General features: G+C 46.1%; 5 protein-coding genes and 1 non-coding gene across 8 annotated transcripts; 2 read left to right on the top strand and 4 right to left on the bottom strand.

The window, feature by feature from the left end:
* Nucleotides 1-5,800: 5,800 nt before the first annotated feature.
* On the bottom strand, nucleotides 5,801-16,120 carry LOC146181402 (transmembrane emp24 domain-containing protein 5-like). The gene is made up of 4 exons (XM_084576447.1): nucleotides 15,867-16,120; nucleotides 12,472-12,593; nucleotides 8,677-8,866; nucleotides 5,801-7,808 (listed from the first exon to the last, which is right to left on the bottom strand). The coding sequence occupies exons 1-4, from the start codon at nucleotides 16,080-16,082 to the stop codon at nucleotides 7,572-7,574; spliced, it is 765 nt and encodes a 254-aa protein (XP_084432573.1). The 5' UTR covers nucleotides 16,083-16,120; the 3' UTR covers nucleotides 5,801-7,571.
* A 285-nt stretch (nucleotides 16,121-16,405) lies between these two features.
* snRNP-U1-C (small ribonucleoprotein particle U1 subunit C) lies at nucleotides 16,406-28,870 on the top strand. Of its 2 annotated transcripts, none has more exons than XM_084576443.1 (6): nucleotides 16,406-16,634; nucleotides 17,080-17,125; nucleotides 18,534-18,642; nucleotides 22,448-22,540; nucleotides 27,948-28,085; nucleotides 28,615-28,870. In XM_084576443.1, the coding sequence occupies exons 1-6, from the start codon at nucleotides 16,627-16,629 to the stop codon at nucleotides 28,716-28,718; spliced, it is 498 nt and encodes a 165-aa protein (XP_084432569.1). In that variant the 5' UTR covers nucleotides 16,406-16,626; the 3' UTR covers nucleotides 28,719-28,870. The 2 variants fall into 2 exon arrangements, with proteins under 2 accessions (XP_084432569.1, XP_084432570.1); XM_084576444.1 differs by having other exon boundaries at nucleotides 16,408-16,634; nucleotides 17,083-17,125.
* Nucleotides 28,871-36,718: 7,848 nt separating this feature from the next.
* On the bottom strand, nucleotides 36,719-37,248 carry LOC146181400 (V-type proton ATPase subunit e-like). Its single transcript, XM_084576441.1, has 3 exons — nucleotides 37,109-37,248; nucleotides 36,933-36,980; nucleotides 36,719-36,870 (listed from the first exon to the last, which is right to left on the bottom strand). The coding sequence occupies exons 1-3, from the start codon at nucleotides 37,204-37,206 to the stop codon at nucleotides 36,777-36,779; spliced, it is 240 nt and encodes a 79-aa protein (XP_084432567.1). The 5' UTR covers nucleotides 37,207-37,248; the 3' UTR covers nucleotides 36,719-36,776.
* On the bottom strand, nucleotides 37,119-41,032 carry LOC146181399 (V-type proton ATPase subunit e 2-like). Of its 2 annotated transcripts, XR_014700205.1 has the most exons (4): nucleotides 40,824-41,032; nucleotides 40,304-40,351; nucleotides 40,031-40,226; nucleotides 37,119-37,253 (listed from the first exon to the last, which is right to left on the bottom strand). XR_014700205.1 is itself a non-coding variant. In XM_084576442.1 (3 exons), the coding sequence occupies exons 1-3, from the start codon at nucleotides 40,919-40,921 to the stop codon at nucleotides 40,133-40,135; spliced, it is 240 nt and encodes a 79-aa protein (XP_084432568.1). In that variant the 5' UTR covers nucleotides 40,922-41,032; the 3' UTR covers nucleotides 37,281-40,132. The 2 variants fall into 2 exon arrangements, 1 of the variants encoding a protein (XP_084432568.1); XM_084576442.1 differs by lacking the exon at nucleotides 37,119-37,253 and having other exon boundaries at nucleotides 37,281-40,226.
* Nucleotides 41,033-56,716: 15,684 nt separating this feature from the next.
* Nucleotides 56,717-56,798, top strand: TRNAS-CGA (transfer RNA serine (anticodon CGA)). The gene has a single exon. It is a non-coding gene; the product is annotated as a tRNA-Ser (tRNA).
* A 3,825-nt stretch (nucleotides 56,799-60,623) lies between these two features.
* Nucleotides 60,624-83,862, bottom strand: LOC146181397 (facilitated trehalose transporter Tret1-like). The gene is made up of 6 exons (XM_084575778.1): nucleotides 83,657-83,862; nucleotides 79,439-79,697; nucleotides 73,657-73,878; nucleotides 68,770-68,973; nucleotides 64,470-64,677; nucleotides 60,624-60,961 (listed from the first exon to the last, which is right to left on the bottom strand). Exons 1-6 carry the CDS (start codon nucleotides 83,860-83,862, stop codon nucleotides 60,624-60,626), a joined length of 1,437 nt encoding a protein of 478 aa, XP_084431904.1.
* Between the last annotated feature and the right edge of the window lie 30,196 nt (nucleotides 83,863-114,058).

The following is a 114,058-nucleotide window of genomic DNA, read 5'->3' as shown; positions in this document are numbered from 1 at the left end:
GTACAGGCCCTAACCACAGTGAAAACAATGCAAATTGTTGAGCTGTAACAGCTACTGCAGACAATGTAAGCACTGTTTTTGCATTCTAACCATACCTGGAAAAGGGAGGAATGCCTCATACACGAGGTTCACGTAACATTCCAGTCGACAGCCTTCTCTCCCAAGTGAACCAGGCACAAACAGCTGTTTTTTAAACACAGACAATGCACATGCACACTTCAACATGTAAAATGCTGAAAAAAAAAAAAAAAAATTTCACACACGAGTCAGTTTCACAGAGATGGTGTATCGGAGCACCACCTTGAACAGTGGCCATTTTTTAAACACCACTTTAAGCAACTCTCTCAGCACATTTCCAACCATACCTACAAGGCAACGTTCTTAGATAAGAGACAGTTGAAAAACTGCGCGCTGCAGAGTCGGCCCAAACAGTTGGCCATCTGGAGGCCTGCCAATCTCAAAATGACAGCAGCGCCCCTCCCCCACACTGCGGTGGATGATTAAAGCAGAAATTTTAAATGCTACTAACCCTCTTCTTTCAGCAACGCAATGGAAAATAAAACTGCATTTGCATTTTTTAAACACACTTTTGTACACATGAAAAGCCATCGCGTTTGCAAACGTATCTCAAGCAGGCAGGAAGCAGACATGCCTGAGCTGCGTCTGCAACCTCCTTGCTTCAGATGCGTCAGTAGACATGGTGGCTTTCATATGTGTACAAAAATGTGTTCAAAAACACAAATGCAGCTTTATTTTCCATAGTGCTGCTGAAAGAAGAGGGCTAGTAGCATTTAAAATTCCGTTTTAATCATCCACTGCAATGTGGGGGAGGGGCGCCAGATGGCAGACAGTTTGAGCCCACTCCGCAGCGCGGCGTGCTAACACAGTTTTGTTACTGGCTCTACCTAAGAACGTTGCTACAAGGAGAGCTGCAGCCAGAAATTCAAGCATGCAAACACGTCGCTGCTTCATGCAAAACGCCAAGATAAATCATTGGCCATAATGAACAAGCAACAGAAAAAAATAATGCCCAAGTACATAACAGAGTGTTTCAGCAATACAGGAAGAAATAACATGAAGGTAAATTACAAAAGAAACACTTGCACAGCAAGTGAAGCTGCTTGTAGCGCCAATCCACTGCTTGCAGATACTGAGCAGACTTAAGAGTATGTTGTAGATGCCAGGACGGCACTTGAAACGACGATCAGTTTCCTTAAATGGCTTCAATGTCCGCTACTGCATGACTAGCAAGGTCACTTTTACTTCAACGACAAAATGCCCTAGAAACCATCCCTGCCCGCTACCTTCTGAAATAAACTGCATATCACAACTTTGTTTCATAACCTGGGTTGATGCTGCTAATAGCATTAGCACAATTGTAAGCACTCCGTTTTTTAAAACCTTGTGTGTTTAAACTAAGGAAACGGGGAGTTTGAAAGAAAACTAGAATTGAAATGCTCAAATTCATTGACTTATATGTTTACGACAACAGCCAACTTAGACTCTGAAGGCTTTCCAAGTCTAGTCTGCTTAAGAACCACAGAAATGATGATCTTCTAATAGATTTTTTTTTTTTTTTTTTGTAAATGCCACCTAGCAACATGGATAACAATACATGCGTACATAAAGCTCTGCCATAAGGCAACACAACAGTTCTCCAAGGAAACTTGCCTAATGGAATCGCTAGGGAAGATGCTTCAATGCCGAGCATTCCATAAGCAGTAAACAAAATGCGCTTCGGTAGTTTTGAAAGCAAATAATAAAACATACACGATTACAGTGAGGGGCCTATTATAGTCCAGATATAGTAATTGGGTAGTGTCGTGGTATGCCCAGCAAATCCATGTTTTTGCACAAAAATAAAAAAAGTGGATGCATAAAACGTATTATAGTCCAGATATAGTAATTGGGTAGTGTCGTGGTATGCCCAGCAAATCCATGTTTTTGCACAAAAATAAAAAAAGTGGATGCATAAAACGCCACTCTCAGAACTGCAGGAGAGAAATGCTAGAAACTGGAGCCATAACCAGTCTAAAGTATTAAGCAACACATTAGTAGCGCGAAAATTTTACCGCTATCTTTGGAGAGAGCTTGGAATAGATATATTCAGCTAAATTCATGTGCATGCAAATTAGACTGCATACCGTTAACTTTTCAAGCAGTATGTCCTGAATACAGGGGCTTAAATTAATGCACTAATGTTGCATTCCAAAACTCATGAAAGTGGATATACATCAGTAATCGCCTATGGCACAATAAGTTGGATCTGCATCAATCAAAAGTTACTGTCAAAGTGATACGGTTTGCCAGATCAGAGATGAGAGAAGGAAGAAAATAGTAAGTGTAAGAATGGCAAGGTAATAGGGCAACGAGTGAACCTCTAGCTGCAAATGATTTGTATTTCTCAAGATCCCCGAGTCGTCAAACCTGTATAGAAAATGAGGAGGCAAGGAATGTATGAATACTCTGAATCTCGACCTGTGCGAAAGAAACATTCCAACAACAAAAAACAGTACCCCACAAGATAGCTAAGATGACGTAATCAGATTGCCAGGCTACAGCAGAGCTGACATAGACATATCTGTTAACCTCATCAAGCTTTCAGCTGCCGCTGCTCTTAGCCAAGGCAAATCAGAGAGTTCAAACGCGACAGCGTTAAAGGCCCCATTCTCCAAAAAATCCGGCACCGGTGCTGCGAGCAAAAAATTACGGGCACAGCCCTGGAAGGTGGTATAGTTAATAGGTGATGTGGCTCTGGCAAAAAACAACACACTAAATAGCGAATGAACGCTCCGAGTGTACAAAAGAGGCAAAGTGTTGCTGTCCCCAAAAGATGGCACTTCTTTCTGATCATAAAAAATGTTGGACTGCATTCAAGTTATCGTAGCTGAGTGCAGATATATCAAACCTGGATACTTCGAATGACTGGTTATATTAAAAACACAGATTATTCCCCCTGAGAATGTCATGTAAAAGCACAGGAATGCTTCACTGCACAATGAACCTCAATTTCACTGTCCACTTGACAAATTGAACGGAGCGCTGCACACCTGGAAGTGATGTTTCTCCTAATTACACTCTTCAATCGCTTTCCACGCGCGGAGAGAGGTCAGCTGCGCGGCCTTGGGTGCCTGAACCGCATAATGAAGAGAACGTCGGGTGTCACTGAGGGTGGCCTTCGGACTTGTGCCCTCTTTTTCCATGTCACATCGCTGTTACACAACAAAGCCAACTTAAACTAAGGTGTGACGATCCTCACAATGCTAGTTTTAGTGTACTGACAACAGCATTAATCAGACCTCCCTTTATAGTAGGTAGTGGCTAGTTACAAAGCAGTCTCCTGCGTCTGATGCGAGGCAGGTTAGGTCCCGAGAGAGGGGAGCTGCTGGCATGTCACAGCGAGAAGCATATAATTAGCATGGATGCAACGTATTCTTGTTACTAGGTTACAAATCAGAGTTATACATAATTATTTGAAATACATTGTAATTTTTTTTCCAGACAGCAACATTTCATGTAATTCAGTTACCTTTTTCTGTAATTTATTACTGATAATCAATTAATTACAAACAAAGGCTACAGGGTAATTGGACACAAAACGGTGCTCGTGGCTTTCTGGCCTGTTGCACTCTCCGCGGTCTTTGTTCTTGGTGTAGCTGGTGCCATCTATGGATGCCGCGTGTGATAAGTCATGCCTAGCTGATTTGTTAATAAAAAGGATAATTTTTATTTAATTTAAACATTTCTTGATGTCAGCAGTGTCAAAATTATGCCAGAAATTATGACTATTGAAAATGTAGTAACCTAATAGTAATCGATAAGTGTTCTGTAATTGACTGCTGTGATCAACTACATTTCAGGTAGGAGTATTTGTAATTGTAATCGGTTCCATATTTTCTATATTGTACAGGACTGTTACAAATAAGGTTATACATCGCCATTTTTTACACATAATTATAGATATACCAAGCTATTTTGCAATCAAACTATTTCACGATTGCCTTCGAGTTCATACATCCAGATTCGATTGCATATTAATAAAATGTGAAACAACTAAATTGGACAACAGTTCAGGAACCAAGAAAGAGAGATGAAATGCGATATATTGTTAGTTTAGTTTTTAAGAAAGTAAAGTGGCAAGAATTTTCAAATGAAGGTAAGGGTCAGGAGTAAAATAAAAGGTGGAAAATGCAATTACTGGTTAAACAAAAAAATGGCATGATTGAAACGATTGAGCAGCACCAACAGAGGGTACTGGAGAGAAGTCGGATGCTTTAACACTCACAGAATGTACGGGAGAAAAGTGCTAGTGTCGACCATTATTTTGTCCAGCCAGACCATTAGCACCGTTTCATTGTTTCTGTTATAATGAATCAACAAGTCTGACTTGGCTTTCTTCTTTAGCAGCGTGAATGTGAGAAGCGTGCATACAGCATTACATTCAAATACCTCAGACGAGTGTTATCTGCGCTCATCTAAATATTGCAGTCACTTCTGTACAATAATCACAGTGGGAAAGCGTGCTCACCGAGAAGAAATTAGAGCTGCTCAACCACTGTAGCTAAGCGCAGCGTAAGAAACAAATTTTAGACACGAATGTCATCACCCCTTCCCCTCGCTTAAGTACCGTTTGCCCAAACAAGAGAATAGGATCAGAAATACAGGCTAGCAATGCGAAATTAAGACAAACAAATCCTCTCCATCCATTTTTTAAAGGTGGGGGAGAGTCAATTTTACTTTTCAATATTTTGGTAAGAGGGCGGTCCATGCCTTTGACCAAAGAACAGATAAAGGAGTGAAATGCCAGGTACAACATAATGAAAGCTAGCCACCAGCAAAGCAATGCATATAGAGCTTACGTGATAGTGAATGGCGACCCGGGTGAATGCAAATGGTTCTCTAACAGCATTAAGGATCCTGCTGAATGGAAAACGAAGCATTTGTCAGCGATGAGACAGGAAAATCCTGATTAGTTGAAAGAGAACACAGCTAAGGGTGTGCCAACATTCGAAATTTCAAATACGAATCAAACATGTTCGTTCTTCTTATTTTGATTTGTATCCATATTTGAAAAACTGATACCGTAGAACCCCGCTATAGTAAACTCTGATATAGTGAAGTGAAACTGAAGTCCCAGATAGACAACTGTACATTTTTCCCCCTTTATAGTAAAGACATTTTTGATAAAACTCGGTTATAGTAAAGTGCGTCTGGCTGCGGCGACGACTTCCACGATATGACATCGCCGCCCGCGCACTACATAGAATCGCGAGGCAAAGATTTGAAAACAAAAATAACACCAAGTGTTCTTTTAAGCGGCTTTACCACTAGGCTTAGCAGCATTCAGGAGAGGCCTACTTTATGGAAGCCCTGGAGCTGTGCGGAAAGCACATAGCGCATAGGGAAAAAAAATAAAGCTCTCTACAAACGTGGAAAGGAGGCGGTGCGGTCCGTTCAGAAAGTAAAGAATAGTAAAAATACAGCAAGAAATAGGGAAGGGGAAGAATAGGCCGAACATTCACAGCACTGTGCAGCACGAAGCATGAGGCAGCGGAGGCAAGAAGTGGAGGTGCAGCGTGTGCGGTTTTGCAATACTTGACTGCCACGCGCATTCATCATTTATTGCCTCTTAAAAGACAAAAACTGCAAAAAGTGACATCATATTCTTGCAAGGCTTTAGTTTTCATATTAAATCATATTTTAGATATATTGTCCTCATGCTTAAGAGGTACTTCCACAAGATGTAAAAAATTTTTATAACTGGAAAAGATTGCACAAAGAGATAAGGAAGAGATGGAAGGTATTTTGGAGTGCTTTTTTGTTTCATTAAGCAACAAGACGTGTTCGGTGAGTGCCCATTTAACTATCAGACAGCATCTTCAGGACCATGTCATCACCAACAACTGATATAGTAAAGACCCTGATATAGTAGATTTTTGCTGGTCCCAGTGACTTTACTATAAAGGGGTTCTACTGTATTCGAAATTTCCGGATGTTCAAAATCTATCAAATACACTGCAGTTTCCCTGCACTACTTGCTTCACTGCAATGCGTGACCGCGTTGGCTATGCGGTGAAGCATCCTCAAAATGCGAAGGGGCTGTTTTGTGAGAAGGGCCTTCCGACAGTGTGCGCAAACAAAGCACTTGCAGAAACCGGAGAAAAACGTCTTGGTTACTTTGGTTTCATTTCGAACGCAGATATCCATTGTACAAGTGTTCATCACATAAAATTACTGTGATGCAAATGGTTCCTGGCAGTTTATTCAGGCCCCTTCGAAAATTTCGAGTTTTCAGTTAACATTTTTACTGGTCTCTTGGAGGCCTAAATAATGACAGTTTACTAGCAATATGACAGCGCCACCTGGCTTCATGCAGGTCCTTCCTACACAAACATTATGCCCGCAGTAGTGTATACGCACTCCTGTGCAATTATAGTTTAATATTATTTGCAAGTACCACGTGAATTCTGAAGCAAACGATACAAACAGTGTTTGCTATTTTTTAATTTTTTTTTTTTTTCACTGATCAAATATTCAATATTCGAAGGCATTTTTTTCCCCTATATTTGCATTAGAAAATTCTGCCGTGCTGTCGCAGTGATTAAGATGCCAGACCACTGTGCCACAGTACCTGGGTTCGAACCCGACTGCTGACAGCTGTGTTTTGAAGGAGGCGAAACGGAGAGGCGTTCCTGTGCTGTGCAATGTCAGTGCACGTTAAAGATCCACAGGCAGTTGAAATTACTCCGCAGACCTCCACTATGGCACATCTTTCTCCCGTTTTCACTTCCACCTTCCTTCCTTCCTTCCCTTACAGCATGGTTCAGGTATCCACAGAAAGAAGTGTGACAGATACTGTGCCTTTCCTTTCCTAAATTTATAAGTTATTAAAATTTCAATATTCGTGCACACCTAGTCGTAACGTTACATGTAGTGATGTCGCTTAAAAGAAAAGGTGGATGTATCTAGTGGTGGAATCAAGCCTCTCATCGCTGGGCCACAAGGCGGGCGCACCATCCCTGTGCCACCAACGCACATTCATTCAAATCAGTATCTTAAAAAGCAGCATGTGATGGCGTGAATCAACATCAATGTCTGTGATAGGGAGCGCCTGGAAACCCCCAGCAACCACAGGGATGCTTTAACCCCAGCAGTCATAACTCTTAAGGTGAACTTAAGTGTCCCCCTGTTTTTTTTTTCTCTCATTTTCCTTGCTTCGTTTCTTTTTCAATTCTCAATACTGGTAGGAAACGATTGGGGCGAGCATGGAAAGAGAAGGAAGGGGCTGTAACAATAGCCCTGATCAAAATTAAACATAAAAAAAAGAAAAGGAATCCTTCTTTTGAGCAACAAGTATGGATAAAGTGTTCAAAAAAAAAAATGCAGCGCAAAGACGGGCGCATTTAGCGAGAAAGGATAGAAAAAAAGAATAAAAAATCGAGACAAGTCTGATGCGTTTCTCGCAGACTCGGCAGCTGAGTCCTGAGAAGTGGGGGCGATGTTGAGTGGCGAGTACAACAAAGGAGGCGGTGAAAGAGAGAGGAGTAGGAGGCAGCGGAGGTGGCGGCCTGTCAAGAGAGGTACTGGAAGATTTTGCGCAGACGACTCCGCTCCTCAAACAGCGAGCGCACCATGAAGACCTGGATGGCGCCCACCGTGAGCATTACCACGATGAACAGCATGGAGAACTGGTTGACGCGCGTGAAGTTGTGCTCTTGAACGTTGCGGTCGCGGGCCTCGTGCGCCCGCTTGGTGTCCTGGTAGTGCGTCACCTGGTTCAAATTCTCGTGCACCTTTTTGATCACAGTCTGCGAATTTGTGCAAGAAGAAAGAAAGAATGAGAGGAATCGCAATTAATCTTGCAAGCCAAGCAAGAGCATTCTTCCATTTTCGGATTTATGCGATAACAATGGCAACATCTACAGTGCTGCACTAGTATCTATCTGTACTTGCGTAGGCATGCACTATACAGTCATGTATTTTAAGTGACGAGACCATGTGACAAGATCAAGCTCTACAGGAATATATTTGGATGTATGAAAATGAAAAAAAATTGATGCTCTCATGCTTTTCTATTGCAAAACAGTACTGAAATTCAGTTTTTACTTTGCATGAACATTGCTGAAGCAAACCTTGGCTCTGGAAATTACGTATTGTGGGGGGAAATTTCTTACAGTACATGTTATGACTTGCCAGTGGGAAATCAGGACTCTTTCGTTATAAAAGAGTAATTCCAGTGCTCCCACACTTGTAGCAAGGGTTTGGTTGCATAAAAAAATTTGCTGGCATGTATTGGAAATATTTTGCAAGTGATGATGAATGCATGATTCCTATTGCCAAACTATAGATTGAAACCATCTGTAACAAAACCATCCAACCATCCATAGCAAACAAGCCATTTTGAATCATACGAGGCGCAGTCTACAATATTATACAATGCACCAGGATGTAGCCTGACGAGTACAGATCCCCAAACATCCATGTACAACGGATTTGGCTGCCTGCTTTTAGAGATACCTATATAGCATAGTATTATGATAACCGCTCAACACACTGTTCATAACAAAAGAGGAAACCATAGCTGTAATAAGGTTAACCGACTCCAATTTGAACCATTGTGTAAACAAAGCAAGGCTTAACCGATAAGCCGAAGGATCTCCTTTTCTGTGTCCTCACCTTAATGTCTTTGTAAGTGTCGTTGTAGATGAGCTCGGGTGAGTACTGAATCTCGCTCGCGTCCCATTCATCTTCTTCCTGGCTGCCTGCCTTGTCCACGTAGACCTCGAAGTAGACTGTCTTGCTTGAGACTGTCGACATGCTGTTGTCGAAGCACATTGTGTGATCACCGGGCTCTTTCACTTCATGCCTGCAGGGATAATAAGTGATGCAGAAGCAGCGAGGAGCTTTCAGGTAAACAGCACACACAAAGACTGGAACAAGCAGTGTTCAAAGGGCATTCAGGAAATGCAACACAAGTCTCAGCACTGCCCCGACTAGTGTGACTCATCAAATGGGTCACAGTGCACGACCCATTTATGTGACACCAGTCGATCACAAGGCTCATGTGACCTTGCAATGCGACGACACCACTCTATGCATACAGTAATCATGACATCTCAGGGGCAGACAGCGGCGGTCTGGCTACAACAGCTGATGTAGAGAGACCAAACAGACAGTATTATAGTACCCCAATTGGCTGGTCTTCTTTGGCCCCCCCCCCCCCTCTCTGTGTGTGTGTGTGTGTGTGTGTGTGTGTGTGTGTGTGTGTGTGTGTGTGTGTGTGTGTGTGTGTGCGTGTGTGTGTGCGTGTGTGCGTGCGTGCGTGCGTGCGTGTGTGCGTGCGTGCGTGTGTGTGTGCACGTGCGTGGTGTGGTTTGTGGGGTTTAACGTCCCAAAGCGACTCAGGCTATGAGAGACGCCGTAGTGGTGGACTCTGGAAATTTCGACCACCTGGGGTTCTTTAAAGTGCACTGACATCACACAGCACACGGGCGCCTTGTTTATCACCTCCACCGAAAAGCGGCCGCCGAGGTCGGGATTCGATCCCGCGCCCTTGGGAACAATAGTCGAGCACCGTAACCACTGCGCCGCCCCGGCGCTGTTGTGTGTGTGTGTATGTGTGTGCGTGCGTGTGTGCATGCGTGCGCGCGCGCTTGCGTGGCTTGCTTTTTCAAATGTGCCATGTCGACAAGCCCAAGCTTTTGCAGCCGTTCAGTGGGAATCCTTCAGAGCTGGAAGCGGCAACTTTCTTTGCTACAACAGTCAGGGCCTATTTATCGAGGCACATGTAGTACCAACACACAATTTGGCACATGATTTTAAAATGCACCTCAACAAAACTTACAACTAGCCAGACAGAGCAATTTCCTTTCAATCATGGTTGCTGGCATGACCTGGAAGACGCAATTATTACGATCCACAGAAACACTGTCGGTCCATAAGTTGCACAATAATGAGGAGATTGAGGTCTGTTTAGAAAAAGGCTACACTGGGATTTCTTTAACATTATAAATTGACAATCGCATCAAATTTCTTGGAGCACCCTCTCTCCTGTACAAAAACCAGTTTTTCAAGTTAATGAGCAGTGACGCTTGAAACAAGCAAACACCATGAAATCGAAACTGGGTTGCGACCAAACAAGGACTTCAGGACAGACCAACCTATCAAGTTACTGATACTGTCACAAAACCTATTGTGTGTGCGTTGATTAGCTGAAAGGTCACTATTTGTTTGCAATGATGAAAAGCAACCTTCACATTCTGTCCTTCAGCAAAACAAGACTGGCCGTGCATCCAGTGACATCACACATGCAAGGTTTACCTGCAGAAATTTCCCCAATTGAGGCCACAAAATTGGAAATTGAAAATTTCATTCCCACTTTAATAAAACACCACCTATTTGGCATGAAGAACCAGAAAACTACAGAAAACATTCGACAAAACTTTCAGTAACATCTGAGGGGGCACCTAAAAGCCACAGTTGCCCTTTGACGTGCGTCGAAACATTAGTATGGGGATTTCTTTTTTTTTTATAATTATTTTGTTTGACTAAGGTGCAGCTGCAATGGGCAGAAATAATGTCACGACCTTAGCCAAGCAGAGCGGCTGAATGCCACAAAGCCGCTGTAGTGGGGGAAACTAAGCATTTGGCATTTCGCTTGTGGGCATGTACCCCAAGAAAAAAATTGTACCACCCATTTTAGTCTAGCTTCTTTTGAGGCTTAACACATGTTCGAGCAATGCCTAACATCTTGTTAGCCCTCACTTGAAAGCTGCAGCTGGCATCAGCAAATCAGTAGCTGAATTTTTCCATAATTTAAACCTGATTACAAATGATATTACAACTATAAAGTGATTAGCTAATCCATTTGCTGCTACACATTAGGCCACTGTCATAGCTGAAGTGACGGGTGAAAGCCAATCAAAATCCATTTATAGATGGCAAGGTGCTTTAGTAACTTGGCCAAATTTTCAGAAGCGAGCTGCTGGAGGTGAGACATAAAGCAACTGTACGTTGGGGACATGTGTTTAGTTCACCGCATTAAGGCACTGTCACCTCATATACCCTATTTATCAGCCTACTACAGCTTCTACAAGAAAGCCTCTACAAGTGATCTCCAATCAGTCCAGTCCTATGCTACCTGCGCACATCATATCCCTGCATACTTCCTGATCTCGAGTGGCCGGCTGACTCTCCGACGCCCCCTGCTACATCTGGCTTTCTGTGAATTCGGCTCCATTGGCCTCTTCCTCTGTATTACGTGGCCTGCCAGGTCCATTTCTTCGCCTTGATTTCCACTTGGGCATTATCAACTTGAGCTTTTTCCCTGAAACACTCTGGTCTTTTCTTGCCTCTTAATACAGCTGAACAACGCAAAAACGAAATCTCTGCTGACAATCAAATTTACCGTTTTGGCGAGAATTTCGTTCTCGCAAGAATGGTACTGTACAGATGCATAAGTATGAATCTGACCCTGCCAAAGTGAAGCTTTATTTTTTTTTTAAATTTCGGCCACTGTCACCTGGCTTTAATTTTACTGGTTACCAACAAACTGAAACCCAGCAAAAGTAGTATCGCATTTACTCACATAATGAAGCCACTCACACAATAAACGACCCCCAACTTTTGCCACTGAGAATTTACCTTTTCTTTAATATTAATAGTGCCTACTCAGTTTCTTGTCATTATTGCAGCCTTTTAGAGTGAAGAACACAAAGACGTTGCGTACCGGCAAGACCACAGCGCGTTTGTCTTTTGAGGAGCTCCTGGGGGGCGGGGTGACGCGGGCAACAGGCTTGACAAGCTTGGCAAAGCATCAAGGTGAGGAACCGGAACAGGAGCGCTGGCGTAAATGGCTGAAGCCTCTTAACGAACTAACGATGGCTTGCTGAGCTCAACTGGCCGCACCATAAATGTGTTTGTCAGCAGAGTGAAAGCATCTAACATGGTGAAGATACGAAACGTATGCAGTCTTCTTTTCTCATTATTTTACTGTGCTGGCTTACGCATGAAGAAAAAAACTTGTGAACTGCTACCTCAGAAGTCTTCGTTCTCATGGAAGGGAAGTCTGATAGCATTGTATTGTTGACAGAAATCAAAAGCAACAAACCGTATGAACATTGGCTGGTGCTCAGCAATGGGAAGTTTTGGGCCAGTTTGCCCGACATTGTTGTGGGGAAAAAGGAACCACAACTTTACACATGACGTAAGAGAAGTGGCACTTTCTGTCCACTTCCCTTGTTAGGTCCTATCTGAAGTCATGGTTCCTTTTCCCCCACAACAATGTTGTCTGGGGCGTTCAGTATATTTCGCTGCGTGGAGAAATTTGTTTTTGCCGCTTTCTTTATTGTGGGGTTCAACTTTCCAAGGCTCACTGCACTGCATTCAATTTTTCTCCAACACAGTATTATCCACACTCCATCCTGTTTTGTTCGAATGGAGTATAATCAAGGCATGCAACACCTTCCTCACCTGTGGATGGCCTCTGTCCGGGACTGGTCATTGACCAGCTCCTGCCCCGTTGGAGACTTGAGGATGAAGTTGATCTCCATCCTCTGTTGCACCTCCATATTGCCAAAATTGGCATCGAGGACCTGCAACAAGACGTAACACTTGTCACACCATTTGACATGTTCCAACAATTGCAACTAATGTGCCAGGTTCTTTCACGCTGCCCAAGCATAGCGAACAATGCGCAAGGTGGTATGGTGTGGTATATGGGGTTTAATGTCCCAGAGTGACATGTGGGCTATAAGGGACCCAATGGTCAAGGACTTCGGAAATTTCGGCATGAAGTGGACAAGGAAGGAGGCTACAACATTCAGTGACCATGTGTTTGCTATCAACTCTCCCGCCATCTCCTTTCATGTACTGTTTGCTAGATTTTCAATCTCCCTTTCATACCTCACAGTGCATACTATGTACCTGTCGCCTTTCTAGCCATAACTACTTTGTACGCAGTATGCTTTACTGAGTCATGTTTAATGATAGGCTAAGGCTTATGGTGTGTATGTTGGACAACGCACATACATCCTCCTTCTCATATGCTAGAATCTTGGCCAGCTGCAGTTGTGAGCAGTTTCAACATGTTTTCAAACGCAACAATGCAGCCACTGCACATTGTGGGGCTAATAGGATGTACAATGCGCCAACATCTTCGTCTTGAAAAAAAAAAAAAAAAGGAACAAAGTCCTTCTAGTAGCAACCACCTTCCAGTCTCTCCCTACCACCTGCCATAGTTGGCAGGTGGCAAACATATGACACCGCTGATGCCAGCTTTGCATTTCAAAGGGGCTCTATGCTTTTGCGAAATACACTTACTGTGGCATAGAGTGACACCCTCAGATTGAGTCCAAATGACCTTCTGTTTGCTAATACACAAGTTAGCTTCTAACACAGTTGCACTTCACACAAACCACGTGCATCCTCAAACAGCTAACACGGCATATTTTTTGCAAAATTTTGAGGCAGAACAAATCCTGTTTCCAGCAGAGTTTAGTTTGGCAGGCTACTGTCGACGAGCAAGTTATCAAATAACAAATGCTAGAACCAGGCAAAATGCAAATTAAAAGCTGGTTGATGCACATCCCTGTTCATAAGCTCATATGCGAGGACCGGTCTCCAATCGTTGATGCAAAAATTCTGCATTCTTTGTTCCTGCAACTTTGACGGTTTATGCTGTTAAATTTAAATGGATTTGAGAAACTACAAACCTCCATGCATGATGGCTTATTTATTTTTTTTATAGCCAATTTTTGACTAAAGTTTGAAGCATAGACATCATGTACTACAGCGTCATGAAGTCTATTTCACCACTGTTCACTTCAAGGTCCTTAAGACAATAGACAATGCAAAAAAATGGCATTCCGAAGCTTTAGCATTTGAAGATGTTAGGCACTTGTTTCACTGTACAAGCTTGGAAAAATGGAGTTCCCACAAGTGTTCTTGCTGCCATTTTTCTGAACTCTAAAGATAACTGCCAAGTGACCGCTGAAGATCAGACTCGCTTAGCTAAAACAGGTCATGACCAGTCGAGAGCTGCAACCAAATGCTAGTGGTTGCCTGCTAGACACCAACGATGCTAAAAAAATCCCAGCAAAAACATGGCAACAGAGGATAGGCGTGCTGGAACTGAAGCAAGTGCAATACAGACAGGAACATCGCACACGGAAGTATGCACACTAAAACGCAGACTTTCAATAAAATCTTGAACAGTGATGTGTATGTCCTTGTCTTTGTTGCGCCTGTTTCCAGATCAAGCAAAAAGCCACGACAACTGAACAGGCTTTCCATTCTAGACAGCATTCTGCTTATTTCTCTCCGATTGCCGTCATCAATCAGGAGACAAGCGGCACAAAATAAAACGTCGGGTCGACCCGCGTTCGGGAGTCGTTTTTCTCTGGAAGTGACACGTGAATCACATTCTGTGACACCCGAACGAGAGCTGCTTCAGACCGTCGCCGACGACGGCGCTTTCTTGGCAGCTGTTCTCTTCGACAGGAAGTACAATACATAAAAAGGAGAGAGAGTGCCGCGTAGTTTTATGGGCTATACAAACGACGACACGTAGCAAGTACGCGCCACAGTAAGCGCATATCGTGACGAATGTATCTAGGGGACGAATCACGAGCAGCCAGCACAACCAAAACGTTCAGCAAAACAGCGCGCTTGCTTGCTCGCATCTAAGTTGAAAATCATCCGGGAGCCGAACTCTACACCATGTAGCGCGAGCGACGGTAAAGAGGTGCACAATTAGTTTAGCTTTCTCGCATTGCTAGACCATACTGAGGGCAATGTACGTTAATCGCAGATTTGAGGTGAACGGCTGTGCCGATCGAGAGCCCATCTGCAAACTACCCATAAACGAAACCAACTCGTGCTGGGGTTGAGAGCTGTAACTGATAAGAGGCATGCATTACAGCTCGAATTCTGATAAGTAAATAAAAAAACTACGGGGGTTAAGCCAATACTAGTGACGGTGCATATCTGCGGTTCGTAGATACGAACGTGGCACGAACGACACATCTGTGTACGAGTACCGTACAATATTTTAGGAGCTGCCAGCGCGCTTACAGCCGCAACAGCCGGGGAATCAATCTGCAACGAATGCTCTATCGTAGTAATTCACTCCTCCTGTGCGAATGAACTTTTTTTCAGTTGTCCGAAAACGAAACGCGGTCGAGGTCAATGCACAGAGGTGGTTGTGTTTCGCTTTGGGAGTTGTGCGCACAAATGCGGTCTTCGATCGACAACCTACAAAAAAAAAAAAAAAAGAATATAGTAGAAGCAGATTTCGCTTCTCCGTTCCAATGATCGCGTGTTTCGTCGCGCACTTTCAGTAAGAAGAAGAAAGCTAAGCAAACCAAGACGCGAAACTGCACGAAAGTTCGTATAATGTGCGTATTGCTAGCTAAATGTAGAGTTTCTACAAAGCGGAAAATTTGCAATATTTTTCTCGCAGTTTGCACACGGTCTCAAGGTGGAAGGCCATCAGCTAACTATGGAAATGTTTTTCCTCAATCCTCGGAGATACATGACTGGAGTGCAAAGAGAAACGATTCTCCACATTGGATGTGTACTGCGGATTCAGTTGCTATAAACAATTCAAAATAATCTCATACCAGGAAAATAGTTAGCCTCCCGAGTAGTTTATGGCTACAATAATAACGGAAAACGAACAATTTCGCGAGGTCGTTAGGGAGCACAAGAATAATACCGAAACGTGCGTCGTCGGGAGGTGTATCATTAACAAGTGCGGGATGCTGTGCTCGGTCGGTTTCGGACACACTTGAACTGTTCAGCGACGTTGGTACTGAAAACAGTCACTCACAACTTTTGCTCCAGACTACGTTTATATCACGACTTACTTGGTATTCCACTTCAAGCACCTGCCCGAGCCTTGTAGGTTGGTGAAAGCACTCCACACCGCCCGCCCGGAGGGTGATCGTAAGCTCGGTCTCAGCGTCTTCGAACACATCCTTCGGCCTCACGCTGCCCAGTAGCGTCGCAAAGACGATAGCGAACAATTTAAAGTCCGAGGCTATGGTTTTACGCACTGATCGCGCGACACCGGCACACAACATCGCCGCAACTCTGCCCACCTTGAAATTTCTGATGCTTAAATAAATAAAAAAAAAAAAGGAAAGAAAAAATTGTTGCCAGACGACCAAAACTTATAGGCCAAACATGCAGCCAACTATAGAGTTTGCTTACTTTAAAAATTACATTATTAGCTTTTGATCATAACTTTATCTAGAATAAAAAGTTATAAAAAGTAATTTTTTAAGAGTTTTATGCTCTTTGCATTATAAATGCGTTATTGCAAAGCGTTCAAAAGTGCGGAAACTAGCGGGGACATGATGATGATGAAGAGACAGTCAGCGCCAACGTTACGTCAACGCGCCTGCGCGTTTTTGTGTTTTCGTTTCATTAGTGCAGTGGACTCCATGGCAGTGGAATTGTGACCACCCGAAAACAAATCGCTAAAAAGGCTTTTATTGTTATTTGTTGTGTGATGCTATTCGTCTGAATCTAATTTAGTGTGGTTCTCGTGATTCAATCCTTCGGGAGGGCGGTCGTATTTATACGTCGTCGTTGTAGTCGTCAGCCCGAATTTACCCAGTCACGATGCCGAAGTAAGCATTAACCAAGTTTTTGCCTTTAAAACAGTGCTAACTCTTGGCCATTTCTTTCTGTTTTCAGACCGTAAGAACACTGTTTGTTACGAAATGCTGTAATACCCCGTTACTACTGCAGAGGCGATGTTACTTGAGTTGTTTTTAATGCTGCCCGCTGCTAGCGGTGTGAGCGAGCGTAAGCCTAAGGACGTAGATGCCGGTATGTAATGGTCAAGTCGAAATATTGAACGGGAAGAATTCGTTTGGACAGCACGTTATGGGTGAACACAAAACAAAAATCTAAGGATCATGCTCGTTGTATTTTCTTTGTGTGGTATTTTGCATGCATGGGGCCCGATTCGTCCGCTCTCACACGATGTTTCGGGTACCGCATCTGCGACGTGTTCGTACTTGCGCCTGTATACGTTTGTTCTATGTTCTTGTTTCCCATTTTCACATGTTGTAGGTACTACTGCGACTACTGTGATACCTACCTGACACACGACTCCGTAAGTAAAAGTCTTTATCGCCGCGAAGTTGCCTCCCGTTGTATGTAGTTATGTGGGGTGCCGGTACCGTTCACTTTGGGAAGGCTGAAGTGAATGAACGGTTGAAAGAGGTCGATTATTTCCTTTGGAACTTGTGCCTATAATCGCCGCCACTCGAACCATAGCAGCAACCCTTCTGTTAGTCTTGAGCTAAACTTTATTTTTTTTTATGAGTCAAACGTAAATCTCTAACTCCACAGTTTTTCCTGCAGTCGAATACTGGAAGTTCCTACTTCATTTTTATGCCTCAAGGTATTTGATGTTGTTTTCAAGCTGCTCTCGCGTACAGTTATTTATTAATCATAGTTAACTGTCGTTTTATTCACTGCCCCAGAACCTGGATGGATGCTTATCTATTGTTCTCGGCTTCGTTTTAGGCAGTCCTGTAATTTAGCTTTGCTTCTCATTGTATAATAGCCCATAAGGTATTCACATATGACTAGACTGGGCAGTAAAATACAGTGTCATTATTACTGTGACAAACCCTGGAATGGATGATCTCGGGCAGCCGAATGGACTAATACCGCCATCTATTCTTGACAGCGACAGCAATGTGTGATGTACTTCTCTTTTCCTATCTCCCCTGTGGCGTTGACAAACGCCTGCCCTGAGTCAAAAGGGATCAGGACTTCTCACTTACTTACAAGGCATCAGTGCTGCGTAGCATGGTGACATCAGCCCAGGCTGTTTGTTTCCTCAAGTGCCGAGGCCATAAATTGTAACTGTTGATTTTGCTGTCCCCTTTTAATCTCTGGTTCTTGTTCACCTCTTGTTGGTGACATTGGCTGATGGTTATGGCTAATGACATAGCCTATGTCTGGTGACGCAACAGAAGACAGAAAACTAAACAACTATTACTATTACGGGATGCAGCCTCTCAGCTTACTGTGCTATACAGCACATACTATACTGCACTGTACTGCACTTCATGAAACAGGTGACAAGGTGCAAATAAATGTGAAATCTGAGCAAGGCAGCATCAAAGTCTAAATCAATATGGAGGTGCGGACTTTGGCTTAACCAAGTGCTTTCTTATTATTTCTGCGAGAAAGCGGGACAAGATGTTCCTTGCTTTCTCTCTTTTGTTTTGCTGTCGATACATTAAAGCAACTGACGATTCTGCCGGAAAAGGTGCATTGGTCTTGTCAAGGTGACACAGAGCCGATCCCCTTCTATGTATGCGAGTGTACTGTGAAGCAGATGCTTAAAGGTATTTTAATTTGTCTAGCTAACCTCACTTTGGCTTTATGGCGTACCAGCAGTGTCATGCTCCTAAACGAGTGTCTCGAGCTTGCAGTGGAGAGAGATGCCCACTTATAGAGAAAGTATGCGTGTGTTCTGACTGTGGATGCCTTTAATTGTTGCGCAGCCCTCGGTGCGCAAGACCCACTGCAATGGCCGCAAACACAAGGAGAACGTCAAGTTCTACTACCAGAAATGGATGGAAGAGCAGGCCCAGAACCTCATTGATGCCACAAGTGAGTACTACTGATATTGTGCTGTCCTCAAGGCGTCAGCGTTGGCCACAGGAGAGATGAGCAAGCAGAATGTAGCTAGGTCCTTGGGTGCGGTTGCGCCGAGTCTTCGGGAGATTTCCAGTTTTCAGACCAAGCTCATGGCAGTGTCTCCAGCTACCACTTAAAACATTGTTTTCTGTTGCTCACAGCCAAACAGCTTGTGGATGCCTCTTATGTAGCCTTCAGTGATGGTGGTCTTATTACTCTATTTTATTTTTTTTTTAGGTGAAAGCCTTTCTTGGCTCATAGGTGGGGTAGACAGGTGGTGTCCGCAGGAAATGATATTTAAAGAACTCATTATCCACTGGGGATCAAACCGCTGCTACCCCTCCGAACCCAGCCGAGCACGCTAACCACTACTCCGTAACAGGCTTTTGAGAGACGAATCGTAATTCCTTTTGTCTAGCAGAAGGACGATAGTAGCTATGACAATGACGATGCATTTAGTTCACAGTGATGATGGTAGAGATGATGATGATAGTAATGACAGTGAGGTTAGTAGAGACAGTCCTTCAAAGTGGATTTAGCCATTTCTGCTCTTAAGTAGAATTAAGCGCAGTCCTGCAATTTTTTTTTTTTCTCTCAGTCTAGAACAATGCTAGTGCCCCCAGTGCAGGGATGCACTTAACCTCCTCTTCATTTGCAGGCCTTGGTGCACTTAATTTTTGCTTTTTCCCTCTCTGTGCGGAGAAATGCAGCAAAGATAGAATATAATGAAATTGTACTCATTTGAACTTGCCCTGTGGTTGCATGTGCTATTGCGCTCAGTATGAGCTACACCGAGCAAGAGCGAGGAAGTGCTATTGCGGTGTAGATCATACTGAGTGCAGTAGTACATCAAGTGTATTGTGGTTGGCTACGACTTGACTGCAAGGCAGCGGATGCCATGCAAACGAGGCAATTCGGCCATAGGCATCAACCAATTTTCAGTTTCACTATACAATCAAGGCATTGCTAACCCTCATTCTTCCATTCTCTGCAATTTCATGCTAGCAGGTCTAAGGGGATTAAAGACAGTTTTGCGAAAATTAGTCTGCACATTTAACTGCAGGGCCTCCTTAAAGGAATGTTTGCCGTTTCGTACTTGAGTTGTATCTGACCATAGAAAGCCTCCACCTGTTTTGGTCCCCTTGAATTTCAAATTATTGGGACAGTGGTGAACAAGTAGCAGTTAGTGACAAAAACAGTAGCTCTGGTAGATCACAAAAACTTTAATAAACAACTTCCTCTATAACGGTGCATTGACACCTTTATTGAGGAGAGTAATTGAAGCAACATGGCTCCCAAGGAAAGCTGTGCAGCTTGTTCAGAACTTTCGCAGTTGAAGGAAAATTTGGCCTGGTCTAGGGACTGTGACAAAGTTAGTCCAGGGACCATAACAAATGTGAACATGCATGCGTAATTACTCCCTTTATTGAATCTGCTTCTGTTTGCGAGATTTTTTTCAAATACAGTGGGTAGAAATTTGATCCTGTTTGAGTACTAAAATTTTACTAACTATTGAGCTGTCTGTAACATGTGGGTGACCCGTCAGGTCCATCAACTAGTAACCTATTCCACTCCCCCACAGCAATGGGTATGATGTCTAGCCAACCCAGATTCGGAAATAAGTGGCTTGGTTAAATATACCTGTCAATTCGCTCCGGTGCACGCTGGTTGTACCCGTAAAGTGGTGCTGGTAGCGTGGGGATGATACAGCGCTAAGGGGACAGCCGAGGATGTGGGATCTGTTCAGGAGTTGCCAGGAAGTTTGGGGCTGCAGTAGGATGGTCCCCATTTAAAGGGACAGCACGCATGAATTGTGTGTCGCATGGTGCACTCCTGCAGTAGTTTCGGCCAGCAATAGGGGAGAAAACCTGGGCCAGGAGGCGCTGCGCCGCTCTGTGCGTCAGCGCCCTCCATGGAGATCCCGTCAAAACCTACGCGCAGTGCGGCCGCGTCGTCTGCTCCCCGCCGCATAGAAAAGCATGCTGTCGTCTGCTCCGCGCTGCTCTCCAGCACGTGTTTGCGCGCGCGCGCTCGGTTGTTTCTCTCCTCCTCCGGCCGCATTCTGGCCGCCGTCGCGCTCCAACAAAGGGGGCAAGAAAAAAAAACTGGAATAAAAAAGTGACGGCGCGCTTTTTCGCAAAACTCGTGAAAGTGTTTTTCTCTCTTCTCTCTTTCGTGTTGAAACGATGGTCGTCGGGTTTTTTTTTTTTTTTTTTTTTTTTAGGTATCTCGTACTGCTCGTATCTCGCACCTCTGTTTGTAACTGGCGGTGCCGCAGCAGCCATCGCAGAACTAAGTCGGCCTCAAGAAACAGATATATGTCATTAATGCCATCACTCGGCGCTTATAAAAGGAAAACACATACGTTAATCGTCCTATCCTCATACGCGATCCTGCTTCGGGAGCTCAAAACTGCGCGTTCGCTAGAGGAGATAACTGAACTAGGGATTGCACAGCGTAGCTGTGGAATTAAGAAGACAAAGGTTTACTTGGAGAGATGTCCCCGCCTGCATGAAAAGTCGTCAGGCATTTCCTCGCTCTTCGTCTCACGGAAAGAGGAAACAGCCGAAAGAATGGCATGCCTCGACTTCTCGTCAGTGATCCAGGTCGTTAAGAAACCTCTCATCGGTAAAGGTAGATAAGTCATTGATTTCGGATGGCAGCGCCACAGCAGCGAACTCCCCCTGACCGCTGTCAGCAGGAACCAAATGGTAAGGCGGCATGCTTTGTGCCTTTGTAGGGAACGCGTCCTAAACGCGCCGAAAGCAGGCACCACGGCTCCGGCAGCATCGCCTAAAACGTCTGTCCCCAAAGAGTTGAATAGGCCCCTTTCAAGTGAGCAGTCACAAATGGAAAGGAAGCTCCCCAACCAGCGCCAGGAGCACTCGTCGCTGTGTACACGCGTATCAATTCTCAACGAGAAGGCTGGACCCTTCATTCTCTGAACAACATGGAAGAGACATCAAGAGGTGCCGCCTCAAGTCCTTCAAAATACCTGTTGCTTGCCTCTGCCTTCGAGTACCGAATTCGCTTTTTCTTTTTTTTTTTTTTTTTTTTTTGTCTGAGCCTGCCAACAGGCTCTTTGAAAACAATGTCCGCGGCGAACAATTAATCATAATTTCTCACTTTCGAAACCACCGATAAAAAGCGTGCCTCCAGCCAGCCTCTATGTCAGCCGGGGCACAGAAAAAAGCAAAAATAAGAAACACCACTGGCAAAGACCGCCGGCTTTGCGCGCACAGACGCACGACCATCCCCCATCGTCCCACTCTCCTTCTCCCGTTCCGCTTGCACGTGCGGCTGCCTGTAGCACGCGCTTCCAAGCGAGCGGGCTGCGCAGACTCCGCAGACAGCAGCGCGGGCGCGGATGCGCGTAGGTTTTGTAGTTCCTCTCCGCTCCGCTGGAAACCGAGCGCTGGCGTCGCGGAGCAAACTCCAGCTTTGGTTCCCTATAGTTGGTGTGACTGCATATTTTTTGTTCTGAATCGCGGCCACTCTGTTGTTGGTCCAACTGCGTCAAAATGAGGTAAATGTGACGTCCTCTCTGGTACTTAAATATTGACATTACGCGAAAGTTTTATATGGACTAGGGTTTTAATGTTGCCGGTTGTGAATAACCCGTGATTTCTCATTCAGCTGCGTTATTCGGATGTGGTACGGGGCGCGAGGTCTCGTCTTGTATAATATAGAGGGGCCACCTCTCTGTCTTTCCTATTTTGCACATGTGCCTCGTCATCTTAGGCTGTGTGTGCCATTGTGCTCCTTTTCATTTTTTCAGCGGCGGCATTCAAGGCGGGGAAGATCCAGTCCTCCCAGTTCCAGGCCAAGCCACTGACCGGTGCCATGATTCCCCCTCCTGCAGCATTGCAACGTGAGTCGGCTGTCTGCCTCTGGTCTTCGTAGCGGCTTACTGTCGCCACCTATGTCGGCTGCTGCGCAGATGCGGCCGTTCGCTTGCATATTTCCAGGTGTAACCTCCCAAGGACGCTGACTTGAAGAGAGCGGAGTCAATTGTAAGCGTACGAGAGCTAAGGATATAAGTCAAAATTGAGAAGAAATGAGTGTGGACATGAAATGTAATTGGTTGGTTTCTGTGAAAACGAAAAGGCGCAGCATCTGTCATACCTTTTTTTTTTTAATCGCCTTTTAGCTCTTGCTACATCTGACTGCTGGTTTTGCGATTGAATCACCACTCGTTTATTGGTTTGAGCTGCGTTTGTGTGGTTTGCATGTTGTGAACGCAACAATAGTTCTGTGGAGCGTTGGCTGCGTGTTGGAGTTCTGGAGTAATTTGTTGTACAGTGCAGTCCACTTATAATGATACCAGATATTATAACAAAATTTTCGGGATTTATCAGTTTTCCCAATCGCCCAATGTAAAAATAAACCAGATATAACGATCAATTATTGGCGGTACCTTGCGCTGCCACAAGAAGGCAATGTAAACCATTTGTATGCTCACAAGAAGCAGTTTCCATTGTCTATCTGTGAAGACATGAACACATATCCAAAACTCCATAGCTGTCTCCGCGGACTTGTTACAGTATTTGTATCATGCTCTGCCTGCTGCCTTTGCTAGGGGGCCTTTGTTCATGTTTACAGCCTTCTTTTCTTGTTTGACCAGCTCCGCATCCGACGCACTGTGACTGTGGTGTTTCCCGCCACATTAAAAACTAAATAACCTAAAGGCTGCTAAACAGCTGTATTACTCACATAGCAGCAGAAAACCAATTGTATATCGCACTACACAAGAATACCAAAGGATAGAGGATACTTTTAACTCGTTTTCAGCTGTAGAATACATAAGTGACATACTTTCAAATGTGCTTGCAATTGTACAGATCAAAGGGGACGAGTTCCACTTTTCCGCCACGGATATCTGTGATGTGAACATTTTGCACGGTTGCAAGGATGGTATCAGTGTGCTGCAAATGTGCCAGTATATGTGCAAACCAAAGACAGTCAGAACAGGCTGCTACTCAAAGGTCCCCTGAAAGGGGTCACAAAGAAGGGTAAACAACGCCATAACACTGATAGTTATTGAACCACCCATCATTCTCCCGCAAAAATTTTCGATCTAGCTTCTGCAACACCAGAGATACCGGCGATTAAAAATGACCTTTCCAATTTTCCCTCTCAACTCGTACGCCGAAGGGAGCCATAAAAAAAATAAAGAATACAATCAAGTTCAAAGCTCCGCCCAGACATACGTCACTACGACAAACTTCCGGTTGCCGCGCGCTCGCTCGCTGGCGTACTCGCGCCAACCAGTCCTCGCTCGCACACGCCTGAGGAGTTCGCCAGTTCGCGCAGCGACGGTTAGTGTAACCACAAACCCGTGGTTATCCTATGTTACACGGCGGACCAAACCATGGTTGCACCACTAACAGCGGTTACCGCAAACCGAGCTTGACGACCTCGGTTTGCGTCGTTAACCGAGGTTATGACGGCGTCTGTTGACGGAAGCTACTCGTCAGCGTCCGAGTGCGCGAAACGTACGAGCGGGTCTGCTTCACAAAGTTATTCATTTGCCCACTGTATCACGCTTAAAGATCGGTGTATAGATTATGGTGCCGCCAGACGTCTTCGATTATGGCCGACAGCGCAGCGACTGCGTACTGAAGCCTTGTCTTGCCTACAGTATCGTTGTTACTGAGCAGAACGTCAAAAAATACGCGGCCTTAGCTATGAAAGTACACGAGTTTGCAACGCTTGCAGCACGGGATGCCGCGAGCAGGCTGAGGTACGTTACACAATTACCGCGGGGGTGGAACGTGCGAGCGCGGCGAACGACGGCGCCGTGCGTGACCGTCCCTAGTCGTCGCTAGGCCTAAATTGTTTCGCTTCGAAGCCGTGGCGGTCGACGCTTTGGAACATGATCAACGCTGTCGTAAATCGTCTACTTATGAAACTGCCTTATAGTGATTCCTATCCTGCCATAGTAAAATAATTATAGGACTAACTCTGCCGACACATTAATCGCAGAGCTAGTACGAGCAGATCGGATCAGCCGAAATGCACCAGCGGCAGCTGGCTTGAGCAGAAACTAGCTTGTATCACGGCTATCGCTCTTACCAGCAATTTGCTGCTCGTCAGCGATCCTCACGAGGGCTTCATACTTGATATTCGGCTCGGTATTCCAGACGCCAACAAATTTCAGCACACTTCATTTCGGACATCGGTGCTAACGATCCGCCGTGTCGTTCGCGAACGGTATGCGGGAGGAGGGGCCACAGCGGCGGTGTTTACGGCGGTCGAGGAGGTGCTGCCATCGTGCGGTGCTTGACCGTGCTATTGGCGCCTCGTCGGACGACACTCCAATACTCCTGAAACCATGTTATATAAATAAGATATTTGTAAATGCAGCTTCGTTCTGCCGATCCCTGCGTCGCTTCGGTTGTTGCACTTAATGGGCAATGGCCATCTAACTGATAAGGGCGGCGAGCTGGTAACAGCCCGCACAGAGTTCGAGCAGCGCACGAGCAGACGACTTTCGCAGCTACCGGAAGTGTGTCCGTGACGTCATGGTTGCAGTGACCGCAGCAACCACAGCGAATGGCAGCTTCTAGCAAGCCTTGCCAGTCAACTGACCCGTGACGTCACGGGACAAGGAAATAGTTCCATGCGACACCGCCAAGCGACATTCTCTCTGCCCGCGAATTTTAAAAAACGCTGTTTTTAAAAATTAATAATAAATCGCTGGCTTTGTTTCAAGGAGTTATACTTTGCGTTAATGCTCAAAGGGATGTGTTCTACACACTGAACACGTTTATCAGTGGCTTCTTGGGGGCCGTTTCCGTGAACCTTTAAGATTGTAAAAACATGAACAAGGTTGTTGGAAAAGCAAATCACTTAGGACTTTTAAGCGGTAACCGCATGAGGCGACAACTCCTGGCGATCCATGGCGCGACGGGGCTCAGCGACAGAAAAGCGCGTTTTCAGCGTTGTTCTGTTACCACCGCCTTGTCGTTAGGTCAAGGGGACTGCAATTACGCTATATCCCGTTTCTGACACTAAACCGCATGAAGTACGATAAAACACTGATGAAATTTCTTACAACGCATCGCATTTTGAAGTGTCACAGCACAGCGGTGTGCTACTACACTGCGATGCCGACTTGCATTGCAAGCAGCGACTTTCTCTTGCTCCTTTCGAAAATTAGCTAGCCACACTAGCCTCATGAGCCTCATTTTTTTTTTTTACTACCCTACCAAGCTTTTACTGAATTGTCTCGATGCACTTATATATACATGGATCAGACGAAGTGAGCGTCTACAGGCACCAGGTTCTTCGGCCAAATCGGACTACGAAAACAAACTTCACCTGCACAAAAAAAAAAAAAGCCAGAATGGAAGTTGAGCACCCCAAAGCGTTCTTTGATTGGCTGCCTCGCAAGCTGCTTCCGGGCGAGACAAATTTTCTAAAAACCCTGAAACTGAGCAACAGCGACAAGCAGCAATGCTTTAGTGGCTCTCAGCTCACTGCGTGATAACGTCTTATGACATGACGCCTCATGCGGTTAGCGCTTTACACTAAAAAAAAAAAAAAAAAAATATTGTGTTGACACTGCCTCCCTTCCCCACTCATGAGGGTCCTACAGTTCTGAAAGTCTTCAGGTTGGCAGATACGCGAGTAGGGAAGGCGGTCATTTGGTGCCCAGCTTTAGCTGCCCTCGGTAGGACGGAATCAAAGGTTGACTGAACTGCACACTTTATGCAGCAGAGGTGTGATACGAAGGAATTGAAAATTGCCCAAGGGAATACACACAGGTGTTCTACATAACTGTGTTGTAATACATAGCAAGAAATAATGTACAGAGGCGCCAGTGCGGAGAGAAATCTCACAATAGTATATTAATCCACAAGAAAGGCTAGTGTAAAACCACAATTTGTTGATTGGGCACTATAACGGTTTAAACGGCAACCAGAGGGTCATGATGAGCACATCCTTAAAGACTGGTGTGCACGCCTTCATTGGCCCTCGGGCAGGGGAATTGGTGTTGAAGCCCTGGATTTGTGTAGAAGCTCTTTGAAGACTTAATTACGCAACGGGCTGACTGCCATCATAAAATTCCGTGTCAAAGCAGGCGTGCACGCACGTTAAACATCGGCAGTACAGCCGCATTCTCACCCTCCTGCCGAGGCACGCGCTGCCATTGGTCAGTTGAGCAGATATGTTTCAGAAAGTTCTAGTCGGTCCTTCGCTGGCAGGGTGCCATTGCGTTTGGGCAAAGCAGAGTGAGGGCGCAGCTCAAGACGTGCAATGTTACGTGGCCTTTGTCGCTAGTGGATTTTTTCTTTGCTGCTTATGTGTGTTCTGTGGTGCTTCCAGCCGAGATTCCTGTCATGCTGCTCCGGCTTGTTAATTGTGCACCGCATTTTGTGACAGCCGTTATACAGCTTCTCCACACAGCGCTGCCAACACTAAACGGAAACAGGTAGAGCGGCAGCTAGGATGGCTTCTCTGCATTCCCCATGAGTTATTCGAACTAGGCTACGTCACGGCAGAAGCTGTCGCTTGTTCCACCGCTTTTGGGACGTAACTGCAATGCTAAAACTATTTATGCTGCTGACGAGCGCAAGAGGCTTCCAACCCCCTACGCCACAGTGTGTTTGTTAGTGTTATCGGCAAACACGAGATAAGCACACTTGTTAGACCACAACCAGTCACTTGGCCAGTGCGGCTAAGCTTGCTGCCTGCCATCCGAGTGGCCCTGTTTGGCACCAGCAACTTCAATTTTTCTAGTTCAGTGCTCAGAGCTGTGTTTGGTATATGAAGTAAGCATTGTAGGTCTTTGTTAAACATATTTAGGAAAACCTTGATATGATGAGCACTCGTGTCCTTGTTTGTTTATCAAGGTTTGAATGTATTTGAGGTTGATTCCGAGACATTTTATAATGGCATCGTGTGGTATTTACAACAGAAAAGAGAAACCATAAAGTCTGTAAATGCAACTGGTTATTCATTTTATATAGTGCACATTTGTCTCACTCCAACTTGCTTCTCGAAGAGGTGTGGTTGCAGGTGTTCTGAAGGCACCTTTAAATTCATGCAAGCAAATCCGTCAAACAAAATGGAATTTCAGACGTCTCCTTCCTCAGGCTGTTATTAGAGGAAAACCCCAAAAACAATGACAATTATAGCGCAACCAATTCGTATCTGTGGCGGTCATAGGGCATAATGCAAAACATGACACTTAGCAAGTCTTTTGTGTTGTATTGTGTGGGAGAGTGTGGCAGTGTGCGTCAAGCTGTTTCCCATTTGTCCCCCTCTCTCAGCTGGTCCTCCCGCACGGATGCCTCTGGTGGGGCCGCCACACATGGGCCCCATGCCAGGGCCTATGCCTGGACCCATGCCAGGACCCATGCCCATGATGGGGCCTCCGGGACCCATGCCACCCAACATGATGATGCCAGGTATGGAGTGCCTCTCTCTGTCACAAGGCCCTGAAAAGCATTTTACGAAGGTTACAAACTATGTGCTGCATGAAAGGCCAGCGATTTGGGTAGCCGCTGTTGGAAAACTTTCTTCGGGACAATTTACATTGTTTCAGTTGTCAGCATAAGTACTATTTACCTTACTGTGTCCGGGAAATTACCGTAGAACCTCGTTGACGTGGTCCTTAAAATTGCGGGGTCCCATAGAGTTACACTATTTTTCTCCTTGTTAGTACATTCTCAGATATAATTTTCCGGCTATTGCGTTCAATAAATGTTTCCCCGGATAATATGAGTCCTTTAAAATGTATCGACAAGGTTTTACTCTCTTGTTGAATTGAAGTAAAGCTTGTGTAGGACAATTTTTTTTATTCAGCGGCTTTTCTTGGTTTACGAATGTTTCTCTTCCACCTTGAGAGTGAAATGAAAAAACAGTGTGTTGACGCCTTTCCTTTGTGAACCGTGTGATTCGGTTACATTGCCTTTAAAAATATGATTTTATTTGCAGGCATGAGGCCACCGATGGGGCCGATGGGCCCTATGATGGGACCCATGGGGCCAGGACCAGGCCCCATGCGACCACCCATAGTAGCCGGGAATCCAAAGAAGTGATTTGCAGCCACCATGAATGCTTTGCTGTGCTTTACTCAGATCCATTTGTATATACCAGAGACTGTGTCATTTCATCAGCCGGGCTCCAGGGGCAGCACGGCAAGAACAGGAGTCATTGTTTTATAATAAAAATGTGGTTTTTTTTAAGGCCCTTTCTTGCCTGATGAGATGCTCAGGTGTCACCATAAGCTGTGGACGGGGTGTGTGGACAGCACTTGTCCACATTTTGCTGCCAATCGTTAAGAAAAATGGCGTCTACAACGAAACTTGAACCACCATCCTTCCGTGTCCCAGCTGAGCAGTCTAAGTTATTATTCTGCACCAACTTCATGTGAACGTGTCTTAATTCTCCTTATTTAATGTAAGGACGCTGGGGGGCGCTGGGGGAAAGGAAAAGAAAAGGTAACACTGATAATAAAGGTAAAGTGTCTAAGTAAAAAATAAAGTAAGCAAGAGTGAAAATTTAAAAAAAAAATGCAAAAACAAAAATGATGTAAACTAAAGACAACAATGAACAATGCAAACTTGCACGCAACAAAATGCAGAGCGAGGTCACAACAGAACTAGGCCTGGAACTCTATGCTTCTGCATTTCTGCATGTAAGGAGACGCAAGTACAACCCTGTAATTTCTTGCATGCGATTATAGTTTATAATTAGCTACTGTAGACTGTATGTGTTGAGCGCCTGTATCATCTCGCAACTTGCTGCAAATGGACTGCAAAAGTGCATTCTCACTTTCGAGTTGTGGAGGTTTGAGATACAACTATTGTAAGCGGTCTCATTGGTCGAGTATCTACGAGTACAGGACAGTTGCACGCTGCTTAATCAAGTGCTGCTTTTTGGCTGTGGAATGTTGCAAGATACTATTATGAAATTTCTAATGGCCACAGTGTCATGCGCTTATACAAAGCAAAACCTGATCAACAATGCAAACACGGGGGCCAGTTGGTTGATCATTCTGTGGAATACTGCGCTACTTGATAGAGACAAATGGAAGACGACACACGGATGAAGCGCAAACTTACAACTATTTATTTTTATCGACAAAACACGTACATATATACATATGGCATTCTTGTCAAATCACAAACACATCATTCATGCATGTGATCACGCACGTTATCATTTCGACCACAACTCCGCATCTGCACAGCTATCATATCTAGCTCCTCTTTTGTGAGAGCCACAGAAGATGTACTAACGCAGTAAATGAGCATGACAAGCGTAGCAAGAGGAAGGAATGTGAAATTGCTCATCAAAAAAGGTTCATACCTTGCCAGGATGAAATCATTTACAAGATCCCGATTTCGTGCGGAAAACAATACATCGGACAAACGGGAAGATGTGTTAATAAGAGGCTCCTGGAACATCATAATGACTGTGGGAAAATCAGCCACCCTGGAAATCTTGCGCAACATTGCTTGCAATGCGAAACTGGCTGCAAACCATTATTCCACAGGACTGAAATTGTAGGTAAGCAAAAGGAAAGAATTGAAAGAGAAATCGTAGAAGCCTTCTTAATCGAGTCAGCAGAAAAAGATACGTGCGTTAGTACATCTTCTGTGGCTCTCACAAAAGAGGAGCTAGATATGATAGCTGTGCAGATGCGGAGTTGTGGTCGAAATGATAACGTGTGTGATCACACGCATGAATGATGTGTTTGTGATTTGACAAGAATGCTATATGTTTATATGTACATGTTTTGTCGATAAAAATAAAAGTTTGCACTTCATTCGTGTGTCGTCTTCCATTTGTCTCTGTCTATCAAGTAGCGCAGTATTCTGCAAAACCTGATCTTCGCATGGATAGTTGCTTGGTTTGGTTTAGTTTGTGGGGTTTAACGTCCCAAAACTACTCAGGCTATGAGAGACTCCTTAGTGGAGGGCTCCGGAAATCTCGACTATCTGAGGTTCTTTAATGTGCAATGACATTGCACAGCAATAGGTGTGTGTCTTCGACAATAAGTCACAATTGCAACTATCCGTCACTTTTCGATGGAGGCGAAAACCAAGGTGCCCGTTTGCTGTGCGATGTCAGTACACATTAAAGAACACCAGGTGGTCGAAATTTCTGGAGCCCTCCACTATGGCAATAGGTGTGTGTCTTTGACAACAAATCACAGTCACAACTATCCGTCACTTTTTGATGGAGGCAAAAAGCAAGGTGCCATGTGCTGTGCGATGTCAGTACACGTCAACCTCAGGTGGGTGAAATTTCCGGAGCCCTCCACCATGTCTCTCTAGCCTAAGTCTCTTTGGGACGTTATACACCACAAAACCAAACCATTGGCTTTTACTGATAGTTGTGACTACCAAGAAAATCAGTGTGGTGTGTGTCTTTCAAAAAAAAAAAAGTTCAAATGTTCTGAGGGTATATTTGTGGCTGTGTTGCTTATAGTGGCATCTTGAAATGCACGAAAAAATTGCATAGAAGTTTCTGACGGCGCATTGCGCTACTCCTGAATTTCTTGGCGTGTTTTGCACCCTTGTCTTGGATGCAGGTACATAAGCAAGAATTCTTTTCAGGGAGGGCACTCTTTACAAGAGCCCTAAGTCGGAATTAAAGGCAGGGGGACATTAGGTTAGCTAGACTGCAAGGCAGGATGGGCCCCCTATTGGATACAATACATAACATGCTTGAAAACGATGCCCAGGTTGTTCTACATCTGGTTTCTCGCTGCAAACACCATTAACATCTCTCGCTCAGAAGGAGACTGGTCAAATTAGCAACTTACGGACCACATTGTCAAGTGTTCAGCTTCAGACGACATTCTCAGCGCAAAAAAACGCACACGAAAGAAAAGGAGGGACACGGGACAAGTGCTTCTAGCCCGCCTAAAAGCTCTGTCAAGTGTTAAAATTTGTGCTCTTAAGATGGCAAATCGCAGCTAGTCGCACTCATTCTGTAATTGGTAAATATGTATTAGAGCGTGAACATTTTGGCTGAGTCTGGAGAAAAACTAGAGGAAAGGTTGCATCACAGCGACTGGAATCTGATGGGTTCTGTCTGCTCACGAGTACGTAAAGCTAGCGCACTTTAATACTCGAGCAGTGAGTAGGAGGTGACGTTTATTTTTTTTTTTTTTTTTTGAAAACCCGGTGGTTGTTTTCAGTGTTTATTTTCCTTCGTTTCCTATCATTTGCCTCTTATCGGCGTGGCAGGTGGTGAAGGGTGGCTGATCCTGGCTCTACGCGGCTGGGACGGTAGGTCAAAGCCGCTTGCGGCAGGGGCTAGCCAGCCACCAATTTTTTTCTGTTGTAGGCCGTCATTGCACCCGCCACCGCTTAGGTGGTGGGCGGCTGTTCTGGCGCGCGTCTTCCTCTACCCTCTTTTTTTTTTTTAACGCGATAGCGTCAAGGGCCCCGTGTCGCAGAAAAGTCGGTGTCGTCGTCGGCGGCCGCCGTCCTACGTCGTCCGGCGTTGGCCGTGAGCGAAAAATCCCAGAAGCATTAATATAAACGAGTAGGAAAAATCGCCGACCTGAGGAATCGAACGTGGGCCTCCGGGGTGCGAGACGAGCACGCTAACCCCTCCGCCACGCCAGCTTTTTTTTTCATTGTTGTTGTTGTTGAAAACTTTTATTGTCCAACAGAGAAGGACCACACCGCCTGGGCCGGTCTGTCTCACCCCCCTGTAAGGGGGAGGGGACTTAGCGGCCCAGCCGCACGGGATGGTCGCATTAGATGCTGGCCGGTTTGGTTTCGCCGGCGGCCTCTGCTGCCAGTTGGACGGCGGTGAGTTAAAGCTCAGGGTCCGAGCTTCGCAATAAGGTTTCCCAGGCGTCCCTACTGCTAATGTTTTGCGCCCTGCCTGGGGAGTAAGCGCACTCCCAAATTATATGGTCGAGGGTTCCTCTCGCCCCACACGTTTTACATTTATCGTCCTCGCAGTCCGATCGGATATGTTTAGTACTGGGTTTGGGTATACTCCAGTCTGCAGGCGTCTCCACGCCATTGCCTGACCTCTATTTAACGCCGTGTTTGGTGGGGGGAAACGCCTACCAACTTTTTTAAGCTAGATGGTTTTAAATGGACAAAGGCGCGTCTATTGATTGCGGTGTTGTCTCAGAAATGTCCCGTAGAGAAGTGTATTGTGGCGTATAATAATTATGAGCATGTAAATTACAGAACACGCAGTTAAGCGAGTGGCAAATTACTTTTCCACTGTACTTCCTTTTCGCCTGGCATGCACGTAGCGACATCATATGCGTATGGCGCACGGAATAAGATAGTAATAGAAGAGACATCTGGGCGAGTTGGTACGGTGACAGCGCCCGTCCTGTTTGTTCGTGACCTCCGTCCACGTTTGTAGCGCTGCTTTTTCATCAGGAATAAGATAGACAGGGCATGGCCTCCGAGATCTTCATCGCGCCAGCTCGGGCGCCACGGAGGCTGTATGTGTGGTGAGTGAGAGAGATTATGAATGCGCGTCAAATCTAAAACAGGGGAGTAAGAAAATCTGCAGTACGCAGAACACAATACAAAATTGTATAATGTCAGAATCACGTTTCAGGACAATTAATTACCAAACAGTCATGCTTTGGATAAGTTAACGAGTGTTGCATCATGTGAACTACGTCTTTGTGTCACTCAAAAGCGCGACAAGCAAATGAGTAGACGGTGCACGAACGGGGCGCGATAACGCTATCTCGTTCCATTCTTAAAGGCGAAGCTTAAGCGTCCTCCGAATTTTTCTTTCTTCTCTACTTTCTTCTGTCCGCACGTGGCTCAGCTACAGAGCCAGTAGCAGGCCCGTGCATTTTCTTTTCCTTCTTCCTACAGCCACAACAACAACAGGAAAGGAAAGGCGCAGCATCTGTAACCCTTTCTCTGGCAAGTGTGTTTGAACGGTACACCATCGCTCCTGTAGCGTGGCGTTCCTTGGTGCGCAGTGGCGCGCGTCCTAGTGTACGTGCGATTGAAGATGGCAGGAACGCTAGACACGAACATACCTCGCGGAATATGAAAGATCTCGCGTACAACTCTCGCTCACGAGATTTCGTTCCATGAGCTAGAAAGGTTAAAATCCGGTCTCCATCGTGAATCGAATCTCCATCCCTAGCCAACTACGCCACATCCGGGATCGTGAAACGCACATTATATTTCTTGTCAACCATCAGGATAATAGTTAAATCCTGTCGCCACTGGGAATCCATCCCTTGGATCCCCAGCCGAGTGCTTTAACCAACTGCGTCAAGTTCGATTTATTATTATTATTGCACGGAAATACTTCAAGCCCGATTTAACCAGGTCGCAACATGTCATACGCAGTCTGAACGCCCGTGGTGGTCGTGAAACCAGGGACCAAATTTTTGCCCGGAACAGAACCTGATTTTTTTCCTTCATCTTGGAACTAAACTGGAACGAATCGCAGGAACCGTTCCGAAACGGTTCGCGTATTTAACCGGTTTGCGGTACGGTTCCGACAAGCAACGATCAAAGAAAAAATAATAAAGGCAAGTTAACTTACATTTATCTTATTTTTTATCGTTGTCTGTAAAGAGCTCTTCTCGCTTATTTCCAAAGTGCCACTGCACACAGCAAACATCATAACCACACTGAAGTCATCCTTGCGAAAAGATGACAAGAACAAGGGAACACATATTGCCACGTGCACTGCACCAATCTCTGGTGTCGGGCTGTCGTTTCATCCTAACACGCGTGGCCGCAGCACTGCGAAATGGCCCGCTCCCGAAAAAAGTCGCCCCATTCGAGTCTTTCTAGGCGGTTAAATAATAGCACATAATTCGTAAGTTGAGTTACATATTTAAATAAATAAATATGACTAGACTAGTCTGTTAAAAATATCATGTATATTGCACGTACGTGAATATAGCAACCGCATGCGACGCGGTGCACCAGCTACGCCAGCAGATACAATTTGGCTTTACGAGACTTCAAAGTGAGCCAACGCTGATGGTAGGAAGGCCGCCTTGGGCAGCAATTTAGCGGTCTGTTCTTAATTTGTATATTTGGAGTTAGCGCAAAGATGATTCGATAAATAACGGCTTGAGGGGCTATAGTTGGTGCTGGATCATATTCAGATATGTGGCGCAAAAAATACAAACACAATCCTGTGTTTGTGTTTTTTGCGCCACATATCTGAATATGATTCTATAAGTCGATTTCGCCTTTTTTGCTTCTCTTCCGTTTTTGCTCAAATAAGCCTGGGTGGAAGAATGAACTAAGTGGAATTGCTAGTAAACGTATTAATTCGCACGGTTTATATTCCATGTGATGTCGCTTCGGCCCGTACAACTACTGTGTCAAAAAAAAAAAATTATTTCATCGCTTTATTCACTATCACTGATGCGAATACCTAAGACAGTCCATAAATGTGGCACTGAAAGCTAGAAGTGCACTATTGGGAGAAAACGTAACTATACAATGAGTACCTGGTCCACGAGCTGCGCGGTGACGAGGTCAGGGCAAAACCTTGAAAAGCAGGGAGAGGTTGAGCGAACTCGACGAACCTACAAGTAGGCCGTAATGAAAAAATGCAGATGAGAGAATGGAGGAATTGTGCAATCGGTGAACTGCAGCGTAAGAAACTGAAAGAAAAGCCGGTGAGGCGACAGCAAGAGGCTAGCTTGAAGAATCAATAAAGTAAAAAAAAAAAAAAAAGCAAGAAAATGGTAAATTGAGTATTATCAAAAGCTATCACTTTTACGACACAAACTAAAGCAAGCTCCGCCTAATGTAAAGCTGTTAGCATAATCGTCAATCATAAGACCCAAGCTTGAATATGCCTCCACTGTTTGGGACCCGTACACAAAACGCAACATTCACGCACTCGAAATGATCCAACGCAAAGCCGTTCGTTTTATTTTTTCCAAGTATCGTGCAATGGATTCACCAACAGAACTAATGAAGCAACATAACATCCCAACACTCGAATTACGAAGAAAGATTGAAAGTTCTGTTTTTGCTGAAACACAATAAATTGTTAATGAACTCCTGGCCTTACCTGAAACCGTTAACACCCGTCTGACAAGAAATCGTCACGAACATCAATTAACTGCATACAATTCTAGAGTAAACGCTTTTAAATATTCCGTTTTCCCTCGTACTATAGAGACTGGAACCGACTACCACCTCACCTAACAAATAGCATTGACTCGATTGACCTAATTGAGTCTTGACTACCTTAACCTGTTGTTGTGTTGCTGCTTTAAATATTTGTGTGTGTTTTAAATAAAAAAAAAAGCTTTCCCTTGTACTGCCGATTTCACTGACGTTTTTCATTTGATTATTGTACCAAATGTTCGATTCTTCTACCCTTGGCTGCCATGATTATTGTGTTCTAGCTGTGTATAATTTTTTCTTTATAATTATTGTTGCCACTCCTGCTTGGGCCCAAGAAAGGGCCTGCAGTATATTGTGAATAAATAAAAAAATAAATAAATTATGAAGGGCATATGTTGGTGCGATCTGCTGTAACGCCCGCCGTACCTTCAACACAGAGCGAGTCAACTTTGTTTGTTGCGGTAGCCCGGTCTCGATTCAACAAGAATCGGCGGAGTACGAGACGTGCAGATGGTCCTGCTGGAGTAACGTAACACTGACAGACTTCTTTTGGACAAGTCACAGAAAATAATCAGTGAGGTCTGTTACGAAAATGCACTAACAGCGTAGCGCTAAATAATCATAATTGGTTCACAGGAAGGCAAAGGCGCAGTATGTCACACTTGTAGCTGTGGACACCTGAACCACGCCGTAAGGGAAGGGAGGAATGTGGAAAGAGAGAAAGGGGAGCTTCGACCACCTGGGCATCTTTAACGTGCGCCGACATCGCACAGTACACGGACGCCTCTTCGTTTCGCCTCCATCGAAACGCAGCTGCCGCGGTCGGGTTCGAGCCTGGGTACTCTGGCACAGTGGTCAGGCGTCTTACCACTGCACCACCCCGGCGGGGTTAATGCCTCGCGCACATTTTCCCAATGCCGTTTGAATCCAGCGCGCAGGCTGCAAGGTCACGTGCCGTAAAACCACAACTGGCGTGGAATACCGTTGCGCAGTACTGCGATTTATTTGCTAACGTTAATTTCGGCCGTAAATTCACTTCCATTCTTCGTACATGATGTGAGCCGTGACCGTTTCCAGCTGAGGCCCTATGAGGGGGTGGTACTGCATCAGAAAAGGTCCGAGCCAGCTGCAACGATCAAACGCACTGTGAAGCTTCCAATTTGAGCTTGAGAACTCGAATGCACTTACAACGTATAACAGCACACTGCCGTGAGCACCATGGACGCTTGAACTACCCTGTAACGTGCAAAGTTAACGAAGTTAATAATGAAAGGCTCGTCCGGTCGAGTTGCGGGATTTATAAAACGGCCAAGGTGAAAAGATTTCCCGCATTTGCAAGCACCTCTTGAAAACATCTCACTCACCCCCTGTTTTCTCCTTTGGGGACAAACCAGGGCAGCACAGCTCCGAAAACGAACCAGAAAACGGAGTTGACGACGAGTGGTATGTCGCTCGGACCCATCGTTTCGCCGTGCAGTGGGCGTTATCTGGACGAGGCCCGTATCTCGTCTGAACGAAGAGCGGATGGGAGAACCATTGTTGCTGCCACGTACTTTATTTGTTCACAAATGCCGTCATGACGAAAGCTGCGACTAGTATCAAGGCCGCCGTGCGAGCAGTCCAGTTAATAAATATTTGTAACATACTACACACGCACGCAAAAAACGAACACAAGTTGTAATGTGACATCACAGGAGCAAAAATGCGAAACAAACATTGGGAATGTAAACACAATTCGTTTATCAATGCCACGTCAGTCAATGCGGATTACCCCCACCGCGGGAGGCAGGTTTCAAGTTCGCTTCACTCGGGGACAACTTTCTGAGACCGCCAGCCTCTGACACAACGCCACTGGCCTTTCATTTCGGGAGGGCATCAGGCCGTCCAAACGCCTCTAGGCATCCTTCCTCCGCTCTTCGAGTACGCCAATTTCCGAGGAATTTCCTCGAAACGCAACAGGGCCGCTTGTAAGAATTCCTGCTACTGCGTCGCACTGCGAAATGGGCCGTAGTGGAACCCATAAGCGTTCGCAGAGCCCCCCCCCCCCCCCTTTTTTTTTTTTTCTAATCCTCTAAGGGGCGCCAAGTTCGCCCCCATACCGTCATTCTGTCGGCCCTGTGCGTCGGTTTTAAACGTGCAGGGTTATGGCCATAGAGGATTTTTTGTTTTTGTTTTTACTACGTACACTAGCAGCCCAGAACTCTGACTATTGCGTGCCAAGCCATCGTTTCCACCGGAAAACTGAGGACCCAATAAGGAACCGTTGTGAGAAGCGCGTCGTTCAGCAATTTTAAATTCTGCGTTCATGGCAAAGCTTGTTTTGCTTCTTCAGCGCAGAATATTTTGTAAGTGTTGCTATTCCATCACATCACAGTAAATGTTTCATAACCGTTCCTCATCTTCACGCTGTGTTTTGGCTGTAGGGGGAGGGGGGGAGGGGGCGCTGCGGCGGAACTTGCCTCCCCCTAATGCAGAACCCTGCGCACGCATATGGTGGAACCTGCGATTTTGGAGGAATTCTTCGACGCTTCCGACAGTGTGCAAAAAACAAAGCACCTGACTAAACCAGGCAAAACTCATGTCTGCCGCTTAGGTTTCATCTCAAATGTATAGACAACAATGTTACAGGTGTCAAACCCCAGGTGGTCGAAATTTCCGGAGTCCTCCACTACGGCATCTCTCATAGCCAGAGTCGTTTTGGGATATTAAACCCCACAAACCAAACCAAAGCAAATATGCAAACGGTTTCCAGCACATTTAGGGCCATTCTATAATTCGAGCCTTCAAGCAATTTGAACGTTTTCCTTACAGGCCGAGCTAACAAGATTTTACTGCATTCGCAATGTGGCCGCCACTTTCTTCTTTTACTTAATTTCATGATTTTTGAAAAGCTGCATTTTCCTTTTTATTCAATACTAGCACAGCACCTACTTATGTGCATATTTACATTTTCAAAGCATTCAATTTTTCATCATGGTGTGATGAAAAATTGAACGCCTTGCTGGCGGTGTAGTGCCGTACATTGGAGATCAGTCCAGAAAGAAAAGCTGCACAGCCTTCTATGCAGTTTTTTTTTTATATGTTTGGTGTGTTTTTGGTTTCCACGGATTCCCTTCCACTGGTCATCAAATGTCCAGCTCTTCTCAAAATTTTATGGGTCACCCTGCATCCTTGGTGACCAGTGATGGTAATTAAGACCACCCGAGGTTCTTAAATGTAGAATTAAATCTTGGTGCACAAGCATTTTATCTGTAACAAAAGTACAACCAGGTATAAATCTAACACAATATGCACACAGTGAGGACTACCAAATCCCAACATTTAACTACCAAAATGGTACAGCAGTGATTACGGCTAACCGTCTGAAGAAAACGAAGTTGAGAATACTGTCAGCGTTGACAATGAGCACAGCGTCCACAGCACAGCACAGCGTCAGGTTGAAAACAAATTATCAGGCCTGGTTTTTTCTCCGCATTTTACACTGTTCATAGAAATGTTTGCGACCAAAAGCATCCAGGCATAGAGAATATGAATCATCGAAAACTCTGCCGTCCTGGTGGTAACGGAATGATTGATATCACACCTTTTGATCACACAACTTCATCCTTATCGCATTAACTCAATAAATATATCAAAATGGCTCACATTTGAAGCTTCGAAACATGTCCCTTAAGAAACTGCATTTGATTGAGTAAAGTTGACATCTGGGTGAGTCGGTACGTAGCGGAATAGCACAACAAAGATAGGACACAGAACTTGTCTTGTCCACAACCCGCGGTTGTTCCTCTATGACAAATACATAGAGCTGCCACAAAGACTGAATAGTGCTGGTCATTAAAAAATGCTGCTGGTTAAACAAACATTACTCAACATTGAGCAGAAAATAAAACAACCCTGAGAATGATGATGTGCACAAATACCAATCATACAAGCCTGTCCAGGGGCCGAATTACACTCTGATCACGTAATAGAAAGTGCCACAAACCCATCAAGCAGCCCCCATTCCTACTGGTCGACAGTCAGAATTGATCCACAGGAGTTGCGCTAGCTGATCATTTTGTGACAGATCTATGATAGCTTTTGTGATGTGACCGGAATGCAATATGGCTGCTGCTAGTTGCAGTCACTTTTCTGCGGCTAGAAAGCGACACGGATGAACTGGTTAACATATCATGCTTGCACTAAAAGGATTAATTTCACAGTGTCGTTGGGGCCAAAAGAACTATCTCACTAGCCTGAAATAACAAACTGAAGGGCGAAAGGCAAATAGCTTGTGCAACACTCGCCATTCTGTACGATTTCGCAGCAGTAACCTGAATCAGACAGTGCCGGCCAACCACTAGAAATGGTAAGGGAGCAGGAGTTTCTGTCAACTGCTTGGCAGGTCTCTAGGACCATTCATGACGCAAGATGACCACAGTCTTGTTGTTCAGAAGGGGTCCAATCAGAGGATTCATCTGGGCCATATACGCGCACAGCCAGCTGAAAGCAAGACACTGCAATCAGTGTTGCTATACACAGAGACTCTGAACAGAAAAGGAAACTACAGCACAACTCACAATGCGTAACAGAGGGCGGAAGTGGTCGCTATCATAGTCTGGATCAGCCTGCAAAAAATAATAATAATAAATAAATAAATAAATAAATAAAAATGGGATAAGAACAGGTCGGGTGGAAAACAACGACGAGGTCATCTCATGTGACTGCAATCAAGCCCTCCGAAAGCAGGTTGCAAAGCGTACGCAATCATATTGCAGGTGACACACGTGACGTACGATGGCTACACACACACACAACACATTCAGTAGCAAAGCTGACCAAACAAAGGCCGTCTCGTAAGATGGCTACACACGCACACACTCAGTAGGAAAGCTGATCAAACAACGGCCGTCTATTTACGTGCAAAGAGCGGCAGCCACTCGCAAGTGGTTTCCAGTGAACGATGGTTCCCACAAATGTGCTCACGAGCCAACCACAGAGGCCTGTAAGCTATCGCGCTCGTAACTGCCACTCAATGCAAACAACGAAGCATAAAAAGAATGTTAAACTAGTCCGTTCTGGAATGTAAAGATGCTTTACCCTCGGTTGTTTCCTTTCGGCACGAACCACGGAGCCACGCCGCCAACAGCAAGCCAGAACAGTGTGAACAAGGTGACTGGTGCAGCAGAAGCACCCATTGTGCACCTCCGTTAATTCACCGAACTACGGTGCACTAGAATACTGTAATGTACTGTAACGTATTGTAACTGAACCACTGATCCGTCCCAGCCAAGGTATGTCCCAGCCTCCTAGCTGCAGCGGTCGGGCTGGAGGGATGGTTGGATGGATGGATGGATATCGGCAATGGAGGAAAATGGTAGCCTTACTCTTTGAATCGAGCGACAGCTTGCGCCGTCTAGCCTATAATCCCCCTTTTTTCCTTCCTTACATACCCCACCAATCTTCAAACAGCCCCTTCGTTATACTTGTTTCTCATCTATTTGTGCACCTTCTCCAGCAAATCCCAGCGATACCATCGCCCTCTTTCATAGAGGAAGGAAGTTATTTCCTTCCTCCGTGCCCTCTCCAGAGATGGCTGGCATGCCGGCTAGATGCCGGCTAGATGTGTCCCCGATGGCCGTCGCGTGAACTAATGGCGCTTAGCGCGTCGTCTGCTACACGCGGCGCGGAAGCATTGGAACGGCCGGCACACATGTAGCTTTTGCGTGCTGCCGTTGCACTGTACGTGGCTGCAGTATAATTATAACTATATTGCGACAGCTTTGGCTTCAAAACGACGCCTTACCTTGGAGAACGCGTTTGTGTTATGCGAAATTCACTTGTTAATGCTGTGTGCGCTCACATAAGTGTGAGCGCCGTCGGCTTGCTCGCCAGAACCAACGTCCTAGTAACGCTGTCTGCTATGCGGTTTCATTTCCTTATTACGCGATGTCGTGGCGCGCAAGTCATTTCGTATTAAATTATGACGTAGCCGTTAATTGCGCAGCGTTCAACGTGGTGCCATTCAATTTTTCGCTTCTTATCTAGCATCCACCTTTTCCAGTTTCAGTACAATTTGTGACAGGGATTCAAGCCGCCGACATATATGCTTTCAATTCTATGCTGTTCACTGTAAACGTGGGGTGAAGATGCTGCGTCTTCCCCCTAAAATTAAACCAAATAGACGTGCGCTTTGCCAACTACGTGCCAGCCTCTAGATGCTTGACGGAATGAATCGGCGCTATCACTATCGCGTCTTATCTTAAGACGAAGCTTGAGCGTTCTGCGATATATATATATATATATATATATATATATATATATATATTAACATCAGGCCTCTTCGTGCTGGCCTACATGATTTGCACCGGGGGCAACGAAGCCTATTGAAACGGTTACTTGGAAGTCCGTCATTTGTTCGTGTCATAGATGTCCTCTAGATTAAATGGTGCACGGACACAAGCTCTGCCAAAAAATAATTACTTACTTCGAAAAAAAAAATCAATTTCTCATCTGCATTTAGAAAAAAAAAACTATATTCAAGTACTCTCGTGATAGTTCGTGTAGCAAGACTTTATTTTCTTGCTGGCACATATTTTGAACGCAGAAGGCATAATATACTGAAGAGAAAGCAACCTAATAATCGCCTTGCCCCGTGTGTTTCGACAGCAATGCCGGAAGAGAACTTATAAGGTTCTAAGAGCCTATCAGTGTACATAGCGCAAATCGGACAGCTGAGTTGCACAAACGGATTGTGATTTGGATCATTTTGAGTTCGTCGCAGTACCAGCGATTTGAAGGAAATTTGAGTATTTTCGCGACGAGGAAATAGACGAGCCATGAGGGCGAGGAAATTCGCTTGTTGAGAAGATTTTTGTCATTGAGCGGTTAATGGTGACGGCAATTATGCAGCGCATAAAGTTCTCATATCATGTGAATTGAGCGTTGATTACGTAGAAGCTCTTCTTAAGCATATCAATGAAGCGAAATTGTGCACGGGGCTTCCAACTCAGAGGAAGAGAGGAGACATCATAAGAACTGCAGAGAAATTCGACAAGAAAGATGAGCCTGCGGCGTAGAAAACGCATGCTGAGAGTTGCGGCAGCTGACAAGAAAAAGAAAACAGATAATGAATGAATAAAGCCTTTATTTGATTGAAGGGATGACTCTCGGCCGCTGTTTGGGTAATTAGGGATGGGAGTGTAGCTTCACGTTTCTGCATGGTTCTAAAAAGCTCAGAAGAGGATCTAGATCAGCCTCTAGAAGCTAGGCCTTCCAGACTTGCAATGGCTGGTACGTCAAGCTCCTTGCCTGAACTGAGGTATGATATGTCGAACGGCTTCCTAACTGCACTTTAGTGAGCCGGGCAAGCACAAAAGCGTATAAGCTTCTGAATGAGCTCGCTATGCTACAAACCAAGCATATGAGCTCCTTAATTCACGCATTGAATTGCATTCGCTGCAAATATGGTAATCAGATGCAACAAAAGATGGCCAGGGGAAGTTAGGAATGCTAACGCTCATTTTCTATAAAACACAATAAATGATTATGCTGCCCACTCAAATATTTCCCAAAAGAAATATAACATCTCTGCATTGCTTGTAACCTCGCAATGCTTGTCTATGTCGATAAAGTCATGTTCTGGTTGTTTGCTACATTTCACTGTCATTCGACATGGTATGTATGTATGTATGTATGTATGTATGTATGTATGTATGTATGTATGTATGTATGTATGTATGTATGTATGTATGTATGTATGTATGTATGTATGTATGTATGTATGTATGTATGTATGTATGTATGTATGTATGTATGTATGTATGTATGTATGTATGTATAACTTTATTAAAGAGCCGGCAAACGACGGGTTAAAGCGCCGTGGCACTGGCCAAGCGTCGACTCGGGGTTATGGCCTACTCTGCACTACCTCATTTGGCCCGTTTGTGGTGGGTTGCGAGGCTTGTGCTTTTCGAGCGCACCCCGGGCCTGCTGGACGGCCCATAGCTGAATGTCCTTGTCTGTATTTTGCACAGCACTTTGAAGTCCCGGCGGGTATGTCCTGGATGCAGCTTCGGTCGGGAACCTGGCACAGTCCCACATGATGTGCCATTGGTCCGCCGGACCCACTTGACATATACTGCACATATCACTGGTGTAGATGTCCAGGTGGAAGACGTGTAGCACTGCCGAGGCGAGGAGTGACCCGGTTTGCATTTGCCTTAGGATGACCGCCTCCTCTCGACTAAGTACCGGGTGAAGCGGCGGCATTGTCCGTCGAGCTAGGCGGTAAAATTTAGTCACTTACTCGTAACTAGTCATTCGGTCCTTTGTTTCGAACCACCGCTCGGAACGGTCCCTCTCGGGGGCGCGGAAGGTAAGCGCTCGCGCCGCCGAATGGGCCGTCTGGTTGTGATTCGGCGAGGATGCACGATCTCCCGCGTGCGCCGGGAACTACTTGATGCGGATAGTGTTGCCGCGGTCTTGGAGCTGGAGCTTACTGATGATGGCGGCCGCCGGCGCGCACACTCACCCCTTGACAAAGTTGCGCACAGCGTTCCTCGAGTCGCTGAGCACGGTGCGACACTCGGCCTCCGAGATCGCCAAAGTGATGGCAACCTCCTCGACGCCTGTGGCACGGCCGCTGGATGGAAGCGCACTGGGTGCGGCCTGCTGCGTCGCGCCGCCGTCAATGGGCAAGCGCGTCCTTGGGGAGTTTACAGTTGCGCCCGCTATTTCTGCTGAGGGCGCCACTGTTCGGGGACACGTCGCCGCCGGGGTCGCCGGCTCTGAGCGCGCGGTTTACTTCCTTTCTGGACGCGTTCGCCTCGTATCTGCGTGGTAAACGCAAACTTTTTTGTGTGCGCGTGTGCAAGCACGTTAACGTTGAGACGGGATGCATTTGTTTTTTAAGGCGAAAGCCGTTCTAGGCTGATGGAGCGAAAATCTGTGCGCAGAAGCTGTGGCTGTAATCTGTGCGTCGCATCTATGCACTGATAAGGAAAGTTGAGCTAGTTGGTACATGATTGCAAATTACGAGCGCTACGACGGAGAACAACAACGAGAGAGTAATGACAAGGAGAGGCGCTACTATCAACTTGTCATTACTCTCTCGTTGTTGTTCTCCGTCGCAGCGCTCGTAATTTGCAATCTATGCACTGGTGTGTCTGTCGCAAAAGCGGACGTGCAAAGAGGGAGATTAAGAATGAAAATGATTGATGGTGATAGGTAATCAATAAAAGTTATAAATAGACATTGATAGAGGTATGACCAATGCTTATGACTAATAATGGGTAATAATGACTAAAAGATTTGTAATGACCAGTATATCAAACTATGACATGTAATGATCGCAATTGATTAGAAATGAGTACAAGTGCTTAGCGATGTGTGGTAATAAATATAATTGCTAGGCATGACTCATCATTACTGCTAATTACTACGAAATAACCAATATGTGAAAGGATGACATGTAATGACCACTGCTGATTCTAAATGAGTAACCTGCTTAGTGTTAAGGGCTACAATGACTACGCAGGCAGGCTCATCATGACTGGGAAACGACCAATATTTTAAACGACGACTTGAAATGACGAACTGTGGCTCGCTTCAGACAAATGCAGTAGCGAGGAGTGGGAATGCACTCGCTTCCTCTGATATGAAATCGGCGCTGAGGTTAAAACGTCCAGATGCTGAAGCATGATGCCCTACCAGGTGCCGTTGAATTTGCTGCAAGGGGCAGCAGATTGGTCTTGTTGGTGATTAATTATAGGTTAACAGTACAAACAACGTGACGGGAACACAGGAGAAGAGGACGGCACAACCGCGCTAGTTGTGTCGTCCTCTTTTCCTGTGTTTCCGTCACGTTGTTTAACGTATTTAGTTACCAGGAAGCTGGCCAGTGAACTAAGATTTTTAACGATGTGTTGTGAAGCAGATGAACACGATGAGGTAGCACCAGAAGCTTTTCTCGCAGGTTATGTTGCGAGTACATATCAGAAAACGGTACGAAGCGTTTTTTTTATATATATATATAAGCGTACAATTTGTTCTAAATTTTGCCGCGCTAGTCTGAGTGGCCTTGCAGGCAAAGTAGTCTGTGCATACAACATTTGTTTATACTCTTGACTGTTTGAGCCGATGCGATAAACTGAAAAGCCCCGTTCCACAGAAAATCCGGCGCCCGCTCTGTCGGCGGAAAGTCGGAAAAATACATCTCTGGTAAAGGGCACGTTCGTTGGTGATATGGCCAGACACCTTTGGCGCAATGAGAACACATGACATGTTCAATGTGGCAGGAGCTGCCAAATCAGAGAGAGTCAATAAGATGTAAGGGTGAAATGGGAATTATTGAAAGTGGGACCCTTAGATAACAAGACAGGTACACTATACTCTTATAGGGCACGTTCGTACGGCTTCAGTAAAAAGGGGCTTTATATAGCTATGTGTAGGGTGCTCTTTCATATAATGCGGCGGCTTAAGGCTGCATTCTAATGATATGCGAGAGAGGCCGCAATTACGGGATACGGTAAATAAGCAGGTAGCAAAGAGCGGGTACTCTAACGAGGCTCTGAGAGGAGATTTAAGAACCCCAAGTTTTGTTTATCACTACCAGGTTGTTGCTTAATTTATGCGATATTTGGTAATGGTTTTGAGACGACATGTCAGTCATGCAAAAGCCTGTTGCAAGAAATATGAGTCAACTGAACCAGTTACAGGCTGATGAAAACCTAGGACAATGGAGGCTTGATGTACCCCGCAAAGGAAGTAATCAAGCTTTGTCAGCTTACGAGCACCTTCATTAACAGGATGATGAAGTCTGAGGAGGTTCGGCGAAGTAGCAAACTGTGTAAACTTTTGATTTCATCATTGTTTTCTCACTGTACACAGTACCTGCAGCTTAGCTATGAAAACAATGATCGGGCCCATGCTGAGGCGCTATGCAGGATATCGTTAAGTTGCGGCATCCACTGATAACGAGCTGGGCTGGAAATGTCAACTCAACAGTGGAGCGACATTTATGGCTATGGCATAAACCTCTCTCATGAAAGGGTTTCCGTCTGCGATTGGTAATTTTCTTCCTTTATTGTGTGGCCATTTAATAAGCGTACTCGGCTGCTCGCTGAATCTCGGCTGCAGTTGCGCTCTGCAGCGTGAACATTCTTGTGATCGCAGCTAAGAGTTTCACAACAGGAACACTCGATGCGCGTTCTTCCATTGAAAATTACAAACCAGCAAAAATTGTACGGGTTTGCGAGCAGCCAATAAAAATGGTAATAAAATCTTTCGGCGCATATACGTAGCACCTTTAGGCAGCCCGGCTTTATGAAGCGCGCTTAGTTTGGTCATGCAAAACACGAGAAGCCATGACGGATAGCCTTCTGGCGTAAAAAGTTTAAGGTCTCCAACTGAGTCGAAGATCCCAGGTTATCATGTAGATTTGACCTAACAAACATCTTCATATTTTCAACGTAACATTTGTCAGAATGAGATAGAAAGGGTGGTTACATGTCGCATTTTCACAGAGATTGCTCACAGTAGGACAATATATTTTTATTGGATAGCGCTGTCAGCTTAGAACAGGTTTACATAAATTTGTGTATAAAAGCTGTATGCAGGAATGAGTAAATGGTATGAAAATGACCCACGGAATTCGCGACATAGTTAAGTGGTTATGCATTAGGCTACCGTGGCAGCTGAACAGCTTCGAATTGTACACAGCCGGGTGACAAACAACTTGATCCGAGTGCAACATCACGGTAATGCTAGGTCTCCAATCAAGTGGCCTTGATCCACCGTCACATCAAGTTTTTCGGGGTACACTCCAGTATGCATTGTTGCCGAGCAAGCGCTAGGTGCTGACATGGTCACACTAGACATGACATTATATACTATTTCGTGTTGCCTAATTGTGTGAAGCAGAGCTCTTATATCCTTAAAATAAAAGGCTTCTACCACGCCGACGCCTCCCTGAAAGCGCAGCCAGGCGCAGCTCTCCGCGCGCGGCTGTCCCCGAACGGTGGCGCCGCGGCGGCGGCGACGGGAAGTAGGCGCATCCCGCCGGTTTTGGGCGATGTAGCAGGCCGCACCTAGTGCGCTTCCATCGAGCGGCCGTGCCTGTGGCGTCCGTGCACAGCACGCTCGCTGCCGTTGTCTTGATGTCGGTAGCCGCCGCAACAACCACTGCCATAAATCCTTCTCGCTTGTATTCCGCTGCGTCCACGAACTGGGCGTGCGGGTCCTGGGCGCGTTGTTCGACGAGGACTTTGGCCCGCGCCTGCCGCCGTTCTTGGTTGTACTCGGGGTGCATGTTCTTTGGGATGGGGTCCACGTAGATATGGGCCCACGCCTCATCGCTGATCTTGCACGATTGCCGATTGGGAGCTCGGGGATTGTAACCCAGGGACGTCAGTATACTACGGCCTGTCTTGGTGGTAGAGAGACGCTCCATTTGCGCAGTGAGCTGTGCCTTGGCTATTTGGCTATTTCTTATAAGGTGATATGGACGCCGAGCTGCAGGAGCCGAGCCGTACTCGCGGTCCCCATTATTACCAGCGCCGTTTTGTAAACCCGTCTGATCAGCGTGTTTATCTTTGTCCTGCCAGTGACCTCCCAGTTGAGGTAGGCTGCAACGTAGGCGATGTGACTGATCACGAACGACTGGACGAGGCGCAGAAGGCTGTCTTCACGCATGCCTGCCCGTCATGTCGAGACTCGGCGTATGAGCCGGATAGCGTCCATGGCCTTGGTGGTAATCTTGTTGATGGTCTCATCGTTGCGGCCGTTCTTGTTTAGCAACAGGCCCAGGACCCTAATCTTGGGAACTTCGAGGATGCGCTGCCCCGATGGAGTCACGATCTTTATGTGATCGCACTCCCGAGGGGGAGCGCGTTTCCGTCCCGGTTGTAATAGTGTGAGGACGAACAGCTCGGATTTGGCGGGCGAGCACACTAGTCCTGTGCCGTCAAGGTGTTGCTCGATGGCAGTAACAGCCTCTTGAAGCTGCTGCTCAATGCTGGCATCGGTGCCGCCTGCCGCCCACAGGGTAATGTCGTCGGCATAGATCGTATGCCTGACGCCGGTCCCTTCTACCGTCCTCGCTACCCCGATCATGACAAGGTTGAAGAGCAATGGCGAGAACCTTGCGGGTTACCCGTGCTGCTGAGCTTGTGTTCGGGGAACTTAAGGTCTCCGGCGTGCAGTTCCACCGTGCGGTTGGTCAAGAAGTCTTGGATGTAATTGTAGCTCGCTACCCCCATGTTGAGTCTCGATACTTGTGCTAACATGGCTGAGTGTTTGACTTTGTCGAATGCGCATTGTAAATCAAGTCCCAGAATTACTTTGCTGTCTTGTGTCTTGTCGATTATTTCTTGTTTGAGTTGTAGCATGGCGTCTTGTGTGCTGAGTCTGCGCCTGAAGCCGATCATCGTATCCGGATATAGGTCTTCCTTTTCCAGGTACTCCTGACACCGGTTGGCAAGCACGTGCTCTAGCACCTTGCCCACGCAGGACGTGAGCGAGATGGGACGCAAGTTGCAGAGGTCCGATGGCTTGTCCGGTTTCGGGATTAGGATTGTTCTTGCCGTTTTCCACTGACGGGGGAGCTTGCCCGAACGCCAGCATTCGTTGTAGTAGCGGGTTAGGGCCTCGATCGATGCATAGTCGAGGTTGCGTAGCATCTTGTTGGTAATAAGATCGGGGCCGCCTGCTGAGCGGGTGTTGAGCTCGTGCAGCGCTACCCGTACCTCTGACATGGTAATGTCTCGGTCGAGCAGGCAGCCCCCCATATGGAGGGTGGGTTTCCGTTAGCGTGTGTGTCTTTTGGCGCACACTGGTTGTTCTATTTTATATTGAAGCGACTTGCAGAATGAAAGTTCACTTGACGTGCATGTGCGTAAATAAGCTTGGGAAAATCCACATAAGTTGAGCGCTAGAAATTACTGTAAGTACGAAAAGATGCGCCCGCCCCCTAACAAATATCAGCACTCCATGTCTGGCGGCAGAGCTAAATTTGATCTGGCACATGCTGATCCCGTAATCATTTGCTTCCGAATGCATCACGAATCTCGGTTATATCAGGAAGTCCCTGGAAGAGTGCGATGCTATCTTCGCGCCTTTTTCATCAGCAGAAGTGGAAACTACGAAGTTACGCGGACTCAGGAGGGCAGAGCTTTCCTTCATTGCTCCCCTCACATTTGAGCCTCATACATATAGTATAGGTACCAGGCCACAGTAATGTGACAATCAATGAGGTTGCTGATAGACTAGCTAAAAAGTCTCTCAACGGACCCGTGTTGCCTATCCTCCCGGATACAGCGTACATAAAAGCAGCGCGATTTCGTAGGCGCTCCTTATTAACTATGTAGACTGGATATACTTCAACATCGGATGACTATCTGCATCTCAAGTATTCCTGGACTAGGAAACCATGTCAATCATGGCAGATTGAAGTCTCTCTAACCAGGCTGCGCTGCCGTATTCCGCCTCTAAATTTCTATATGCACAGGTCTGCTTTGGCGCTTACTCCCGTCTGCGAATTCTGCGGGGACTTGGAAACAATAGAACATTTCTTGCTATTTTGCCGCCGTTTTACCATGATGAGAAAACGGTATTTGGAGAAGCCGTCGTAACAGCTGGGACTTAATTTGAGCAGCCAGATATTATTATCGTTTGGTGCCACCATGCTTGGGTACAGCCACAGGTCTGTCTTTAACGCCATTTAAAACTTTTTAATAGAATCAAAACGTCTACCTTGCTAATATGCTTTGTATTTTTAATCTGTAAATACAAACCTCAGTGTTCTCCTACTGCGTGCGTTATTAAATATCCTTTTTATTTTTGTTTTTCATATTTTATTTTCCACCTCTATTCCCTAGCAATCATTTATTTTTTTTTTGCCATGTAATTATCGATCTTAAAATCAAATATTTCTGCACCCAAATTCTTGACCGATACCCTTGTGTGGGTATTTGCCACCAAATTAGAGGAGAACAACAACAGCTGCACGCGCACTCGCGGCGTAACAGAGCTGCACCATCTAAGCCTATAGCCGGCGGTGACGGCAACATCTGTCTCGGTGATAGCACCCGCTACACTTTCCGCAGCCCTCTTTCGTCCCTGGCCCTGCGAGTCCACGCTTCGAGCACCTTCCAAGAGGACAGTTCTTCTAGTTCAGCTATCATAAGGAGGTAGCATGGATGCCGAGCTTCAGACACTGGTCAAGCTTCCCGTTGTCTTGGTAAGCCGCAAGGAACTGTACTCTATTGTCTCCGTACTCGGACTCACCGTCGTTGGTTGCGCGTGCGTGCTGGGGTACTCCTTCGCCAACTGCGGCGAGAGCGACCAGGGCGTTCAGAAGCTGCGCATCTACATCGACTCCGGGGTCAAGATGGCGGAGAAGCGCGCTGCCGATGTTGGAGGTGCAGTCGACGTTCGCTCGGCCATCGCCAAGGAGCCCGTAGTCTCGGCCGCCAGAATTAATCCAGGGTTGAACGAGCAAGCCGTGAACAATAGCAGTGTCCCAATGGCCTTGGGAGGCGACACTCCGACTTCGAAGCTGACATATGGACATCGCCCAGATGTTGTTCGAGGGGAACGAAGTATCGGTTCAACTGTCAATATAGAGGTAAAAAAAGTGAGCCTAGTAGTGCAATCTGCCGTGGCCGCCAACGTGAGTCGCATCGCTCCGGAATCCGGCTTCGCGAAGGCTCCATGATCCCTGGTCGAACGTTGGACACCGACCCCCGGCAGTGGCAGACTTTCTGACTGCAAAACCGGGCTTCTTATTGCGCCTTTGATCAAGGTGAAGCTAATACTGTTGCTATATGAAAAAAAAAAAATACAGAAGAAACTAGAGGTCATTCGCAACACGAAAATATAGTCAACTTATGGGTGACCTTAGATATTCCCTGCTTCTGGTTTGTTATTTAACCTTAGTAAAATTTCACCTCCTGTATTTCATCGTCAGCAGGAGCCGGACATACGCATTGCCGGGCGAAGGCCTCTCCCATACTCCTCTAATTAACCCAGTCTTGTGCTTGCTGCGTCCATCTGACCCCTGCAAACTTCTTAACCTCATCCGCCCACCTAATTTTCTGCCGCCCGTGCTACGCTTACAGTTCTTGGAATTAAATCGGTTACTCTTGGAGACCATCGGGTATCCTTTCTTCGAACTACATGCCCTGCCCATGCCCATTTATTCTTAATTTCGACTAGAATGTCAGTAGCAAATCATTTATGACCCAGTCTGCACGCTTCCTATCTCTTAGCGTTAAACCTACCATTTTCTGTTCCATAGCCCTCTGCGTTGTCCTCAACTTATTTAGAACATCTTCGTTAACCTCCATACTTCAGCCACATAGGTCAGTACCGGTAGGATGCAACTGTTATACATTTTCCTCTTGCATTTCGTTTACAAAATAATCGGCACGCCGGACTGATTGCTACTTCGATGACGAGTCTACTTCGTACACACCGACATGTTTTATTCATTGTATAGTATATGCTACGCAGCGCCTTGAGAAAGAACAAGCGATCAGAGTATATAACGGCAAAGCTGTTGGTACGCAAGTGTATCAGAGAATTGGATCGGATTTAAATATATTCAGGGGCTGACTAACCTAAATTTTTGTAGGACATGAGCAATCGGGCAAGTAAAATGTCCTCATAATGCTTAACTCCGATGATGGCCACCATAATCATTGTGACTAATAGTCACACACGGCAGCGTACTGCCGAGATATAAAGCCGGGCGTCATGTCGCGAACGATGCGACGCAGGGATGGAGATTGGCTCTTTCATGCTTTGTCGATGCTTTCATGCTCTCTTTCACAACGAGTGTGATTTGAAGATGACATGCATCAGTAAACGCAAGATTATGCATTCAGCTGCGAGAGTCAAACGCAGTGGTTGCCCAGTAGTCTGAGAATCCTTCTCGCAAGTCGGAGTTGAGGGATTTGATTCCTAGCGCCGCCAATGGGTACCCACCGATGAAACATGGGCACGAGCTTTTCTACTGACTTAGTGCTTGCGTTCGACTCCAGCCTGTGTAAAAAAAGATGCCTTCTTCCGTGGCACTATACCTTGCATAGTGATTTGCATAGAGATCGTGATTTAATACGGGCTAGCGTGATTATCATATGGTTTTGCTTGATTTGAACAACTTTACCTCGAGTGACATATCGTGCGTTATATGTTGTCCAGGTAAGCAGGAGCGACACAGATAGAAAGCCCTAGTTTGACCAAAATGTACGAGAGTGCTGAGAGTAGCGGGTCTGACTCTGCGTTAACATGATCACGGTGGTTCCCATTCACACCTTAAAAAGTAGCCCGAGAGCGGCTCCTGCATATTCGGCCATGACACGTGGTTCCGTGACATCATACAACGCGACGAGCTATCAGTGCCTAGCCGTACCACCTGTCAACTGCCACCTGTCAGAGGCATCTTAGGGAGGAGCACTGGATGGACAATTAAGCACAGCGGAGCGGAATGGAAGCTGTAGTACGATCTCATGCACTGAAGACAGATGAAAAAGTCTCCCAAAAATAGATGTTAGCCGTTCATTGTGTGAATGACGACTTTGACCTGCAATCTGTGGAGCGACATTTGAATGGAGCTTCAATGGGTAAAATGACGGCACCTAGCGAAATTTCTTTAAACGCTTAAGAGCCCCCGAAGGCGGCTGAAGGCTCAAGAGCGGACGTCTAAACTCTCTGTAAGGTGATCCGTAGTCTCTAAGTCACAATAAGCGTTATTGTCTGGAGCCGTGAAACAGGAGCAGAAACCAGAGTGAGAGAGAGAGAGAGAGGGAACTTGGAAGCATTCTTAGCCGGGGTGGAAGATGAGACATTCTTAACACTATTTGTGGAATTATCTATAGCTCCATTATAGCAACTGGTAGGTTAACTTGTTAATCCTTCTTGAAGTTCCTCCAGGTCTTTTTTTTTTCATAAAATTTTGATTAGTATTAAACTTTGAGCCTATCTTTTGCCTGTTACCGACTTTGTGTAGGACACACCTTGGCCAATCCCTCATGGTACGTGCCACATTTCAAGTGGCTAACAACAACAACAACAACAACAATATCGGACATGTTTCAAGTGTGCGCCTCAGTTTTGACCACTTTACCGACGCTTTTCTGCAACGGCATCGGCACAGCTTTACTGCGTGCGCTGATTATCCGGAACCTGGTCAGCAAGTCGCACCGGCTATAGTCGACGTACTTCGCCAAGGCTAGGGGTAACCTCACTGCTTTCCAAGTGCTGTAAGAAAGGGCTGTGACGGAACGCCTTCCTTTTCCAGGCAACGCATCTCCTATCAAGCGAGCTGCCGAATCGACAGTCTAGTCTGAAACCGCTTCCAACGAACTGCTCTTCTTCTCAGCCTGGACAGTCACCGCTTTACAAGGAGGTGGACGTCGCCCCCCAATGAACTTGCTTTTTTTTTTATTGCGAAAGCAATACTACTCTAGGTTTCGAGCCTTCAGCGTGGCGCGGCCGCACCCACGTGACGCTGTGACGTCACACCCCACGTGACACTAGAATGAGAGCTAGGCTACCAACTCAAGCGGTCGGTGCAGCGCGGCCGCACCCCCGTGACGCTGTGACGTCACACCCCACGTGACACTAGGACGAGAGCTCGGCTACCAACTCAAGCGATCGGCGTAGCGCAGCCGCACCCACGCGACGCTGTGACGTCACACCCCACGTGACACAAAAGCGAGATATGGGCTGGTAGGAGCTGGCAACTTGGGTCTCTCGTTTCACATGGGACGGTTATGTCAGAATCAGCCTGCTAGGACCTTGGCATTCATGTTACCTCTATAGGCCACTAAGGCACGTTCATACGGCTTTTTATATGCAGGCTGAGGCAGAAGAAAAAGAGAAGAACGCTCGGTCACGGGCAGCTAATGCTTTCTTCTTCTTGTGCCATATATCAAAGGAGAAGAAGAAGAAGAGGAATGCTTTCACTCAATATTTGGTTCAGTAGCGTTGAACTCTTGTAATTTTTTTAACTGTTTTACATGCAAGGAGATGGAAGCATTCTACATGGACACGGGGCATACTTATTTGGTCACGCTGCTAAGGGGTTTTGTCTGCTCTGGCTCGCATCTCACTTTTGGGAGCATCTTGCAGCACCTACTGCAAAAACTCGGAGCGGTGCATTGTTATTGGCGGTTCCGCTCAGGCCGCATGTGGGCTTCTTGCCCAAATCCATCTCCCACCTCTACGAATGATTTTGGTTCCAAATAATATCGCTGCTGCCTTTTCCGAAAAGGACGACCACAATATTACGTCCAAAGACTGCCCTGTTAAGCGCCGCCCCATAGAGAAACGTCCTATGCATCCTAAGGGTCATTGCCAGAAGCCAATACGGGAGCCATCAAATGGTGGCTGGCGAACATCGAACCGTTTTGCCCTGTTCTAGCTTAATGAAGATGAGACCATCGCAAAACCTGATGCAGATGTGGCTGCATTCTTGTCGAATAATTACGTCAGCATTTTGATTATCGATTCTGTTCTGAGCATTGTGTAGGTAATGTCTGTCTTGAGATTAGATTATACCTTTTTATTTAATATCCTGTCTTTTCGTGCTTACACGGTATTCCAGGCACCGATATATGGCTTCCCTTCATGAGAGCCGCAACAGACTGACGACTGTCATGACCAAGGTCGCGTATTGAAGCCCCGGTTGCTTTGTCGGGGCAGAAACGAAGACGTGGCGGCCGGAAAAGGATTTGAGGATAACAAAAGGACAAACTTTATATAAATAACTTACATGGTATCTTTCAGACAGGTGAAGACCGATTAGATGAGCAGCTTCACTTTACCAGTTTCTGTAACAGACGTATCGAAGAGTTTTATGGCGTTCACATTACCTGTATTCTCAATTTTGACTATAGAAAAATTTGGAACAGCGCTAAACACACAACCATCAAAAGACAGACGACCGACGAGACACAAGCGCTCGTCGGCCATCTATATTTTATGGTTGTGGGTGTTAGCGCTGTTTCAAATTTTTAATAGTCAAAATGAACAAACTCGTTCAAAACGAAGTGTTAATGAAGTATATTCTAGAGATGACGGGCGTGCCAGCACACAAGACAGTGTTTTGTTTACCTCACGTTAGCACATTTTCACGTTCTCGCATTCGTGGACATGATGCGGAGGGTGAGGAAATGGTCGTCGAGGTGGCATAGATGGCAGTATTACGTCCGTGAAGTCAGCCGGTGGTTGACGTGCGTGTGGTCCATATCCGTGCTCATCAGACTCGACGCTCGCGGTGAGCATTCGAAATTAACAGAGTGAGAAACCGTTCCTTTGCTCCCCCACAAGATTACTATGAAAGGGAAAATGCGCGCCGTTCCCCCGTTGGATTCGGTACCATATATATGTGGGGTATACATGAGCCATCACGTTTCTACTGCCTCCCATTAAATTACCATACCAGATTTTACTAAACGGACCAATTAAACACCTTAATCCGCCATAATTCATGCCGATAATCCATTGATACGAATTAGGGCGTATTCGGCGCTTTCCAATTTGGCGGCGCCCTCTGGTTGTCGTTTTCGAGGTCACGTGACCTTCACACCATCACATTCTAGGCAAATCAGAAAATCTCGTTGCGGAGAAACGAATACTTCTTGAATGACAACCTAAATGATTTAGCATTAAAGACATTAATGAGGGCTAGCAAGATAGCCTAGTGGCGTGGGCCACTAAGGCCCGCGGCATTACTCTCAGTCAATCACGCAGAAAACATTGGCTAGCTATTGTAGTGTAACATCAAAGGCAGAAAGATTACAGTACGAATTGGAAAATTAGCTAAAGAGGCGGGACTATCGAGGCATCCTAGGAATGAGGCGAATTCAGGGCGCCCTGGGATGAATCAAATAATTAGAACGCTAAGTTACATGGCGAAGAACAAACAAGCCGCAATTACTTGTAGGTATATTTATGCCAAGCTTTCCTCGAAACTAAGTAGCCAACTGGCAGTCGTGGCCGAGTGGTTAAGGCGATGGACTCGAAATCCATTGGGGTCTCCCCGCACAGGTTCGAATCCTGTCGGCTGCGCAAGTTTTTTTTCTGCCCCACTAGACATAGTAACTTTCTAGCCACTTCACTGATTTCGGGAGCATGAAATAAAAAACCGTCCCGCAGTAGTGCCCGAGGGAACATTACTCCACACACACACACGTGTAAAATCTGATAATGTATTAGGTAATAAAGAAAAAAAATAGTCGCCGAGTGGTTAAGACGATTGACTCGAAATTTATATAAGTCCATTACAAATCAGTCATTTGCAACATCACTTGGTTTTAACCCATGTTGTGTATTTGTCGCGTAATATTCTCTGTGTGTGTGTGCGTGTGTGTGTGTGTGGAGTAATGTTCTTTATGAGTAAAATCTGATAATAAATTAGGCAATAAAATAAAAAAAGAAATCTATATAGGTCTCCCTGCACAGGTTCGAACCCTTTCGGCTGCGCAATTTTTTCATGCGCAGCATTAACTTTCCAACTTTTTCGCTTATTCTCTACCTATATTGTCAGAACTTCATGTTGCCAGATTAATGGTCGAACAACTGACTGTACCCACTGCAGGGCGAAGGCCTCTCCCATATTTCTCCACTTAACCCGGTTCTGTGCTAGCTGCATCCACTTGACCGCTGCGAACTTCTTAACCTCATCCGCCCACCTAACTTTCTGCCGCCCCCTGCAACGCTTTCCTTCCCTTGGAATCCAGTTTGTTACCCGCAGCGACCATCGGTTATCCTCTCTTCGCACTACATGTCCTGCCCATGCCAATTTCTTCTTCTTGATATCCACTAGAATGTCAGTAACTTGAGTTATTTCTCTGACCCACTCTTACGTCTTACGTGACCCACTCTTACGCCTTACGTGTCGCTTTGCAAGTCAATCTTCTCGCTCTTGGGGATTTTCCATCGCTCGTTTAGTTCTTTCAACCTCATTTTTCCTACGTGTCGCTTCTTCACGGCGATCGATGTGGGTAGGATGAATAGATTCGGCTTGTAGGCGAGCATAGCGAACGTTTGCACTGAGTGTAGTTGCCACATCCATGGCATAGCACTACACGCTCACCGCAATTCTTAGCGTTATGTACGTCTTCGCAAGCGAGCAGCTGCTCTACGTCTGAAGAGCACCGCCAGAGAGGCGCAAAGCTAAGTGATGACTTCAAGTGTGGTGCTCCGCGGAGATCGGCGATATGTACCGGTACGAATGAAGTTTGTCAGGTACGTGAAGAAGAAGCAGGTGTGCGATGTAAAAGAAGCTCTGAAATTCGCCCTTTATTTCTTTTGGCGACTTGCGGCATTTGAAGTTATAAATGGAATCCGGGTGAGTGCCTTTCCCGCCAGTGTGAAGTCTGTCCGACAAATTTCAGGTGCATAATTGCTCTCCATCACTTTTAATTTCACAGATATAGCCGTTCCCCTTCAGCCATGTATTCATACTGCGATGAACCTGAGCCGTTGGATCATTCTTTTCAGTCCTGTTGCCGTTTCGCCTCCCTCCGAAAACGCTTCCTTGAAATTCCTTGTAAGACTATCTATATCCTTGACTGTTCCAAATTTACTTTTGTTTGGCGCTACTCAGCTGGGCTTCAGCAGCGGGACAGTTCGCGGCGCGGTACACAAAATTTGATCAGCAAAGACTCATCATCCGTTAGGCAGAGGCAGCTTACTGCAAGACCTACACCGTTGATTCCGGCACTGAGAGCCGGTTCAGTGTCCCCCCCCCCCCCCTCCTAATTGCTGCGCCCAGACCGTGAGGCCCCATGATGACAGGAATAAAGTTCATTCATTCATTCATTTATTCATTCATTAAATGCCTCTGGTAGGATTCCCTGCTAGGTGTGCGATTCAGCTGTTTGTTTCTCCCCTTCAGTTTCTTATTGAGTGGAAATTGGTCGTTTTTTTTCTGATCAGTAGGCCCTTTATTCTATCTTATCACATTCATATCAGTGTCTATATTTTCATCTCCTACCAAACAGCATAATACCCATTTCAGTTGAAGTCGTTTTAGGCTATGGATTCACGTTAGACAATGGCACATTCTCACAAGGGTATGTGCCATTATCTAAGTGCACAGAGAGAGCAAGAATGGAGCACTTCCCGTCCGTGCACCACACGTGCGCGGCAGTCTGGTGCAGGCTACGTGCTGCTAAGCACACGGCTGAAGGTCAGCTGAAGGCCAAACTGCGGCGTACGCGAAACACACCGCAGCTAGCAGAGTGAAGCTTTCGCTTCAATAGCATCCGACGTTTTATTAGGCACTGAAAAATTACACAGCTTCAGTTTTAGTAGAATTACGAAGGCCGTAAAACGAATTGACAGTACTGAGTCCAGTGACTGAAGAATTCGTTGCATTTGTGGCAACTGCATTTCCACTAAAGCAAAATGCAAAAGGTGCTAATGTGTTTGGATGATTGGGCCGAATAGAACATCGTACACGCAACGTAATGGGAACTAATATGGAGCGCACCACTGCGCTTCTTTCTTTTCTCTTGTTTTATTCACATCTTCACATTTTCCTCACGAGGTAATTGATGCGTACACGGACACGTGAAGGCAGTTACTATTCAGTTGTCAACTTCGATATACGAATTACTCTGCACCGCTTAGCGCTGATATAGGATGGGAAAATATCGAGGTTTGCTTCGAACATCCTGAGCAAGGATTTCAGAGAGAGAGAAACGGCAACGCATGCACAGAAAGTGAAACAAACTTATCCTTATGTCGTTAGGGTTATCTATGAACAACCATCTGAGGCTTGTGGTGAAATTGAGCCCATAGGTCACTGCTATTTTTCTGCCGGCGGTTTGCTTCACTTCGTAGAATTTACTTGATGGTGTTGGGTGAAACGTTTATTACCATATATGCAAATAGTGGGGGCGAAGCCTCCAACATGTCACTTGAGGGCTCCCTTACATCGCAGGAGAAACCCATACAACGGAAAAGAGATTTCTCGGATCGCAATTTTTCTCATGGCACTGGCGATTATCCTGCGCTGGTCATGGCGTGAAGTGCTGCTCATAAGAGACTCTAAGTAGGACACTCATGAATAGAGGGATTTATGATCTTCCTGCTCGCAGACCGTCGCAGAATCTGTGCACCGCAAGCCGAAGCAAGTATACTAGGTTATCTAGTACTTTGCTATGCAGAGAAGGGACATTCCTGCTATCTGAGTGAGTGAACCAATGATTCGCGTGCACTGCGTTGGAACCCTCATACGATTATGAGCATGATGTCTTGGAATGAATCAGCAGCTACGACTGTTAATGGAGGCACAGCCAGCGTGTGCGATTTGCTGGTAGGGATCGGGATAACGAAGGCAAGGTGAACTCACACGGAAGAAAATTCGGTGAATGAATTCCTACATAAAAGTAGAGGCCTCATGTGCTGCAGGGGTGAGCTTTATACCCTCTGCCGGCAGTCCACCCACTTTTGAGTGTCGCGTGTCACGTGAAGAGAAACACAGCATGGAAAAACAAACTACTCGTGTTTGGCTTTCTCTGGCTGCGTAATTATGAAAAGTACTTCTATCGTAAATATCCGACGATGGCAGCCGAGCCAGCGAAGATTAGGCCTAACGTCGTGGAAATACTGACAACAATAAACCGCGACAAAAGCGCAGCACAATGAGAACGTTTTTAACATGACAAAACTGGCAACTTCATTGTTGGGACAGTTCAAGAAGAATAAACTACCGCAGATCCAACCAGTGTTCTCTAAAGTAAAAGTAAACGTGCGAATAGAACACAATTTCAGCAAAATAACAAGTGCCAAAAACAATAAATAAGAGAACTACATTCAAACGAAATGAGAGATAAAAGTTCGGAGACGGCTAGTACTGTCTTGCTCGTCATGGAGGCGTGGCCTCTACTTCCTCGGTGTAAGGGACAGCCTGGACTGCCTGACCGTGAGCGATACGTCCTCGCGTTCGTTGAGAGGTCCGCTGAGAATGTTCTCGAGGGTGCGTCCCTGCGTCTCGGGCAGGAAGCGGTCCGCCACCAGTATACCCGCGAACGTGACCATACTGAAGGACCACGCCAGGCTGGAGAAGTAGTCGTTGCGCGCGAAGTGGAAGACAAACGTCACAGCCCCCGCGCATGCCCAGTTGAAAGCTGTGGCGACGCCCAGCAGACATCCGCGGTCTCGGCACGGCACCAACTCGGCACCCAGAATCCAAACCACGGGGCCGAGACCAATCGAGTGGCCTGCGATAGGGCGTCGACAGCGTGCGTTTCTCACAGCCTTTCTTCCCTTCTACGGAGAAGTATTAAGTGCACGAAAATCGACAGCTTTTTCTCTTACACCAGGTTTCGCCAAGGTCGTCGGGTGGAACAATTTGACCTTGAAGCCAAGAGCTTCCAGTTTGGTTTAAAGATAATTAGGCCCCCTAATATTGTATCTGCAAGCTTAACAACTAGCGTAATCGAGCCAAACAGACCTCTTACTATGTACCATGTTTGCAAGAGTTAAACATCTGTAATTTCTTCTGCTGGTAATTCAGGTTATTAAACAAAGAATAGTACCAAGGCTTCTTTAGCACTTGTCGCTGCTGACAAGCTTACAAGAGTTTCTTGGAGCCACCCAGTGTTCTTTTTTTTTTTTTTTTTTTCAATATAGTCGCCACGCTTTACGATGTCAAGGGTGCGAACAATGTAAGGGAGGAAATGAACGCTGAGCTGGCAAAGTGTAAAGATGAAATGAAACTCCAACTTATAACTTTCCTTGAGTCCTTTGATCGGGAAATAAGGAATGGACTATGTGAGAGTAGGAATGAACAGCTTTCCTTGCGCAACAACATTTAATTTGCTTATTGAGACATCAAGAACTTGATAAATAAGGTCGATAGAGGAACTGCTAAACCAAAGATGCGGGTGAACATGAACTACTTAGAAACATGACAGTCTGGAAGCCAGAATTCTAGATGTTGAAAAGGGGCTTGGTAGCTCAGCTATATTAAGGCCGTTCTTACCTCATTCGCCTCCCCCCCCCCCCCCCTCCGCCTTCGGCCGTCAAACAATTTTTCCTTTATATTTACTTTTTCTTGATGCATTTGTTTCTACGGGAAGCCTATAATTAAAAAATTATTTCGACAGTTCATTAACGTGACCAGTGTATTTCGATGGCTGAAGCCTGAAGGGAAACCGAAAATCAATAGCGCCAGTCAAAAGTCGTCACCATGACTCCGCCCTAGGTTATAAATAGATCCCAGCGGGTCACAGACCGCTAACATTATAAGCGGCTGATACTCTCAAAAATACTTACGCAAAGAAGATTATCAGTGAACACTAAATTTACTAGCACTTTCAGACAACTTCAGTCATTTTTAAAGAAGGCTCCGCGCAAGAACAAAGCGCCAATATTGGCTATCTGATTGATTAAAACCTTTATGAGAAACCAGCCAACGCTAGAGGCCGGAATAGAGCGAACACCAAAGCGATTGTGAAAGAGGAAATTGTGTCTTAGCCTGTCTCAACAAATATAAACGCTGAATGGACCCATTAACGGTGTTGCATCATAGCCTGAAGGCGGAGCCTTCAGTTCCTGCACTAAACATCAGTTCTAAGCATTTGGCACTCCCCAGTAAGTTATGGTGCCAAATGATACTATGTATGCGCCCTTCATGACATGTATATAATATAGCCAATTTCGCCTACTCGGTAGCAAAAATATTTATTCATGCTAGGTGTTTTTTCTAAATGTCTGCACATCCTCATTTTAAACCATGCGGTAGATACGACAGTGCGATTTGTGCAGGCGGCTTGCACAGCAAAGCGTATAAAAGGAGTGCATACACCAGGGCCCGTATTCCGAGCTCACGTCGTTGTCGAAGTGTCACTACCTCACGTGGTCTCGAGTCACCTGACTGATGGAAACGCCGGAACATGATGTTACCACCTCTTCTGGTACCGTAGCGGCAACACCCGGATCCGGCGTTTCGACCAATCAGATGACTCGAGGTCACGTCAGATGGCGACATTTCCACAACGACGCAAACTCGGAATACGAACCCAGGCCGCCTCTGACTGCCTTTAAATCCCGACTGTCCCCGGCTATCAATTTGGCACTCTGTCTCACCTCGCCTCCCATTCCCAAACCACATCTTCCTTGTCCTCGTTCCGCTTGCAGATGCCTGCGAGAATCTACGAGGAGAACATGATGTACGGACACAGCCCAGTGATCAGACTTAAGGATTTAAATTTCCCAATTAACTTTCTTACCTTTCGTTTGAGGGCCCAAATATATATTTAGAAACTGGAAGCCCTCAACATAAAAGCGCAGACAAGCTTTAAATTATTTTCTCGGTACTGTAGTTTAAAAATATTTAAACTAAAATTTCGCATTTTTTATCTCGTAAAGCTGGCTTCTCGCAAAGCACATAATATAATGGTTTGATTTGGTTTGTAGGGTTTAACGTTCCGGAGCTACTCAGGCTATGAGAGACGCCGTAGTGGAGGGCTCCGGAAATTTCGACTATCTGGGATTCTTTAACGTGCGCTGACATCGCACAGCACACGAGCGTTTTGCTTCATCTTAAATTTACGTCGTTCGCACTCCTAATATAAAACATATAGCAGCTGCTTGTCTCTTCCATGTCGTGTGAGCTGTTAACGTGATTTCTGCGGCAATCCTACACCGAGCGAAGTCATTTTGCGCATTGCGGGAAGTCAACTTTACGAGCTCAAATACGAATATTTGAGTTCAAATATTTCGAACTGCGGTACCGAGAAATACCTGTATTAAAAACTGTTCTTTGCTGACAGTCTTCAATTTCTTAACAAAATATGGGCCCTTAAAGTAGAAAGTAAGAATGCTTATTAGGGATTTTGTTAATTATTTAACGACTGAGCTCTATCACGCACACAATGTTTGCAATGCTGTAGAATGCACCGCACAGATAGTACCGATGTATCGCTAGCCGGATTTAAAATAACGAATTTTAAACAATTAAACAAACACCCATTCTGTGAATTACTTAGGTTACATTTAGCGATGCAGCGTTTCAACTCCAGCATTTTAGTCATATTGCTTACCAAACTGCCTTAGAGGTAGCAGAGGAAGTCTCGAGGCTGCTGTAGACAGATGGCCTCGTGGAATAATCCTCACTTTTCCACTACCTGTGGGAATGTCCTTCCCCCCAGGCAGTGCCCCCCATCCCCCATCCCCCATCCCACCTTTTCTTCCTGGGAGGCTGCTTTGCGGACAGCTCAACCCGCCGGTCAGAAATGGCTGGTAGATCGGGCTCTATGTGAAGCAAAAGCCCGTGGACTCCTGGACTAGTAGGGGACCACCCTGGAAGACTTTTTTTTTAATTAAATAAAGTTGTTTCCATCCATCCAATTGGTGCAGCTGTAGGTGTTCCTCATGTAGATTTATATTGTGTGCAGAATTTTTGTAGACGAAGTTCGCGTTTACCTAATATGGAGAACATGGAGAAGCGGGCTTTGCGCCTGACAGTGCTTGAAGTAGCCTAGTAACTAGAATCTTCCTGGTTAGGAGCCTGGACTCAGGCTAGAGTTGTACACAGTGTTGGGAATTTAATGTAGATGAAAACTTAGACATTAAAAAACGGATTACTCTGAAGCTATTTTACAGCTCCGAGTGCAAAAATTGACAGTAACGAAAATAGCGATTGTTGCCGCAGCCATTAGCTCACTGGAGAGCTAATGCTATGTCATCTCTGAAGCTGTCCCGTATCGTGGGTTAAGAGCGCACCTATTATGAACAACCCCAGGAAGACGATTGGGAGGCGCTCGGAGAAGGAGTCACCAGTGGGTGCCCAAACTTCCTCCCCTGCTTTTGCAACGTGGTACACGGTCCCCATGGCCAACATAGAGAAGACGCACAACACGGACGAGGCCGTCAGCATCCACCGTCTGCCGAAGACGTCCATAAGAGAGACAGCCATTAGGGTGGCCGCCACCTGTGCAAAAACGATGATGATGATGATGATGATGATGATGATAAACTCTTTATTTACTCCCAAAAGCGAGAAACGAAGCGAACCGACTACATTATATGTAGCTGTGTGGTTAAGCATTAAAAGAGGAACACCTTATGCGGCAGGCAAGTGCGGATCTTTTGTAAATAGGTCTCAGAGTGACATTTTAGTAATTCTCAGTAACTGCTCAGCGGTGCTATGTGAGGACCAACACTTTGAGGCAACGGTGATATTTCAGTATTCTCTAAAAAATATGAAAGTACAGTGACACAGAGCATTATTCTTACAACAACAACCACAACAAAAGAGCCGCAGAAGAAATACGTAATACTTTTCAAAACGCGGTAAAAGTGTGTGAGTGCCGAGAAAAATGTGAGGATAAGGCTGGCTCACGAATACACAAGATAACTCATTAATGCAAAATGTTCATCCCTCAGTTCTATGCTGAAAATAATGTTCAGGTGGACGATTTTAGACCCTCTCCCACCCATTTTATTCACTCATGTAGTGGTGATCTCAGGTGAACAATAAACAATAAACAAAACTACTCTTTGACGGTAAAACATACATCGGCCCCAAGCCCGAGAGCCAATGATTGCAGTTTTTGGACAATAATTCAACACTGGGAAACATATCTCTGCACGTTCGGAATGACAGATTTCTGCGCGTCGTCCCCAGTGTCAAATTTTTCTACTGAGCTATGTTCGAGGGAGCAATGGGACGTTGCCGATTCCTCTGGCGCTCTCAGAAGCATGAACACATGTCATACACTCCCCCCCCCCCCCCTCCTTGTCCTCTCGCAGAGAAATATGACTACAGAGATTTGTGACCGCTTACCTCTGAGTGATAATCTCTCAAAATCATGACAGTCTTAGACGTCAATCAATAAAAGATTAAATCAGCTAGGTTTTCAGATAGGGTCTTCCACCAGCGATCATATCCATACTAACAACCAGGTGATAGTAAAATATTAGGAATATAATCAGCCGCTATACATAGTATGCATTGAATACGAGTAAGCGTTTGACTCAGTCGAAACCTCAGCGGCGATGCGGGTATTGCGAAATCAATGTGTAGACCAGCCACATATGGGAAGTACTGGAAGAGGTCTATAGTGGCTTCATAGCAACCATATTTCTACATAAAGAAAGTAATAAAATTCCTATAAGGAAAGGTGTTAAGCAAGCAGACACAATCACCCCGCTATAATTCATCGCTTGCTTAGTGGAAGTATTCAGAGACTTGGAGCAGTTACGAATAAGCTTTGATGGAGTAATCTGCCATTTCTTGAACCCCTGTAGTGGACGGGTCCGGAAATTTCGACCACCTGGACGTAGAATTTCCGAAGTGGTTCCACGGTATGTCCTCGCACAGAATACGCACACGTATTTTCACTAAGTGTTATACTGACACGATGGATGTTATGTGCAGAAGACACCACAGGCGGTATAGTAGAGGATTAAAAGTGTAGGGGCATTTCGGTGCCCTCGTTAAGCCGCTGCAGTAGTTCTTCGGTGCAGTACTTCTGTGTAACAGCTGGAACATATTGGGGGAGCCCTCATGTGTATACGCCTCCCGAGCTGCGTGCACCTACAAGGTAAAACACGGATCTCACACCAATCTGTCAACGCCAAACCCCGGCCTCTGTCTTGAATCACCTGAATTCGGGCCTTTGCGACACTGATGAGGAGGATGCAGCCTCTAGCCAGTTTCCCACCAGAAATGGCAGCAGATAGCAGGTCCCCGGCGCCCATTCTCTACAACACGACGCAACACCACCGCCTTTCCACGGCGACGTGTTCGAAGATGCCGAAGGCTATAGCTAGACACCTTCGAGCGGATCGCCCGCTACAACGGCTCTAGTGACGCCCATAAGCTTCATAACGTCTACGTTTGACCCGAGGACTCCGCTAAGACTTGGTTTGAAAACCACGAGAACACTCTGTCAACCTGGGAAAAATTTCGCCGAAGTCTCTTAGGTACATTCCTGTCAGCCAACGGAGCTCGCCCTACTGAAAAAATTGTATGAGGCAATAACCTCACATTTTCTCACACAATCTCACAAAATTCACATAAGAAATCACATACATGTCGCATATAATTGCATAAGGTCTCATAGTTTCTTGTATATTGTCATAAATTATGTACGATATTTTATGGTAATGATGTGCACCGTATGAGAGTCTATGCGATTAGATGAGGTTTTATGAGGTTATTGTCCGGTAGAACTTTTGGTTTTTCAGTAAGCAAACAAGTGAGAATGTACACAGTAATGAGACCAGATATTTGGAACAATCGGGGTTCTCTAAGCTGCACATGCCACTGTTGGCGGAAAACAAACAACGGACAAAAGGCAGCAGGTTCACTCACTTCGCACACTGTAACAAAATTGCACACTCAAGGGTGCGCTTCCGTATCTCTAGCTCACACCCACGCAACTATCGAAATGAGTAGAAGCTACGGCGGTCACATGAGAACAGGAGAGAGAGAGATAGTTACAGTTGCGCTATATTTCTCGTCTACTATGCAGCTTCACAGTTTTATAGCGTTAGCTCTACTGCCCGCATTCAGCGAGTTTGGGGCGATGCCGCAGTCACCCCTTGAGATTGCCGCTACAATGTGTGTCTGCCTCAGCGCTGAGACGATTATGTGCCTACCATGGGACCTTGTGTAGGCTTCGCGATCATAAAATCATACAAATAATGAATTAATAAAAATAACTAAATAATCAAATTAAAAAATATTGCCGCGATGTTGCGCGAACAGATGGCGCCACCGATCAATTCGCATACGTCCGACAGATGAAGCGCTGGTGTTTCATGATGTTTCGTGAACTAACGCTCGATATCCATGTCCGACACCAACTAATGATGCATGATCTAGACACCAGAAGCAGAAAGGTAGGCCTGAAGATTAATATGCAGAAGACTAAGGTAAAATGAACAGCTGTTCAAAATAGGTAACTAATCATTGGAAGTTGTTGGCGAATATTCTATTTAGGGCATGTAGTAACCGCAGATCCTGACCATGAAAGGAAAATAGGTAAAAGATTAAGATTGAGATGGAGCGCATGTGGCAAGTATTCGCATATTATGACTGGCCGCTTACCGGTATCGCTCAAGAGGAAAATGCACTACAGTTGCATCTTACTTGCACTGGCCAATGGAGCTGAAACATAGAGGTTAACGAAAGGGTTTTACTTAAGTTGATATCAACGCAGAGGGCCATAGAACGGACAATGTTAGGTGCAACATTAAGAGATAGGAAGCGTGCAGAGTGGGTCAGAGAAACCGGTCAAGTTACTAATACTCTAGTCAAAATTAAGAAGAAGAATTGGGTATGGGCAGGACATGCAGTTCAAAGAGAGGGTAACCGATGGTCTCTGAAAGTAACCAATTGGATTCCAAGGGAAGGTAAACGAGGGCGGAAGAAAACTAGGTGGGAGGATGAGATTAAGAAGTTCGCAGCGGTCAAGTGGATGGAGCTAGCACAGGACCGGGTTAATTGGAAGAAAATGGGAGTGGCTATTGCCCTGCAGTGAGTATAGTCCGGCTGATGATGATGATGATGATGATGATGCAGTGCCTCCAACGAATTTTTAAGTCTACAAGTTTGCGTTTGAACTCAGCGACAATTTACATAAGCAAACTGAAGCCACCTCAGGTTACTATAGGATACTGGCACAATGAAGAGCAAAATCCGAATTGATGGTGCATCACAGTAATTTCTCACACCCTCCATTTCCGAAACAAGTCCCTTCCTTCTTTAAGAGGGCCCAAGTGGTGTCACGGCCTGTGGGCATTGCTGTATTTTTAATCCATTGATTTTCACAGCCCTTCATTTTATACAATATTATAAACAATGTTATTCCTATGTAGTTACAATGTAACCCAGCTATCGTGCGACCGAGATTATACGCTAGAGTTCATCATTGTCAGAGTATCAGGCGAACAGTACAGACTATAAGCCAGGCAGCAGATTGTTTGTCAGCCGCAGTTACCGATCGGCTTTTGGTGTTGCGTACCAGTGCAGAATGTGGGGTAAGCAGTCAATATAACATGTGCTGCTCCTTACCTGAAGACCGGCCACAATGGCACTCGTGGTTCCGGCGCTGACGGTGATACCAGAATTGGCGGACAGGATGTACGCGTAGAATATCACCATGTTGATGCCCGAGAACTGCTGCAGAAAGTGTACGTGCAAGGCTAGCAGAAAGTTCGACTTGGGCGTAGGCACAGGCACGAACCCCTTCTCGATGGCGATGCACTCGTTTTCCACCTGCCGAAGGGATACAGTTTAATTTAGTTTAGTTTATGGGCTTTAACTTCCGAAAGTGGCTCAGCCTATGTGTGGGTCCATATCAATGGGCTGCGAAATGTTCGACCACAGGGGTTCTTTAACGTGCACTCATATCGCACAGCAGACGGGTGCTTTGCTTTTGCCTCCAACGAAAAGCGGCCGCTGTGGTCGGGATTCGGTTCCAATCCTTGGGCACAGTAGTCGAGTGGCCTACATAACCGCTACGCTGCAGCGGTGGAGTAAAAGAGCACGAATTGCAACAATGGGTGATGGGCTGCGAGGTTGAAGAATCTGAAGACTAGGTTAGATTCAGTATAAATATCCCCGTAGCTGGAAGCTTAGATAACCACCTGGCGCAAATACTGTTTTTTCGTGATAAAAAGGACACCTTTTTACGAATTATGTTGTCAGGTGAGATTAAGCAGACCCTTGCTAAATAAGTTCGGCGACCATACAAGGGAGAATATTGGAAAACCTTAAAAAAGTGTGAATGGCATGTCGTGTCTTGCAAGCCCAATTTTAGATTGAATATTTATCTGCTGTACCAAGAAAGAAACTTTATAAGGACTCATGTTGTAAGGTATTTATTGTCTCAGGGCATCAGTATAGGTATGATATGATGAATGAAGAGATAATTAAATGAATGAAAAAAGGTTGGATGATTTTATGAAGTCCAGGACTGAGCGATGATGTGGTATCTGCGCTCAAGCAATATACGTGTCAGCATGACCCGCTGAAAGTCCAGCTATCGTCAGGTGCCGGATTCGTCTCGGTTTCAGTACTGAACAGTCCTGCAGCAACTGGTGAATGTCGGCTTCAACATTTTTGTTTTATTGCGAAAGCAATACTGCGCCAGGTTTCGAGCCGTCGCGTATCCCCGGCGGACACCGTGTTTGACCTTGAACAGCAACCGCTTCAACCGAGCTCCGCCAGATGGCGGCACCGTCGGCGCGCCGCGCGCTGCAGCGGCGCCGCTGCTGCTTCGGCATCTCCGTGTTTGCTTTGCTATGCAGGCTGCTAAAGAGAGGAGTCAGCGACAAGCTGCTGCAAGGAAGCGACGACGTGCACAAGAGACAGTGGAAGAACGTGAAGAACGTCGTGCTAAGCGTCGTGCACAAGAGGAAGCTCGGCAACTACGTTCTAGCTCTCCAAGTGCTTCCACCTCGTCGGCTACTGATGAACACATGGCTGCTCAGGAACACCGCAATGCCACCAAGCGAAGACAGCGCGCTGAAGAATCGCCGGAAGAACAGTAACCATTGTGTGTCATGTGCTACTCTATAGCAAAATTATCGAACCACACAAGATACGCCACAAGCGAACACACAAGCGTAGCCATGCGGCCATTGCTAACGCAATTTACCAAGCTTAACCAGAGCTAAGCCACTGCCATTTTTTTACATATCGGACACACTGGACGGGGATATAAGTGTTCGAAGTGTGCATAAAGAGTTGTGCGATGTCTTTCTCCCGAGCCCATTGAACAGATCGCTGTCCTGTGCAGGTCTACGGAATTAAGTCTTTAAAAGAGGAAGACAGCTGTACCAGGGTTTGTTTTCAAGCTCCTTAGCAATACACCAGAAGTAAAGACTTACTTGGATGTGAAAGGGTTTTTGGTACCTTGGGGAAAGCACTACTTCATACCTCGGAAGCTGGGAACTATCGAACAAGTTTTCGTAGCCTGTTTGGAAGCCTTTTTCTTCTTTATCATTCTACAACCAATGAGTGAAAAGGATCTACCCATTCGGAATTAGACTTTTCCAAATTGAAAATGATGATGGGCTACCGCTGGACATGAACATCGACGGCATTGGGTCTCCACAGTATTTGGCGATTCAGAATGGCTTTGAGTCATGCAGACATTGATGCCAGAAACAGGCAGTAATTTCTGGAACCCATTGGTAGTGTTATTGATGGTTTCAAGACAAAATCAGTGCCCGAGTGGCGTCCATGCGCCACACATGCGCGAGTATTAATGGATCACGCAGCCTGAGGTGGCCTGGTTTTTTAACCCATGTTCTGTGTTTGTCGCCCAATTTTTTGTGCGTAAAATCAGGTATTGAAGTTGCAATAAAGAAAAAATCTACAAGGCTGGACAGCTGCCGCCGCTACTCAGCTGGCATAGCAGCGTGCTAGGATTAAAAACCACCGTCTGCAATTCCTTGCTGCTACTTTTACTTTCTGGCATATGATTTTTCAGATATAAATTGAGTACACTACTAATTTTTCCTGGATCACGTTCATGGATATAGACATACAGAACTTTTATTATTTTTTGGCTTTCGGTGTCTATTTTTCTTTCTTTACATGCGTTCTGGGCACGTTCGAAAAATCGTTCTCGAATAGCGTTAGATACAATGAGTATAAATTGGAGTTATTTGCGAAGACACCTGGACACAAAAAGATTCCTCAGGCCGGAACATTTTTTTAATTGAATTTATATTTGGTGTTTGGTAATATTGGCAATTTTCTTCACTCTCACCTTAATTTCTTTAGCAGGTTGCCCGTCACGGTGGCGCAGAGATTAGTGCACTTGGCTGCTGTTCCCAAGGATGCGGGATCGAATCCCGGCCGCGGCGGCCGCTTTTCAATGGCGGCGAAAAGCTAGGCGTCCGTGTGCTGTGAGTGTGTCAGTGCACGTTAAAGGAACCTATGTGGTCTAGACCTCCTATATGGCGTCTCTCATCACCTAAATTGCTTTGGGACATTAAACTAGTTAAACCCCATAGACCACGTATTTTGAGTATGTGTTTACGCTTTACTGAGTACGAGTTGAATCGACCGTAAGAAAATATGAACCCAAAGATGCCGAATTTACCCAACAATTGCTGAGCAAAATTTCGGTCGCGCTTCCCCAGCATAATGGTAAGGGATTTGGGTTATCTTTCGTTGTTTTCCCGAACACATAAAAACAAATGTGCTCTCATAAGTGCATTAGCTGAAACATGGAAACAGGCTCCTTTGGCAACTATTTAAAAGGACGTGCAATATACTGCATACACGTACCAAGATATGAACGGTAAATCTAACATGCAATATAATATCTCTAATAAAGGCGTGTGTTGTGGCAGTTGGGTGCTACTTTCCGAAGAACACAAAACAGCTCTAACTAATCGTTTGATTTTTATTCTCGACAATGAGCTTGAGGCACTCAGTTAACAGAATGTTGCATGTGAACCTGATTAGCTGTACTGCAACCAAAAATAAATAGATATTCACCAGAATAGTTTATATAAAATTGCTGATCTGCACTTCACAACTTGCACACATCGATAATCATTGTGGAAGTGTATATATAGATTGAATAGTGCTATAAAGCAGGGAGGTGGTGGTTGCTCCTGTTCCTACAAGGCTGGGACTGGTAGGTCCCTGCCATATAAGACGGCGGCAGCCTGCCAACGGCGCTTGCACCTGTTGTAGGCCGTCACTGCATCCGCCACTGCTTCGTTGGCGGACGACGCCTGTTGCACCGGTTTCGAAGTTACTCTTATTGTAGTGTCTTGTGCCAAACTGATTCGTACTTTATAACATCTGAGTGTTTGTGCGTAATACCTAGGAGTGCATGAGTTCGTAGTATTCATGTGCGCAGCAGCATGTGCCTAAAATGTGTCTTGATACTGCAGGTAGTGCTACCTCGGTGTTAAACGCCTTTGAAAATTGCTTCGGCACACTGTCGATTATTGATGTTTTTGGCCAGAAAAAATCTTCGCCTACTGAATATGTCCAAAGATTTCAACATGACCTCAAAACAAAAACGGCTAGAAATAGTGTAGAGAATGTTCAATTCCTGCTCGATGGCCGCTTTGCGCTGAAATGTAACTCATTATTCCGACCATACCCGCCCTGCATGATCCCAACACGAATTCAAGATGGCATGTTGAGTCTGCTCAGCATAACAACAGCACGGCCTTTCGATTATTTTTGTAAGTGCATAAGCCAGACATTATTTAGCAGGTTAGGATGCAGCACGCTGTCGCTTGCTTCCCCTGTTTTCTTCGGATGACACCAATATTGCTCACACTGCCCCAAAAGATGAAAAACAGATACCGGGATATGTGCGTTATCAAACAAAAAAACGTGGCTAAAGTGAGTCGACAAAAAAAATAGAGAATTCCACTTTTCTTAGCTTAACAGCTTATTCGCGAAAGCCTTTCCTCCTACTCCTCCTCTTCTGCCTCGATATTGCGTGTTTGTGTAGTTGTTATAATTTATTCCTTTTCTTCGGGTTCACCGTTGCCGACACTGGCATCTCGAGACTCCTCGGCATGCGAGACTGAAATGATTTACCCGTGATCCTACAGAGCTTTTTATAGTGATTACGCCTAACTAGCCGAGCCAGGAAATTATGTCGACGTCAGAACATATTGCAACATCTAGCAAAATCTCGAGAACACACCTCGAAAACACGACATGTTCACCATAAGTCTAGAAAGGCTTTCTGCTTAAAAGTAAGATATAATGCACACTGAAGTTAAGGCGGCCTGTTCTTATTATTTAGGCGACCTTTATCGAAAGAGTTCAAACCTTGATGGAGGATAAGCGTCCTTGTTGCACAAGCTCATCTGGACTCATGCTTTCCTTCAACAATAAAGTGTACCTTCTACGCTATACAGAGTGAGAGCTCTTCGACTCCAGAGAGAAATGAGTGATGTGACGGTATACCCTGAAATAGGGTCCTCGTAGCCTGAGGAGCGTCTGCAGGGCTTCCAGCTTTCGGCCATGCAGGAGCAGCCAGCGGGGACTTTCGGCGCAGAACTGGCTGGCCGCAAGCACGAGTAAGTGTGCCGCGAAACACGCCAGGGCCAGCAGCTGCCAACGCAGGAAGAGGCCCAGCAGGTACGAGTACAGCACGCCCATCGAGGTGGTCAGGTACAGAGTGCCACCCTGCAAGGAATGTGGTAAGGTATCGCCAACCGCTCTACTTTGCCCGCAGAGGAGCGTTGAAATGCCAGAGATGAGCCCCATAACTTTTCAGACTGCTAGCATCTCGTGATCAGGTATGGCGAAGGTGTCATCGCGAAAGACGAGATGGTCGAGCGTTTGAACACCTGTGAGATAAAACTTTGCTCAACCTTATGGCAAGAGGGAAATGCGTTGTGACTGTTGGCTGCTATATGTACCAATAATGAACTGAACACCGAACAGTTCTACAGAGCCAAATGAGGGGCGAAATAGATGTTCCACAAGTTTGATTCCCTTTAACAATACGGCTTCTCTAGGCAACTGAGTTGTTTAAGGTTTATGAGTTTGAGTTTGAGTTTATTTTGATTTAGACAAAACTGTCTGGGTGAAGAGGGCTAAAGGTGACACGCGTGGTCACCTGACTGGGCCCTAGACACCCTACATTCATGCAGACAGAGTTTGGAACACAGCAAGAACACAGCAAGTTTGGAGCATAGCAAGAACACAGCAAACGATTTCATGTTGCAATATATACATAGGAAAAAAAAAAACACCTTTGTTACAAAACAAACAATACCCACAGATAGGTTTGCTTGACAAAAAAAAACACCTTTGTTCCAAAAAAATAATACAAACAGATACGTTAATTTGACAGAGCGAAAAGAAAGACATTCCAGAAGAACTTGTTCTTCCAAACAGTGTATAATATGCGAACATTGCATTGCTTACACACACCAGCTGGTTTTAACTTATTCACGTGGCATTCACTGAAGAAAATGACTAAAGAAGAAAATCTTTGCCTGTTTCCGGAAGGCAGGCAGAGAGGAACAGGTTTTCATGATATCAATCAGGTCAGGATAGAGGTTCAGGAGGTTAGGAATTTGCCAACTGAATAATTGTCTACCATAATTCGTCCGGCAGTTGTTCTTGATAAAAATGGTTTTCCTAAATTCGTAATGTGGCTCATGTTTTGTATATTTGAATATGAATAGTGCTGGATTGCTTTTAAAATCTGAAAAGGCAACCTCTGACAATCGCAGCTTAAATAATGATTCAATGTCCAGAATTCGATTTGGCCTAAAATGTAATGATGTCGAGTCACGTCGTGATAGATTTTCAATAAAGCGGACACCTTTCTTCTGTAATAAATAGAGGCTTTCCATATTTGTCCTCGAAGTGCTGCCCCATACAAGCAGGCAGTAATGTAGCCGCGAGTGAACAGTGCTGAAATAGAGCTGATGCCGGAGATAACGAGGCAACAGTAAACGGAACCGATTGAGCATACCAATGCATTGTGCAACACTGCGTTTAATGTAGCGAACATGACAAGACCAACTCAGGTTTTCCTGAAACTGAACGCCTAAAAATTTGATTTCTGAAACCCGTTCTAGTGGTCGCGACTGAAATATCACTTCATTACTAATATGAACAGCCTTGTTAACTGGAGTAAACACAATGTACTTTGTTTTGTCAACATTTAATGCTAGCTCATTTGCAATAAGCCAATCAGATAAATTCTCAAGCCATAAATTTACATGTGGAATTAAGGAATCTAAGTTTTCTGCTGAAAAAAATACACTTGTATCGTCGGCGTAAAGGATGATAGGAGGAGTTTCTGGTAGAGATACAATGTCGTTAATGTACAGAAGAAACAAGGTAGGTCCTAAAATTGACCCTTGGGGAACCCCAAATTTAATCAACTCAGACTCTGAGGTGAAACCATTGACAACAACGTACTGAGAGCGGCATGAAAGGTAATTCTGCAATAGTTTAAGTGGAACCCCTCGTATTCCATAAAATGGCAGTTTGTTAAGAAGTATATCATGCTTAATTGAATCGAAGGCTTTACTAAAATCTAGAAAAACACCTAATGTGTACAGATGATTTTCTATGTTTTTGATAAGCTTTTCCTTGATACTAAGCAAAGCAGATTCAGTCGATTTATTTTTTTGAAATCCGTATTGGCTAGAAGAGATTAACTCATGTTTATTAAGGTAGTTAGTGATTCTAATATTAATCACTTTCTCTACTAATTTAGAAAACAACGGGAGAACTGATATAGGTCGGTAATTACTGATCATATTTGCAGCACCGCCTTTAAACAAAACAGCCACTCTTGCTATCTTCATTTTGTCGGGGAAAACACCTGTTGTCAAGATTAGATTTGTCAGATGACAGAGTAGATTAACTATTAAATCAGCAATTGCTTTAATTGGTGCTACCTTAATGCCATCAAAACCACAGGAACAGCTGTTTTTGAGGCCAAGTATTATGTCATTAACCTCTGAAGGAGTTGTGGGATATAGGAAAAGGCTATGTTGTACATTAGATTCTACGTATTGTCCAGTATTTCTGGACGTTGTTGCACTAAAGGCTCCAAGTGCCAAAAAGCGCCTGTTAAACTCATTAGCAAGATCTTTACCACTAAGATCAGTTCCTCCAATTGTCATTTGAGTTGGTACGTTCTTCTCCGGTTTCTGTAGAAGATCTTTTACTGTACGCCAGGTTTTTTGAGGGTCAAAATAAACATCCGAGAATTTCTGAGCGTAATAGTTAATTCTAGACTTTTTTATATCAGCACCTAACTTATTTCTAATTTTTCTATACTCTTTCAGGACTGACAAATCTTTCGATTTTATAAACTGGCTGAAAAGTCTATTTCGTGCATTGATTCGTCTAAGCAGGTCTCGCGTAATCCAAGGCTTCCTTCCTTTTCTGCATTTGGCTGTTGCTACAACTCGGAAAGCACATTCATATAACTTTATTATTTTATCCAAGAATCTGTCGTACAAAATATTAGGATCCTCCTCGCATAGTAATTCGCTCCAGTCTATAGAGGAAACGAGTTGACGAAAATGGTCAATTTTGATCTTGCTTATAATACGGAAATTCTGTGGTTGATCGGTACGTTCGACGATCTGTTTATATGACCTTTGAATGAAGCAGAAAGTTGATAGGTGATCACTGACGTCACTCAGGAGTACTCCTGCTATTGTACCGTGAATATCGCTGTTTGTTATACAAAGATCAATAAGTGTTTCGCTGGAGTGTGTGATGCGGGTAGGTTTTGTGATTATGTTATAAAGCCCATTGGCCGATACTATATCAACGAATTCATTCACAGAATGTGACTGTTCTAGCATGTTAATATTGAAATCACCCATTATTACCACAGGTTTACTTTGCAAGGCAAAATCCTCTAATACGGCGTCGAAAAAATGAAAAAACTCTTGAAGGGACGAAGAAGGTGGCCGATAAATTACGCCAAAGATGAATGCACCTGTATGAATAAAAAGTGACTCGTATGCGGGGCTCAAAACTGTGCATTGCGGGAGCAGTTCATAAGGAATACTGTTTTTCATGTACAAAGCTACACCACCCCCTTTTTTGTTTTTCCTGAACAGTGCTTCACATCTGTAACCCGGAAAGCAGACAACATCGTTCAAATCAGTGTACCACGTTTCAGTGAAAGAAAGCACGTCAAAATCATGATCTAATGTCGACAAAAAAGTACCTACTTCTTCTTCTTTGTTCTTTAAGCTACATGCATTCAGATGATAAAAAGAAAAGCATCCAGATTTAGTTTTTGCAATCTTGATACATCTAAAGGAGTTGGCATCGTGATAACGGCTGCTCTCCATTGCGACTGTCATTCACAGTAGAAATTCACTACCGATGCAGCAAATCATGTCATCTTATCAATAAACATTAATCCGAATCAACGAAATCAACAAACCTCACACAATATTGCTGCGAACCTTCCTGGCTTCTTTTTGTTTTTGGTGAATGCCACTGATATTTGGCCTTATCGCTCTGGTTGAACCGCGTGTTTAGGTTTAAGCTCAGTGTCGTCGAAATGTGGATTTATCATTTTCTCTGTCACCCAAGATGCGCCAAGATGTATCTCGAATGGTGCAACTCATGTGCCTTCTTCAGCACTGTTCCATGTTGTTCTAGTTACATTTCACGGCTTTATCTAGGTGCTTCTTCGCCCACTTTAAATTGAGCGCTGACGAGTGCAGCAGCGGGATTTATTAGCTTGACGAATGACGAGAACGCTTCTTCTTATCACTGCCGCCGAGTTGCTCAATTCTAGTGCGAGCGCATGTCAGCTCAATAAAGAATCCTTTTTAATGCAACACGAGTCTCTTCGCTTGTTCCCTTCGGTTTTGTCACCACCACGGGACCATAGGATGCGCGGAAATACTCTGGGAATGTGTACTCTTCCGACCAAACCAGGATGTGATAGGCATGATTCCTAAGCGTGAATTACCCACATATGTTCTTCGACACCCGCTGCCCTAATGCCGAGAACAAATAAGTGTTCAAGAAGTTGCCATCAACCGTGAAATGAGATCCGCGCTGCGACAATTTAATCTATTGTCATCAAAAGACACCGATGACGCCAGCGGCTGAATTGCGGCGGGGGCTAAAAGCTAAAGGCATTCGCTTGCAGTGCGATGTCAGTGCGCGCTAAAGATGCTCAGATGGCCGGCATTATTCCACACCCCGACACAACGGCACCTCTTTTATCTCTTTCTTCTTTCATTCCCACCTTCCTCCATTCTCTTATGGTACGGGTCGAGAGTACAAGATGGTGTACATATACTGCACTTTTTTTCCTTTTTTAAAATGAATTTTTTGCTTGAAAACTATTATCGCCTTGACGCGCTCGTGGGTCCTTGGGTATCTAGATGGCCGTCAACGCATTGTGGCGGCGACCTCTTAGGCTCTTGTGACGACCTGTCCTTGGGCTTCCAGGTCTGAGCTGAGCAGCAAGCCCTCCCAGGGCCCGGGTAAGCGAGCCTTTGGAGCGATTTGAGGGGTTAGGGCAGTTCCAGATGTGATCGACGGTGGCTTTGACGCCCCGTTCGATGCACTCATGTTTATATCTATCCGATTACACGGGAATAAGGGGGACGAGATTCGCAATTGATTTCGTTTGGATTTCCCTCTGAAGCACTTCCTTCATTATGTCTTTGTGCAGAGGTAAGAATGCCAAACTTGAAATTGTGGGAGAAAAGGTTGCAGTGCACGTGGGAGAGAAGTGAAAATACAAGTATTAAGCACAAACAATCTGCAATGTGTATAAGGCACAATCCTTAATAGGCTATCTTGTGGCCGCAAAATGTGTCATCGGACGTGATGTCATCGAGCTATTGGTCATTAACAAGAGTGATTAATGATAGCAAAATATAAAGATAGAAATTATAATGACAAGTGATAATAATGAACAAGATAATTAGTGATAGGTAGTTAGGAATAAGATAATTCGTGATCAGCAAATTAGTAATAAGATAATCACTAATATATTTATTGAATAGATATTAGTAGATATTTAGTGATATGTAGTTAGTGATAGGTAGGTAGTTGAAACGTCGCGACTTCCTTCCGCCTTTTCCTAGGCAGTTTCTGCAGTGACCTCTTAAGTTTGAAGTGGTTGAAAGCTGAATCATGCTCAAGAAAACATCATCCTTCGATTTGCGGCATGAAAACAAGACAATTCGTACGATCATTCCGCTTAGTGCAGCATAACACATACCGATGTTCCCCTGTGTTTGGGTAGAGTTATCTCGGCGACGTATGAGGGCGCTGTGAGCGATACTATGCCGCAAGCGACACCGGTCAGGAAGCGGCCTGTGTAGAGGAGCACGGGTGAACCGGCGGCGAAGATAATAGCGTAGCCGAGCATGGAAGCCAGGGAGCTCAGCAGGAGGGCGAACCGACGACCCATGGCTTGGCTCGCCAAGGCAGCCAGCCCTGAACCCACCATGGCACCGATCGGCAAGAGGGGCCCGAACCTATACGCGAGAGGGAGACACAGGAATAACATAAGCTATTTTTAAAGCCGAAGGTTTCAGTTTCGCATGAGTGGCGCGAGGAGAAACTAGTTTTGTTTAGTTTGCAGGTTTTAAAATCCCAAAGCGACTCAGGCTATGAGAGACGCCGTAGTGGAGGGCTCTGGAAATTTCGACCACCTGGGGTTCTTTCAGGTGCACTCACATCGCACAATACACGGGAGCCTAGGTTTTCCCCTACATCGAAAAGCTGCCGCAGTGGGCGGGATTTCATTCCACATCCTTGGGCCCAGCAGACGAGCGCCTAAACCACTGCACCACCCCGGCGGGGCAGAGAAACTGTGGACAGGAAGGTGCTGCAATATTTCAGTACATGTTGAAGATCCCGAAGTGCTGAAAATTATTACAGAGGCATTCACTATGGAACCTAATTTTGTCGACATTGTTTAACTCCCATCTTTCTCCCTTCCCTTTCAGCATAGTTCAAGTGTTCATCGACAGATCGACGCCTTTCCTTTCCAATATTCCAATTTACATTGATATTTTAAGTTGCAAAAATAATATAACATATCATGTATAAAACTGTAACGCAGCCGTTAATTCTGCAGGGTTCAGAATGAGACCATTTTGCATCCAGGTGGCGCTCGACTACTGTTCCCAAGGATGCGGGATCGAATCCCGGCCTCAGCGGCCGCTTTTCGCAGGAGGCGAAAAGCAAGGCGCCCGTGTGCTGTGCGATGTCAGCACACGTTAAAGAACCCCAGGTAGCCGAAATTTCCGGAGTCCTCCACTACGGCGTCTCTCATAGCCTAAGTCGCTTTGGGACGTGAAACCCTACGAACCAAACCAAACCAAGCTAGCAACGTTGCTGCTAGCCCACACTCTCGCTTTCACCCACATGTGGGAAGCGCATGCCAGCCTGCTAAAACGTTGTAAGAAACAGAGACACAATAGAAATCTACGCAAGCGCATAACGCAACTCGAACGCCATATCGAAGCGTACACTATAGACCTGCAAGAAAAACAATGGGGCCAAATCTGCGATAATATGAACGGGCAGCTTGGAAACAAAAAGACATGGTTCTTCCTCCGACACTTGCTCGACCCCACACAGAGAAAACGCACACAATAAGACTGGCTCACGAAATTATTTTACCAATACCAGGGTACGGACGCTGAGCTACTCGCCGAACTGCGAACACGTTACCTGAACACGTCCCACATAGACCCTCTACCCATGTATGAGAGTCTCCCCAACGACACCCTGGATGCCGACAAAACAGATGCCGAGGTCGGGTTTGCTCTCGGTGAGCTCCGTACCACCACCGAGGCGGGACCTGACGGAGTGTCATACAAAACGCTCAGAAACCTAGACCACACGTCGGTCGCGGCCCTGACGGAACTAATGAACACCTACTGGAGGGAAGGCGAGATCCCTCAGGAATGGAGGCACGCGTGGGTCACCTTCATCGCAAAACCGGGCAAGAACCTCTCGATCGAGAATATGCGGCCCATCTCCCTCACGTCTTGCATCGGAAAGCTAATAGAACAAGTCATCCTTAACCGACTGCAAAATTACGTGGAAGACCGCGACTTACTTCCTCCAACAATAATTGGCTTTAAGGCAAACTTGTCCACGCAGGACGTGATGCTCCAGCTTAAGAAGGACGTGCTGGTCCCTCCATGTGGAGCCGGGACGAAGGCGGTACTCGGGCTAGACCTGAGCAAAGCCTTCGACAACGCCTCGCACGAGGCAATCCTTACTAATCTTTCTAAATTGGACCCTGGTGAACGGATATTTAATTATGTCCGATCATTCCTATCCGAGCGGAGCTCACTCTAGGTAGCCTTAAATCGGATCCCATTATTCTGGGAAGCCGAGGCACACCACAAGGCTCGCTGATCTCCCCTTTCCTCTTTAATCTTGCACTCATTACACTTCCCCCCAAGCTCGCTGTCCTGCCGGGGCTGCAGCACACTTTCTATACGGACGACATCACCCTGTGGGTAACCACGGGGAATGACGGCCGCATAGAGGACACGCTGCAGCAGGCAGTCGACATAATCGAAACTTACGTGTCGGGAGCTCGCACGCAAAATCGGAACTGCTGGTTTTCAGGGCCCAGCCGTGCGGAAGAAATGCAAACCAGGCCCCTCCGAAAAGGAATGAAAAAAAAAAATCTCTGTCGATTCGTCCAGGCATTCGTAGTGAGCAGGATTGTCTACTCCCTCCCATGCCTGCAACTGCAATTCGCGGAGAAAAAGACGGTCGAGGGCCTAATCCTACAGGCCTACAAGGCTGCCCTTGGGCTCTTACACTGCACGTCTACGGAAAGGTTGCTGGCCCTTGGGGTCCACAACACGTTATCAGAGCTGTGCGAGGCACACCTTGTCTCCCAGCTCGGACGACTCACTCTCACGAAGGCGGGAAGGGCTATCCTGTACAGACTACACATGTGCGAGCAACTTAGAGAGAAGGACGCGAAAACACAGTTACCTACACACATTAGGACAGCTCTATTCATTAAATCATTACCCAAGAATATGCACCCCGCGCACCACGAAGGTCGACGCATGGCGAGGGCTCGTGCCCTACATTCCAAGTACGGCCGACACGTCAATGCAGCATACGTGAACGCGGCGGAATATCACCATACCCAGAGACAAGCTTTCGCACTGGCCGCTGTGAATGGGAACGGTTCCCCGTTAGCGGCCGCATCAATCGCAACCACCTCCTCCGAGACGGCGGAGGAAGCGGTCATAGCCTTAGCTATAGAAAACACGTCAGCTGATATTATATTCAGTTATTCTAAAACAGCCATTCGCAATTCCGCGAGGGGCCCCATCACGCGTCTACCTCCCTCCGCATCTTCCAAAGCCCCCTGCTCCGATTAGAGAAATTGAACTAATCTGGGTCCCGGCTCATTCGTCTAACCCGGGGAACGATGCGGCTCACGCGCAAGCCCGAGGTTTCGTCGACCGGGCAATGAGCGCACCCTCCGACCCGAATTTCACGAGGGACGGGTTAATTTCTTTTCATGACATTACCCATCACTTCAGGCTGGAAAGGCGCACATATCCGCCCCCCTCCCCACAAATCTTTAACAGAAGCTCAGGAAGTTACCTGGCGCCGACTATAAACGCGCTTCCTCCTAAATCCGGCGGTGCTTGCCCCGATGTACCCAGGCCAGTACAACCCAAACTGCAGTAAATGCGGCGAAAGAGCAACATACGATCACATTCTCTGGAACTGCGCAAATGATCCACCTGCGGTGGAATTAATACAGATCCCTTCTCCCGAGCAGTGGGAAGCCGTGCTGGTCAGCTCGGACCCGAGGATTCAACTACGGGCAATGAGATCGCCGCCAGTCATGGACTAGCGGCCATCTAGTACGTCTCTCCTTAGACCTGCTTGAGCGACAAAATAAATGCTTTGCAATCCAATCCCTCACGGCGCGGGGTGCCACAAAAAGTACGACAGATACTATGCATTTCCCTTCCTGTAAACAAATTATTCAAATCAAAAACATTAATAATAATAATAATAAGGAATTCATTTTATGGAAAAGAGAATGTGAAGAATCTGTCATATTTTCCGTGGACACCTGACCCGCATCATGTGGAAAGGGAGGAAGGTGGGAGTGAAAGCGGAAAGAGACAAAGGTGCCGTAGTTAACGGCTGCGCAGACATTTTGACCAGTTAGGGAGGGGGAGGGGGGGGGGGGACGTGCACTGACATCGTACAGCAGACGGATGCCTCTCCGTTTCACCTCCATCAAACGCAGCCGCCGACGGTCGGGTATGATCAGGGTTAGACCTGGATACCACGGTAAAATAGTCAGGCATCTTAAAAAATGCGCCACCAAGTTGGGGCACTGCGTTGTCCCTTTTTTGTATTTTGTTAGCGCATCTCTGTCAAGAATAATGAAGATCACCTAGCCCAGTACCAAAAGTTTCCTCACCAGACGCCGTTGGCCACTGCGCGGAACCTGTCCGCTTTCTCCCCGGTAGATGCGGCGAGGCTGTTGGCCGCCGGCGATGTGTAGCCTAGCGAGACGCCCGTGCAGAAGGATCCCGACCAGGCGCCGAGGAGGCTCACCATGAGCGGGATGGTGATCGCCTTCTCGGAAAGCTCCAGGGGTGTCTCCAGAGGAGGGAGAAGATTCATTTTCACCGTCGAATTTCCTTGTAGCTTGCAGGAAGGGTGCCGACGGTGAGGTGCGTTTGTTCTTCTGCCTTCATCGCACCTCGCACGCGAGCCCCGAACGAATTCAACTTTGTCTTCTTCTAACTGGAGTTGTTCATTTTACCTACCTTTTTTGTAAGAAAGAGTATATGTATGATGTTACACTCGAGGGTCGCGTAGCGTTATCGTAAGGCATTGTACCATATACAGTAGATGCTCCTTCGCTGAAAAAGTTATCACGTTATTATATCGATGTAAGCTATGAATAAAACGAATACGAAAGGAAATTGGAAAACGAAACTAAAGCGGGCTATGTTGTAACTTTCCTACACCAATAGAATTATAACTCCAAAACTGAGAATACATGCAGATCTACGCATTGTTTAACACTATAATAAACTAAACAATAAAAGGTGCAGGTATGTCCTGCACAACGTATACCGAGGTTTCTTCGCCTGAGCTTCTATCAGTCTTGGCAACGATGTAATCTGCAGCTCCAGGAAATTATGGTGCCACTGTTAGAATGACTATAGTCTTAGCCAATATTTCACAAGTGACCTTTTAGATATTTCAACTCTTCATTGGGCTTGGATTCCAGACATTTGGAATGTGGCGAAAATTGTTTTTGTGTTGAAAGATCAGGGAAGGGATATGACTTAGACAATATTCGGCCAATTGCATTAACTACAAATTTAGTCAAATTAATAGAACGAATAGTGCACAGTCATCTAACAAAGCATGTTCTTAAAGTTAACGGTTTCAGCCCAGTACAGATTGGCTTTCGACAAGGTTGCTCCATGTGGTCCGCGCACGTAGGTCTAGAGAGTCGAATCCATCTCTCGCTACGCAGGAGGGAAGTCTCCGCTGTGGTGACACTTGATGTTGCTAAGGCTTAGGACAGCGTTGAACATACGATCCTGCTTAACAAGCTTGCCCTGTTACATCCTCCATCATATATTTGTGAATAGATTTGTGAATGTTTGAAGGATAGGCATTTTTACTGTACAGACGAAACCCTCTGCTCTAACACATATCAGCAATCAAGGGCTGTGCCACAATGGTCAGTTCTTTCACCGCTGCTTTTTAATATCTTGGTAAATGACATCCCCATCCGTCCAAATATAAAAGTTCATTTTTATGCCGATGATATAGTTTTTTTTTTCCCATCGGCTCCGGATATTCATGGCCTATACCGCACTCTAGAAGAATATCTGAATGAGATTTAAGTCTGGTTGAACGGTAATAATTTATCCCTAAATGTCAATAAATGTGGTGTGGTTGTATTTCCTCTGGATACATATTTACATATTTATTTAGCTCACCTCTCCAACCAGATTCCACAGCTAGATTCGGGTAAGTATTGAGGGGTTACTCATGATCTAACATTGGACTGTGGATTCCATATAAAAACAATGTGGTTAAAGGAGAACGTGCTTTTGGCGGCTTATACAAATTAGCAATAAAAGGTTTGGAATGCGTCGAGATATATATATATATATATATATATATATATATATATATATATATATATATATATATATATATATATATATATATATATATATATATATTTTTTGTTTTCGACAAAGCTGATGTTAGACCAATACTTGAATTTGGTTGCATTCTGTTCTCTGGCAGCGCAAATTACAAACTTCGCCCTCTACTGTTACTGGAGAGGCGTCCTCTACGTCTCTGTCTTCGTAATCCTAAATTCGTTTCAAACGCTTTGCTTTATCTAGAAGCCCGTATCCCAGACGTAACCTCCCGCTTCCAACAGCTCACGGTACAAACTTTCATCAGGTCGCTAGATCCGACCTCTGAAGTCATTCCTCCCATTTTTGCATCCCAACCGACCTAATTCTCATCTGATCATTGTCCACGCTATAGACAGCCTCAAGTTACTGTAACACAAATTTTAGCACCAATCAGTGTTGACTTGAGTTCTTTGCAATAGGTTGATGTAATGCAGGCCGCAGTAGACTTTCACTAAGACGACATTTTCCCCTCACATGCGAAATATAAGCCTTCAAACATTTTAAACAGCGTTCATTAAGATCATCTAGAAAAATACCCCCATCACACTGTTATATCTGGAGAGGCCTCAGTCAGCCAAGAAAAAGCTGGCATACTTTCACAGGACTTGACATGCAGTTATTCTGTCCTATCCCAGATTATATTCTTATATTCTTTGCGGAAGTTTTAGCTATTGGATTGGCTTTGCACAAAATTCCGTCATGTAGCACAAGTAATCATTCTTGCTGATTGTTTATTTTTGTTAATCTCACTTGAAACCTCAAAAAGTACCTTTGAGTCGATTCCCTCGTTTTGTCTTGTTTTTGTTTTTTTGTTCCAAGCACTTTAAAAGAAGTCCGTTTTGTCTGGGTCCCTGGCCATGCAGCTGTTCAGTCAAATGAAGTGGCTGATTACCTAGCGAGATCGGCCCTTAATGCGTCTGTAGTATATCTAGTCCCTAATTTTAGTATATTGGCGATTTCCAGATTCAAACGGTTCCAGCATATAGCAGCCAGGCTATTTTTAAGGAATAACAGCGCTACAGGATCCCTTACTGAATACGGCGGATTATTAGCATTTTCTCATGTAATTAGAATGTCCGTTTCGTCATATATTGTTTTGTCATATAATTATAATGTCAGATAGCCTGCTGTTACTGCCTCGTTCTTAAAGCAATAATCATGACAGAAATCTCTGTACTACTGTTGAATTGTCGCTCTATCTAATGATCTTTCCACGACATACAGCAGCTTATTCTTAAACTTACCTAAAATATTATCTTACTGCAAAAAACTTGGCTCTCACCTAATCGTCCTTTTAAGTAAAAAATTACCGTGTTTTTAGAGCTGATTGCCCACACGGCAGGGGCGAAGGCTTGTTAACAAGAATTTACACGAATCTGGTTCATCACGCTAAAGTGTTTCATGAATTTATTGGGGCCTGATTGAGATACTTGTCACAGAACTGATTGTTCTGCAGTGTGTCCTTGTCATAATTGCGAATATTTACTTTGCCACAGGTGTCAGTAGGGAAGACGGTTCAGAAGCTTTACTGCGTAATAATTCAAATGTGGTTTAGGCCGGGGACTTCAGTTTCCATTATGTCATATCGGGTTTCAGAACAGACTATAGTGGACAGTTACTTTGGTCTTCTATGTCAAGGAATAATGTGCATTGTTACAATAGTCGCGCCATTACATATATGAGAGCAAATTCTCATTCATTTACTGATTTAACATTAGCTACAAATGCTATTGGAGTACTATCGTGGTCTACAATAGACTGCGGTACGTCAAGTAACCATCACCCAATCACTTCCGTCACTACATTTCAGTCCGTTTAGGTCAACTGGTACATCACGAAACTTTGTCAACAGTACACTGCTCAAGACATTTATAGGAGAAGCCTTGAGGTCTCCTGTACAACTCTGATAAATCGAATCGCGGTCCTAAGTATTGTCTTCAGTGTTAGACGCAACTCGGTGATCAGAGTTTATTGTTCAGACTGCCATTATAAACAAGACTCCTTCGAGCTGGTCGAATTAAGAATGCGAAAAAAAAATTAAAGATGGCTTAGCTCTCCTATGCCTGGATATACGTAGCGAAAAGCAGTGACTACCTCGGGATCAGAAGAAGTTAATTTCTCTAGTCTTCTGCGCCGTTTGCCAGCAGCTAAACTCTACTTGGCTTCCATGTCGACCGCGTCTAAGTTCACCGGAGTTCTATAAATCGTTTCCAGGAAAGAGAAGACGCAGCATCTGTCACTTGCGGAAGGCAAGAAGCGCAGCCCGGCGGCGTTAGAGCTGTTGTTGTTATTGTGGCTGCAGGAAAAGGGAAAAGAAAATGCACGGGCCTGCTGTTGTGGCTGTAGGAAGAAGGAAAAGAAAATATACGGGCCTGCTCTGTAGCTGAGCCACCCTCGCTGCCTGATTTATTTTATTTATAGGAAGGGAAAGGCGCGGTAACTGTATCACTTGATTTCTGTGGACACCGCAACCGCGCCGTAAGGGAAGGGAGGAAGATGGGAGTGAAAGTGGAAAGAGAGAAAGAGGAGTCGTAGTGAAGGGCTACGGAGTAATTTCGACCACCTGGGGATCTTTAACGTGCGCTGACATTTCACAGCACACGACGCCTCTTCGTTTCGCCTCCATCGAAACGCAGCCGCCGAGGTAGGGTTCGAACCCGGGTACTCCGGCACAGTAGTCGGGCGTCTTACCACTGCACCACCCCGGCGGGGCACCCTCGCTGCCTCATGCGGACAGAAGAGAAAATAGAGAAGAAAGAAAAGGAAGAGGGAGAGAAAGACGCGCGCCGCAACAACAGCCGTCGAAGCGGTGGGGGGTGCAATGACGGCCTACAACAGATAAAAATTCAGTGGCAGGCCCTCCACTACGGCTCCCCTTTCTCTCTTTCTACTTTCACTCCCGCCTTCATCCCTTCCCTTACGGCACGGTTCAGGTGTCTACAGATTGTGTGTGACAGATACTGCGCCTTTCCCTTCCTGTGAACCAATTATTATTATTATTAAGCCCTCGCCGCAAGCGGCGGTGACCTACCTATCCCAGCCGAACTCCCCTGATGGGTCTGGGACAGGTGGGTCACCGCCGCTTGCGGCGGGGGCTGGCCTGCCACAGAATTTTAGAGCGCAGCTCTTTGGCGTCCGTTCCTGGGTTTCGCGTCGGCGTCAGCGTCGGCCTCGAAACCAGCTCCTCCCCCCTTTCATCCCCCCAGCGCTAGCAGCGACCGACTGATATCGCTGGCCCCGCCGGGGTGGTGCAGTGGTAAGACGCCCGACTACTGTGCCGGAGTACCCGGGTTCGAACCCGACCTCGGCGGCTGCGTTTCGATGGAGGCGAAACGAAGAGGTGTCGTGTGCTGTGCGATGTCAGCGCACGTTAAAGATCCCCAGGTGGTCGAAATTACTCCGTAGCCCTCCACTACGGCTCCTCTTTCTCTCTATCCACTTTCACTCCCATCTTCCTCCCTTCCCTTACGGCGCGGTTGCGGTGTCCACAGAAATCAAGTGAGACAGTTACCGCGCCTTTCCCTTCCTATAAAATAACTCGGGAACTCGGGGATATCGCTGGATGCCGCTGACGCCGCTAGAGAGTCAAGATAACGTGACTACATAGAACACCGTCGCCGCCATGCAGAAAGAGGAGGGGAGGGTCCCTCCCCCCCTGCTCCTGTGTGGCGGATAGGGTGCTCTTCAGTTGCCGACGCGCCGGTTATTTCACGTAGGCCCCGGCACGTCGACGAATACGTGACCACCTTCCCACGGCTAGACCTGGTTCTTGGCGCTGCGGAAGCGAGGGTATCATATTGTTTGCGTCGGCATCGGCGGCGTTGTCCCTGAAACCAACTCCGCAGCTGGGGTTGACTCACTATCGGCGTCAGCAGCATCAGTCAGTCGCTGCTATCTCTTCCCTCCTCCCTTTATCGCGTTGTCCGCTTGCTGCGCGCGCTTCTGCCCCCATCGTTTGCCGCTGGGTGTACACGCCGCCCCCCTCCCCCCTCTTCCTGCGAGTCTCCGGTTGCCAAAGCGCCGGCTCGAACTTAATTCCTTTCTTCGCTCCTCCTCCAATGCAACCCCTGTGCGGTGGAAATCAGAGAGCCAGATCGGTGGCGGCGGATCTGTATATGTGCACCGCCCGAGCCGAAATTGCCGCTGCCGTTCGCCACTGCGAAATTATCTGCCAGTTCTTTCTGAGCCATGAGCGAGACAACCGGTGGAAGTCCTCCGGCTGCTGCTGCTGCTGCTGCTGCTGCTGCTGCTGCTGCTGCTGCTGCTGCTGCTGCTGCTGCTGCTGCTGCTGCTGCTGCTGCTGCTGCTGCTGCTGCTGCTGCTGCTGCTGCTGCTGCTGCTGCTGCTGCTGCTAAACGAGCTGCCAGAGCAGAGCGACCAAGTCGAACATATACCAGTCTATTTCTCCGACCACAAAGCTTCCTTCATGACTGTCAAGAACTGTTAGTGGAGTCTTTGCTAAAGGAATACGTGTGAAAAATAAAAAAAAAATTCTGTGATAGCGCATACATGTGTTGCTCGATTTCTTTGCCTCAATCTATCGAAAAGGTGAAACAGCTTATTTGCTGCGCTCAAATTTCGCATTAGGAAGTAACGTAATCGTCGGTAATTTTTTTATCTGTTGTAGGCCGTCATTGCATCCGCCACCGTTTCGGTGGTGGACGACGGCCGTGGTTGCGGCGCGCGTCTTTCTCTCCCTCTTCCTTTTCTTCTCTATTTTCTCTTCTGTCTGCACGAGGCAGCGGAGGTGGCTCAGCTACAGAGCCAGTAGCAGGCCCGTGCATTTTCTTTTCCTTCTTCCTACAGCCACAACAACAACAGCCGTACGGGCCTGCTTTTTTTAATTTTTTTTATAAGAAGGGAAAGGCGCGGTAACTGTATCACTTGTTTTCTGTGGACACCGCAACCGCGCCGTAAGGGAAGGGCGGAAGGTGGGAGTGAAAGTGCAAAGAGAGAAAGAGGAGCTGTAGTGGAGGACTACGGAGTAATTTCGACCGCCTGGGGATCTTTAACATGTACTGACATCGCACGTTAAAGATCCCCAGGTGGTCGAAATTACTCCGTAGCCATCCACTACGGCTGATTTATTTTTGAACTGATTTATTTATAGGAAGGGAAAGGCGCGGTAACTGTCTCACTTGTTTCTGTGGACACCACAACCGCGCCGTGAGGGAAGGGAGGAAGATGGGAAGTGAAAGTGGAAAGAGAGAAAGAGGAGCCGTAGTGGAGGGCTACGGAGTAATTTCGACCACCTGGGGATCTTTAACGTGCGCTGACATCGCACAGCACACGGACGCCTCTTCGTTTCGCCTCCATCTGAACGCAGCCGCCGAGGTCGGGTTCGAACCCGGGTACTCCGGCACAGTAGTCGGGCGTCTTACCACTGCACCACCCCGGCGGGGCCCTCCACTACGGCTGATTTATTTATTTATAGGAAGGGAAAGGCGCGGTAACTGTCTCACGTTTTTTGTGGACACCGCAATCGCGCCCTAAGGGAAGGGAGGAAGGTGGGAGTGAAAGTGGAAAGAGAGAAAGAGGAGCCGTAGTGGAGGGCTGCGGAGTAATTTCGACCACCTGGGGATCTTTAACGTGCGCTGACATCGCACAGCACACGGACGCCTCTTCGTTTCGCCTCCATCGAAACGCAGCCGCCGAGGTCGGGTTCGAACCCGGGTACTCCGGCACAGTAGTCGGGCGTCTTACCACTGCACCACCCCGGCGGGGCCCCCCTCCACTACGGCTGATTTAAAAAACTGATTTATATATAGGAAGGGAAAGGCGCGGTAACTGTCTCACTTGTTTTTCTGTGGACACCGCAACCGCGCCGTAAGGGAAGGGAGGAAGATGGGAGTAAAAGTGGAAAGAGATTTTCGGTGTGCCCTCCACTACTGAAAAAACTGATTTATTTATAGGAAGGGAAAGGCGTGGTAACTGTCTCACTTGATTTTTGTGGACACCGCAACCGCGCCGTAAAGGAAGGGAGGAAGATGGGAGTGAAAGTGGAAAGAGAGAAAGAGGAGCCGTAGTGGAGGGCTACGGAGTAATTTCGACCACCTGGGGATCTTTAACGTGCGCTGACATCGCACAGCACACGGACGCCTCTTCGTTTAGCCCCCATCGAAACGCAGCCGCCGAGGTCGGGTTCGAACCAGGGTACTCCGGCACAGTAGTCGGGCGTCTTACCACTGCACCACCCCGGCGGGGCCTCCACTACGGCTACTGATTTAAAAACTGATTTATTTATAGGAAGGGAAAGGCGCAGTAACTGTCTCACTTGATTTCTGTGGACACCGCAACCACGCCGTAAGGGAAGAGAGTGAAAGTGGAAAGAGAGAAAGAGGAGCCGTAGTGGAGGGCTACGGAATAATTTCGACCACCTGGGGATCTTTAACGTGCGCTGACATCGCACAGCACACGACGCTTCTTCGTTTCGCCTCCATCGAAACGCAGCCGCCGAGGTCGGGTTCCACTACGGCTACTGGCTCCTGGAGAGAAAGTAGAGAAGAAAAAGAAGAGGGAGAGAAAGACGCGCGCCGCAACAGCCGTCGTCCACTACCTAAGCGGTGGCGGGTGCAATGACGGCCTACAACAGATAAAAATTGGTGGCTGACTAACCCCCGCCACAGGCGGCGTTGACCTACCGTCCCACGCCCGTAGGGCCAGGAACAGCCACGAGCGTACTCGTTCCCGCTTGGTCGTCATAGCTGAAGGCAGATAGGTGACGTCACATCCTTGACGTCACCCTAATTGAGTGACTTAACTATTTTAGTCTTTGGTAATTTCAATTTGTGCGCCAATCGTAGTATCTGTCAGTCGTGGAATCCCGCTATCATCCTCACGGTAGACTAGCGGAATTATGAAGAGCGTTTCACGATCCAGGGTGTGGCTAAACTCTCCTTGGCTTCGATGTCGAGCGCGTCTAAGTTCGTTGGCGTTCTATAATTCGTTTACAGGAAGGAAAGGCTCAGCATCTGTCACTCACAGAAGGCAAGAAGCACCGCCTGGCGGCGTTGGAGCGCACTCGTTCTCGCTTGGTCCTCATAACTGACGGCAGATGTTTGACGTTACATCCTTGACGTCACCCTAATTGAGTGACTTAACTATTTTTGTCTTTGGTGCTTTCAAATTGCGCGCTAATCTCAGTATCTGTCACTCGCGGAATCCCGCTATCATCCTCACGGAAGAGCGTTTCACGACCCGGGGCGTGGCAGAGTGGTAACGCGCTTGATATATATATATATATATATATATATATATATATATTTAATGAGGAGCACCAGCGCCCTCTAGAATATTATCCTTTGCTGGGCAACGCCGGCAGAGCTTTGGCGAGAGGCCTGCGCAGCTGGCCTTGGCTGTGACATCACGGCGTACCGCATATGGCATACGACATTGACATACGACAATACGGCATACGCGAAGCTCGGCTCTGACCCTCGTAGTGAAGCTTCTCTCCTCAAAAACGTATCGTCAGAGGAAAGCCGTATGGACGCGCCTAGCCCACAACCACTTCCCAAACAACTAGATTAATTACAATTGTTTTGCAGATAAGAACAATGTCTAAGGCTAAGGATGAATATAATGCGAATCTGAACACCTATTTTCCTAACCGAGTAAACCGGAAATCTCTCTATAGATACATGAAACGTACAAAAGTGTTACCCTCCTTTCATACCGCACAGTCTGCAGTTTGATTCACATGAAAAGAATTACATGAATTGGAATCCATATACCAAAGCCGTGCGGTGCGTTTTCAAGCTCGCACTACCTTTTCTTCAACCCGATTTCCAGTTTGGTGCAAACTTCACTAACGTATCTGTATCTGAATTAAGGTCTGTAGTTAATTGCCTGCAGTCGGCTGCCCCTGGTTTTGACAAAGTATTTGTTGTCATGCTGGAAATGCTATTGAAAGACTTTGCCTCGGACCTATTGCAGATTAGAAATTCGTATTTGGAAAAAGCCTGGATTCCACAAGCTTGGAAAACAACGAAAATGATTTTACTACTGAAAGGCCAGGGGAAGGGTTTTGATCTCGACAACATTCGGCTGATTGCTATCACTTTAAATTTAGTTAAACTGGTAGAACGGTTATTTTACTGCCGTCACACGAGCCATGTTCTATCCATTCATGGCTTTAGCGAGGCTCAGATTGGATTCCTACATTTGGAGCGCACATGTAGAATTAGAGAGCAGTATTAAGGTTACCATGAGGCAAAATGACGTTTCAGCTCTAGTTAACTTGGATATTATCAAGGCGAATGACAGCGTAGAATACAGCATTTTGCTTCATAAACTAGCTGGTCTACAACCTCCTTTGTACATCTTTGCGTGGACAAGGAAATTCTTAAGGGATAGATCAATCTTTTGCACAAAGGGTACGTTAAATTCCAACACTTACCCCTAGTCAAATGGTGTACCATAAGGCTCAGTCATCTCACCGTTATCGTTTAATGTACTAATGCGTAATATTCCTATTCACCCAGGCGTCTAAGTTTATGTGTATGCAGACAATATTGCTTTTTTCTCTTCTGCCACTAATATTCACTACCTATATTTTTTTGTTCAAAGATTATCTAAATGCTCCGGAAGTCTGGCTGGACAGCCTAAGGTTAGCTTTAAACGTCAACAAATGTGCCGTCCTCGTATTCCCGCAGGCAACCCCTGTTAACGTTTCTTTGTCACAGCATTCTCTTCTAATCCCGCAGGTTGGTTCTATTAAACATCTGGGTGTAATATACGACCCACAGTTAGACTGGAGGACCCAAACTTGAAGTCTTGTGCTTAAAGGTGAACGTTCTCTTGGCCGATTAGTGAAAATCAGCAACAAAAAATTTGGTATGCGTCGGAACATTCTGCCCTTGCTTCGTAAGCAAGGGCAGAATACTGCTTCATAAGCAAGGGCCAATACTTGAATTCAGCTCCATTCTCTTTTCTATGTGCCCAAGGTACAAGCTAGAACCCCTGTTTGTTTTGGGACGACGAGCTCTGCGCCTTTGCTTAGGTCTGCCCAAATGAGTGGCTAATGCTTTACTGTACTTGGAAGCTCGAATACCTAATCAAAATTCGCGGTTTCTGCTTCTCACTGTGCGAACGTTTTTAAGGTATTGGCCAATCCCTGTCACTGGATTGGCTAATCCCATGTTTACATCGAACCCATCATACTTCTTTGATAATATTTGGCCTAGGTATAAGCTCCCTCAGGCTGTGTTTACTAATTCTCTGCTGCCGAAACTTTCCGTATCAATAAATTCTTTAGAACAAGTTAACCAACCGACGGCCTGATACTGTAATCTCATTTGATGACATCCTACCAGGGAAGGCGAAGAATGTGTCTGCCAATGTATTAACTGACCTTATAGAGGAGTATCTAAATGAGTTTCCGAGTTATATTGCCATTTTTACAGATGCCTCCCAACAGAATGAAAAAGCAGCTATCGGCATATACTCCCGGGCTCTTGACTGGAGTTATTCTTTTCGGGTCCCTGACTATACGCCTATTTTGTTGCCGAGTTTAATTGAGTTGGCCTTAATAAAAATTCCTAGTAATATTTCTAAGGTTAGTTTGCTTTGTGACAGTCTATCCGTGTTCACAGCCCTCGAAAACTCGAGGGATACTCTGCTTTACCGTTCACTTTATTTTTTTATTCCTCCTCATATCACAGAAGTGTTTTCACTGGGTATTATGAAAGGCCACTGTGTTTTTATGAGAGGGTAGAGTTTTGCGAAGTCCTCCCTTGGTGGACCACTTTTTCCGCACTCTAAGGAGGTCCTTTAAAACCCACCAATCAAAAGGGTGATTTAATGGGATCGAGCAAACACACGACCAGACCAGTCAAACTAGAAACATATCTCTTTATACAAACACATTAAAGTAGACAAAAAACAATAACGAATACCGAGCTTAACGGACAGGACGAAGACGATTACAAACTAATAACAGTCCCCGGACGCCAAAGGAAGGAAGTCCATGCGGACGCTTCCGATTGCGTGGGGTCGGAGTGTAAGGAACGCCCGGTGTCCACAGGCGCTTGGATCAGGTCAGAAGGTGGCTTGGCGGCGGGAGACGCTCGGCCAAGACAAGAGGCCTCAGGCTGCCTTCACGCGGCAGAGACGCCCGATTTCCAGGACGTCTGTCCAGCGCACCCAGCGCGACGCCGGCTGGCTACGTTTTCTATAGGAGCACAACAGGAGTTGGCCACTCCAAGGTCTGGTATCCCGGATTGAAGGCCAGACGGTACGCCATCAGCCGCAGCAGCTCCTTGACCAGCCGTCCTCCAGCAACGCTGCTCCGCCGATTTCACCCTTACGTGTCACTCTTTCTTACGTGCCACTTCCCCGCACGCGCCACACACTCCCCGTCGTCTTTTCTCCTTCGTGCCGGGAGCTGCAGACACCGTGTGGCACTAGCTTCTTACACGAACATACCTAATACCTCCAACCTAATTTTAGCACGATTTCAAAATTTCCAACGTCTCCATTACCTGAGTCATGAGCCTCTCCTTTCTACAGCGGATTACCAACACCTGAAATGGCCTTGGTGCGGGCGCATGTGTAGTTCAAGGCAATGTTAGGCGTCTATGACTCTCTTGCGCCGCATAATGCCGCAACTAAATCTGTATTCATGTCGTTCGGGTCTATTCGTTGCTAACCTATGTGTCTTGTGGAGCAACTGAATCAGTACGATTTTTTCCTCTTCTGCCGGCGGTTCGCATCACTCCGCAAAATTTTCTTAGCGACTCCCTTTTCGAGATTAGGCCTTCCTCTAGCAATTACAGTTCTCCTCTCCTTCGGGGCAAGCAACCACTGTGCGATTCTATCCGTGATTACATTATTTCAACAAGCGGGTTCCTATGCTAGGTAAAACTTCATTACTTTACTTTTCCTTTTTATTTTTTCCAAATTCTAGGTAAACATCGATGTTTATCTGAATACACCAGACCTAGACCATATATATTTAGAATCTACAATATACCCTGGCCAATCCCCCGCCGTGGATGTGTTTCATTTTGTTTGAGGTCGTCATCACATCCTCATCAATTGCGCTCGGACCGCTTCTCGGCAGTATTCTAGGCTCAGGGCGTTTCCTGGACTTTCGGCGCAATTCCCGCTACATACAATTACGAGACTTTAGCGACTAAAATAGTTAAAGGCGAAAGCCTGAGTGCCGCATTCTGCAGCGCAACTGTTGCGCATGTAATATGCTCCTACGAGTACAGTGAGTGACTACCGTTTCACATTCTGCTTGTGCAGAATGGTGACAAGTTTCAAGAATGTTTCAAGCATTGTCTACACAAAGTCCAGAAATGTCTAAGTTAAGACCATTGATTATTCAATAATCAAATGAATCAGTCATTAATTAGTAACTGATCATTAGCCATTAATAAGTGATAATTAGTCATTATCAGTCATTATTTAATAATTAAGTACTTAGTTAATGGCTAATTATTAGCTATTGGTTTGCTTTGTGGGGTTTAGCGTCCCAAAGCAACTCAGGCTATGAGAGACGCCGTAGTGGACCACCTGGGGTTCTTGAAGTGCGATGTCAGTGCTATTAGAGCATTATTTCCCAAAGCAACTCAGGCTACGAGAGACGCCGTAGTGGAGGACTCCGGAAATTTCGACCACCTGGGGTTCTTGAAGTGCGATGTCAGTGCTATTAGAGTATTATTTAGACATTCCTGATAAAATAAATTAGTCATTAATTGCACATCAATCGTTAGTCATTGATAATTGATAATTAAACACTGTTAGTCAATAAATAAATTGGTCGTTAATTAGTAACTGATCATTGATTGGCATATGGCTAAATAAAGCACGCACTCGCGCATACTGTGGTGGTGATATGTGATTGGTCGAGACCTCTATGACGTCATCCCGCCTCGGCCAATTAGAGCCGCCGCAAAAGCGGGACACATTTTGTCCACGCCAGTAAGAGCCATCAAAGGATTTCGACTTATTATGCTGAACACAGAAACGTGAACTCTACGGCGCGCAAATTTTTCATTGTGGTTTTATAGTAAGAAATTAAAATCGTGCTTCCATGTGTTTAAGTGCACAAGGAATGGCTGCTTCCTCAGCTGCCTCCGAAGTGCCAAATCGACCTCCTCATTCACTAGTCTTTCTGAAATTTCGCACTGGGTGTACCCTTTCCAGAATAACAGCCTTCTGTACTTTCAGGAACCAAATGTTGCACAATGAACTTTTACCAGAAGGAGCATATCTAGATGAGATGTAGCAAAAATCATTCTCTGAGGTTTTAGTAGCAATGCGGGCTTTAAAATATGACTATAAGCATCTAGGGATCTGGACATCGACAGGAGAAGTAATAGTTTCGGTATTAGATGTGTGTGATGGGCTTCATTGTCAAGTTTTGACATATACAGCAAGGTGGTTGAAGTGGATTATGAAGACGGCGCGAAAGGGACGAGGACAAGGAAGGAACACCAAAATAACAGGACAGGCGCCAACTTTCCTGTTCAAGCCTTCTTGTGCACCTTTTATGCGAAGCATATTGCTAGAAGTAAACCACAGCCCTTCGTGACGGTTACACGCCGTGCAAAGAATGTGGAATGCTACGTCACACCACGTGATAAGCTGACGTCACGACAGAGGAGAGACGGGGGTCCAGCTCACGCCGTCGGCTGCGGTTGCACGCCGTGTGGACCACGTGGTCTGGTGACGTCACACCACGTTATACGCTGACGTCACGACAGAGGAGAGACGGGGGACCAGCTCTCGCCGTCGGCTGCGGTTGCACGCCGTGCGGACCACGTGGTATGGTGACGTCACACCACGTGATACGCTGACGTCACGACAAAGGAGAGACGGGGGACCGGCTCGCACGGTCGACTGCGGTTTCACGCCGTGCGGACCACGTGGTATGGTGACGTCACACCACGTGATACGCTTACGTCACGACAGAGGAGAACGGGGACCGGCTCGCGCCGTCGGCTGCGGTTGCACGCTGTGCGGACCACGTGGAATAGCGCAGGTTTAGGTGGTGGTGGTGGTGACTATGGTTTATTTTTTTGGGGGGGTGGGGATACTGGTCACGTCTTATGTTGGCCATCTTTGTGACATCACCCTTGGTGACCAGGGGGAAGGGGAAGTTGGAATCAGGGGAAGGTTGGGGAGGGGGAGGTTGCTGACGCCGCATATGTCGCCGCCATTTCCGCACGAAGCACTATAGGCCCATGCAGGCCTACAGAACAGAGCTGAGGCCAGACTCCTCCAGATAAATCAGGAGGAGCCGGTGAGCAGAAAGTTGGTTCCGAGCTGGGAAGAGCAATTGCCCTTCCGTATCAGCAGGGAGACCAAGATTCCGGTAGCCTGTCAGTAGTTTCTGGCGATGGCCAGCGGAGGCTGGACACACGAGGAGCAAGTGTCCCAGTGTGCCAGTATTGCCGCAATAGGGACAGGCTGGGCTGGAAGCTCGGCCACAGGCATACATGCGGGACGGAGTCCACGTGCAGCCTATTCGAAGTCGTAGGAGGAGGGATTTGTCCTTCCGTGAAAGTTTGTCAGAGAGCCGTTGGAGATGTTCACCAGCGGCGATACGACGGTCAGGATGGAAAGACCTTATCGACCTTCTCAAGAGGGGTCTTGAAAAGTCAAAAGGTGTGACATCCTCAGTGACTGGGGCGCTGTTGTCGTGCGCCGCTTTGGCCAGGGCATCCGCCTCTCCATTGCCCTGGACTCCAGTATGTCCTGGAACCCAATGTAGGGCCAGTTGATACCCCGAGTCCTGAAGGGCTAGGAGACGGGCTCGGAGAATGTTCACCGAGAGGTTGGTGCCGTGGTAGATGGTCAGGAGCTGCAGAGCAGATCTGGAGTCACACAGAACATTCACAGGTCCAGGAGGGACACTGGAAGCGATGAACTGTGCGGCTAGATGTAGACCGGCCAGCTCAGCAGATGTTGAACTGGCAGGGAATGACAGGCGGCAGGACCTAGACTGGTCTAGCTGCGGTGCTGTCATAGCAGCAGCTGCTTGCAAGGTAGCGGGTCGAACTGAGCCATCCGTAAAGAGGAGTGTAGATCCTCTACACTCCTCAAGGAGGGCTGCAGTTGTCTGCTGGAAGGCAGCTGCAGGGGTGTGACGTTTGGTGTGACCGTCCGTATCCAAAAAGACAGGAATTGGGGGTCGATTGGGTGGAGGGGGTAGGACTGAGAAACCTGGGACGGGACCAATGATTTCTCTGTACACTGTATACAGCTTACCCATACGAGAATGGGATTTGCTGTGCAGCCGTGCTAGGAGTGAGGCACAGGTTTATATATAAAGGGGAGACGATTGCGCTCGCCTCCAGTAGACCCTCACAAAAGGTGGCGATGCCTCCAGCTTTTGCTTTGCGTACATATTCGCGTAGTGGCAGTCGAGTATCGTTGGCCTGGGGGCCGACATGTTCGTTGTGCGTGTCGGTAACACAGTTAGATTAGAGATGAACGAGTCATGCTATTACCTAGTTTTATGCGATGGGAAAACATTGTGCATTCCAAGTTTAAACCGTGTAAAAGCACGTGTAACCAAGGAAAGAAAAGTTTAGCCAAGTGTAACCATGGAAAGCCGAGTTTAGCAATCAATATGCTTCGCATCTGACCAGGCTTAACCAAGCTAAGCCTCAGCCATTTTTTTTTGGCGTTTCTGTTGGTCTTTCTGGCAATCATTGTCACCTGTTTTCGTTATTGCGGTTGAAGGGAAGATTACAAACACGTGCCGTGTTTGTCTTTTGTGGTTGATATGTTTATTTTGTGTGTTTGTGCACTCCGATAATCTTAGGACTCTTTCGAACAGGTTGCTTTTATATATTTTTTGGATGGCGTGCTTTACTGTGATGAATTGCTATATTTTTTTTTACTGGCTTTTTATACTGTGAGGTTTTTCTTGTGTGTGACCAATACCGCCGGTGATCTGAGTGCTCCACGTGGATGACTATGTGATAAGCCTTTGTGATACGGTTTGGGTGCTTCACAAAAAATGAAAGGGTCTGCGCGAATAAACATCAGTTGAAAGTTGGCGCCTGTCCTGTTATTTTTGTGTTCCTGCCTTGTCCTCGTCCCTTTCGCGCCGTCTTCATAATCCACTTCAACCATGAACCAACTAGCCCAAAGCAAAGTACTTCTACAGCAAGGTGTTCGTGGCTTCTCTCAATTTTGAAAAAAGAAGTAAATATTGTTTGATTGGCAGGCCAGAAGCGCACTTCAATGGTGCCGCCGCGTTCGCTGCAGATGTTGCTTCCCCAAATCTACTCGGGATGCCCATAAGTCAAACCACAGCTAATTTTTTAGAGCGCAGCTTTTTGGTGCCCGTTCATGCGTTTCGCGTCGTTGTCGGCGTCGCCGTTGTCCCTCGTAACCATCTCCGCAGCTGGGGCAGCGCGCGCTCCTGCACCCACACTCGTCCTCCGTGGCGGCGACCGCGCGTGTTACCCGATTGCTGCGCGCCCTCCTGCCACCACCGTATCCTCTTCCTGCGTGGCGGCGACGGCGTTCTCCGGTTGCCGAAGCGCCGACTCGCTATCAGCGGATCACGGCGCGTGCATTCAATGCCGAAATGTCAAACCACGTTATCTTGACTCGCTAGCGGTGCAGCGGCATCAGTCAGTCGCTGCTATCTCTTCGCCGCCCAACATTCCTATGGGTCCACGCGCTGCCTCACGCAATCTCCAGATAACTTAATTACTCTCTTCATTTCTCCGACCACAAAGCTTCCTTCATGATAGTCAAGAACTGTTAGTGGAGTGCTTCTTGAAGTAATATGTGTGAAAAATGAAAAGTTGTCTGTATATGTACTTACATGTCTTGCTCTAAATCTTTGCCTCAATATATCGAAAAGGTGAAACAGCTGGTGAGCTGCGCTCAAATTTTGCGTTAGGAAGTATTGTAATCTTCGGCAATTTTTAATCTGCCCAACCGTACGGGTTGCCAACACGTGGCCCGTATTGGCTCTCAACCGCATATTTACTGAAGAGACAACGTCCTCGCCCTCCATTATGTCAGCCGGTACGGGACAGTTGTCTTGGGAAGGAATATACAGTAATACGTTATCCGCAATAATGCATTGACTATAGTATGCGGTCGACGTAGTTCAGAAGTAGGATGGGATTGGTGGCCAAAAGTCATTATGGTACCTTCCCAAAATGGCATCAGCTTACAACGACAGAACACCTATCAGACAATTGTTTCGTTTATCTCTTTTTTCTTTATAATCATAAAAAGAGTTGCGCATGGCAAAGTTTACGTTTATAAATCCCAGTGATAAGAGTCAGCGACAACCTACATTTAGCCATGAAGCTGCCAAAGACAAGTGAAGCAGAACGTGAAAATCAACTCGATTATAATATTTTCATGCTTGACAGTTCAGTGATATTGACATTATCACGTCTTCCAATTCTTAAAAAACAATATTCATTTTCAGTTATAATGGCGAAACGCAAATCGCAGAAAGGCCTACTATGAAGGTACAGTCTTTTTCAAAAGATTAGAGCCCAGGGTGTGCGGTACAAAACCATGTAGTTGCGCTCGTTAGCAATCTGGAATTCCGTCCCGTTGGAGGGGTAGGACAAAAGAAGTTCATACTTTCAGGAGATTTGGTTGGTTCGTCTCAGGCTATGAAAAATGTCGTAGTAGTGGGCTCTGCGTAATTTCGACCCCCTTGGAGTTCTTTAAAGTGTACTGACATTACACAGCATACGAACGCCTTGCTTTTCGCCTTCATCGAAGAGCGGTCGCCACGGCTGGGATTCGATCATGTATCTGATCATGATCATGGAATCTATTACGAGCCACACGACTCGGCTCAGTAGCGAATCCCAGGGCTCGAAACTTGCGACAATGACTACATACCTCGTCGGTTAGAATGTAGATGTATGCTATAGGCAACGAGATATCGCCTGACGCTACCCAAAGTGCTGTCGACGAATTACTTCGTCATAATAAGGATACAAAAGACGTGAAAACTAGCGTCACATGGAGGAACGCTAATGTCATACGTGCAAACGGCAAGCCGAGTGCTATGCGAAGAGCCGGCTCCTCCTGGCTCTCCGGGGACTAGGAAACCAGCAGCATTCACCGGTTGTCTCGAGGGCTCCTTGCCACAATGGCATCTATTCTGCCTGCCGTCACCTCACTCACTGCTTCGGTGGCTAGATGACGGCTGTTGCGAACCAATCTTTTTCGAACGGTTGGCTGACCTCAGATAATTCTTCGAAATATTCTTCGACTGGGACTATTCACTTTGATATATGGGACTCTGCGGTCCGCTCTTATTTTCCTGGATTTGCCTAGTCACTCTTGTACCAAATTCTGAGCTACATGAAGGCAGCGCGCTGTACAAATGGTACATTACAGAGGTGAACCCGCTAAAGAAAATGGTTAGCGTTTTTCATACATCATTTCTCGAAATACCAAGAATATATTCAGGGTTACGCAGAAGGAAGGTCGACTAAATACCATTTCTAGTCGGGAAATTTGTGTGAGAAGGCCCGAATAATATGCTTAGCGGCGATCGGCGGGGATTGAACTACAACCTGCCTGGAAGCCTAGATCAAGTGTACATGAACGGATTTTAATAAAGCATGCTTTTGGGTAGATCAGTAAGCCAGGTGCATAAATTTAGCATCCGAAAATCGATCGATGTTTGGTATAAATATGACTCCAGAGTGCATGCAGCCAAGGCCACGATACACCACAAGAAATCAAAGGAACTATGAGAGCATCACCTTTTCAGGAATAACATCAAGAAAAAGAAAACGTGAGTGTATATTCAGCAAACATTATTCAAATGTTGTTATATTTTATTGTACATAAATTCTATCCTTTTAGTTTTGTAGCGAGATCTACATTGGTTTCAAGAGCTATCATTTGCCGCTTAGATAGGGGAATTCCAGTTCGAGCGTCGGAGATCTCATAGTCAGTTTTACGGTGTGAAGAAAACTACCGGCAGAAAACGAAAACTCAATTTCGTCACAAGACTCGCGAGGGTTCATATTTAAAAAGGAAAAGAAGAAGAAGAATAACATGAGTATGGAATATAAAAATTGTAATCACCGTCTGGTCATGGCCAATCTCTCTTGTGGGTATGCGCCAAATTTATGAGAACAACAACAACAATGCTGCCATATTGACAGTCGAAAGCAGCCAGGGATTAAAGACTATCAGAGGCGCTCTGTTGTCTGCCCTCTTCAGTATTTATGGTGCGGGAACCCGGGAGGTTATCGTCAGCTTCTTCGTCTTTCATTTCATTTCATTTAATTTCATTTCAAGGTTACCAGAACGTTAATGACCCTCTAGGAAGATACCAGGATCTCCGCCAGTGAACCACGCCGGAGAGAGATGAAGAGGGTATGGGTATGTCGTCAGGCACATATTACGCCTGTGCATAATGACATACCCACGTTGTAGGTACCCAAAGGAATCGAAATTGTCGACCTGGTGAGGTGTAAGGCTCTCAAAAAGGAACTTAAGGAATATAACGAGGATGACCACACTCAAGACACGCAGAAGCTGTCAACAGAGGACGACGGAAGTTAATTCAATGACTTTAAACAAGACAGGAAAGATGGAGAACAGGATATATATATATATATATATATATATATATATATATATATATATATATATATATATATATATATATATATATATATATATATATATATATATATATATATATATATATATATACACTGAGCCTCCCTCGAAGAGGTCAGTAGCGCAACTTCGGTAAAAGTGGTGGTCATTGTTTCACAAACGCAGGAACAAAGGCCAGTGAGCCCAAAAAAAAACACGAAAGAAGCGCAAAGTGTTATGTTGTGTCAGAGTGCTGACGTCAGGGCTGTGCGTCTAAACTTCGAGCTGCATTAATGAATTTCCAGTCCTACTCCCTCTTTCTGGTGAGACAGCATTGCCACCTTTATGTCACAGAGCCTTACACAGGGGGTCACCAAGAAGAATAAAGAGCAAGCAAGAACCTTACGAAGTGAGTCTCAAGTCAGAGATCCAGCGGAATTGGATGAAACCATCAGCGTTCTGGACATCGAGACTGCCACTCTTCCAGAAAACGAGGAGCAGCTGAGTGAACGCTTTTCTTTCAAAGTAGCATGTCATCTGGAAGCAGAGTAAGCGATGTAACAGCAGATATCAAGAAAAGTGGTGTTTTGTCTCCGCCCAGTTACAGAATTGGAACCGTAGACATCGTGCAACACTGCCGATTGTCCCACGGCTATGATGACGAAAGCAGATCAGCGATTATATCTTGAGCAGTTAGAACCATAAGGTGGACTACGACGGGAAACTGAAGCAGATGCTGGACGAGCGCTAGAAGTTCCGGTCTACAACTCTTACGACAGTATCTTCGACGCTGTCTGTCAGTCACCGGTCGTCATCTTTGGGGGTGCCGTAGGCTGCGGGCAAACTGCCCAGATGCCACAATGCATTCGCTCAAATCCTTAACTGGCGTAAGTGACGGCCGCATTTTCTGTTCTCTGCACCTTAGGGCGAACAAACTGGCCTGAAGCTCAAGAATAAACAAGGATTGGTGAGCCTTTGCTTATACTATAACTTGTTGCAGGTTATAACCCCTATGCAACATTCAGGATCACAGAAAATGCTGGCGTCACGAGCACCATTTATAGGTTTTGGGAGGTTTTACGTACTAGACTCCTGCATGAACAAAGCAACTGATGTTGATTGACGTGTTGAGGTCACACTGAGCCCGACGAATCAGCGCAGTCTGTTACAGGGCGTATAGCAAAAGAATGTTCAGAACAACTTAGTGTGGGCTGTAGTGTGTGATCCATCTTGTTCTGCACTATTGATGTCCAGTTGTGGAGGTTAGAAGCCGGTCTTCATGAAGAAGCGGGATTCACAAGCGAGATCTCAGTACCAACTTCATCATGGTGGACATTAGAGACCACTGTTACAGTTTTGAGCTACGTCTCACTTCAGGGCGTGGAGCTTGTTGCATATTGGCGCAGACATTATGCAAGCAGAACGAGAAGGAAGAATACGAGGTTTGAGGAATGGGAGCGCACGAAGGAGACTGCGTGCCATGTTGCCATATTGATCGCCAGGGATTACAGACAGTCAGTGGCGGCCTGATGTCTGCCCTCTTCTTCTATAAACGTATCGCAGAACGCAGAAAGCAGCATGTACACGTGGTGCGACTGCAAGTTGTAGTTCTTTTTTTCCACGTGCGCGCGCGCAAGCTTCTCTTGCCCTTCTTCCTCCGCTTCATAGCTTTATGTGCAACTTTCGTGGCACTGAGAATATGCTCAACGCGCCACCCGCCAGCCGTCCTGCAGCTCTTGCTCTCTGTTTGAGCTCTTGGTCTTCACTGGCCAACCTTTCTTATTGCTTGGTGCCTGCTCTTTCCTCCTATTGAGGTCTCTCCTCGTTAGAGAGGTTTCCAGCCAGTTTTAGGCTATCTTCATATTTGATTGGTTAGTGGGGTTTAACGTCCCAAAGCGACTCAGGCTATGAGAGACGCCGTAGTGGAGGACTCCGGAAGTTTCGACCACCTGGGGTTCTTTAACGTGCACTGACATCGCACAGCACACGGGCACTTTGCTTTTCGCCTCCATCGAAAAGCGGCTGCTTCAGTTTGGGTTAATGATATCGATGTGATTCCCATAGCGCTCGTATCGATAGGCTATAGAATGTTCAAAATTCGTCACAATCTTCCCCATAATCATCAGTCGGATTATACCCACTGCATGGCGAAGGCCTCTTACATATTCTTCCAACTAACCCGGTCCTGTGATAGCTGCTATATGTCCTGTGATAGCTGCATCCACTTGACCCCTGCGAACTTCTTAACCTCATCCGCCCACCTAACGTTCTGCCCCCCCCCCCTCTGCTACGCTTTCCTTCCCTTGAAATACAATTTGTTACCCTAAGCGACTTGTATTACCTTGCAAAATCTGTGAAGTGGGAAAGATCGGGTAAGGATGAAGAAGAGGAAACGACAAAACAAAGGAAGAAGAAGACCGCCTAAGGTACTGCCAGGTTGATGCAGGTTGTCCCACCCGGCGTGGTTTCTGGAAAGCAACCAGGAAGTGACCTTAGCAGAGGTCATGTTTCAGGCGAGGAAGCAGCGATACCACTTCGTGTGCAGGTAATATACAAGTTAATATCTTGTTGTGATGAAAATATATTCAGGAGAAGGAGTGGCCACTTCTATATTGTCTTAGCAGTACTTGGCGTCGACTAGTAGTAGAAAAGTGAGTAGAAACGAGGACACTCACCGATCATCCGATGCTATTAAAAAGGCAATCATTATCACTGCGCCGAAAAGCATCCCTCATTAAGGTGTAGTCGTCCGATAGCTTTGGCGTCTTTTCAAGACAAGGGTCTTGAATACTCCGAAGTTAACCCCGCTAGATGTCCTTTCGTGCGCAAGTAAGTGCAAGGCGATAAGGAATCCATTTTCGCCCATATTTCAAACTGCATCACAGCCTATTACTTCACAGCTGGTTCTGGCATTCTCTTTAAAGGAGAACAAGACCCGGTAGCTCACATTATCTATTACTTGTTACTAGTTTAAACACAGCCTTTCAGTGATGTACTCACTGTGGTCTCTCTGCGACTGTATACATGCAGATACCGCCACTCGCTCAACCGCATGGCGAGCACGTCCGCAGAGGATCACCACTCTTCATCATGTCTCCGAGCCGTGCCGCAGGCGCCGTTCTACTCCGTCGGAATGACTGTAAACAGCAAGGTTCGATAAGCCTGGAAGAAGCGCGCCGGAGTGAGAAAATCTGCTTTTTCTTTGTGATTGCATTGACCTTCGTAACGGTCGGCTGGGTTCTCGCCTCACTTTTAACAGGGAACGACAAGCGCAGTGGTAATACCGAAGATAAAGTGCCCATGCTAATCCTTAGCAGGCAAAAAACCCAGTACCATCACAAGATCTCCCTTTCTGGCATCCAGGTGAGCAAGGACACCAAATCCACCAACAAACCTGCTATATCAAGTTCAAGCGTTAAGCTTAAGCGGCCGCATTTGAAAATAATGTCCTCACAACGTCGGCACCGCAAGGACAGCGGACATCCCAGAATACGGACCTGTGAAGGCTGTGACAGTAAAATAAGTAGAACAAGATTTGCACCCTTGGAAAAACGAGTAGGTAGCGCTGACAATCAAAGCATTCACCAAAGTAAGAGTCGACGTTCTTCCAAAGGTGTCCCACCAACGGCGACACTTACTATCGACGTAGAGCCTGGCGCAAACGGCGACACCAAAACAGAAGATAAGCACAATGCTTCTACCGTGGCTGATCAGGATTGACCCACGGGATATGAAAACAACTCAAGCACAAAAGACGCCCACGAAACTCCCATCGAAGCAAAGATCAAAGCTGAACACGTTATGCGGTGGACGGAAGGCTCAGGATGCATCCGATGGGACAGCTGCCAGCTTCGTGAAAAATGTGGGAACATTAATGTGCGAAGTGTTCAAAAACGTGCTCTGAAGGTGGCAACGAAAGGGAATTCAGCGCTAGCTTCAAACGGCTGAACACCGTCTGCTGGAGGACTTCGACGTTTTATGCTGCGGAGCATGTTTGAATATTAGTTCTATCTTCTACACATTTACTTCAATGGGTCACTGCTGTATGCCTATTTTTTCATAAACGCCAATATATGTTTGCCTTTTAACGTGCCTAGGATAAAGAAGGAACCATTAATGTGTCCGTGAAAGGTATTTTAACATTATTTAACTGCGTGATTACCTGTCGCCTGACTCGTGTAAAGGAGGCAAAAATAGATGCCAGTATGAGCTTCTAAAGGCGAAAAGAGGGACACGGAAAATCGTTAGTAGTGTTGAATTCATATATGTATTCGAAGAGCTGAGTAATGCATAGAATTCCATTCACCAAATGCATCGAGGCCTAAGCAGTCTCTTACATGCCTTAGTTTTCTCATGCATCTTAAGTGAACTACTTAGACGTGGAAAAGTAAAAAGGACGAAATCATGTGTGCAAAAGCATCGATTTGTTCGGGAGCACATTATTGGTTATAGTGTTAAAAACTGTTCAAGGTGTGGTTTTAACCATTTAACCTAGTAGAAGGAGATGGGGGTACTTGTGAGGGATATATGAGAGTTTTTTTGTTTGTTTTGTTTTGCCAAAAAAAAGTATTCGATCCTATGTCCTATTTTACTACCATTAGCGATGTTAAAAAACCATAATGTCACGCAAGCATGATAATTTGAAGCCTTGTAACCCATTTAGCGTACCCATTTTGAAAGCGCTCTTTCCACAACCTCAAAAACAACATGCGAGTTTTCTAGGCACTCCGAGGTACCGCAGCGTCAGAGTTTCACTCGAATTGCGAAACTCGGAAGTACAATTAGTCCAGTGACGGAGGAACTCGTTGCATTTATGGCAGCTGCATTCCCATCGAGACAAAGTGCAAAAGATGTCCCTGTGTTACGATGATTGTGCGGAATAAAACGTGGTACACGCAACGCTGTGGGAACTAATATGGAGCGCACTACTCTCGTGTTCTATTCACATCTTCATCTTTTTTTTAACGATGTTGTTGATGTGTACACCGACTTGTGAAGGCAGTTACTATGCAGTTAACTCCAAATATGCTGTTAGATTGGAGTGTCTAGCGGGGATGTCGTTTCATAAAGAACTCTAATAGCAGAAAACAGCGCTCTGAGGCTGGACAATATGGAGCTTTGTTTCGAACACCCTGAGCGAGGCGTTCGAGCCGCAAGTGAATAAAACAAGGAGTATGGCGCATACAAAAAGTGAAACCGATTTAGGTCGTTCGGGGTTATCTATGATCAACGTTTTCAGTCTTGAGGCGAAATTCAGCCCACAGACCACTTTTTCCTCTCCCTTCGGAGGTCCGCTTCTTTCAGTACAATTTAATTGTAGATCAACTTCGCTCGATTAGGGCTTCCTCTATATATTCCTATTCTCCTCTCCTTCGAGCCAAGCGCAAAGTGATATTCCCTGAAACAAGTCTGGAATTCTGTTCATGACTGCATAATTACATCGCGGGATTCCGTTCTCTCAACGGTATGGATAGGTGGATGGAATATAGGTGCATCCCCTTTGGAACGGGGTGGTAGCAGTAGCTATCATGCTCATTTTTCTCCCTATATCTTAATTATTGTTTTGGTTAACTATACTATCACTATATTTATTGAATTTTTGTTTCTACATTATTAACATTATGTCACTTTTCTGCTTTTAAGCCACCAATCTTCCAGTCGTTTTTTGCTAGCTTCCATCGCCGGTTTATTCACCCCGCCACTGGTATCTCTAAACCCCAGAGCTTCATGAAGAGTGACTGCGCCTGCATCGACTTCCGGATGGATACCATTACATTCGAGTATAACATGGTCAATTGTTTCACTGGAGTTTCACTGGTAGGGTACTCTGAACAGCGTCACCTGGGGACAGAGCGACAATATTGTAAAAATGAATTAGAGCGCATTTAAAGCGTCCCGTTCTCGTTGCTTCCCTCGCACAATGGACTGGCACTACTCACATAAGCACTGCGCGAATAAAACATCTGTTCGAATCTTGTGAGTGCAACTTTTGTTTTGAATTTTGTTTCACCCAAGCTACCAAGGTCTTTGTTTGGGTGGTGTTCCGCTTTAGGTTGCATTATATGATGTTTTTATTCTTAATAGCCGAAAACCCAGCCGTGAACAGAGCAACGAGGTGACGGCATGGCAACGGTAACACTATTCAATTACCTTCACCCTAATCTTTTGCCGCCTTCAGTGAGTGTATATTACCTTTAGGTTATATTCACAGACACCTCTCGGTAACAATCGCCGTTTTATCCGCTGAAAGGCAAGCTGTGAGGAGAAAGAAGTTTGCGGGACCCTGCCGTGAGGAAACGAAATTACGCAATTACGTCAGGTAGATTCTTCTGCTAGAATGAGAATTTGTTGCTTTTGTATTTTCCTTTTTATCATTTTCTTGAACCTCCTGCTTCAGATTCAAAATTATCCAAATAGTCTAATTCTTGTCCACGAGTGTTTTGTATCTACAAGTAATTGGCGAAGTAATTCAAAATGGCGACGAACTGAAACGAGAAAAGCAGAGCCCTGTTAATATAGCCCGAGGACAGTTAGCTGAAGAGCCTATAGATCTAACGACTGCTACTCCAATGACTGTCCAAAGACTATGGTTTCAATCAGTTCGCAGAGGACCAAACTTCTTCGTCTCTTGCGCTACCATTGGATCCCTAAATATCACACTCTAGTTTGGACATAACGCATGCATGTTGCACAATTTATTTCTAGGTGACCGGCACACCGCCCTCATCGGCCTCCACTTCGTGGGTTTAGTACCGCCAGCTCTGAAATTCATCCAGGGTGAACTGAGGTGTCCTTCACCCTGAAATATGTCTTACTCCCAGTGCTAAGTCAGAGACTGAGGACGCCGAGTTCCACGCGTGTCGCCGCCTACCGCGCCATATTTGCTGTCTCACAGACTGAGGACGCCAGGTTCCGCAAGTGTCGCCAACTGCCGTAGACATACATGTGTGCGAGTGCACGAGTGCACTTTCTTCCAATGTATGATTAAAAACTGTTATGTTCGTGTAAGTTCCAAATTTTTCTTCAGTCTAAAGTTACCAAATTTCCATGCTACTGTGCTTAAATTTAGAAAACTCCTCTTCTGCTCTGTGTTTAGAAAATATTTCGTTAACAGAATAAGCAAAATTTATTTCCTGTTTTTTTTTTTTCCGGGAAGAAAGCGATATGTCTTCTAATAAGTTTTGGCCTTATAGTTTTGTTAAAATGAATCAAAGTTTTACTTGCTTCTTAACATTTGCACTCGCTGACTGGCTCTGAGTGCCTTGTTATTTGTTGCCGAAGCAACACTGCGCCAGTCGCTGAGCCATTTCGCGGAGCCTCCGGTGAGCCAAGCTGCGCATGTGCGAGGAGCGAGTGGCGTCACACGGAGCACAGCTGGAGAACCGCGTCGGAGCCCCCGCCGAGACTCAGAGGGGCCGCCGCCGCACCAGCTGCGCATACTCCAGAAAGGAGTGACCTCACACGGTGCACAGCTGGCGCGCCGGGGCCACTGTGCCGCCGCCGACGCGTTCGCCGCAGATGTCGCTTCTGCAATTCTAGTCCGGATGGCCGTTGGTCAAACCACAGCCAATTTTTTTAACTTTATATACGAATGTCCAATAAAATGCATTGTCCCTTGGGTCATTCCTCTCGTCGTTCACCATGTTATGTTGAGTCTCGATTCACTTCATACGGCCGCCTGGGTTGTATAACTGTTTGGCATAGCAGAAAGGATTCGACACAATTGTATACCCATTCCCGGGGTCTGTATCCGACAGGCCGTAAAAAATTGGCCTATGTGCACCGTTGGCGATCTACAACCGGGATATCGACGACGTTGTGCATCAAACGCAGTCTCGGGTATAACATCCTTCTCTCCACCTTGCGGAAAACTTGATAACTGTGCCCCTGAAGCTGTATTCGTTATCAGGACATTTAGAAATGCCTGTCCCCTTTTAAGAAAGGCCTGTCAACATCGAACTTCATTAGGTGCTGACTCATCATCTACCCCGCATTGTAGCTTTTCCTGCTGCTGCCACATTTTATTTTATTTTTAAAGCCACAGGGTAGGCGGTTCGAGGCTCAGAAATTCAAATAAACTGTTTAAATTTTTCGCCTACTTCTTTTTCCCTCACACTCCTCCCTCCCCCTCCCTTGCTTTTCCTCTGCGAAAGCAAAAGCGTATTTAAACCATGCCAGTGATGATCAAGCTGGCCAGACGAAGACAAGTCCACATGTCGACACGTTGGTTCGGCTTGCGAACTGAGCCCCCCCCCCTTCTAATTTTGTTAGTGCTCTTTCATCCTGGGTAGCCATCTTCTCTCGTTCTACCCAAAATACTGGATAGTGTGTTTCTCCACCAGCTAGTACGTCGCATTTCTTAGCATGTCGTGCAATTGCGACTAAAACATAATAGGTTTGTTCATAATGCGTTCGGTGACTTTGCTGACGTTTGATGTAATTGAGATTGTCAGCAGGTCAGCGAAACGGAGAACGACTTATCTGAATATGAAATGAACGCACAATCACGTATTAACAGCCTGACGGTACAGTGTCCGTAGTCCAGATATGGGATCATTCACATACCGCTCACAGGAGCCACTAACGATGTGACGTCATGCCCCAAACGCGCACATCAATGTACCCAACAAGTGCTATTACTATGGATGCGCATATTACCGTGTTGACCTACAATCAGTATTCCATTGCAAACAACACAGCTGAACCATACGGTGCTTCTATAATCGGTTTACAGTACTCATATCCCTCATATGCAGGGCAAGCCTACAGGTCGAGATATTACATTTTTAGCGGCCGTAAAGGAGGAATAACCTACCCTGGTAACTGGTGTTACCAATGTGATGCGTAGCCAGTCCTGCAATAGTAAAGAGCCATGTGCTCAAACTGAAATATATTTTAGCGAGTTGTAGGAGCAAACAACAGATGGAAGCCTTGGGGCTGCAGTGAGCCGCCTGCCCCCCCCCCCCCCCCCCCCCCCTCCGAGGTCAGAGACTGAGTGGCGGGAGGTCAGAGACTTTGAGTGGCGGCGGCGCTGGGGAGTTTTGCCCACGCGTCAGCGCGTAGCTTCGTCGGGCGTCGTGCCTAACGACAGCTGTCCCAACTGCGGCGCGACGGAAAGAATCTACCATGTAGTGTTTGACTGCTCAGTGGTGCTAGTCATGTGGCGCCTCTTGAGACGTATGTTTTCTCTACACTACGGGCCAGGCTTTCGTCGTCCGCGCGGAGTGTTTGCGCGCCTGGTTGTGTGTTGTGTCAGGTTTATTTTGTGACGTCGCCGCTGCCTGGCGGAAGCACGCAGGCAACCGGCAATGTATCCAGCGCTTCTAAATCTCCGTCTCCTCCGGCTACTGGCTCTGTAGCTGAGCCACCTCCGCTGCCGCCTGATTTATTTATATTTATAGGAAGGGAAAGGCGCGGTAACTGTCTCACTTGTTTTTCTGTGGACACCTCAACCGCGCCGTAAGAGAAGGGAGGAAGATGGGAGTGAAAGTGGAAAGAAAGAGGAGCCGTAGTGGAGGGCTGCGGAGTAATTTCGACCACCTGGGGATCTTTAACGTGCGCTGACATCGCACAGCACACGACGCCTCTTCGTTTCGCCTCCAGACCTCCGCTGCCCCGTGCGACCAGAAGAGAAAATAGAGAAGAAAGAAAAAGAAGAGGGAGGAAAGACGCGCGCCGCAACAAAGCCGTTGTCCACCACCGAAGCGGTGGCGGGTGCAGTGACGGCCTACAACAGAAAATTCGATGGTTGGCTAGCGCCCGCCGCAAGCGGCGTTGACCTACCGTCCCAGCACCGTAGGACCAGTAGCTGCCATCCTTCACCCCCTTCGGTTTGCCGCTTGCGGCAGGGGCTAGCCAGCCACCGAATTTTATCTGTTGTAGGCCGTCATTGCACCCGCCACCGCGTGGTGGTGGACGACGGCTGTTGTTACGGCGCGCGTCTTTCTCTCCCTCTTCTTTTTCTTCTCGATTTTTTCTTCTGTCCGCACGAGAAACGAAGCGGCGTCCGCGTGCTGTGCGATGTCAGCGCACGTTAAAGATCCCCAGGTGGTCGAAATTACTCCGTAGCCCTC

This window comes from Amblyomma maculatum, chromosome 8, assembly GCF_055883805.1.
Source record: "Amblyomma maculatum isolate TAMU_Amacu chromosome 8, ASM5588380v1, whole genome shotgun sequence".
Taxonomy (NCBI): Eukaryota; Metazoa; Arthropoda; class Arachnida; order Ixodida; family Ixodidae; genus Amblyomma; species Amblyomma maculatum.
This window is presented reverse-complemented; position numbering and strand designations above follow the sequence as displayed.

Excerpts from the sequence above, each read along its gene's own strand:
- LOC146181399 (XM_084576442.1), bottom strand. The coding sequence starts at position 40,921 with ATGGGTGCTTCTGCTGCACCAGTCACCTTGTTCACACTGTTCTGGCTT. Across the intron at positions 40,352-40,823 it reads CCGAAAGGAAACAACCGAGG|GCTGATCCAGACTATGATAG; the intron begins GTAAAGCATCTT and ends TATTTTTTGCAG. Across the intron at positions 40,227-40,303 it reads TCCGCCCTCTGTTACGCATT|CTGGCTGTGCGCGTATATGG; the intron begins GTGAGTTGTGCT and ends TCTTGCTTTCAG.
- LOC146181402 (XM_084576447.1), bottom strand. The coding sequence starts at position 16,082 with ATGTTGTGTGCCGGTGTCGCGCGATCAGTGCGTAAAACCATAGCCTCG. Across the intron at positions 12,594-15,866 it reads TGCTTGAAGTGGAATACCAA|GTCCTCGATGCCAATTTTGG; the intron begins GTAAGTCGTGAT and ends GTCTTGTTGCAG. Across the intron at positions 7,809-8,676 it reads ACACTTACAAAGACATTAAG|ACTGTGATCAAAAAGGTGCA; the intron begins GTGAGGACACAG and ends ACAAATTCGCAG.
- snRNP-U1-C (XM_084576443.1), top strand. Across the intron at positions 18,643-22,447 it reads GAACCTCATTGATGCCACAA|CGGCGGCATTCAAGGCGGGG; the intron begins GTGAGTACTACT and ends TCATTTTTTCAG. Across the intron at positions 28,086-28,614 it reads ACCCAACATGATGATGCCAG|GCATGAGGCCACCGATGGGG; the intron begins GTATGGAGTGCC and ends TTTTATTTGCAG.
- LOC146181400 (XM_084576441.1), bottom strand. The coding sequence starts at position 37,206 with ATGGGTCCGAGCGACATACCACTCGTCGTCAACTCCGTTTTCTGGTTC. Across the intron at positions 36,981-37,108 it reads CCCAAAGGAGAAAACAGGGG|GGTAGTTCAAGCGTCCATGG; the intron begins GTGAGTGAGATG and ends TGCACGTTACAG. Across the intron at positions 36,871-36,932 it reads GCAGTGTGCTGTTATACGTT|CTGGCTCGGACCTTTTCTGA; the intron begins GTAAGTGCATTC and ends TGATCGTTGCAG.
- LOC146181397 (XM_084575778.1), bottom strand. The coding sequence starts at position 83,862 with ATGAATCTTCTCCCTCCTCTGGAGACACCCCTGGAGCTTTCCGAGAAG. Across the intron at positions 73,879-79,438 it reads CCAAACACAGGGGAACATCG|GGTGGCACTCTGTACCTGAC; the intron begins GTATGTGTTATG and ends CATTCCTTGCAG. Across the intron at positions 64,678-68,769 it reads CCATTGTGGCCGGTCTTCAG|GTGGCGGCCACCCTAATGGC; the intron begins GTAAGGAGCAGC and ends GTTTTTGCACAG.